Here is a 144,179-nt window from a genome sequence, read left to right on the forward strand (position 1 = left end):
TGACCTTCTAGTATACCTTACTCATAGATGGGCAGAGGCAATTGAGTCCAAGGGGGAGGCACTAGCGGTTAGTTTGGACATAGCGAAAGCCTTCGATCGGGTGTGGCACAAAGCACTGCTCTCGAAGCTTCCAGCCTACGGGCTTCCTGAGAAATTATGCGACTGGATCTCCAGCTTTCTAGCCGATCGGAGCATCAAGGTCGTCGTCGACGGAGCATGTTCCGACCTTAAACCCGTGAATGCTGGGGTCCCACAAGGCTGTGTTCTGTCCCCGACCCTGTTTCTTCTGCATATCAATGACATGTTGCAACTTAGCAACATTCATTGCTATGCGGACGACAGCACTGAGGATACTCTTTACACTGGCCGGGCAGGTATTTCTCGGGCAGTTGTCGATGAGTACCGGAACAAACTTGTGTCTGAAGTCGAAACTCTTTTACGTGGAGTCTCGGACTGGGGTAGACTAAACCTAGTCCAATTTAACCCCAAGAGGACACAAGTTTGCGCGTTTTCCGCGAAAAAAATACCCTTTGTCGCTACTCCTCTTTTCGAAAACACTCTTCTTGAAGCCACAGCCAGCATCGGAATACTTGGCGTTGACATATCGAACGACGTTCAGTTTCGCGGTCATTTGGAGGGAAAGGCTAAATTAGCCTCCAAAAAGCTTGGTGTGCTCAGCAAGGCGAGACGGTACTTCACTCCGGGCCACCGCTTGCAACTCTATAAAGCGCAAATACGGCCCCACATGGAATACTGTTCTCACCTCTGGGCGGGGGCTCCCCAGCTCCTTCCACTTGACGATCCTTTGGCGTTGCGTAGAGATGTGGGGTCACTCTGCATCTCCTACCGCATTTACCAAAAGAGCAAAGTACAAAATTCCACCCGTATCACCTCGACGTCCGACGTTCCACGACTGAGCGTTTCTCAAGGCAATTTTTGCCGCGCACCACCGCTACGTGGAACCAGCTGCCCACTGAAGTATTTCCGAACCAATTCGACTTAGGGTCCTTCAAGAAAAGAGCGTACAAATTCTTAAAAGGCCGGCAACGCACTCGCGAGCCCTCTGGCATTGAGAGTGTCCATGGGCGGCGGTATCACTTAACATCAGGTGAGCCTCCTGCCCGTTTGCCCCCTATTTTATAAAAAAAAAAAAAAAGAATTTATAATTAAGTAATTAATTCCTTTGTAATTTATATTTTATATACATTTATCAATCACATATTTTTTCAAGGAATTACCACAACAATGATTAACTTGAATACTGTTTTCAACTCTTATAATAATTAGTTTAAGGTTCATATTTAACCTGAAAATATAAGCGCAAATCTTACACATGTCCTATATTGTAATGCTTTTCCTCATTTTAATATCATTTTTTGTTTGGTTTGGTCCATAGGTCATATTGATACCAAACTAATTTATATAGAAGACTGCATTGTTACTTTACTATAATCCTTGTGGTTTAAGCTGTGTTGATATGGGTAGACAGAAATTAAATAATAGTCTACTTAGCTAGTTCAATAGCACAAGATAAACTTGTGAATTTAAATAATAATCATAGGTTAAAAATGTCACAAGCAATTAAGAATTAATTAATATATCTTAATTTAAGTTAATGTCCCAAAAAGAATTAACACATTTTAAACTTACTTAAGATCTGATTTAGAATAGAAAATATTAGATTTTGTATGAAAATGATTACTATAAAACTAATATTCCCACATAACAATTTATATTATTATATATATTATAGTTTTTTTATAATATAAAGGCAAATACAACAGTTTAAACTGTAACTAAAACCATGCAATAATTCATTCTACATTCATAGAATTTTTATCAAAGTTTAAACGTCAATTACAATATGATTTATTGCTTGATATTAATGGTTGGTTAGACTTTCATTCGATCCGTTGTGTGTAGTTGCTTGTTTTTAATCAAAATATCTATTAATTTATCATAGAACCGTTTCCATTATGAGGTAATAAAGAAATTTTGATAATAATTAATTAAATCTGACAGATTTTCTTTTCATTTAATCATAAATTATTAAGACATTATTATTTTTTATTAGTGCAGGTTGCACAGGTAGTGCTTGAAAAGCAGTAACTGAACTTGTTATTAAAACATTTGTTACAAGCATGATAACAAAAATGCTTATTAATCCATAAAAGAGTTTGTTGATAAGATTATGTTTTGTAAAATGTAATCTATTACTTATTTTATTTTTCTAATAGGAAATTTAGTCTTAAAATCCTTTTAATTGCAACAAACAAATTCCACTTACTTAAAATGATGACAGATAGTCCTAGCTAAGCCATTGCCAGACCCACACGGTAACACAGCTAATGGTACTTCAGCAAATACTTGCTGCCAGTCTAATCTCTGAAACATCCCATTTAGAACTTCGAAAAGAACCCCATCACCACCTACAGCAACTATCCCTCTCCAATTATAAACATTTCGGGTACGAACAAATTCCTTAGCATAATTGGCATATTTGGTTACATGGAGATCATATGAGACATCAGCCTCTTGCAAAATTGGAGCTACCTTGGTTTGAAATAATTCTCTTGCTTTACCTGGCCCTGACTTTGGATTTAACAGCACTAGTAATTTTTTTTCATTATTTGGAGGAATATTTGTAATTGGCTCATTCATCAACAAACATTTGATAGTATTTCTCCATTTCTGTGCTTCTTTGTTATTATCTTCGTACTTGTCGTACGACCGGAACCTCAATGTAATTGTTGTTCGTTCTCGCTTTAAGGAACGGCGACTTTGCTTTAAAACATAAGCATAAATATATAAATACGCACTTATATCATTTTCATCAAGATCGCCGCTGTTTTCATCAACAACTTTTAGTTGCTGATTACCAACAAGAGAGGTACACACACAAGAACCACCACCGATACGACGTCTTTTACTTCTCATACATTTACTACCTATTATATCGCGTAGTAAAATTGCTTGTTCCTTAGAGCTATCGTCTGTTTCTTTTATTAAAGATAAACCTTGCGACGTCAGGCGTACCCGAAACACAGATTTCTTCTTGGAGAGAATATAAAATGTTTCTTCAAGATAAACTTGCTCTTTAGGATCGGCTTTTTCATCACCCATTGCATGAAGTACGTCTAATCGCAACTCAGAATCCGCCATAACTGAAATTGCAATAATTTGTATTTACATTTTTACAAAACGAGTTCTTGAAATAAATTAATGTAAAAACTGTCAATAATGAAGTCAATACTCAGGCTCAAGCTAAAGTGTCATATTTTGTAAAATGACAACTGACTATTAGCGTAATAGATGTCGAAAACTGTATGAAAATGACAGATCGTGTCGACAATTGGTAGCCTAAGCCCAAAAGGCGTGTGACGGGATATAATAAGCGACACCATGACAGTGCTACAAAAAGACACATCAACGCTCACGCTTTTGGGTAGTCAACGGCCAATTAAAGTTTCGGCCGGGTAGAAAAAACGGCGTTTTCCCGCCATGTTTTTACGTGATCTCAAAAGATGCTGTTTGCATTAATTCAGTAAAAAAAGCATATTTTAGACGTTTTACGGAAAGTTTTTTTTAGCTACCAATATTTGTAACTTTAATTTTATCTAGCTTTTTTAAACGTTCTCGTATAATTATAATGATTCAAACAAAAAAAAACAGAAAAATATTTTAGTTTAATGGATCAATGCGAGGATAACATAATTGACGCAGATAAATATATCAAGAATGTCAGCAAATTAGTACAGGTAAATATTTCTTACTTTAAGCTTTTAAGCTAGTTTTCTGAAATTCGAACATCCTAGTTATATTGAATATATTTTATTGATATTTATATTGCATGTAAGTTAATGAAAAAAAATGATTGAAAAACTAAAACTCTTCACTTAAAAATATTAACTCTATAGTTCTTATTTTTTCACTTTTTTGTTAAAATCATTATTATTATACAAGAACGTTTAAAAAAGCTAGATAAAATGAAAATTACAAATATTTAAAACTAAAACTCTTAACTGAAAAAACATCTTTTTGTTAAAACCTCCAAAATATGCAAACAGCAGCGTTTGAGATCACACAAAAACAGGGCGGATAAACGCCGTTTTTTCTACACTGCCGAAACATTAATTGGCCGTTGGCTATCGAAAAGCGTGAGCGTTAATGTGTTTCTTTTCGTAAAACTGTCATAGCGTCGCTTATTGTATCCGGACTCACGCCTTTTGGGCTTAGGCTACCGATTGTCGGCACCAGCTGTCATTTTCATACAAATTTAGTTTTCGATTTTCTACATACACTACTGTTCAGCCATCTTGTCTAGACCCCCAGTTACGCTAAAGCGGTAGTGTATGTCGAATACTAATATGGCTAGACCCCGTCTAGCTTAGCTGAAATACTCCAAACTTACTCCATGAGATAGATAAGAAAGAAAATAGTATTACAAAATCAAAAATAGATCAAGCCCTTAATTATCTTTTATTTAATTTCAGGTATAAATTAAATGGCCACCGATGATTTTATATTCCTGTAGGCTTAGTCAAGATGCTAATAACAGCAATGTAATGAAGAAAGTCGAAAACTAAATTGGTTTCAAAATTTGTCGACATGAACTGTAATTTTCCTGTCCTCCGGCAATTTGTATTTTTCACAATGATAGTGTGCACTGTGCCCACTGCCCATAGATGATACATCCATACTAATACTTTAGTGATTTGTCTGACCAATAATTTTGATGTATTATTAAGTCAATACTACTTGCCCTTGATTACAATATAAATAACCTAACTATAAAATATAAACCAGTAAATTGCATGTAATTTTTCAGTTTACAGTATTTATGTTTATGCTACTATTATCTAAACCCTTGAGTCATTATATTGAAGCAATTTTGATTTTAGATATCTACAAAATGAAGCACAAAATATTGGAACTTTATAGTGGTATTGGAGGAATGCACTGTGCCTGGAAGGGTATAAAATGATACATTTTTAAATATGTATCTAAAGAAATCTTTAGAACCATGCTATAAAATTATTATATCTCAATTATTTATTATCTTCCTAACACTACTATAATTTCAGATTCAGGTTTAGATGGCGATATAATAGCTGCAATAGATATTAACACAGTTGCAAATGAAGTTTATCGAGAAAACTTCCCCAATACATACCAGATTACTAAAAATATTCAGTCATTAACAGTGTCAGAGATCAACAAGCTTGAAGTTGATACAATTCTGATGTCTCCACCATGTCAACCATTTACAAGAAATGGCAAATACCTTGATGATAGTGATCCAAGAACAAATTCTTTCCTTTATATAATTAACATTTTAAAAGAATTAGTAAACATTGAAAATATTTTAATGGAAAATGTTAAAGGTTTTGAATGTTCTAAAGTTAGAAATTTATTTATAGATAAATTAAAAGAATGCAACTTTGACTATCAGGAGTTCCTTTTATGTCCCAGTCAAATTGGAGTGCCAAATTCAAGACTACGATACTACTGTTTAGCAAGAAAAAAATCAACCAAGTGGCAGTACAAAAGGAAAGATGAAATTGTATGTTTCTGAAATAATTATTATTTTATAATAATTAGTTTTGTACCTTTATATAGTATTTGTTGCAGATATCTGAGCCGCCATTTGAATCTAAATCACTATTTCCTCTACGGGATATCATGGAAAAAACTGTGCCTGAGGCATATTACTTGAATGACAAAGTTTTAAAATGGGGAAAAGTTTTGGATATATGCTATAAAGATTCAAGGAGGTCTTGTTGTTTTACCAAGGCATACTCCCACTATGTGGATGGAACTGGATCGGTTTTTACTGAAAAGAGCCCAGAATTTGTTAAACAATGTTACTCTGAAGCAAATAAATTTGACATAGGAAGTGATGAATATATTGAAAAACTCAAGGAGCTAAACTTAAGATACTTCACCCCTAAAGAGGTTTTGGCAATCATGATGTTTCCTAAAGAATACATTATACCTGATGTCACTACTATGAAACAAAGTTACAGGTTAATAGGGAATAGTGTTAATGTTAAAGTAATAACTGAACTATTGAAAGTTTTATTTATGTAGCTATGTGATTACAAAGCTGATGAGTAATTCTTCATATTTGATATGTGTATCTTTTAAATCAGTTGGGACAAGTGGTGCTAAATAAGCATGGACATATTACAACAGAAATACAAAAATTGCATCGTCTAATAAATAACCACCTGTCTGAAGTGTATTTTGCCTCTCAAGCTTTACTCATACATCATTTCAAATAAATGTAATTAAATTGTTCCATTAGCAAGAACTTGTCTTGCCCGTCTCTTTGCCCTGTGGTTGAGTACACGCATTCTTAGCATCACAACCAAAGAGGACATAGATCCCAAAAAGAATGACCAGATAGTAAACTTCCAGAACTTTCTCTCTTCTAAATATGCGACACGGTCACAGCTGAAACAAAAATAATTTATTACCATTATAAATAATTAAACTGAATGGATTTTAAGTGAAAATGTGCTTTACCTTTTGGTAACTGTTTCACCATTTTCACACCTTAATATTTCTTTAAAGTTTGTGTGTATACACACTCCTATGCTCTTGCTTCGTATTTCAAAATCTGAAATTAACTTATCCTATTTACAAATTAAAAATAAATAACTAAAATCTTAAGATATTAACAATTAAAAATTACCAGAACAAGGATGACATTCACTTATTACTGTATAAGGTTGTGTTAACCAACATGTTGAATTATTTTCTGTTGGAAATGTTTTATTTCTTCGTTGACTACCAGTTAAACTGTCGGCAAGATGTGATTCTAATATAAGAACAACAATTGTTAGTCTGGAAGAAATTCATACATTACAAAGTTGATCTTATAAAATGTTATAATTGAAAATAATAAATTTAAGTTCTTACATCCCCAAAGAAACTGTGCCAAACAACATACATCTCTTGGAACATGTTTCAATCATATCTGTTATTTTGTCACAATTCTAAGTCGAAATCTGTAACTACACGGCTAAGGTGTAAAACTTCTAAGAATCTTCAGAACCAAAATTGAAAGAAAAATTCAATCAATGAACAGTCTATTTTTGTGAATTTTCTACAAATCTGCAATTTTTTTATATTATTGTTGCCAAATGCCAATAGTTTAGTATTGTCATTATCAAAAAGTATACTGTCATTAATCACAATACTTTGTGTACTTACTTATTTCACAGTATTATAGAAAAAATTAAAATCAGCTTCTCACAAGCATTTGGATGGATGGATGGATATCTCGTGCAAGCGATTTCAAACTTGATTCTGAACTTTACCAAAATGTGATTGTTAATCTGGTAAAATCCTTATTTTAATACCGTAAACTAGTATTGCTCTGGGTAATAAGTCTGTGCAGTGTACGTATTATACTATACTGTCTAGTGTCTAGTATAGTTTGTGCTTCAGTCTTCTGTTATCTATATGTCTCTATAGTTCTTTAAAAGTGTAGAAAATATTAAAAATCTTCAAAGCAAATTTGAATCGTGATCATTGATCAGAATTATTCTTAATAATTTAGTAACTGGTGTTAACATTTCTTCGTTATCAAACCTAGTTTTATACAAACTTTAGTTTATTCACGCGTAATGTGTTTTAACTAGTATTTCTCTTTTAAAAATCCTGAGATAAACAACAAAAAATGGCTTTGCCACCAGACGTGCAGCGGTCCTTTCGTCTTTTTGTTACCCATGTGGATGGAGAGGGTTTTTTTCTCAAAATAAGCGGACAACTTGACCAACAATCGTCACTGATGATTGAAAGTTTACTTAAGTTGGCTGTTGAAAACCTCGAAAGTGGAATTGGAGCGGTCCCACCGGGAACGCCGGTACCTGAGGGCGTTGTGTGTGCCGCGAAATACAAGGATGGAATATATTATAGAGCTAAAATTATAAGCATTAAAAACATTGCTAACGGTTTAGTAGGAGTGCATTTTATTGACTATGGTAATAAAGATACTATTTCGCTCAGCACCATTAGGTATCTAAATAAGTATGATCCAATGTTACTACAAATACCAGGACAAGCCTCTGATTATTATCTTTCACGCCTTATCCATGAGTCTGGACGTTGGGATGACTCTCTGTTATTAAAATTACAAAGTCTACTCTGCTATGCTGAATATCCAGCTACTATTGATGCTACTACACGAACAATTCCTGTTATATCAATTCAATTCAAAGGAAATGATTTATCAAGTCATCTTGTATCAAACAAGTTTGGTATGGCTTTACCTATAGAGAAACAAGAATTTCTGTTATTGCAGGTAGCTGAGAATCCACTTATTCCTAATTGGTCTCCGACAATAATGAATGATTCACCAGCTTATCCTGAACATGTACCATTTTTACTTAATCAGAATTTTCCCAATCCTGCAACAGCTATGCGACAAAATACTTCTGTCTCCTATTCCACAATTCCACCTCCATCTATGGTAGCTCAGAGACTCCTAGTTAACCGAGCTTCGAGGAATACTGTAAATTTAAAAGCACCCATTCGACAACCACATCAACCTTATTCTCCAGCCCCAGCAGCAGTTTCTTCTACATCTGCACCTATGTCTCTATCCAAAAGTCCGCCATCGCCAAAAAAATCAAATACATACAAGAGTAGACTTCTTGAAATTAACTCAACACATAAAGTCTTTGTATCATATGCTGAAGAAGGGCCAGAGTTATTTGCTGTGCAACTAGCAGTAGATGCTAATAAACTACAAGAAATGATGGACGACATAAACAGGAGACCACATAGCAGTCTAACAGAGCCACCTATGATTGGTACTGTTTGTCTGGGAAGAATGTCTGGAGATAGAGTAATTTGTCGAGCTATAGTTATGAACCTTTCAGGATCACAATGTAAACTATTCTTTGTGGATTTTGGTGATACAGAGATGGTATCATACTATGATATATTTGATATACCAGAAGAGTTTGTTAAACCAAATGTATTTGCTATGAGGTTTTGTTTGTCTGGTGTAAAAAAGTTGGAAAAAGGACTACACTTAAATGAGGCATTTAAACAGCTTTTAAATGGAAAGCTTATGACATTGAGAGTGGTTGCACCTGAAGGGCCACCTCTAATTCAGTATGGAGAACTGTACTTGGATAACAGGAATGTCTTAGATTTGTTGATGGCAAACATGAAAGATAAGTTACAATTTAAGTGGCTTGATGCGTTACCACAGAACAGTAAACAATCAGTATTAGTGTCTTATGTTGATAGCTGTATTAAATTTTACATTCAATTATCGGACAATATAGACACCTTAAATGCTGTAATGGAAGCAGTCAAAATTCACTGCGAAAATACATCAACACCTGGACCTTTGCCAATTGGGTCTGTTTGCTGTGCAAGATTTCCTGAGGACGCCAATTGGTACAGGGCAATGGTTAGGGATACCAAAGGAGAAAGAATAATTGTTGCATATGTTGATTACGGGAATGAACAGGAAGTGGCTGTAGCAGATATTAGGACAATTACACCAGACCTAATTCAGTTACCAGCCCAAGCCATGAAATGTGCCCTAAAAGTAAGTACTCAAACATTGTTTTTGGAACTTAAATTGTTAAACTTATATATTTATTTTTAGTCTTGATTTTTCAGAGGTGTATAAACACCTCAAGTACAATTATTTATATAAATAAATAATTGTACTTTTGACTTTTTCATCTTGTTCTATTTTGTTTTACTTCCATATTTTTAAAGGTATATGTAACACTGGAGAAAGTTAATTTTTCTCTAACTGTTCTGTATTCTAGTGAAAGTAAATCTTGTCTTGAGAAATATTAAAATTTATAGTAACAAAATGGATTGAGATTTATTGATAATTGAGATTGATCACATTTTGACACATGGATGGTCACTAAGTCTTAATTGTAATTTCACCCTTAAAATATATATTTTTATTTTATTTGAACAACATTTAAGACAATCATTTCACTGCAAAATACTAACAACAAAAAAGATATGAATTTTTGAAACCTCGCTGGCAGTAAACATTAAAAAAACACAAAAAATTGTAACACGAAAACTACAAAAATCGCGGAACATGGGGGATTTTCGTACAGCCCCAGGTGTGAAGAATCTAAAAAAATTTTATTGACGTCACTGTTGTATATTCATCCTTAATTTTTTTTAAACAGGGCTATGAAGACAAAGCTGTAGAAAGCAAGACATCAAACCAACTCGAGATGTTGGCATTAGAAAAAACATTGATGGTTCATGTGGTTGGCATGTATTCTCATGATACAATGCTAGTAACATTGGTTGATGATACAGTATCGCCACCTTTGGATATTGCCAGGCGCATGAACCAGTTATCTCAACCACGAAGCACTGGAAATGTTGAGGTAAGTCAAATATAAAAGTTATTTAATTATTCTTTTTGAATTTTTAATGTTTTGAAAATAAACAGGAATTGCTTTGGAAAATTCGATTATTTCGGCTTGGTTTTGCTTTTTTTCTTTAACCTGTCCAGTAATTCACAAATATTTCAAGATTCATTGATATTGTTACTAGCTAGGGGATCGGATAGAAAATGCCGTAGATTTATTCAAGGGTTTATTTCTTGGTAAATTAATGAGGAATTTATGAACACAAATTATTCGCAAAAATGCACTTATAACACACAAAAACAATCACTAATTACTTCACTTATGCACACTTCACACAGTACTGTATCACTTGTATTCACTTTATTAGCACTTTATCGCTTCGGTGTTTATCTCTTGATATCGCATTCGAAACTAAAGGTCGCGTTTCGGCTCGCTTATATATCCCTGGGAATAATCTTGTACAATATTCGAGAACTCTCTAGGCAGGCTTGCAACTGAGTAGCGATTGCACAATTCTAGAACGTCCGCACTCTGTCTCTTTCGCACATTGATCCGTCCTTGTCGTACGGCGTTCTAGAGTGCTCAGTCTAGCTTCGAGAAGGTTCTAAGCTTCCCTCTCTCTTTCGCCCTTGTCTCACACGTAGAAAATTCGGTCTAGAATATTCCTTCATCAAAGGGGTAAGGTAAGGCAAGGTAGACTGGACTCAATTTCCGCACTTAGACGCGTAGTCGGTCCGTTGTGCGTAGAAGCCCTGGCTAATTTAGCCAGCCCAACTCCTTCCAGAAGCACAGAAGTCTCCCGGGCACTTCACAGGCTTCGCGGAGCGACCTCACTGTTCCGAGGATTTTTGTACGTTGATTAGCCACAGCCTCGCATTCCAGGACTACGTGGGTGACTGATTCCTCTGCGCTGAAACAGCCTCTGCACAAGGGGCTGTCTGTTGCGCCTAGGACGAAAAGATGTTTGTTAAGGAGACAATGGCCCGTGATTGTCCCTATCATTGTTTTGAGATTGGTTCTGTTCAGGTTTAGAAGTCGGTTAGTAAGTTGCGGGTTCACCGAGGTTTCAGAGCCATTTTGGACGGTTTGCAATCTACACTTCGCGACCATCGTTGATTCTGGAGTACAGTGGATCTCTGGCGAATCCAGGTTCGAACTAGCGAGAAGGGCAAGGGGAGGAGCGGATGCGGGCCAGCAGGCATCATACCAGAGCCTCTTCTCGCAAGCTCGTCGGCTGCATCGTTGCCGAGAGAGCCACTGGGTCCCTTAATCCACTGTAAGGTAACTCTATTTGTTAGAGCTATTGCCTCCAGTGCTTCGTGACACTCCAGTATTAATTTGCTGTTTGTGTTTTCGTTACCGAGCGCCATCAGCACGGATGCACTGTCCGATATGAGCTTAATGTAAAAGTCATTGACTCCCATCCGCTGTACGGCTCTGGCTGCTTCGGTTAGAGCGACACATTCACATTGGAAGATTGTGTTTTGTGTGCCCAGAGGTAGGTGTACGTTGATGTTGAGATCAAAGGAGAAAGTACCAGCGCCTGAGCCACACCCTATTTTTGAACCATCAGTGTATATACGTAGCTCATTCAGGGGCGACTGATCCTGCTCTTCTTCTCTCAGTTGTATAAGATATTTCTTGTTGAATATTAATTGATTAGTGATTCTGTCACATGGCGCAGCTATAAGAGGTTGGTACTCTATTGCCCTGTTGAGAATCACTGTGTGTGAACTGTAGTGGTTTTTTCCCCATAGGTCCAATACCATAAGCCTGATGGCCGCTAGTGCTGCCTCCTGCTGTATGTGTAGGTCCAGAGGTAAGATTTGCAGGGCTATCTCCATTGCTGCGGTCGGAGTTGTTCTCATACAACCGCTAGCAGCGGACAAGGCAAGCCTTTGGAAGCGTCCCAGTTTCGTGATCGCCGTTTGAAGTTCAGATCTTGGCCACCAAACCAGGGCTCCATAGGTCAGCATTGGCCTGATTATGGTTGTGTATAGCCATAATGTTATTTTAGGCGATAAGCCCCATTTCACGCCTAGCATCTTTTTGCATTGATAGAAGGCGATCGTTGCTTTGCTCAGTTTGTGTTCTAGGTGTTTGTTCCAGAGCAGTTTACTGTCCAGAATCACACCCAAGTACTTTATTTCATTTTTGAGTTTGAGTTGTGTGTTGAAGAGTTTTGGAAGCCTGTGTGGTCCCAGAACCCTCCGGTTTGTAAAGAGTATTAAATCTGTTTTTGATGGGTTGACAGATAGCTCGTGCTTGTTGCACCATCTCTCAATTACTTTGAAAGCCCTTCCCATGAGATCGCATAGGGTACTTTCAAAGCTCCCCGATATCAAGATAGCTATGTCGTCCGCATAACCCACTGTGTAAAGGTTGCCAGCGTTGAGTTCTGTGATGAGCTCGTTAACTACGAGGTTCCACAGTAGCGGCGATAGGACACCACCTTGTGGACAGCCTCTGCTGACAATGCCCCGTGTTGTGGAATTAACAGTGAACTGTATAGCTCGTTGTTTTAGCATGTTGTTTATCCACCCTATCAGGGTTGGTGATACTCCACATGTAACGAGTGCTCTGGTTATGCTCGTGAAGTTTGTTTTGTCAAAAGCGCCTTCGATGTCAATAAATGCACCAAGGGTTGACTGTTTTAACTTCAGGGAGTCGCCAATGCGACACACAACGTTGTGGAGTGATGAATCCGTTGATTTGCCTGGGCTGTAGGCATGTTGATTTGGGTGCAGGAATTTGGATAGCGATACCTGGCTACGTATTTCCAGATCTCCAAGCCTCTACATTGTTTTTAACAGGAAAGATGTGAGGATTATGGGTCTGAAGGATTTCGCCTGGGTATAGTCCTCTCTGCCTGGTTTTGGGATGAATATTATTTTCACTTCCCTCCATTTCAAAGGTATGTAGCGGTGGGCTATACATGCTCGGAAGATTGAGACAAGATAGTCCACCAAAAGGTTTCCACTCCATCTTAGTAGGCCTGGGAAGATGCCATCCAGGCCAGCCGCTTTGAATGGTAGGAAGGAGTTGATTGCCCATGTTACTTTTTCATTTGTGATTATTTTGTGAGCTACATTCCAGTCTGAGTCGGTGGTGGCTCTTTCTGAATAGGGTTGCCATGCCTGGTCGTTGGCAATTATGCAGCCTGGAAAGTGTGTTTCCATCAGTAGTTCACATGTTTCTGCATCGGTTTTTGTAAATGATTTATCAGGTTTTTTAAGACAACCGATCGAGTGATAAGGCTCACTAGAGAGGCATGATTTCACTCTGGTTGCCTGGTTGTTGCTTTCAATGCTGGTGCAGAAGTGTCTCCAGCACTCTTGCTTCCTAGCACGTAAAAGTTTTTTGAATCTTCTTCTCGCGATTGTGTACTTGTCCCAGTCGGCAGGTAAACGAGTATTACCTGCTCTATTGAACAGCTTCCTGACCTTCTTTCGGTGTCTCTCCAGTTCGGGGCACCACCAGTTATGTCTACTCCCCCACCTAGGCATGGTAAGGGGACACGACCGTTCAAAGCTGGTCAGGAGTAGGGACGTTAGGTTATTTACATGTTTGTCTATGTCTTTTACATCAATGGTGGTTGGTATTGTTAGTTTGCTTACCTCTGAGCCGATTATACTGTAAAATTTTACTGAATCAGTTCTCCGCGGTATGCGTCGTGGTTGTGGTTTAGGTAGCTCCCCTTTGATTGCAAAGCGGATCCACCTGTGATCTGAGCATGATAGCTCTCTGGAGACATGCCAGTCCTGTATGTGATCTGACAGACCAGAGGTCACCATTGTTAGATCGATTATGGTTTGCGAGCGTGCGTTGATAAAGGTTGGTTCAGAGCCGCTGTTTGCTAAGATAAGATTATTGCTAAGAATGAAGTTAAGCATATTCTCACCTCGAGCGTTGGTATTTTTACCCCATACCGTGTGGTGCGCGTTGGAGTCTGCTGCGATTATAAGCTCCAGTTTCTCCCTCTCACAGTAGTCAGCCAGAAGGCCGAGTTCTGGAGTGGGCACGTCCTCGTCACCCGGTAAGTAGGCGGACGCCAGGACGATGTCTGGATGTGCGTCCCTAGGTAACCTAATGGTTGTAAGGTCCCTTGAACACAGTTCGTTAATTAGGTATGCTGGTACATGTTTAGGTATGATAATGCAGGTTCTTGGGTTAGTTACGGAGGTATCCAGCAAAAGTTTACCACCGGTGTTACCCAGGCCGCATATCTTGCCATTCCTGATCCACGGCTCCTGGATCGCGGCAATGGTCTTCGGGTTGGTCTCCAGCAGTCTGCGTAGTGAAGCCGACGCTGTTTGGCTGTGCTGGAGGTTGGTCTGGATAAGGTCAGTCCGGTTAGGGGGAGGAGCGCAAACAGCTGTCGCTGAATTCACTCCCCCCTGTCTCCTGAAAGAACTCGTCATCCGAGGTTAGTTGCACCGGTGAGGATGGTTGTTGAACTGTCTCCATGGGGACGTTTGCCTCGGCGACCGCGGCTACCTCCGTCGTTGACGAGGGCGGCTTTGGCCCCGAGAATCCCGTCCCCGATGTACTGGCAGTGGTTACTGTGGCGGCAGCTACCTCTGAGGGTTCATCCTTTTCCAGAATTCGGATATAGATGTTCCCCAGATCAGATAGTAGATGCGGCGTTCGTGTGCTTTGATCTTTGAGATCTCATACTCCGGAACACGAAGGAACAGAGATACGCCTGTCGGGTCCTGTGTTCTACGTTCGTGAGTCAGGGTCCAAGATCTGATGTTTTGACCACCAGTTTGGTGTCCGGTATCGGATTGTTGATGACATCGCATGCTCCGGTAAGCCATCCCAGTGTGTAGGTATCCTCGCACCAAGTTTTGAGGACACCATCTGAGAAGTGGGCTCTACTCCGGAATCTGATGTCGTTGGGTTCAGTTGCTAACCCTAGATGCTGCCGCATCCGCGTAACTGGCCGAGGTCCCTGGCTTTGTTGGGTTTAACCCTTTTACTCTCCCCAGTCGGTGTCACGGTTTCCTCCGGCCGATCGCGTTTCTGGCCCTTTGTTTGTTGTTTGGTTGATTTTGGGTTTTTGGTTTGGTAACCCCCTCTAGGTTCCTTACCGCACTTAGAGCCAATAGGCTTGAGCGCGGCAGAGGACCTAGTCGGCTTCGGTGCCCTTTTCCTGCCTCCTGCAGTTGTGGTGACCGCGGGGGCAGTTCCAGGATTCTCAGGTAGCCTCTGAGAGCCGGTAATCAGCTGTTGCTGTTCCGACGCTATTTTGGCCTTCCTGAGCCGTTGCCTTTTTGAGGAGCTTAGGACCATTCTGGGAGTCGATTCCTGAATCGCTGATTTCAGGGCCGACATGTCCATGGTCGAGGTTTGTGCACTGGACGTGCTCACCGTCGCAGCCTCGGTCTTCCGCATCGATCTTGCTTCGATGCGGACGCAGACATTGCTGTATCATCCTTCGGAGTTGCTATCTTCTGCTCGACCGACGCAGTCAGCCTGGCCGCAACAGTGGACGCATCCTTGTGCGGTGGTGTATGAGCTACCATTGGAGTGGGCACGGTTAAGGGTGCATCCCGGTTTGGCGCTTCCGCACGCCGCAAGAGAGTACGGAGCTGTTCGCATCCCGAGACGATGACGCAAACTCACCCCGAGTCCCGTGCCACGCCGACGGCCCCCCCCCCACAACCCGACTCTCGCTTGGTAGCCCTCTTACAGGATACCACAGCCGGTTGACCGTGGTCAGCTAATCCACGGCCTCCCGTGTGAGGGGAAATCCAGACCAAAGAGGTGTGTTGTGTGCAGCGCACAACTGTACCGGCGCACTACTCCACTCAACCTCCAGGACTCCTTCATCCCCCCGTACGGGTCCCCGCGCACGGCACAAACACGCGGGAGGTCATTTACTGTCCACCGTCCTTTTATTTTGGATGATGAACTCGCAAGGACATGACCTCTACATCCCTGCAAAAGTTCGCTTGGTGGTTTTAGTTACGTCTAATACATAGGGTATTAGACCAAAAACAGGGTTGGCAACCTCGGGAAGGTTAGTCCACCAAACTTGCCTTGGGGATCACAGCGACCTGCGCTACCCCCAAGACCACGCCTCCCTACCCATTAGAAGGATGTGGTAGGGTGGGTTTGCACCTATGCTACCATGCTAACGCAAGCATGTCGTGCTGGGAACCGTAGAAACATAGATCCAAACCAAACCCCATCAAAGGGGTATAACTAGGCCTGAAAACGGGTCTCCTGAAAACTGCGCCACTCGACTACACATGACTGAAACTGACTGAAAAAATGTTTCAGCGTCCTGAAAACTAGGGTAACATTTTGGAAATTAAAAATTTCTAATATGTGATTGACCCTCTCCTCTCTAAGTAGCGGAAAAATCTAGAAACATTGCAGTCGACCCGTCTTTGTAACAATATATATTATGCTACCTATATGATAAATATTAAATTAATTATAAAAGGATTGTTTCTTGAATTCATTTGAACCAAATTTTAATTTTTGTATTACTAACTAACTGGTAGAATATATGTAGACTTATTAATACAGAAGGTGTCGCCTCTGATACGCAAAGAAGCTCCAGAGTTCAGTTCGCCAGAAGGCAGCGTGCCTGATGATGGACGTAAGAAGAGTTTTCGAAGGGAAAAGAGTTTCAAGGAAGAAAGGAAACGAGATGGCGATGAAGAGTTTGGACAGCGAGGTAGCAGCTTTAGAGGGAGGTTCGTACTTATTTTATATAAAAATTAATGAAAAACATATTATATGATTATACATGATTTTGTTCGCCTTCGAGCTGTAACAGCTAAATCGATTTGAAAGGACAGACTCAACGTTTGTTTTTCTTCATTGTGCCTATTTTGGTAATACGAAATTCAGATCTTTACTCAAATAAAAATAAATAAAATACTAAGAAATGTATTTGTCCCATTAAATTTTGAAATAAAAAAGGGCAAAATAATTATTTTAGAAGAAACTAAAATGTTTATTTGAAAGTAACCAAGACAATAACGTTATAGACGATATACTGCACGATATCAGGCCGATTTGCAATTAAAAATAGCGCATAGCTAGTCATACTTTACGCGCGTAAGCGAATTCAGTTAACTTTTTCACGAACAGCAAAAAATTATTGCTTTGAGTCATGTCCATAGAGCTATTACGCCATAGAGCAGTCTTTCAGACAATTATTACGTATATTATCATTAGAAACAGTTCAAATTTATAACTATAAACTTGTTATTTTTAAAACGATATTTCCTATTAAATCCTAGAATCAACTAGGAGGAATAAATATTATTATGAAGTATTTAATACGAGGTGCCATGTTACGGTTTTAACAATACGTATTAATGAATTTAATGATATATAATTGCAATGTTTTGCGAGGTGAAAGTAGAATAGAGACTTTCTATATCAACGAGTAATAAGGGAGCGTTCAAGTATTACGTAATGAATTTTGGGAGAGGGGGTCCTTTTGTAAAGCGTTACGATGCGGGACGGGGATTGAATTACGCGTTATTGTTAATATTATTTTCCATTTCCAGTACTTTACACCACATAATGGTAAGTTTTAGGTTTAAAGAGTCACTGGAGTTGGTCAGGAAACGTTACGGCGCGTTTCATGGGGGGGGGGTCAAGAATCTTCAAAAATTGCGTGACGTAATACTTGAACGCTACCTAAGTTATTAATAATAAGGATGGTATTGCAGCAATAGGGTTTTTATAATTAAATAAATTAGTAGACCTCTGTTGGTTGATTTGTTGCTACTGTTGATATTTATGTATTCTGCGATGTTTTCAATACCAAAATGAATGTAATTCATCCCTTATACAGCCATTCTTTATTTTGTAAGTCGTAGGAAAAAAATTAGAAGTGAAACAAAACAGTTGAAAATCATACAAATTAAATAACTGTAATTTAAATTAATTAATGTACACATTGTCTGCGCGTCTTGTAGCAAATTTTGAGCCCTGCCGGTTGCTCTAATTCTTAATATCTCTACGGGTCATTGAACTGTCTTTAATTCAGTCGAATTGAGATTCGACTGAATTTAAGACGTTCGTAACATGTTTAGACGTCGTAACAGGTAATAATTATAATATAATATAATACCGTGTAAGTGAGAATTGAGTGTTAAAATTTTTTTTAGAGACCAGAAGGATGGCTTTGACAGGTACGGTTCTGGACGCTTTGGCGATAAACTTTCTAAGCCCGACAGAGGTGATAGGTAAGCAGAGATCACTATTTGATAATTGTTGTGAATTGGAAGGTCTTTATTTCTATAAGAGCAGTGTTGGTCTAGTGGCTTCGTGCGAATCTCATCCTTGAGGTCGTAAGCACGAATCCCGGCTGTGCACCAATGGACTTTCTGTCTATGTGCGCATTTAACACTGTTACGATGAAGGAAATTATTGTGAGGAAACCTTCAGAAGGCCTAGGACCAATTTGACGGCGTGTGACAGGCTCAGAAGGCTGTGTAAGCTTTTCCCTATTAGAAAAAACAAATGATCACTAAAGATTGACAAAACTGAGGCCTAGACCTAATTGTTTGGTCCTCGTTACGTATGCATAAGTTAGGTAATACACTAAAATACTTTTAAAATAACTTTGAAAGAAAATACATTTACTCTTAGAACTCATTCAAAATTATATCCTAATTTCTACAAGAATTATGTGAAGCGGCGGGAACTTCATGTGGGTCACGGATCGCTGATCTTGGTGTAATATCCATGCTTTAAAAATGTTTTAATGTACGTAATAAGTCTATCTAAATTCATTCTGTATTTATGTCAGACGCGGTGGTAGACGTGAAAACCAGTTCTCCCCGCAGCCAGCATCAACGGAAGAGAGTTGGGAAGACTCATCCACTCCGTCAGTTCAGTCGCCGCCGCTCAGACAGAACAGGGAGAACCATAGAGATAAGTACGTCATTTTTACAATATGTTGAACAAAACGCTTGCCCCGGGGAACATAGTCGTAAATCACTATTACTGACTGCTTTAATGTATTTACTGTTGCCTTCCTTGGGTGATGTACTATAATTGTACATTTTTCAGAATTTTAGGAAAAAAAATTACCATAAAAACATGACATCGTTCTCTAAAGAAATTATCGTTTACAGAATTTTAATTTTCTGAAATATATCTCAATAACCATAAATATAGTTTTCGTTTAGATTGTAATTCTACCAAATAATCGTAAAGGTTAATTTGACAGTTGAAAAACTAATAAAGAGAATATATCTCTGGTTTACCAAGGCTCTATGTCAAATCGTCAAAAAAATAAGCTTTCATTTGTTACTTTGTAGTATATGTAATTTTCCACACCAGTTCAACTAAGGTTCCTCTTGAAGAAGGTTCTTTCTTGCCAGTTCTTCTTACCCCTAAATGTAAATTTACAATTAATTTAACTTCTTTTTGACGTTCATAAGTGTACTTGTTTACCGATACGTTAAACATATTTTGAGTTTGAGTTTGAAAAAGACGTTGCCGTATCATTTAACACCAGGTGAACCTGCTGCCCGGTGCCTCGTATTACATTTAATTTTTTTTATTATTATTATCCTTATAATAAGCATAACCTTCTTTTTTTTTCTTGAGCAAAATAGATTTCGCTTTTACGACTTTGTTCTCGGGGGCAAGCGAAAAGTTCATATATATATATATATATATTCAATATATTAATGTTCAAGTATTCTATGTATAATATAATGGATGATAGCGATTTATTTATGTATACTGTATTTTTAAATATTTGCTTTACGTGCGGTATTAACAGAAGAAAAATTATATTATATATATATATATATATATATTCAATATATTAATGTTCAAGTATTCTATGTATAATATAATGGATGATAGCGATTTATTTATGTATACTGTATTTTTAAATATTTGCTTTACGTGCGGTATTAACAGAAGAAAGTCTCGGCCAGACGAGAGACAAAAAGGGCCCAAAAAGGAGTCGAGTGTCGGTCGACGGTTGCGGCAAGCGACAGAAGTGGCGCAAGCGCATAAAAATGTTCAGGACAGACTAAAACGGTACAGAAGCCTTGCAAAAGCCTTGTCCTTTTGTGTTTATCACCAAGTTTCTGTATCAACACCTATCACTTTGGAAAGGACATTGCCCTACGCTCGAAGTTGTAATGTTTTATAATATGTCTAGCATAGGGAGCGTTCGAGTATTACGTAACGAATTTGGGGGGGGGCGCTCCTCCTGTAAAACGTTACGATGCGGGGCGACGCGTTATTGTTAAAAAAATAATCCACTATCCAAGACCTTACACCACACAATGGTAAGTTTTTGGTAAAGTCACTGGGGGTGGTCACGAAACGTTTTACTATTGGATACAGAAAACGTGACGGCACGTTTCATGTCAAGAATCTCCAAAAGTTGCGTGACGTAATACTTGAACGCTCCCATACACACTAGTTGCAAATTAAGCCAAACTAAACGTTTATCAATAAGGAACCATAACAAAATGTTTTTTTATTAGTTATATACAAGTATGGGCAATCTTCTTTTATATGCTAGAAGGATCTTGTTGTCTAAAAGACCGCTTCGCTTTACTTACACGGTTCATGTTGCACTGTTAATGTTCTACCCGCATTATGATTTTTGGCTCCATAGTTTTTCTTTAACTACGAAGGTTTTATGTTTTAAAAAAAATGTATACTCCTTTGTTTCTCTACAACGTTAGTTGGACTTTTAAATTATTTTTTGTAAATAATATTATTTATAACTAAGTTAACTTTTGTTATATCGGAATAGTTTTTACATGATCGACGTTCCTGATGTTTATTTAAAGTTTTTTGGCTTCCACGTGCGACTCTCATCCCTGAGGTCGTAGGTTTGATCCCCGGCTTGTACCAATGGCCTTTCTTTCTATGTGCGCATTTAAATTTCGTTCGAACGCTGAAGAAAAACATTATAGGGAAACCGGCTTGCCTAAGACCCAAAAAGTCGACGACGTGTATCAGGCACATGAGGCTAGGCACCTACTTTCTTATTAGATTGACAATGATCGTGAAACATACAGAAATCTGAGGCTCAGTACTAAAAATGTTGTGGCCACTGTTTTATTTATTTTTATAAGTTTTTTAATCATATCAGAGCATATATTTAAACCTATAGACCAAATAGGGTTGAATATTGCGTGTACTGTTAATAGAGATATCTATAATAGAGTTTATTAATAGAAAATAAAATTTTATCACGCAATATTCCGCTTCGATCAAAACATAGAAGGATTCTTATCGGGGCACGTTTCTCCATGTTTAATGTATAATTTTTATAAGGAACCTTCAGTAGCTAATTAAGAACGATAAAAAATTCCTTTATTCTTGTTCCTATATAACCAGGATTACATTAAGTCCATGTCATTATGTTTAACGTACACGACCTCTGACGGAGTGAAGGCCTCCACCAAATCCCTCTACTTGTGTCTTATCCTCGCCACTATTTTCTCATCCTTCCCTGCTATACCCTTTATCACACCAACCCTATAACGAGTTGTTTTCATCAATCGCGTCCATTTTTCTTTAATTTAAATATACTTCAAGTAATGGTAAAAGTTATATGTTGATTAAACCCTATATTTCTATTCTATGATATTTGTGTAAAGATTTTAAAAAAATTGTCTAGTCTGTATTGTGTATAGCTAATTAGTACCAAGAGTTTGACAATATCATATGCTGATTAAAGAAAACCATACTAGACAACCTTTTCTAGGTTTTCTGTATGTTAGGTAGGCACGACGGTTTTCTCACGATTTTTTTCATTACGAGCGAGTTAAATGCGCACATATCAGGGATAAGTGTTGTCCTGTTTTTTTATTCTGCGTATAATAGATGAACGCGTAATTTCAATTACAATATCTGAGTTCGGTGAATTGGAATATGTACTTTGATAGCTAATGATGTGTGTTGTTACGCTTCAATTGAACATAATTATGAATGCAGTTTCAGAAACTTTCAGAAAATGTTCCAATTCTTTTCAAGAATTTGATGATATTCTAGGTTTAAACTGAGTCAATTTTAGAAGAACAACACAATTTTATGTAATTTTTTAAATAAATGTATTGACTAATAGTGGAACACATGTCGAAGAAAAATTATCTAATTGTAAATCCCTCTCGATACACTTGAACACCGTCGTCGTCGAACCAATTCGACTTAGGAGAAGAGCGCGTACCAATTTTTAAAAGGCCGGCAACGCACTCACGAGCCCTCTGGCGTTGAGTGTCCAGTCACACATCACACACACAATAACATCAGGTGAGACCCCTGCCCGTTTGCCTTCTGTAATATATTTAAAAAAAAACAAATAATTTCTTTAACATCAGATCACGTTTAAGAGCAGTTGTCGTATAATTACCACACGCCTTCAATATTTATATATTTAAAAATGTTAGATAGATAATGTACGCTACATTGAAAACCGGTGAATGAGTTTCCAGGAATCGGTCCAGACTTCTGTAACAGTGAGATAAACAATTTCACTTTTCTTCAGCTTTTCGTCATATCACGTTCATGTTTGGTTTTAAAATACTTAAAGTATTCATCAAATCTTGATATATATCTTGATTAAACGTTATATGTATTTGTCGATAATAAAACATATGTAAAGAATTTCTTTAACTTTTTGGCTAATCCGAATTGATTGGAATTGAATCCTTACTTAATATAATTGTAATTATCAGTATTGTAAAACGTATTGGCCGAAATCACTCGTCCCCATTTGTTTGCCGACACGCTTGGCTGACGAACATCGAACGCTACATTTTTGTATAATTATCAACGTTTCCATTTATTCCTTTAGCGAATTTCACTGCAACTTGGTTTCACTGTATGATATATGTTTCATTTGTAAAATTGTTGCTTTCAGTTTCGTCAGCATTCAATTATAATTAATTAGTTTTATTGCATCGTTTTAACTAAAGCCTGTCTTTTATCACACACGTAATGCATAAACACAATTTGATACAAAAATAGGTTTTAGTTAAAGAGTGATGAGATGATTATATCTAACATACCAGCTAACTACGAAATTTAATGACTAAATAGCAGCTGATATTAACAAAAGTAAGAAATAACTGTCTCACAGCTTTGTGGACAGTTAGTTTCTAATCAATGACTCTAAGTGTAGCTGTTGAAACATTAAAAACCAGGTAAAAAGTCGATATAATTCTCAGAACTTTCCTTAGATCCTGGCTTACCTTAATCACACTAAAGTTAACTATTTCGAGTTGCTTAATAACGACTACTTCCTAATAAAGTAATGCATTTAACTCATCCATATAATCCACAATAACCTAAATTGTAATCTTAACCCACGCTATTTGTTACTAGCTTATTGAATGTTATTTTTTGCAGTGAGAGATTCAATCAACAAGATGACGAGAATAAGCCCGAAGAACGCAATAGGTTTCAAAAGTTTGACAGAAGAGAGAACCGAGGAGACAGACGTGACAATTGGGGGGACAAGAAGGAAAATTGGCATCAAAAGAGGGAGTTTAAAGACAGAGGAGATCGGGATTTAAGGGGTGAAAGAGGGGATAGGGGCGATAGAAGTGAAAGGGGAGATAGAGGTGAAAGGGCGGATAGAGGAGATAGAGGTGAAAGGGGTGATAGAGGAGACAGAGGTGAAAGAGGGGATAGAGGGGGCAGAGGTGAAAGGGGTGATAGAGAAAATAGAGGAGATCGATACGGGGGTAGAAGTAATTTCAATCCTAGAGATAGGGCGGATCGGTCTGATAGATCTTTTGGCTTCGATGATAAGCGATTTGAAAAGAGGTCGTACAACGATGATCGCACTGGCCGCGTGCCCTCGAAGAACCGTAGTTTTACCTTCAAGGAATTGACCGACCCAGTGTCTCTAGACACGCCATTCACTGAGCCGTCCGTAGAGATCGGTTCACAACAAGAGGTCTCCGTGACGTGGATTATATCACCCGAAAACTTCTATACCCAAATCCTGTCTTTGCAAGCGAAATTCCTCAAGATGATGCACAAAATACCGCAGCTGTACAAAGGTGTGAAGTCTTACACTGGAGATGTCCCCGTTGGAGCGTCAGTTTTGGCTCGTTATCCCACCGACGGCGTCCTCTATAGAGCCACCGTGGTCGGTGTCCAGCCGTTCTCGAAATTTATCGTTCGGTACGTCGATTTCGGGAACAAGCAGCTGGTCGACGCTAAAGACATCTGGCAGCTGGACAGAGAGTTGATGGAGCTTCCGAAAATGGCCGTTCATTGTTCCTTAGTGGGCGTGGCGCCTAATGATGGCGAATGGAAGGCGAATCCAGAGATAGATCTGTGTTTCAACGCTCCGAGATACCAGTGCATCTTCCAAGAGTTCGTTGATGAGCAATACAAAGTGTCTCTGTGGAATAATGGCGTTAGTATTGCTGATTCTCTAGTGGAAAAGGGTCTCGCGACGTTATCTGAACATCAGTCGTCTGTTACATTAAAAGGTACGTTAAAGTTTCTTAATTTGTATGTATGTATGTATGTGTTTTTCTATGGTATGGTTTTTACATATTGACGTAAGTATTATACAGGGCTGAGTACCAATGTACTGTCGGTCTTGGTGTGCATTTAGCATTCGCTCGAACGGCGAAGGAAACTATCGTGAGGAAACCGGCTTGCCTTAGACACAAAAAGTTGACGTCGTGTGTCAGGCCCAGGAGACTGCTCACCTACTTGCGTATTAGATTGAAATTTGATCATGAAACAGTTACAGAAATCTGAGGCCTAGACCTAAAAAAGGTTGTAGCACCAATGAGTTTAATTTTTTTATACTGAAAGTGTCGGGGTTGCTTGGTAGTAATTGCTTAATAGCTATAAGTGTGAATAGCGAACTTTTCTTCGTCTAAATTATTTCCTTATGCTAAATAAAACAAAATCAAGTTTTTGAGTTACACAAATAAATATGCGAATCGTCCATCTTCGAGTTTTGAGCTTAACAATATATTTTGAGATTCATTTTCATTTATATATATAGACAGTAAAAAAACCTTTTATTGCTGATTCAATGGCAATTTCCTTAAATTAATTAATAAAATACCACAACTAAATTCATTTAAAATAATAATTTTCCACATATATCATATGACACGATTCACACGCGACCCTGGCCGACAAATTAATGTTAAAACGACAGCTTATTCTTAAGTCTTCATAATCTGATCCAATTATCAGCTAATCTGTTCCACTTATGTCTGAAAAATGGTTTAAAATTGATAATCTTCTACGAGTCTACGTAATTATGACTAATAAAAACGAACAAAACGAGGTATTATTATTTAATCACACACATACATACGAACACAAAAATATTATATTTATGTGTTTATATGTGTGAAAATCGCAGAGCATGCATGTACATCAACATATATGACACAACAAAATTAAAACATTGATGATTGACGACATATTGTATAAAATGAATACAAAAATCTATTCTTATTTATTTTATATTAATATAAGCGGCATATAGCAAGATGCACAGATAAAATATCAACTGTATAGACATTTGGAATGGACCACGGCGAGAAGAGAGCGGCTCAAAAAATTGCATAGAAGATAATGAATCATTACCATGAAGCGAATGGAGAAAGAAAGATGGATAGAGAAATTTGGAAAACTGGAGGAGGCCTTCCCCACTGAATGGTTTGATGGTGGTGGTGATCGATGTACTTAAAGAAGTTAGGATACTAGGATAACAAAAAAAAATCTGTAATAAACATACAACATATGTAACATTTGAAAAGACTGAAAAAACCGGGATTCATTATTATTATATTATGTTATGTTTATAATATAAACAAATACTTATTAAATTTTATCGATAGTTATTTGTGTTATCAACTGAGCCACAGTATTATATTATTTACGCCGCGGTATCTTTTCAGACGAAGCGATAGATCTCACGATAATCGTGGGTCAACAGATACTGTGTCGTGTGACTCATGTAGAGTCGTACGACAAATTTTACGTACAGCTTGATTTGGACAAGGCCGACCTAGTTGAGAGTGCCATCGCGGACTTTGATGCTAACAAGGTAAGGTACACATTACATATATCACTGGCTTCAGCTTCCGACTCTCATCCCTGAGGTCGAATGGACTCTCTATGTGCGCATTTGGCATTCGTTCGAACGGTGATGCAAGACTTCGTGAGGAAACCGACTCGCCTTTGACACAAAAAGTCGACGGCGTGCGTGGCACAGAAGGAAGATCTGCTTGCCTATTAGATTAACAAATGATTGTGAGACAGATATAGAATCAGAATACCTGAGGCCCAGATCAAAAAATGTGGCGCCACTGATTTTTTATTACTAGCTGGCCGGCGAAATACGTACCGCCTTAGTCAAGCTTGATATATTTTATTTAGTTTACACGAAATTCATTCTGAATGTCATGACATAATAGTTGCCAAATATTTGGTTGCATTCATGATGCAACCAAATATTTGGCAACTATGTCCATACTTTTTCATTTCTATATATATATTTAAAATCGACAATACGCCATTATCGTAATAGTTGTCGATTGCAAACCATTATTTAATAACCTTATTTAATTTGAGGGGAGAGATTCCGTATCGACGGAATGACATCATTCATCATCTTTGACAGTTACGAAATCCATGGACAGTATTGGAATTTTTGTCTTTTTTTTTAGTTATAAGTGTACGAACAAACCCGACTTTGTTTTAAGTGTTAAGATTTTAGATTACTCTAAACACTTAACTTTGACCACGAATTTTGTGATTCTTGTCACTTAAACCGTCTTGGATAAAAAATTCCAATAAAAATACCAGAAAATTCTATTTTCTATATAATATTGTAGAGTTTCTTTAAAGTCTGGCAGTCTCAGGTATTACCCATTATAATAGGTAATTGATATTAAATGGTTGGTTGCTATATATTTTTTCCAGCTTACACCCATTGCAGATAGAATAATGGACGGTATTCATTGTACTGTTAGACACGAGGGAAAAATATACAGGGCCATATTGGGCGATGTGTCAGATAGTACGTCTGTGGAGGCTGTGTTGCCAGATTACGGTAAAACCATTAGGACGTCAGCGGATAATGTAAGTTTTTTTTAATATATCTGAAAACGTGTGTTGGTATCAGGAAGCCGTTATTAAGAGATAAGTTTCCGGAAGCCTATTCCAGTCAGTTGCTACTCGTTTTGGAAGTTCTTTAGGGAATTCGTATTATATTGAGTGGTCCTCGGTTTTATAGAACTACCCCTCAAACGTGTGTTCTCAGTTAAAATAAAGAGCTTCTTAATTCCTAGAACAATATAGTGGATAGTAAGGATTACAAAGGTTTCAATTAGATTTTTTTTTTCATATTAAGTATCAAGTATTATCACTGTGTGGTTATAATGACGTGTCAGTTGTCAATATAAAAGGAATTAGAATTGGCATTGCGAACTCGAATCCAACTTTGAGTATCTTTCCAAAGTGCGATCTATGACTCCCGTATGTCAACATTTGACATATGACCATTTCAATTGGATTTGAAGTATTCCTATATGTCAATTGAATTAGACATATTCCCGTATTTCAGTTTTTTTTATATTGGATAATTACATCGAGTACCAACTCGATGAGGCGTGATGCCGATTTTTTTTAAAATTTTATTACATTAGTTTAGATAAATATGGCTTCCTGAACTCTTCACCTATATTGGATAATCATTTTCCACAATATTTCCAGATAATGATCCTCCCACCCGAGCTGAGTGTGTATTACTACCAGTCCCTGCAATGTTCTCTCAACAACTACACAGCGGCCTCCAAAATACTTATGTCATTAGAGGAACTCAAGGCTCGACTCGTTGGGAATACGTTCATTATTTATATCAATGATGTTGATGGAATATGGTATGATTTTTTAATGATGAATTAAAGTATTTCTGTAAAAAGACATACATATCATTTATTACTAACAAAACACACACAGAAACACATAAAATAACAATAATCAATGATAAAAAAGAAAAAAAATGAGAGATAAGAAAAACGTATTTACATTTTTTTTAAATCGGTTGTCTGTAAAGTCGACTTACTGACGGTAGTTGATCGTGACGACGTCATACAATATACTGATGGAATGGTTGCTTCTTGAAAAGAAAAAAATAATTTTATTTGTTTGATAGATATTTTGTATGGATATAGAGAAAGAGGTAAATGGAAATCACAATTGAATTGATCAAGTTACATTTATTTGTACGCATAAATACAACCGATTGTGCCTCTTTGTCGCTCGTTCCGCGCTCTCGCTTGCACTTCAAGCCTTAAATGGAACGCCTCAGAGCGAGCGCCGCATAAGTCATGTTTTTTCGTGTGTGCTCCAAATAGCTTTAATCCGGTTAAAAAATTCTTTTCTTTCAAAATGTTTTATACCAATTTATATATTTAGAACACTTTTGCAGCCTCATATCAACTCTATACGAGCCGAAGACAGGTGAGAAGGTAGAAATTTTCGAACCCGACGAAGGCGCATACGACGAAGTAGTACCTCTATGTACTCGGGCTGTGTTTAACTACAACTTTGGAATGGCCTTCGTTTCTCATTTGGAGAACCTGAACGAGTTTTACCTGCAGCGGTCGTCGGATTCCGACAAGATCGCCCAGTTGTTGGGTCAGCTTTACAAGTTCTATGAAGAAGGTATGGGCTGTGACAGTATTGAATATGTTTTGATTGAACCTATGTCTCTTCATCGCAGCATAAATACCATTTGCCAGATAGAGACAAAAGACGTGTGCAATCAGACTGATTTAGTTTTTATGAATGAAGGGATTGTTTTTATTCAGTATTTGCCAGGACAACGCACATCCGTCCAAATGGGCGTATATTACATGTACATACGTAGTATACAGAGAAATTACCCAAATTGCTAAAACCAGATATATATCTCAAATTCAATAGTAAATATATTTTAATTTATATTTATTCTTGATCAAATTTCAAGTTCCCGTCATTATTAGGCTTATTGTATAATAGATTATTTGTTTAAATTGAAAATAAACTTTACTTTACATATGGGATATCGGTAGCTAATAATTATGAATATAGTGTAATTCTGCATTTCTTTAGTTCAAAAAATCCTCTGTTTTAGGAACTCCCGAATCTCTTACAAGTTTCGAAGCCGACACTTTATGTGTGGCAAAATCTACAGACGGCAACTGGTACAGAGCGAACGTATTGAGTGCGACCGAAGCCGAGGCCAAAGTGCAGTTCACCGACTATGGCAACTCCGAAACTATTCAAAAACAGTTGATTAAGAAGCTGGATCCCGAGTTCTACGAGCCGTGTTGCCTGGCGTTGGTGGCGAGCCTGGGCCTCGTGGCTGTGCAAGACGACACTCTCGCCAAATTCCAAGAGTGGACAAACGAGAATGAAGTACAGGTCACTTTGGCTTTCGGCTCCGACGGCTGGCTCGCCAATTTGAATCTCGACGGGGTCGACTTATCCCTGAAACTCATAAATGAAAAGCTAGCGGCGCCTCAAGTGGAGACGGCCCCGGTCGAAGAAGTGCAACCCGTCCAGGAACCGGTTCAACCGGTCTCCCCCCCAGAAGGATGCACCCAAGTTTACATCAGTCATATCGACAGCCCTGGCCACTTCTGGCTTCAAATGGCAGACAAAGTCGACAAAATTGAAGAAATCCAGGCGGAACTGCAGGCCAATATCGAAAGCTACCCCGAAATCGAGAGTAGAGAAATCGGCACATTGTGCGTGGCGAAATATTCCGCTGATGACCAATGGTACCGAGCCGAAATACTCGACTCGGATTCCGACATCACCACTGTGAGGTTCGTCGACTATGGAAACACGGACGTTCTCGATAACCAACCCGGCCTCATTAAAGTTATACCGGAACAGTTGAAGGCGATCGAGCGATTCGCCATCAAATCGAGTGTCAACGCCGTCCCCACGGGAACCGGCCAATGGTCGGAGCCGTCTTCGGACCGCTTCACTCGACTCGTCGGCGATTTGTCGCTGCCGGTTGACGCGCTGATCGTTCTCAAAGACGTCACCACATACGTCGATATTTTCGTCAACGGCCAGAACATCACGGATAAACTAGTCTCCGACGGCCACGCGACGCGATCGGAGCAGACGGAGTGCGGCGATCTCCCGTCTTGCTTCGCCAGTCACGTCAACTCCCCTTCCGAGTTCTGGATCCAGTTGGAGACCGCCACCCCAGAGTTGCAAGCGATGGAAGCCGCAATGGTGGACGCGGAGAACTTCCCGCCACTCGAATCTAAAGAGGAGGGCCTCTTGTGCGCCGCTAAGTACCCGGAGGATGGAGCGTGGTACAGGGCCCAAGTCATAGTGGACGGCTCGGAAGGCACCGAAGTGCTCTTTATGGATTATGGGAATGCCTCCATGGCGAACGAGTTGCGCAGTCTTCCCGATGATCTCAAAACCAGACCGGCGCTATCGAGAAAATGCGCCTTACAGAAGCCGAGAGAAATCAAGTCCTGGTCGCGGCGATCGGAGATTAAGTTCAATGAATTGGCGGCAGAGGGCGCTACCATTTTCAACGTGCAATTCATAGCGTCGGGAGACATATCTATTATAGAATTGTTTTTGGAAGGAAAATCGGTCACCGAAGAATTGGTCGGCCTCTGTGAAGAGCAACCGGAGAGGCCGTCTCCTGTCGGACAGGACTTGCACAGTAACGGGAAGATTTGCTATGTGAATACGTTAAACGAATTCTACGTGCAGTTGGACGACTCTGGAACTAAACTGGACAAAGTGACGGAGAGCTTAGACGACGGAGCGACTTTCGAAGCCGCTCCCGAGTTAAAAGTTGGAACAGTTTGCGCCGCTTTCTGGGTGGAAGATGCGAAATGGTATCGAGCAAAAATTCTCGAGTTTTGCGACGTCGGCTACCACGTGCAGTTTATCGATTATGGAAATAAGTCTAAGTGCGACGATTTCCGGCAGCTGCCTGAAGATTTAACGACGATTGAGCCACTCGCTAAAAGCTGTCGCTTAGCCGGTCTCACCGACGAGTCGGCGACGGACGAAACCGCCAAAGCAAAACTAGAAGACTACGTCGTCGATCTAGCGACATTCCAAATCGAGTTTCTAGATAGTACTACCGAACCGTCCTTAGTGAAGTTACTACTTAATGGCGAAGATGTCGTATCTTTACTTTTTTGCGAGAACAAAATCAAATTACCCGTTACACCGGCGGCCGAAGAAACTGACGAGGCAGGTGATTCTGGGTCACCTCGAGCAGATTTAGATGAAAGTATGGATAGTGCAAAAACTGTAATTGAAAACAGTGTTGAAATTGACAAAGTAAATGAGTTTCCTGAAACGGATACTATACCGGAAACGATTTCTAACGAGGACATTGTTACCGACAAAACGAATGATATTTCCAAAGATAAAGATACAAACGGTTTAAACGTCAGCGAAACGTCAAAGGAATTTAATGAAAAAACTTTAGAGCAAGAGGCGAAGGAAGAATGCAATAAAAAGCAAGAATCTCCTGAAAAGGCACAAACTGATGGTGCTCCTGTCGAGCCTTAAATTAACATTTAGATGCGAAGCATTTGTATATAAGATTCGTTTCATACATAAGTAACTTTTAGATTTAGAGTATATAAAGAACCATTTGATATCTGACTGACTGCGTTATCTAATTGTGATATAAACTTATGGCAGTTAACTTTATTTGCGTTTATATTCTTAAATACTAAAAGTATTTAGTATGCACCGTTTGCATACTCTTTTTGTTATTTAATGCGAGGATAGAATTTTATTGTTTAAGATTAAGAACATGTTATACCCGTGACGTTTTCGTGTCAATACTCATTGTGTTATTTTTATATTCAAAATGTGTGCATATTGTTTCTGTACATTCCCAGTTTTATCTCCTCTGTGCCTCCTTAAAACCTCTTTTAAATTATTTAAAAACCAAAATTAGTCACCTTTTGACAGATGTCTGTCACAGAACAGTGCTTCAGTTTTATGAATAAGGGTAGTGTTTAAGTTACAGCAGTAACGGCTGAAGTTTGTCCTTTTGTTGCTTTATAAAAATGATTATATATTTGAGTGTTTTATTTATTCAACTCTGAAGGCCAATTAATATGCAATGTATGATAATTGCTTACTAGTACGACTATGCCTTCGGGGTTAACGTTCTTCATGTTATCAAAACCGCTTCATTTATCTGGCCGTCGTAAATGCATATAACCCAGTGATTCTAAGTTTGAACCCGGCGAAACCTAGCCGTAAATATTTATCAATGAAACGAATGCATGAATTCATCAAAAATGTGTATTAGAAAAAAAGACAATGCACTGTACGCGTATTAATTTACACGATATTATTGCCTTAACTGAAATCAACCTTACCGGAAATAAATATATCTATCTCATTCGGTAATATTCTAGTTATTAAATGAAATACAGACTTAATGGTATATTTTATTTACATACTTATTTAAGAAATTTAAATTAAAGCATTATTCTCCTAACAAAACAATGGTTTAAAACATTTTTTTAATTATTAAAGTACAATGTGTCCTGACCAAGGAGGTTTTAATTTAATTTAAAATTTAATAGACCAATAACAGGCTTTTCCGATTTTGGCGCTATTTCGTACGAATACGAATTTGAGTAATATTTTGTTGAATAAAACTTTAGTAGCAAAAATGTCAAGCAACACCGAGGCTACTGATGAAAATTTAATTCCACCTGACATTCTAGAAACAGCTACGAATAGTCTTTTGCCAGAAAAATCAAGAAAAGCGTACGACAATGTTACCAAGACTTTATGACTTGAAAAATTAACAAAAAGGCTAACTCATTTTCCGAAAACGTCTTGTTAGCCTACTTTCAAGGGTTATCGGATAAATTTAAGTGTTCGTCCTTATGTTCTAAATATTCTATGATTAAAAGTACACTGAGTAAGTATATACAACGATTATATATTTATATTACCAAATATTCAAAACGTGTATCATTTCTGAAACGTAAATCACAAGGATATAAAGGGAAGCAAGCCAAGACATTTTCAGTTAAACATTTTATATTTCACTGAATATTTTTTTAAATGAAGCGATCGATAAATTATATTTTTCAACGAAGATATGAAGTATTGATTTATTTGATGAATAAATAAAAGTTAAATAGAATATATTAGTTAGTAAACGCCATCTCACTAAGTAATGGCTTTATACATAGATATTTACTAGCTTCATATTACTTAAGAACTTATAATATTGTTACAGATTGCACTAATATTTGGAATAATGCCAAAGACAGGAATTATATAACATTAAATTTAAAGACGTCGAAGTTTTTGAATCATCAATTAGTTAATATTTGGAACACAAAAAACAAAATAGACCTATCTTTTACCATAACGGTCAAATATTACCAAATATGTAAACAATACAACAACAACTGTGACCTAATTTATGTAACAATCCTTGCTTCTTTTTGAATTACATTTCTGGGAAATGCACCTAACAAAGAGTTGGTATTAACAAATTTGGAATGTTGCACGGGATACTGCTTCTGCGACCTTACTTATCCATGCTGGCGGAGACATAACAGCACTAAAGCGTCACGGAGGGTGGAAGTCAACAACAGCTGCAGAAGGCTACATAGACGATTCTATAACTAACAAAATCTTAGTATCCAGTTCGATACTCAATTCCGTAGAAAATAATAAAAATGAAATTAATATAAACGTTCCATTGTCAACTCCGACAACGACTAGCTTGTATAACGCCACCCAGTCTGTTATTCAGTTCAGTTTCATAATTGCTATATTCAAAATCTGAATAATTATTATAATAAATTATTTGTTTTTTTATATTGCATTTTATTTAATGAATTGAATGCTACCTATAGCCATGAGTTTAAATAGTGTATGCAACTGCATATAATTAGGTATTAAAACACTTGTGTAATCTTATTTTTAAACTACACTCATGTTTTAATAGCCTCTATAATATGACAGTTGCACAAACTGTCGCGTCCTATTTTTCGCCAGAGTTCATTTTAGGTTATTTCAAAATAGTAAAATAAAACAACGATTTAAATAGAAATTATAATCTGACAAAAATTGTGTCAAACAATACACAAACATACGAAAAATATTTACAATATTTGTGAACCACTTAAAAATATGAAAAGTACTACACCTGGTACATTAAACTAAAAAAAATACAGCAATTACAAAACTTTTAATCAATAAAAACTAACTTCTGATCTAACGGCTCTAATCTAATCTCAGCTTTATACATTTTGAGAAAAAAGACGGTAACACACGGATTGTTTTAAGGACTACCCACAACACATACCATGAATTTGTTTATTATTTTTGTATAGAAAAGGATAACGTTGTATATTGTTTTAATCTTAATCTATACTAATATTAAATTCTAGTGAGTATAAGTAGTGTGTTTGTTTACGTATCGGACATACGCGTATAGCATATTCATGGTACGAGTCGATGGATTGTATGTAATTTCTTAAACGGATATACACGCAACTTTGAAAACTTAATTCGCGTTTATATCCGACAAACAATACTTTATTAAAGTGTAGTACTCGAGTAAACCAAAGACAATACCGAATAGAAAGGAAATTACCAGATTATTTCTGGATATTTAACCTGTCAACAGAAATAAAAACAGCAAAACGCTATCCTCAAATTATTTTTCCGGTATTAAGCCAAGGATGTTAAAGTCTTTGTTGTCGTCACTTTTTTCTAACACTAGTCCCTTTTCATTCGCCAAATGTAGTACTGATAATAATGCAAGCGGTACGCTGAGAGATTCGCGCATATTGTTTGATAATTTTGCGGGTAGTTTCGAATATAGGGAGAAGAAGGTAGTTTCGGAGACATCTTCCTTTTCGCCGGTCGGCGTTTGATGCGTCAGCATTTTCCACGTACAGTGTTTTAATTGTTTCATGTCGACTTTTTTCGCTCTCATTGCGTAGGGTATGAAGATTTTTGGTATCTGAAATTTAACAGAAATCACAGTTATCATAGACAGACAATTTGTGGACAAACATACAAGTTAAACTTTTATTAAAAGACGTTTTCAAGAACACTTATAATATACCTAATAATATAAGATAATATAAAACATTTATGCAATACCTTCATGGGTGGTTCGAGCATTTCCCCAAGTTCCCCATTGTCCTCGAAGGGAGCCTGCGCGTGAGGACTGCCCGCCGCTAAGCCATCTTCGTTTCCCCATTCATTGGTTTCCTGAAAATAATAATATTTTATGAACCTGAATATGCAATAACTTTTCGAACATTTAAAAATTATTTAAATACATTAGTCTTTCGTCTCTTTCTTCTTTCCATCAAATTGTGTTTCGCTATGATAAGATAAGAGACAGACAAGTAGTTTAGTTAATTATAAGGAATAAATCAGATCGATCGATGTTCTTATGAATAAAAAGTTACATGTGTAACAGTATTGTCATTTGTTAACATAGCTTTTACACATTGAAAACACTTTTTAACCGGATCGAAATATCAACTCCGGGGAAATAAATACAGATAATACAACTTTCTCTACAGCTGTGTTACTTTTTGTCTTTCCCCACCACCACCTTTACAAACTACACCTTACAAACAAATAAATACTTCTATTAAAAATATACAGCACTCCGATATTCTGTAATTTTTAATAGAAGTATTTATTTGTTTAATACTTCATTGCGTTACAAAACCAGTACAATGCTAACACGTAATTTTTTTAAGGCAACGGGTGGTCTCGTCGCTTTCAAGCGACCTCTTTCAGGCAACTCGAGTTGTAAAATTTCATTATGAAATTACATTTTACTACGCATCATACTATCACATCTTAAATTATCATACTTAATACAACTAATACGTGAAGTTATTAATTAAACAAATTAAATATATAAAAATTGTACGTAAACAGCAATTCTAATATCTTACGGGCACAGCCTGAGTGCAGTACGAGGCGTCGTTCTCGTTGTCGTAGTCATAATCGCGTTGCTCCACCGTGAGGGGCTCCTGCGCTTTGCTTTGCTCCACGTGACGCTTGTTTAACAGCATCACGTTCCTACGGAGGCACAGCTTCAGGAAGTGGGTCTCGTCGAGGCCTCTGAAATATTAATAATCTTTATATTCTGTGAAATGCATTAGGTTATTTTGATTCTGTGGACTAGAGACCACAATTTTTTATGCTTACAATCCAATCGAACAATGGGTCGCAGCCACATCCGGGCGAATGGGATGGAGCCTTACGGCGGAAAAAGCCTTTTTGTCTATTTTCATTGTATTTGTTCAGATTTTTAAATGTTTTATCCTTTAATTAATTAATTTAATTAATAAAGGGATAAAACATTTAGGTATTTATTAATTAATTTTTAACCCTTTTTTTATAATCTGTGTTCCTTTTTTGCCATATTTCTTAGTAGAAGAGATATATATATAATATATGTTAGCTATAGGAGCACAAAATATTATTTTTTGCATATTCATGTAGGAATAATTGTTAATTCTTCTTCCACTTTTTAGTGAATTTCGATATTTATGTCGTTTTCATATTTTTAAAGGTAAGAAGAAACCAACATTGGAGTTTTATTATTCATTCAGTGCCCCATACTTTTGCAAAATTGCTACTACCGTCGCCATTTTCAAATGTCAGACTGACATTGTTTATTTTCTGTAATTTCTTGGTGCAATAGATAACTATAATTATAGAATCTATTAACATATAATAAAAATTTAACTGAAATGTATTTTTTTTATTCCTTGCATTATTCATTACACTGGCAAAGTTTTAATTATCGAATCGAATCTAATTGCTTTATAGTAACAAAAGTGGTTAGAGCAATTTGTGGAGCAAACTGCATTGATAGTTGCGTACCTTTATTTAAGAAGCTCAAAATTTTATCTCTTCCCTGTATTTATATTTGAGAAATGTCTTTATTCCTACACAGAAACATACATATTTTTAAGTCAAAGTAAGAAGTAGACATGGGGAGAAATTGGCTGTGCCAAAAATCAATCTGGAACTGTTTAGGAAAAACACCTTTTGTACGGCAATTAAGATTAACAATAATTTACCAAAATAATTAAAAGATCTTCCGACTAGAGTCTAAAAATTGACTTGGTGTATTACTTTTAGAAAAAATGTATTCAATAAATGATTATTTGCGTGAGACACTGTAGCTGATATAAGTTTAATAACATTTGATATGAAAAATTGACTTCATATGAGTCATAATATAAAATGTAAAACTCCTTTAAAGACAAATTTGCGCGCCATTGCGTGTGGCAGAATATGCGAACTGACTATTGTACAACCTTTTTGTACAATATTCTTGCAATAGTATAATAATATATTTGAAAGATATCATAACTGTTGTTTCTAACTTTGTGGCAGATTTTTTGAAGACTAGAACTGTATTGTCTATCATATAGTATATACTAGTATCAAGAAAATACAGTTGCTTTGTTTTACTAAGACAATTAAATAAATTATTAAGTTAGTGTGTATGACTTCAAATTATTTTCATGATAAAAACATAGTAAAAATTTCTAGACAGAAAGGTTTCAGATTGTTTTTGACTGACATAAAAATAATATTAAAGGAATCGTTCGTTGCCTGGCAACGGCCAGTCACGGTTACACTACAAGCTGCTTTTCGGTTTAGAAATCACGCGTTTGACGAAAAAATAAGTACACGTGATGTCTTACTATAAAAATCCTCCATTTAACGCCAAATCTCTATAACACCATAAAATGACCTCTCTAATACCACCATCGTTATATAGAGTTTACACTGTAAATGCCTTATATAGACGGGGCTCAACACGCGAGATCCACTCACCGATCTACAGGAGTCTTAAAATTGGCTTCGTTCCACGTATGCCCAGTCGCTAATGTCTTCCTGCTGATGGCTATCTTCGCAGGTTGAGCCGGTTCATATTCCTCGGCCGGTTTCTCAGTGGAATCGAACGCGAGACCCGCTCCCATGAAGTCGAGCTGTCGTTTTGTCCGCGCCTTCTTGTTTTCCACCGTAACCCGAGCGGCTATTGAGTGGGTGCGGTCCGGTTTTGATGCTGTAGATTTTGATTTTAATTTTATTTATAAACATATACAAATCGTCTTCTGTAAAGGAGTTTTTTTTAAATCGTAGCTTTTTCCTCAGATATATATGTTAATTAAAGGATAAAGCGACAACGAATACACCAAACATAGCAAGGAGGTTTCCGGCCTATTTAAAATTGGTATGCTCTTTTCATGAAGTACCCCAAGTTGAAGTGACCTTTAGAGCTTCCAAATAAAAAGATAATACTTACTGACTGGACTTATAAAAGTATATATATAATAAATATAAAAATAAAATAGTTTTTTTTTTAATTAACTTGACTTAAACACCGAAGAACATTATGTACCCATACAACAAATATCTCCTGCAGAAATACACGGGTACTCATATCTCTAAAACTACTGAACTAATTTTTATGCAACTTGCGCTGTTCACTATATTAAAATATACCATATTACCATATTTTACGTCTTTTTTTGGCCAATATCACGCAATCCGATAGCCTTCTTTCTTGAAGTTGGTTAAAAACCAGTATACCTCTATTGGTCTTCAGCCTCCAATGCGATGGCCCAGCCCAGGCCGTCCGTATGGCACAGTAGGAGTACTCCAGCCTGGAGTGGTGAGGCAACGTTGGCCTCATATCCGTGAGACGCGCGACACTCGTCGGCGGAAGTCGCGCGACACACGCTGCAACAGCTACATCCGCTTCCTCTTCGCTCTCGAGGCCGCCGAGGGGCTCGTCCTCTGTTTATAACATATTTAGATAGTAACACAAATCTTTAAACATATTTTCTTAATAATTAAGAATTTATACCCTTTCACGAACTATAATTATAGTTAATTTAATTTATTATTATATTAATAAATATACTTTCAATTACATCAATAGGGTATATTATTGAAGAAAAAAAATCCTGAAAACAGGTCCCTTCCTCGAACCAACTGCGTGGACTTTACTGAAAAAGGCAATTCCTACAGTATTTTTTAAACATATATAACAAATACAAACCCCACATATTATGTAATAATATTAAATTCTCTATAATACCAGGACAAGCTAAATGAATTATTATATTTATTGCGAGTAAATATTATTTTTTAAATAAAAAAAATTGATATAGTAATATGTAATTTTTTTAATAAAACAGGGAGCAAACAGTTCACGTGATTTTGTGTGATACCGCCGACCATGAGCTCAACACTAAAATGCCAGAGGTCTCGCGAGTGCGTTGCCGGCCTATTAAAATTGGTACGCTCTTTTCTTGAAGGACCCTAGTCGTAAGGGTTCGAAAATACTTCAGCGGGCAGCTGGTTCCACATAGTAGGTGCGTGGCAAAAAATGCCTTAGAAAACGCTCAGTTGTCGAACGACGGACGAGGTGTACTGATGAAATTTCGTATTCTGCCTCGACGTCCGATAATGAAAGTCAGCTGCTAACTGCAGCTCAACAACTCCTCTGAACACTCTCCATGGTAAATGCGGTAAAAGATACAGAGAGACCCAACATCTCTACGCAACGTAGATAGGGATTTTAAGGCTCAAAAGAAATGTATTAGAGCAATTTGTGGAGCAAACTGTCTTGAGAGTTGCGTATCTTTATTTAGGAAGCCCAAAATTTCCCTGTATTTATATTTAAGAAATGTCCTTAATCGTGCACAGAAACATACTTATTTTTAAGTCGAATGTAGAATTCGAAGTAAGAAGTAGACATGGGGACAAATTGGCTGTGCCAAAAATCAATCTGGAACTGTTTAGGAAAAACACCTTTTGTACGGCAATTAAGATTTACAATAATTTACCAAAATAATTAAAAGATCTTCCGACTAGAGTCTAAAAATTGACTTGGTGTATCACTTTTAGAAAAAATGTATTCAATAAATGATTATTTGCGTGAGACACTGTAGTTGATATAAATTGAATAACGTATAATATGATATGTACGATACGTATAATATAAGAATTTACCAATTCATATGACTCATAATGTAAAACTCCTTTAAAGACAAATTTGCACGCCGTTGTATGTGGCAGAATATGCGAACTTACTATTGTACCATATTCTTGCAATAAATTATTATTATTATTATTTAAAAAAACGCCAACGTATCAAGCCGCTCGGAAAGTGACTCGTCGTTGATGATTCGACCCTCGATGGATACCTTCAAGCGGAAGGAGCTGGTACTGGGAAGCTCCTGCTCATAGGTGAGAGCAGTACTCCATGCTGGGCCGAATTTTCACTTTATAGAGTTACAAGGGGGGGCCCGGGGTGAAGAACTCGCCTTGCCGAGTACACCAAGCTTTTTGGAGGCTAATTTAGCCTTCCCTTCCAAATGACAGCGAAACTGAACGTCGTTCAATATCTTAATTTAACTAAATTCGATTGTAATTTCTGTCTACGTATTAAATACTGGAAGGAATTAGACTGAAAAAGTCACGGCGTATGTCAGACACTGATGGCTGATCACCTACTTATCTATTCGAATAAAAGAGACGACAGAAATCTGAGGCATCTTCAAAAGGTTGTTGTCAGGATTTTTTTTATTAGAGCATATGTATAGGCCACTCACCTAACAGATCGTTATTCGGTTCATCCATCGGTATGGGCTCCACCTCTGCATTAACATCAATTGCCAGCGCTTGTTGGGATAGGTTCAACCTATTGTCTTCCACCCAGTTATTAACCCGAGTTTCGCTATAATTAGAAAATTAATTTTATAATAATACTTTACAACAAAATCACTTATAAACTTGTTTTGATCAGTATATATATCGCAGTAAAGTAGTTAAATCAGAGAGTTAATTGAATCTCTAGTCAATTAATTAAAAATCGAAATAAGATTTTGTTCAAGTAACGAAATCTAAAAAAAACGAGATACCATGTATTTAGGGGTTCAGCGGAAGGAAATGGTTTTTTTTTCGACCTACTGAGGATTTCTAGTTAACTTTATCATAAAAAGAAACGTTAAACTTCATTTTGGTATTTGAATGTAATATTCCATCAATATTGGTTCAGTAGTTTGAATAAAGTAAAAACTAATATACTTTTAAATTATTTTAATTAGTATTATTCGGTTTTAGTTCCGACCAATATTTCAGAAATAGACATATAGGGGAGTAGATCCCTTCACTAGCGAAAATAACACTCACGTATCTTCGGTATCTGGATCCCAATTATTCATAGAAAATCCGGCGAACGGTTCGCAAATATGATCCTCCTTTCTCCAGGGTGGGAGTAACTTCTTGGGTATTCTATATTTCTCGTTCCAGTTCACATTACTGGGAATGTTTTCTTTATCAGATTTTAAAAATGGTAAATCCGTTCTGTAACAAAAAAATAACATTTGGATATTGATGATAAATAACTTTATATATATATATAAAGGGACTAAAGGACGAAATTTCAATACACTTTGTAATTGCTATAACGCACACAAAGCATATAAAGAAAACATAAAATATACTAAGTAACAAGTACATATATGCCACAGATAGGCGCGATATTTAATATTTATATGAAAATAAGACAAAGCCCTTAAATAAAACATACCAACCTCAACATCAACGCCAGCGTGCGATCATGAACAGGTAAAGTTGCATTGAATGCTCTATTTGAGGATGTCACATCACCACTAGTAGCCGCCAATCTTTCGAAGAATGGATCTAAATATAACATGAATAAATATAGTTTTTAATATAATTATAAGTGTATGAAATGTTTATGGATGATGATGAGACTATCTCTTGTTTCATGAAATAATTTCCTTAACTGGTGAGACTAACAAAGACTTATTTGTGAAGTATACATTTTAATTAAATTAAATTACATATTATAAAATGTTATCTAGAAATTTGTGTTCTAACATATCATGTTAGAAATGTTTTTGACAGTTTTAATACTTAGCATGAGTATACTTTGGAAAATATTTCATTGCTAATAAAAATGACATGACTTTAAATAGTAGACTGTAAGTAATGGTCTGTAAATAGATTACTTTTATTATGTACATAGAATGTATTGAATGATTGTTCAATGATTTAAGAAATTGGTGTTCTGTGACTGTTGATTGCCTATTTGTATACAGAAATGGGTAGACTTAATGATGAGGAATTTTGGCCATATTTATTTCAGTTATCATTTAGCCTCTTATTCTATTTCAACTAATTATTTAGAAGATTGAACTGTAATTAGTGTGGGGAACGGCCTCTAAATTTAATGCAACGGTTCAATCTTTTATATATAATATAATTCAGTTGCATTTATAAGTTATAATATGATATGATAATTTACACAGAGGTTTAAACTCACCAACACAATCATTTGCCTCGAAATCTCCATTTAACATTTCAGGGTTGGCCACAATAACACCTTTAGATTTTTTCTTCTTTTTCTTAGGTGCAGCTGCATTTCCATCTTCCATGCCCTCCTCTTGCGTTTCCATGTCATCTTTCTTACCTCGCTTACTCTAAAAAATAAGTATTTGGAAACTTATTATAAATTCTACTTATAACAATTACTATCTATTAATATGACATTAGTAAGGGCCCATTTTTCTGAAGTTGTTCTGTCAAAGAATATCTAAAATCATTTACTATTGATTGCAAGGGCATACATACATACATACTGTTTAAATTTTGAAGTAATAATATATCAAACTGTTAGGCATAGGGACGAGGGTAAATTACAAATTCAGTTTCCAATCAGGTAAAATATTAGAAAAGATTCAATTAATAATGGAAAAGGATAAATGAGACTATATTTTTTGTATAAATTCTCTAAAATAAATATTATTTAGATTTTTTTTATGTCAAATGTTATGATTATATCATTTAACCCCAAATTACTAAGTGAGGCTATATTAAAGGCTGATTATCTCTTTGTTCCAGAAAGTTATAATTATACCATGAACAATGTGCTTCAATCATGTTGATCATTTCAATCAAATTAAACATAAATACAGTTAAACTTGCAAACCAATTTTAATGTTCGGAGCCTACCTGTGCCGCTTTACTTAAGCCTCCAGCTACTTTCAAAGCATCATAGTGGACAGCATCCACTCTGAATGAGTAAATTCTGGAAGATGCATCAACCAATGTGGAAGCTGTTTGAAAGTTATCCATCCTTGAATCATGCCGGTGCAACATAGTTGTCATAAAATCAATCAATTGAAGATTCCATGCATTGTCTTTATTGATTTTCTGAAATTAAAACTATAAATGTAAGGAAAGAAAAGGAGTAATTTCTTGCGGCTGTGCTATGTGATCAATAAATATGCTGAATTTTATTATTAGAGATTTGAAAATACTTATTCAACACTTCATACATTCTCTGCATATAATTTGAGACAGCCTTGAAAATGTTCTTTCATAGGGGATGATGTCATAGTTTCTCTAGTCCTTCTAGGTGATCCTTGAGGAGTAGATGGTGCCACTGCTTTCTCTGAAGCCACCAAAGACGACCTTTCCGCGTCATCATCATTGCTTTCCTGAAAGGAGACTGTATAAGAACTTGCGCTTACGTATTCACGATCGTTAACGCCTAAGTTCTTTGTAAAAAACGGCTAACCTGATAACGGACATCACTAATTCTACTATGAGGATTAAGACTTCGTCGCCTAATTAAACTCCCGCCAAGGCTTTTCCTGGTGTTTAGTGGGGTCGACGTTATAATGTTTTGAAGCACCATTTTACTTCAATTTTACATTTGATATGAAAAACCGGACACACCTTAGAAACGTACTGCAATAATATTAAAATTTTAAGTAAATTTTACCGTAAAGCTTTTATATTTACAAAATTAAACTCAACGGTAATAGGCATTTCAAAAATCTACTTTGGCACAGATCACATAAACTACACACACTACTCACTTCACAGATTATAAGTACAAAACCCATATTGCGAATTTTCGTAGTTGTTTTGTCTGTATCGTTATGTATGGAGATGTTTTAAATAAAACTCTTTATTTGAAGTTGTCACTATTGTTGAACACTCCCTCGACAGGGGTGAACTTTGGCCCGTTCGGGTTGTATGCGCCGTTCGGCTGGTGTGTATGGTCGCATCCTGCTGATGCGAACATAAACCCATGCAGGGTGGTACGGAAACGGGTTTTCTATAGGCCTAAGTCAGGGCTGCAGCGCGCGAGGAGACATGGGCTCTATTCGCTGCGCGCAGCCTATTTTGGGGTCTTGCCCGGAGTCATTCCGGTGGTGGGTAGCCAAGGAGTTATCTCAACTTAGCCCTAGTGTCATAAGTCAAACTCCGCCGGGTGAGAGCCCCGGGAGGCCCAGCGAGGTGACCAGCGGTCTAAGCAGCGGTTGCTGCCCTCTTGTTGATGGCCTGGAGTACCACGGTGATATATTTTGGAGATGGGGATGTTGAGAGGCGTCCGCTTAATCGAACATTCCCTTCGCGAGCCATGCGACGAACTCGTCGATGGACTCCATATGCAGGTCTCGCGCTATGGTGGCGTTGTACGGTTTGCACTCCTTTGTAACTTTGTGGACGGAGCGAATTTACCGCACCCTTGGCTCTCCCTGCTGCTCTGGTGACGTGGTTCCGCATGGAAAGGTGCTGGTCAATGGTGACCCCTAAATAGATGAATGGCGTCTTCCACGGCACGTCGAGATCCAGGAAGCGTAGGGGTGGTGGCAGCATACCTTGGCTGAATGCGATCGCTGGTATTTTTGTCGGATTCGCGGAAAGTCTCGACTTGTGTAACCACTCTGGCAAGAGATCCAGGCTGAATGTGCACCTAAATTTGCAGAGTACTTCTACTAAGCTTACAAACAGGAACCGGCACAGATAGATATCGAGGCGGCAATGGCAACAGCAACTGCGAATAGTTCACGAGTGCCCGAGCGTACATGAGTACGAGAGACGCTCGTTTACCTCGATCCAAAGTGCTCGGCAGTCCGGATGGTAGTTCAAGTTCAAGTACAAGTTCTGCAAGATCACATTTTATTTATATCAATTGATTGTTAAAGTCGGATAACATTAAGGTCTTGTAAGACCTTGTCAAAATGAATTTGCAGCACCAGGCCCCTTTAGCAAAGGCATTGAACGTGCTAAATATTAACTCGGAAATAAACGACATTTTTATGTGTTCGCAGAGCGAAGCGAATTCGCAAAAGCGATTATGTATGAGTCAATAGTAATATTAATGTATATGCCTTTATTTATTTAAAATAAATGTATTGAATTAAAACTACCATAAGTTTTAAATAAATGAAATTAAAATTTTTATCTGTCCACACAGCTGTTTCTAAACGTCATGAACACAATCTATTGTCTTTGTTTGACGCTTGTTGCCAACTTCCCGTCAGTCATTTTGTGATCATTTTCTTTGGTGGCTGTTGGGTTTACGGTCGACGAAATCGATAAAAATCTTAATCATCCAGAGTCTTTTTAAAAAGTGTCACTATGAGTTCGGGAATGCCTGAATTAGGCTCCAAGATAAGCCTAATATCTAAAGCCGATATCCGCTATGAAGGTCGACTGTTCACCGTTGATCCTCAAGAATGCACCATTGCTTTGGCTAGCGGTAAGTTGACAAATGGATGCTAAAACTTTGTTTTATTCTGTTTTCTGTCAATGTATACGGTAATTAATACGGTGTTTAAACTTATATTTTGTATTAACGTGATCTAACTGGCCTAAACATAATCTTTTCAGAACAGTTCTGTCCTTTTCTTTTTATTTCTTGTTCGTAAAGTTGTTATGTACTTAAAATCACAATAAACTAACAGATTTCTTTGTACTTATATAAGAATGGATGTTGTTCCATTAAGTTTTGCCCGATAACCACGTTGTTTTTCTACTACCTTCCTGACAAACTTTTGTTTGTATAGTCGTTGTAAGCGTATTGCATTTTGATGACGTTGATAACGATGAATAGCTATAAACAAGTCTCCTCTTGTGAAATACTCTAAAGCGGTACGAGATATCACAACATTATATACGTCAATAATTATTTATATCTTGTGATAGGCGAAAGTCCTGTATTTAATTTGCTTTATTTAGTATGAACCGAAGTGTAAACTTTCTATTTGTTGTAAAATTAATAGTCGTAATTTTTTTCGTATTGAATAAAAGGTATCAAGTAAAACACGCAAAATAAGATTCAGCAAAAGTTCATTGACCTGTCTACCTTCTTTTGAATAATTCCCAGTTCATTGAATAAACTGTCACAAAATATCTAGTTTAAATACCTTTGTAAAATACTTTATTTTTCTCTAAAGGATAACTATTATTATATATGACAAAAATAATAATTACTTTCCATTGTTATGATAATATCTAAATATTAATTTTTTACTTTTTCAGTGCGATCATTTGGTACTGAGGATAGGGAGACTCAATTTCCGGTAGCTCCTCAAAGCCAAGTCTATGACTACATCTTATTCAGAGGTTCTGACATCAAGGATATTCGTGTTCTAAACAATGTGTCCTCCTTGCCAAACGACCCTGCCATTGTGCAGATGTCTGTACCACCATCCATCGGGAGTGGCAACCAAGCACAGTTTGTGGGACAATACAGTCATCCAGTCGTGGGTCAGGGCCAGTACCCACAATATCATCCTATGGGAGGTTTTCCGGGCAGTATGCACACACAACTCAACAAGACGAGTGAGTTGTCCCCTCAGACTTCAGTGGAATTAGCCCCCCAGCAGCCTGTTAAAGCTCCAATAGGATCTGGAGTTGTCCAGCACCAAGTGAAAGACCAAGGTTTTTAAATCATAAGTAGGACTGCTTTCTCATGTGCTATCTTGCGATTTTTCTTATTGGCAAGTGTTTTGTACAATGAAGAAATTAGTATTTTATGTATATAATGAACAATATTATTTTTTGTATTTTAGACAATGGTATGTGTCATGCATTTTTGGTAAATTTTGTAATAAAATGCCTGCCAGTAACTTATTTACTAAACATTTTTATCATATACCATAAATATATTCTATTATGTTAGTAACTATGTATATATTGCTTTTGCTATGTAGTATGTAGTACCAAAAGCTTAGCTTTTAATGTATTTTGATCTTCATTTTCTGAACCCATAACCCAAAAACCTTACCAGAGTCTTAAACATTCCTTATTATTATTTGTATTTCCAACATATAACATAAGCCTTTTTAATTCTTTACTACCAAAGCATGTAACAACCCTTTGTAATTGGCTGAAAATAGTTATTGAATGCTTATATTTACTAACCCAAAAAATCGCAATATACTGAACATTCCTTGGTCTACTGCTTGAGGCACATTTTTATATTAGCTCTTGTATTTTTGTACTTGAGTCTATCATTATATTGTTCCATGCTTTTATTCATTAAATATGGCTTCATTTTTAACTCAGTCTTAGTCTCTTTTGTATTATTAATCTACATGTACCTTTCCTGCTATTTTGTAGTTGTATTCAAAACAAGTAAACTTTATTTGGAGTGGTCAAACTTGTAACAGTAAATATTTCGGCAAGCTTTAAAGATGTATAAATATATTAGTATCAAGTAAATTTAATAATTTTTAACTCTTGGTAAATATAAATAATTTTATTTTAATCTTGTTTAGGTTCCATGCTAGATTTGATTGGTGGAGGTTCCCAACAAAGTGCTTCACGTTCCGGAACACCTGCAGCTGTCGGTCACAGGAAGAGCCCAACTGCAGATCAGGGTACACAGGTAAAGTAGAAAACAGTTTCGTAACTAATCTTATTAATATCTTACGAATTTTGATCACGATTTTAGGCAATGAATTTTATTTGTATTTGGAAAAGCTTTTCATATCGATAATGTCATGCTTAGAAACTAAACCAGATGATAATCAGCAGGCTGGAGCGAGTGGGTCCGGGCAGCGTGATTCTCGTCGTGGCGCTAACGCATCAAAACCGGTGCGTCGTCAGAGCTCCCGCAGTCGCCAGCGACAATCGAGCGGGTCCCAGTCGCAGCCGCCGTCCCAGCAGCAGATGCAGAATCAACCACAATCTCAGCCGCACCATAATCACCACCAACCTGGTGAGCTTGTTGAAAGTAAGGCACATACATTTGATTGAGGGACTTGATGATTTGAGCTTAAATATTATCGCTTATTGTCACTAAACTATTGTCAACTAAAAGGTAATTATTAATTGCATTAAAAATATGTATGTGCTTCAAATGAGAGAAAATATTTAGATATTAATGTATCTAATAAATCAAGCTTAGAACTAACTTACTCCTATACAAAGTACTTTTAATTTTCTATAGAAAGGAGCTGGTAATGAATAACATTAAATAATTTAGTTGTTTTAAATAACTTTATTAATAATAACATTATTTTAGAGAAATTCTATTTTCTTTTAAACATAGAAGCTAAGTTTTAAACTATTTTTTTAATACTTGTAAATGACTAATATATATGAATTCCCGCTAAAAGTATAATTTCTTCACTTTTCATTTTCTAATTGTGAGGTGCTAAATAACAGTAATCGATCCAGGTATGAACTACAACAGAGGTGGTTGGAGAGGCAGATCCCGCGGTCGCGGTCGTGGTGGATTCGTGCCTCGCAACAAGAACACTCTGAAGTTCGACAACGACTATGACTTTGAGCAGGCCAACACAGAGTTTGAGGAACTAAGGACCCAACTGGCCAAGGTCAAGATTGCCGATGGAGAAACTAAAGTGGAGGTAAATATTATTCAGTAGCTTCACTATGTTCAGTATTGTTGCATATTTAGACTTCATACTTCTTTAATAAAAACTTTATTACTTAAGGCTCTATCTCAAGACTCCAAAGTTTGAATTGCCACCCTATAAATTTATTTTTTTATTTACGTAAAGACTGACAGAAATACAGCTCAATTTAAATATAACAAAAAGAGACAATTCAGTAGTCAGTGGTTTAGTTATTTTACTTAAATGGAATTTTATAATTTTTGTTTGGATAACTAATTAACGATCTATTGGAAGCCTGATGTTGAACAGGGTGAGCCAGACAAGAAGGATGACTCGGGCAACGAGACAGGAGCTGGAGAGCCAGATGTCGAGGATGACTTCACCGGCTACGACAAGAAGAAAAGCTTCTTTGATAACATCTCTTGTGAGGCCGTCGAGAGGTCAGTGTTTGTCTTGTTCTTGCAATTACTGCATTTTAACTAAGCTAAATTCTTAATAATTAGATATGCTTTGCACGAAATAGCCTGTTTGATAGTAGATTTATATATCATAATATATATAAATATATCATATTTTAGTTTTTAAAACATTGAGATGATGAGATTTGATTTGCATTATTTGTTTCTTTCTGATTTCTTTTGAAGTGATATCTTTACAAACCCTGTGCAGGCAAAAGGGCCGCAGCCAGCGAACAGACTGGCGGACGGAGCGTAAGCTGAACTCGGAGACGTTCGGCGTAGCGTCCGCTCGTCGCGGGGCTTGGCGCGGTCGACCTGCCTGGAGGCACAACCCCCACAACCCACACAACCCTCACAACATGCACAATATGCACAACCAGCATCCGTGAGTCTTGAATCTCTAATCATAATAATTGTTTCCATCGAAAAATAGTAAATACCTTATCCTATATATTTTATTTTTAACTCATATTTATTGTTCATGTTTCTTTCATCATTAATTACACAAAAAGTATGTGTTATTTTAAGATAAGCGATGTCTGCACTGTCAATGTCGGAAAATTAATAATGAATGCTACAAATCGTATTTTGTCATATATTCATTGTCGTGTGTTATTCCAGGATGTACTTCCCGAGCTGGCGGCCGATGCGTGGCGGTCGCGGCCGACCGAACAACATGCACCCCCACAACAATCACAACAACCACAACGCTCACAACAATCACAACAACCGCCAACAACGCCCGAACAACACGCCTGCGCCATCCGCCCCGCAACCCGCTGCTACCGGTAACACTCACAATAGTATAGTACCTATTTATGAAACGACACACGGGAGACTTCGAATTCCAAAGCACAAAAATATTGATACCGAAGTGAGCTTTCTTTTCTTGAGAAAATTTATTTCACTATATTCTCGAAAGATGGACCAAATGGTCTCACAATTCAAGAAATACCTATAAGTTGTCATATCATATGTTAAATATACCGGTTTCAATCAATTACTCTAAAAATAAAAAATATCTTTACAAATTTAACCAACAATTTCATATAAACAAATGCGATTTTTTTAATATTTAATAATGTATTTTCATTTGTTTCAGCCAAGTAGGAGAGGCGGAAGTGTCACCGGAACCCGAATCTTAATTTATTATCGCGAGGACTTATAACTAGTGGAAAAGTGTATTATGTTTATAGAAATATGTCTAAATGGACTCACTCACGGGAATGTATTGGTTCGATTAGAGATTTGTGGCGGACATTGCTTTGGAGTGACAGTGTTGTATCCTATATTTGGAAGGTGTTACGAGACTCCCGCGAACGAAATTAATTCGTCCAAGATACGCGCGTTCGGGCCCACGGCCCGCGCCGAGATGCCGCTGGCAAGAAAACTTGATCAAACGAGACGAGCACTCAACGTATTAAGTCGGTTTTCGAGAGACTGGAGGGAATCGTTTCATCAGATCGCTCAATGTCTCGAACGGTGCCCGGTAATCTTCTCGACTCGACGGACGGAAATGACTATAGACTGACTCGGCGATTAGATTGTTAATATTTTGAGTGCGGTCTCAAATGCTTGTGATATTTTCCAAGATTTCTTGTTGTAGGCCTTAAATGTCACTATAGGCTTAAAATGTATAAATGTGATCATTGAGGCTGACAAATCACTCATAGATTATAGTTTATTTATGTAGCCGTTTCACAAATGCGCGTGAGTGGGCGAGCGCAGTCGATGGGTTGTCGGATATTTTTTAGGGGGGATTCCTTTAATTTCCGTTAGAGTAGATAGATATGTTTTGGAATTGAGAATTTGTGATTGGAAATACGGATCCGAATTCTATATTAGTAATTCATGCGCCTTTGTGGAATAGTGAGCCCAATCGAATCATATATTTTCATAGCTTGTCAGATAAAATTGTGCCTATTAATAGATATTTTTCTGTTGTCGCACATTTTCCTTTTCGAAGGCAGTCGCAGCCCCGACTCTGCTGGACAGATTTGGATAATTTTTGACAGTGAAAAAACGGTGGGCTGCGCCCTGTGACCAAACACTGGAATTCTCTTTAAGTATTTGTTAATGTTGTAGTTGAGTCACAGGAGTCGGAGCTTTTATCCAGTGTATCGCAGTATGTTTCTTAAAGGACTGCTTCCTCATTTCTTTTTTTTTTCATTTGTTATGAGGGACTTGTTAACCTTTTTTAAAAATTAAAAGCTGGTGTACCTGGATTGTATTAAAAAATATACATTTCTAAATCTTAACTGGTTATTTTTATTAAAACATCTTCGTATTTAAACAATTCTTTTATTGCAAACCAAAACTTAAAGCTTTCGCTATCAGCAAACACGACATTTCCTAAATACAGCTGTTATTTTAATTAACCATAGTGTAGAGTTCACGTTTATTTAACCAGATAGGGGTTCAATTCTCAAAAATTATGTTTTGTGTACTCTTTCCTTTGGAAAGTGTATTCCTATGGAATGCATTAAACAAAACATTTGTCTCATGCACTAAGATCTTCCTAATAAATTGATTTCAAGATGTTTTTGTTAAAATGCTACATGTATATTATAGATGCTTGATTTTGCCGATAGTATATTGGTGTACATATGTTTAATAAATACAAAATAGTTTTTATATAATACTAATAATTTATCCCCAAAAACCGCAGCCAAAATTGAGATGATCAATATTGTTGACAATCAATCTCAACATGTTGGTCTGTTACTATTACCCAAACCATCATTGCTGAACTTTGGTACAATATTTTAGAGATCTTAATCATTTTAAAACGCATTAGCAACAATACAAAACAATTTAAAGCTAATAATACTTAATAATTAAGCTGTTTATACCTAATTAAAAATATATACTAATCGGAAACAAAATGTTTACACAACCATGTAACCATACTTGAGAAAATGTAGAAGCGTACTTATACTTTGAGCCTTACCAATGATTGAAACTAAAAAAAAAAGCTAATTTGTCAAGAACTTTTGTAAATTAGAGATTTTATGAGAAGAAAGTTTTATGGATGCATGTTTAAGAACCTAATATAAGTTTTGTTAATGGTAATTTAGCGACAAATATACGGATGATTCACAAAAATATTCTCTTGAACTACATAAAAACTTAGTCCAAAATTATTTATCTAAGGACGTTCAGTAAATATTCATAAACGTATCAAAAGTGTATAAGACAAGAAGTAGAAAAGAGTTTAAGCACGCCACTCGCGCACCGGCTGACCGTTCTCCACAACCCATACTGATCCACTTTGAGCTTTCAAAAGGATTTCAATCAAAGATCTTGCGACGTGTTCAGAGCTGAAATAAATAATACAGGTAATAAATAATAATACACGGTAAAGCCCAAAGCCAGCACAGGCTTTGGGACCTCTTGGCTCGTCAGAAGTTGTGCACAAATAGACTTTATCTCTATATACGGTGAAAAAAAAACATCGTGACGAATTGCTAACGCTGCTAATTGAAAACGAAAACATTGGCAGATGAATGTTATCTTATACAAACAGATTATGGTTTATTTTTTACAATATATTTTTTTTAAACATAATTAAATCAAAAGGAGTGCAACTGGCAGCCTTATCGCTTTCGAGCGATCTCTTCCAGACAACCACAGGTATATTATATAAATAATTGTAAAATTAGCTATTTGCGTAAAATATATATATGTGTAATTAGCTAATTTTTGCACATTAAATTATTTGCAATTCTGTCTCACCTCTGAGTTTTTGAGTTAGCATTATCTCTCTGCCACGCAGCCTCATATTCAGAAGACATCAACTGCTTACGGATGTCCTTAATTAGTCCTGTGTCCGTTAATCCCGGACACAACACTATACTCCTAACTCCTGTAAGGTTGACGTGGTATTGATCCTGAAGTGAAGAGACAAAACTATTACTAACGTGAAAATAACCTGTCATTTCAGTAGTCAATAAAATGAATGCGGTTAGATTCAAATAATCAAACCCAGGCATACAAACAAATCGGAATATATATTTTATTTTGCAGGTTTAACACAAATTCTACTTAACATAAAAACGTATAAGATAAATGAAAAATAGCGGCGTCCATGCGTCGGGTTGTTCCTCTCCCTAAATAAGGCGAGGGGGCCGATAGCTGGCCATGCGTCATACTTGTGAACGGCTGCTACTTGTGGTGGTGTGGTCGGACTTGCATTCGTGTATGCGATGATGTTAGTTATTTCGACTATGTATTTGCGTGTTCTTCCCACGCGAATATAAGTGAGTGCTTCTATTTCATCATGCCTACTGCTGATAGAGAACAAATCTTTGTTTTTTATTATTGTTAATTACTTAAAGAAGTCATGTGGAACATGGTGTAATACAAACATATTGTAAAACATAGTTGGCTATTAAAAAAAGCAGCGGAGAGTTTATTGCCAGTTCTTCTCTTCCGTTATACGCCCTAGATTTGACAACTGGCAGTAAATGTAACATTAGAAACATTTAATATGAATTTCTTTATTGATGTTCATAAGTGTACTGTGTGTATTTTGGTTTTTTTTTCTGGAAATAGTTTTAACTTTATACCAGTTTTAAGTAAAGATTTTGAATTTTAACATGCCATAACTTGTACGACTACACTTGCGCGTTTTCCCACTGTTTCTTAATCAACAGTTTTTATTTAAAATATTTGAAGCAGATATGAATCTGCATTTAATACATACCCCATAGGCCCTAGTCAGCCCGACAACTGCGTAATTCGTAGCCGTATAGATGGGGGTAGACACTTGTGGTTTGGCAAAGGCAGTGGAGGCTGTATTCACTATGGTTCCACCCTGCCCGCCACGGTCTTTGCCCATATAACGGTATGCTAGCAGCGTACCTCGGATAACGCCGTTCTGAAAAGTGTTTGATTAAAACCATTGATACGATTATATATGCTTCCCGCTTAAGACGTGATTTATCGCAGTCCCTATAGAAATGTATAAGTATTTATGTATAAGCATGAGCTTTTACCTCGTACTATAAGAATTTATATATAAAACGTATTGATTGGTTTTAATGCAAAAAATTTCAAAGACAAGTTAATATCAATTTAGTCACGTATATAATATGCTATGTGGTTCTTTAATCTCACTTAATGCCTTTTGAAATAATGGCGTAAAGTATACTTTACCCTTAAGGTTCTAACCTAACCTAACTTATGAATGGGTGTTATATGATATATTTAAGTCGTATTTATTTATAGAACAGGGCGCAAAATGCAAGGGCAAGAGGCCCACCGGATGTTAAAGGATACCGCCGCCTATAGATACTCAAAGCCAAAGGATACTTGCAATACGCTTGCAGAGTCAAACGATCTTTCAATTCTTAGTTTTGTCCTTTGTAATTAAGCAATTACGAATAACTTTGTATTATTGTGTACCTGTTCTATTATTACATACCAGGTTGACATCAACTTCCAGCTCCCAAAATCTATCGTTCATCACCCCAGCATTATTTATTACTATATCCAATCGATTGAATACTTTTATTGTCATCTCGAAGGCTTCTATTAAAACAGAAAATGTCTGGTTAAACTATACACTGTAATCAAAACTTCATGCAACTAAAAGCAATTATTTTAGTCAAACTCGAACCTCGTGGGCTTAGAATAAACCACAAAGGTCGTGAAAACTTAATTTAAATTGTCATTGTTTTTATTTACAATAAATTGTGAAAATCAAAAGTTGGGCGGAAAACGGTTGACTCATTCCATGTATTTGATATCCCTAACATTACCTTCATATTGTGGATAATCAGTAACATCACATTGGCAAAATAATACGTTTTTTCGTCCATATTTTACACCCAGCTCATCAGCAATTTGCTCCCCGATTTCAGAATCAATATCGCACAGGGAAACCTGTAATGTGTCGATGACCAGATTTATATATATTTGTGTCAATCTGGTACCAAAGGTTGTCGCACCACCGCGTGAAATGTTTTCATGTTGAATTCGAATCTCTCATTAATAGCTCAATGGGTGATGTTTTTAAATTTATTTATAATATTCCGTATTATAAATAACTACAAACAAATTGGTTTTGTACATATGGAAATGCTTTAACAAACAATCATAATCTTTCTCGTTATTGATTGTCTCATTAAGATTTGATCAAATTAGGTTATTTTTTATAGTAAGTCCTTATTATATGTTCGGACGGTCTAGTTATAAAATATTTAAATTTTCTGTTAAAACGTATGTATATAATACAATCAGCTTGGATGAGGATTGGACAAATCTTTGTTTCATCTCGGCGACGTTTAAGGATGAAACTTTGTCAGATTTATCGAATTTAATGCGATTTTGGGCTGCCTTCAATAAAAGCAGATTCTACGTATAATAAAGTTTATATAAATTTATATATAGTAAATATTATAAGCGAATCCTTCTTAAGGAAAATTCTGCCCTAAGCGGACAAATCAATAACAATTTTAGGTGCCGCCGTAAAACGCTTTACTTATATTCAAATTTTACACGAGGTTAAATATATTTGTGATTTCCAAAAATTAACAATTAACAAACCTTAAACAGTAACATTTCAAACGTTAAATTTTGGCAATTAAATTAAAGTTCACTGACCTTAGCACCATTCTTAAGGAGTTCTTCCGAATAGGAGAGACCAATACCGGCGGCTGCACCGGTGATTAAAGCTACTTGTCCTTTTAACTCCATTATAATGAAATGACTGCGCCCAAATGCGACGGCCACTAGAACCGTTGTGTTTCGATCGCGCCGCGTGAAAAGGGGCTCGGGTTGAGAGGGGGCGGTTCCCCTCTTCTCCTGTATTTCCCTTGTAGTAAATATACGCACGAACGCTACTCTACGTACGCCGATTCAGTGTTTCAGTCGTATCACTTATAGTATACTTCAAGGTTATGTAAATCAAAGACAAGTTCCGTTGATTTTGCTTTATTTGTCAATTTCTCTATTTCGATTACAATAAATTTTTGGTCACGTAAATTTTTCGCTTTTTTCGACTCCTCTCATCTGGCTGGATATGTTACGAGCAATAATAATGTCTTAATTCTCGAAAAAATGTTCTCACCGTCGATAAAAACATATCAATGTAAAGAAAAACTTAATAATTTCAAAATTGTCATAAAATACATCTAAAATATTTTGATTTAGTATTGTACAAAAACGCATATACAAAGCGATATAATTTCAAATAAATGTATATGTTTCGCATGATTTCAGTTATAAAAAACTCTTACAAATTCAAAATATCACAGACGAGTTGATAATATTCAAAACAATTTTATATACAACTACATTTTTAAAATCTAAGTACAGCAGTTAAAAAATCAATTAGGGAAAACATACTTTACCAACTCATGGGTTGATTATAGTAATTTCGATTTGTATAAAAGGTATGGTATAAACATCACTCAATTTTATGATTCTTCGAAATCGATCCAGAACAATGACAGGAGATTTTAATGATTTAAGCCCAAAGTTAGGAATGGTGCGCTTGGTCAGCTCCCGCAGCTGGAACAGCTTTCGCGAGGTATGAGAAAGACCTAGCATTGGGCAATCCAGCCAAGACACAAGCACTGAGGGCTGATCTAGTTAGATTCATTGGTGCCGCGTCATACCACTCCATTGTATCCGCGTCATAGCACTCCACGTGCGGAATTGTGGTGGAGCCTTGGAGAAACAAAGACTTTTGACAACCCTGCATCGATACCCTGCAACTCTCAATAGCGATTGCCTTTTTTTTATAAAACAGGCATTTCCGGCATTTTAAGAATTGGTACGCTCGTTTCTTGAAATACCTACTACATCGTATTGGTTCGGAAATACTTCAGTGGGCAGCTGGTTCCACATAGTAGTCGTGCGTGACAAAATCTGCCTTAAAAAACGCTTAGTTAAAAACGACGAAGGTCAAGGTAATACGACTGAAATTTCGTATTCTGCCTGGTGATGCCGGATGCCGATAATGAAACTCAGCTGCAGGTATTTCCGAACAACAAGCGATTTCACCTTGTATATTGAGTTCCCCACGAACCCAAACTTACGACATCAATGCATGTTGAGAGAACTACATCGAAATTATATAAAAACGCGTCGTGATCGGTATCGCTTGGAAGTTACAGAGTACGAGCACTGGCGTGATACAAAGTCAAGAGGAAAATAAAAATAGTAAATAATAATAATGACTTTATCACACCATCTTAGTAAACTTATTAGTTTAAGAGGTACACAGAGTTAATTAAGAATCAATTTACTTAAGCCATTTAATAAAAATTCCAATGAGTACAAAAAAGCTTCACTATGCATCAGTGGGAAAATTATTTATTATATGGACGACTCTGGAATGTGAGATTAATGCGATGAGAAGACTATAATGAACATATTAAAAATAAATAAATCATGCAAAAATTAAACACAGATTAATTTACTTTATTTATATGCCTAACAGTTTTATATAAATTACAAAACCAAATATTTGCTTGTGTGTGCACGTGTTTGAGTGTTGATAGAATATGTTACTATTGACTTAATATATTGTGTTACAGACCTTTGTTTACTAAAAAAATTTAAATCAAAACTCTTAAATATTGGTGTGTCTGTGTTTGTGTGAGTGGACATGAATGTGAGAGTATGTTATGTAATATATTATTTTATAGGAGTTTCGTTTTCTTAAAATTGTTAAAAATAGAGTTGTGATTGAGTAATGATTTGCCTTTGGGATATATGGTTTAATTAGTAATCATACCATTAAATCCTCCAATAACAAATATCATGTCATCGAGCAGAACTGTCGCAAAATTGCTTCTGGCACTGAACATTTCCGTTACCTCCTGCCATTCACCACCACGTTGGGGGCAAAACCTTTCACCTGATAAATATTAATATTTGATGAAGTGAATTGGACGACACAATACAATGTTTCAAAGCACTATTAGCCTAGTAATGCTAATGATTCTTAACACAGATTGTGTTTTCGAGCCCGGGCTGCAAATCGACGTTTCGACAGACGATTCCGAACAGAAATCCTAGGCTAAAACTAAGGATTTTTTAGCCTTAAGTGATTTTAAAGATCAATTAAGTCATCGATTTTCAGATACTCCACATGTAAAGTTTTTTGTTCTATCTAATTAAATATAATACAAGGACATTTTAAGACGTTTTTGAAAATAATACAAAATATAATAAAATATATTAGTATTCTTGTTCAAAAAAATGCCACGAAAATTTTCAGAGCACTTAGGAACAAACGTTACAATTAGCGTCTGAAAGCACTTGATCTTACTGATTTGGGAAGTAAACGAAAATCTTATTGATTTCATAAATTCTTACTGGCCACTATAATGTTCTAGAAATTGAGAAGAGAATTTTAATTCAGAACACACATTTGAAGGAAAGTTCTTTAAAACCGGCCTCTCATTACATTGAGGGTTAGACTAGTCTTCCGGAAGGTGTTATTACTGCCTCTCTGAACTCTTAAAAATAGGTTCGATAATTTCTCCAAAACACGCGCACATCAGCTTATTAATCTGCTAGTATGTTCATCTAAATAATAACAATTATATTTTCCTATTTATGAAAGCCAGTGTCGTAGACTATCCGTCCGGTCCGTTCAAACTTCTACTTTGAGAGCTATAAATATTGAGATTTTTTTGACGTTTCTTTAATGATAAGTATTTGATTAATCAGGCTTACCAGTATTCAGCCGGCTGTATCCATTAAACCCACCAAGAGCATACAACGAGTCCCTATACGCAATAAGGCTGACACCTGATCGAGGACTTTGCATCGATCGGATAAAACTCCATTGTTTCGTTTCGGGATCGAAGACTTCCGCAGAACTCAGCACTTCTTGTCCGTTGAAACCCCCAACAATATAAATCTTTAAAAAAATATTTAAAAAGTTAATCTTCCTTCAATAACCGGCCAGCCTTCAAAAAGGGGGGGTCTTTGTATCTGAAGGGCATTTTTATTTAGGATTATATGACAGGCAGCAAACGGGCAGGAGGCTCACCTGATGATAAGTGGTTCCGCCACCCATGGACATTCAAATTGCCAGAAGACTTGCAAGTGCATTGCCGGCCTTTAAATGACGAATAGTAAATATTGTACTTTTTGTAAAAACGTGCCCTGTTGTTTTCTCAAAATCGCTGGTAATACCTAAGTGATTATAAAAATTAATAATTTGTAACAAACATGTGTTTTTTTAGTTTAATTATTGTATTAGTAATTAGTTTGTATTTATTTCCTATAAAAAAATTATGAAATTTTTAGACAGTTCATAATATAAATTATTGTCAAGCTGCTTTAGCTATAATTCGTTAGTTTCATTAAAATATCTACTTTCGTAAAACAAATACAAGCTCTATTAATGTAAAAAGTATTAGATTCAAAGTTATTCTTATTCTATTACATAAGAAAAAAAGGAACAATATATAACGATTAGGAACAATATATTATAGATAACGATGCTTTTATTGCACTCCCTCTACCAAAATCCTGCCTAATACTTGCAGGCGTAATCGGAACGTTCTTCTATTTCCCGTATCATAGATGGCAAGCTGTTGTAAAGACTCGATCCAAAATAGGTTATAATTGTGCGACCATATCCGGTTCTGATTTTAGTTATGAAGTATTTCCGAACCAATTCGACTTAGGGTCCTTCAAGAAAAGAGCGTACCAATTCTTGAAAGGCCGGCAACGCACTTGCAAGCCTTCTGGAAATGTGAGCGTCCATGGGCGGCTGTATCGCTTAACATCAGGTGAGCCTCTTGCCTGTTGGCCTGCTATTACATAAAAAAATGTATGGGATATTATGCCGTCCACGTGTGAGATTGGAGTTAAATTCAATTCTTGCATGTAAATGGTTATATAATTTTAACTAAAATGCATGTTTTGTTTGTAATTGTGTGTTAATGTTAATTTATTTTAGAATAATTTAAAGTTGAGAGTAACAGTAGAACCTGAATTTAAATAAATTTTAATAGCGTGATTATTATTAATTTTAATTATGCCTGAGAAAGAAGACCAACATGTTGTATGTTTTAACCATACCCTTATAATTAAGTAAATTTAACGTCGAGTAACTAGAGAAAAAATATAAAACCTCCTTAAAAATCTCACCCGCCGTGTTTTGACAGGTTAAACGATATTACTCTGTGGTCGTAGTTCGCTAGACTATTACTGTATGGTTTCGTGTAAATAAGTACCTTTCCGCCAAGGGATGCAGCGCTAGCATCCGACCGCTGTTTATTCATAGACGTGGTCATTTCCCATTGATTTTTATCGGGATAATAACGCTCTACCGACGACATCCGCGTCCTTCCATTATAGCCCCCTAGAGCGTAGATAAGAGCATCTAGAAAGGTAAAATGATAACCTATAACAGTAAGACACGGTTTTGCGAAGGTTATACGTGTGTTATGTGCCTAAGCGACTATGCTCAACAAAGTTTCCTATAAAATATTAAAATGATCCTAATCCTTAGGATTGATTTGCTCCAATTCAAATGTTTATGGCTGCTCTTCCTTACAAATAATTTGTATGACTCAAAACTAGGCGATTAAAAAGAGTGGCGGAGAATTCCTTGCCGATTCCTCTTGCCCGCTCTGCGCCCTTGACTTGCGAACGGAGAGTAAATGTAAATTTAGACTCAATTTAACATCCATTCTGTTGACGTTCATAAGTGTACTTGGTTACCAATATGATAGTTATTTTGAGTTTGAGTTTACTTACTACACTATTGACAAAAAATGCTATTAAACACTGCGAACAAAAGTGTTAAACGGGTGCTTTATAACAATAGTGCCGGATACACTGGAATTTCGCTAACTTATTATGTAATAAATATGTGTTTATTTTTGTTAAAGAAGTTTTATTTAAATGTGTAGTACTTGCGTGTTAAGTGTTAGGTTATAAGGTAATGATTTTAAGCTGCTGAGTTGACTATAAATTAAGAAATTACCTTAAAATATTAAGTATATTAAAGTAGAACTAAGTTCTAATATAGTTGATTGATATTTTAAATTATTATATAAATTAAATAATAATAGAGAAATAATTATTTCATATTTGTGTCTTAAATTCCAGTAAAGTTGCCAGATGTAAAATTTAAAGCTTACCGTGAACAACAACGCTGACGTAACATCTCGCTTGGTACATGCAGGCCCGTTCGTGCCAAGTATTGGTTACTGGATCATAACAACGCACAGTATTGAAATGGTCACTGCCATCGAATCCACCAATCATGTATATTAAATTGTTAAGGGCACATAGACCGTGATAGGCGCGAGGTGACAAATCCATGTGTATCGAAAGGAACCATCTGTCGGCCCTGTGAAGAGTAAAATATCTTTAGGAGTTGTGCAACCGAATTATGTTTAAAACGAAAATGATTATTGTTTTGCCTTAAACATCCATTCATAACTCTACAGTTCTCCTTACTTCTTGTATTAAGTATGATAAAAATTTTCGCGTGAACCGCACTTGATAAATCTTCATAAGACATAGAACATACGTATATATATATCTATACGTATGTTCTATGTCTTATGTTATATATATATTCTAATTCTACCGCGAAAGTTGATTACGGCTTAAGTTTATATTTATATTGCTGCAATAAAATGACCTTGTATCATAAGTTTCTACAAAACTGGTGGGACTTCCAGCGCTCCAACCTCCAACGGCAAAAAGTATTTCGTATGGTATACGCGGCCTTGCCAGAGGATCATTAAGATCAGCTTCCGTTTCAGGCCTCGAATCTAACACTGTTAGAAATACAACTGCTGGATATAACGCTTCTTGACATTTCTGAAGATATAATGAAATAATTGAATATGTAACCTCTAAGCCTCTAGCAGACATTAGAAACAATACACATACCTCATCATCCACGACTGGTTGCCACTGTAAAATTTTCGTTTTAAAATATTTGTAACTGATATGTCCATATCGCACACACGTTAACAATGAAGGCAAATACTTTCTTCTATTATCTAAATCGTGTTCAACCCATGTTTTGATTGCTTGAAATACAACTTCCTCGTTTCGAACGTTTAGTTCATCATCACGTAAAACATCTTCCAATTCTTCGTATGATAATGATTTAAATTCACTACATTCTTTCAAAACTTTAGAAAATTGCTGTCTTATGTAAAGCTTTCCCTTTTTTTCTAAATCATTACAAAAATAACATCTAGCAAACTTAAATATTCCGAGGCAGTTGTGAGGCTGTAACTCTTTTAAAAGGTATTGACAGCACAACTGTACAATACCGACAACATCAAATTGATCGGCATATGGTAAAAGGTATTGGACGTTATCACCCGACACTGTACATGTACCCGTATATGCGTAATCTAATATTAGACTCATATAGTAACTCGGTACATCTACAAATATTTCCTTTTCTTCTGGTTCTCCCTTCTTCAGAGAATTTATAAAGAGGACTTTAAAATAAGGACTCACGGCAGAAAGAATAGCTCGATGTACTCGAATTGATTTCATATCTCGACACACTATTGTGCCATCGCAAAGTTGGCCGTTCAACCTTAGCTCGTTCCAAATTGAAGGAAACTCTACAACTGAATAATTTTCTGGCAGACATACACATTTTCGTTTACGGATAACTGTTCGTTTTTTTGTTAGTCTGGGCTTAGTAGATAAAGTACGAACGAAATTTTTATTTTTTGATAATTTTCGATGTTTCGAATTGAATTCCATCCCTTTCGAAAAAACGGCGGTCGAAACTGTTTATTTGTCGCGATGACAAATTAGCGACATGTTCAATTCTTTTGTTTTTAATTTAAATAAAAGTTATTCCAATTTGAATAAAATGCCAGTTATTTTACTTCTATAGTCATTGGGTATAGGGCAAAATGGCAACATCAGTATTTGAATGTAAATTAAACGCCAACTGTCATAACATCGACTGACAGAGGTCAAAGTTTGTTATTATCTATAGTCCCTCTTTTCTTTCCGGTTGTCAACATGGTGGGTTTCGTCTGACGAAAAATATTTTTATCAATAAAAATCCCAGTAATTCTTTAATGAAGTGAATTGTTTAAGTGATATTATGGTTAGAGAGTGATATAAAGATGTGTTATCTTATATATTTCAGGGTGTCGACATCAACCATAAACACGACAGGAAAGTACGGCGCACGGAAGTTAAATCTAAGGATGTATACCTTAGATTGCTTGTTAAGGTAAGAGTTAAACACGAATATCCAAATTTTCTTTGACTTATTGTTTCGTAATTATTAATATACATATATGTATATGGTAAACACATTCTTAACCTATACATTGTTTTCAGCTGTACAGATACTTAGCAAGACGTACTGATGCTAAGTTCAACCAAATTATATTGCGGCGGTTATTTATGAGCCGTATTAACCGTGCTCCTATCTCTTTGTCACGTCTTACTCGCCACATGAAGAAGCCTACACGCGAAGGTCTGATCGCTGTGGTTGTTGGAACTGTTACCAACGATGTTAGGCTTTACACTGTTCCCAAACTGACTGTTGCTGCCCTTCATGTAACAGAGAAGGCCCGTGCCCGTATTTTGGCCGCTGGAGGTATGTACTTTTATTTTTAGAAGTTAAGTACTTACTAAATACTCTATATGATTACTTCAATATTAATATTAAATTTTGGTTATTTATATGTATAATGCTCATTTGCAAGAAGTTGTTTGACAATCCTTATTTAACACCTATACTTCAAATTTCATTTTACTATTTAGGTAGTTTATTTATGTTATTTTGTCAATTTGAAGACAACCTGGTTAGTCCTAGACAACAAAATTTATGATGAACAAAACTTATGATCAATTATATTATTCAGAACTATGAATTGCAAAAATGTTTTTGCAAATGTATCATTATATGTTCTATTCTATTAGATCTCTATTTAAAAAGTAAAATGAAAGTATTTGCCATAATCACCATAGGCTACTGTTATGCCATTGGATCATGCAAATTTTATAATAAAATTAATCTTTCAGGAGAAATTCTAACTTTCGACCAACTAGCACTCCGTGCACCCACTGGCCGCAAGACCGTACTAGTCCAAGGCCGCAGGAATGCTCGTGAAGCTGTTCGTCACTTTGGCCCAGCACCTGGTGCTCCACGCTCACACACCAAGCCCTATGTTCGTTCAAAGGGTCTTGAACGCGCTAGACCTCATCGTCGTTCTAACAAGTAATCTTAATATAAGGACTACTATCTATATCTTGGTTTTATTTTATTCACCTTTATTTACTTTTTGATGATATAATTGAAAATTTGTATTTAGGTTTTGGGGCTAACATCCTCTTTATTCCGACTATCATTAATAAAAGATACCTAGTTCAATATTGCTTATACATTTATAATATCACAAGTTTAGTTTGTCTATTCACAAAATGCTACCATCCAATAGTTAACTAAGATTTCATCATGTTGAGATACCCCTAATATCTTCTTTAAATTTTTAACAGCATCTGCTTTCTGTCCTGATGCTAGAATTGATGATTTTATAGTTTGTGCAATCCTGAAACAAATCTTGGTAGTAAAAACAAAAAAATATCCTGTAATGAATAAAAGCATTGCTTAGATTTTTTAAATTCAATTAAAAATGATAATTTACCCTAGCCATTCCAGTTGTAATGATTTTAAATGCTGGGCTAAAACAGCATCATGGAATTTATCATTATTCATAGCATTCAATATTTTGTTCATGAGTGTTGGATCTGCAAATAAATAACCCTTAAACATTTTGCTAAAACAAATTTATAGGTACTGGAAGCATTTAAGTTGTGGGGACATAATTTGTACTTACTTTTAAAAGGAAGGTTATTCCATTTGCAATGAATGATCTTTTGATATTCTTCTATAACACACACATTTGATTGACTGTTGCTTTCACTTATTTCAATAGGTATGTTCCCTTTTGGGAGTAAAGATAATAAAGCTTCTAATATAACTTTAGAATTCTTTTGGTCTAGAGTGATTACAATCTGTAAGGAGATTAAAAAATTGGACTATTCAATCAGTGTCCAGATTTATTTTACAAGGTAGTCTAGAGTACTCAATAATTTTTTTAATGAAACCTAGAATTTCAAATTGGAGCCCGAGATGGGCAAGTAATCAAGCCTGTCAAAATTATTATAAAAAATTAATCTACTCACTTTTATGCCAGTTAATAAACAATATAAGACTTTTATAAACACATCTTTGGCCAATACATTTGCTAGTTTTCTTATAGAAATTTTCTCATCGATATCTACAAGGCATGTATCTTCAAAAATACTTCTCTTTGTTGTTTCTGGTTGTAGTTTATTTAGTAATTCCCGACTTGTGTAAAGAGTCTCTGAATAAATTAACGCTCCAGTTTTCAACATCCATGTAAAATGTGTATGGAGCCTTTTAAATATGTCATTCTCATCTGAAAGCATTGACCATACAACACCGTGATTACATTACTAAAAGTTTTATAGTTAATCATTAATTTTAGTAAAACAAAATATATACATAGTTAAAATTAATCTTCTGTATTTATATAAGCAATCATATAGGAATGGAAATTTTGAATTTATGTCATTAGGTATAGAACAATATTCTTATTAACTTGTTAAAGTGGAATGTTCCTAAGTAACTTAGGTCTTCAGTTGATTTTTTTATAGTGTATATTTAAGTAATACCCACTCACTAGTCAATTGCATTAAAGGTCGAGACTGCCCAAATTCATGTCTTCCAGTTTTTAATCTCAAGGCTCTTTGTGAACATATGCTTTGCTCATTATCATAAACAGTTTCAGCTAGCTTTTGTAATTCATTTGATATTTTCTAGAAGGAGATAAAAATAACACTTATGCTTTCATAATACATTTAGAAAACAAATATTGTGTATTTTAAAATAAACATATGAAACATATTCATATATAGAAGATTTCATGTATTCACTTAAGGAGAAAATCTAAAAAAAATTAAAATGTGCATTCTGAGTTTTAAATTTTAGACTAATTTAATTGATTTTATTCTTTCTCTTAAGCTGTCATTTTAACTTAATACTTCTATGCCAATTAAAGACTTAGAGATTAAATAAAAATTTACCTTCATGTTCTCTGATAAGACTGGTGTTAAATTCAGTAAAAACATTTTATCTTTCATAAGGACAACTATTGAAAATAACCTTTTCAAACCTCTCGCCCGAGTGTCTTTCAGGTGAAACATGTGGCTCAACACATGTCCTTGGGTTTCACTAAAATATACAATTCCACTGTATTTATCCCAGCTTACCTAAAAATAATTTTAAAAGATGAAGATATGCCTAAATTTGATAAATCTGGTTGATGTCAAAAAGAACTTAATGTTTACCTAGGAGACAATTATTCATAACAAAAATTTATAAAAACTGTAAAATGTATATTATACATAATATTGATATTTCCTTACTTCACAAGTGATACTTCTCAAAGCCGCTTGGCGAAGAAACGCAGTAACATCATTATTTGGCACTGATTCCCTACTGCAGTACATAATGCCATTATCATCTTTAGTAAGTAATACTGTTTCGGGACCCAGAGAAGTACAACCACTGCATTCTACTGGACCTTTGGATGATTCTATGGTGTGTTGTTCTTCATCAGTTGTAAAAGTACAAAATAGTGGCCTGGGTCCATGGGCTTCACAGAAGTGACACAAACCAATAATAGCGTTCATTATCTTTTAATGAAAGTTATTGATAGTGTGCATAAAACTAAGACTTAAAAACCATGTCAACGACCCAATATTTATAAATATTGACTTAATTCAGGTCAAAGTAGATGTTTTGTTATATTTTTTTAATACAGTGCACTGTGTAGTAACTGCTGACATTGACATATGTCATTATTATTCATAAAATGAACCCACAGACATTTAATATATGTATAACGAACAATGCTATGTGATGATACGCTGATATGTGATTAGGTACTTCGAAAAACAATAAAAGTATTGGCAACTTTCTACATTAAGCCGTTTTTAAATTTCCAAACATTTTCAGTGTTACCTAGGTATAAGGATACATATCGATGTCACAATTTAAAATACCATCGGTATGTTATATTCATTTACAATGACGGAAACCGGAGTGTTATCTCGTAATAATGTATAGTCGGTAGCTAGTTGTTTCACAGTTTCAAAAGTCCTGGGACCAGCTCAGGGGGGGATGTCATGACCCCCATGACTCTCCCCTGGATCCGGCGATAAGCTTAAATCAGTTTTGTTTACTTTTCACAATACCATATAACTTATTTGAAAGGCTTTCGGCAATGATACCTTCGAGTCGTCTTATCGTTTACAGATGCACTCAACATAATCTAAATTTTATAACGAACATTATGAACTTTAACGCGTTTAAAATAAACGTCTACTCGTTTACTATGGAATTTTATTTTTTTATTAATACAATACAACATTAAGTAGGTGGTGATCATCAGTCCTATGTGCATATGAACCTCCTACCACACGTAATTATACATGAGTTACGAGATAGGGGATCGGATAGAAGACGCCGCAAATCTCATTAAGGGTTTATTTTTAAATAAATCAACGAGGAATTAGTTTATACTAAAAAGCCCAAAAGTTATGCGCAGAAATGCACTACAAATTACATACAAAATACGGTCACTCGTTACTTCAATTACACGCATTCCACACAGTACTTTATTACTTGTCCTCACTATTCCCACATCAAAATGAATTGATTGGTCACGTTTCAGTTCGCTTATCTGGGAATAATCTTGAACGATATTCGGGAAGTTTCTAGGCAGGAGTGGTACGGAGTAGCTGGTGTATCCTTATTGACAATTCCATTTCTAGAACGTACATATTCTTTCACACATCGCTCCTTCGTTATCGTGCGGCGTTCTAGAATGTTCTCTTTGACTTCGAGAAGGCTGATCTTTACTCTTTCGCGTATCATTCCGTCCTTATCTCACACCTAGAAAGTGCACTCTAAGATTTTCCTTTATCAGGGGTATAACCAGTCCCAAAAACTGTACCACTCGACTACACTTTTTCTTAAACTGCCTGAAATGATGTTTCAGCCTACTGAAAACGAGGGTATCATGATGCAAATTATTTTCTCATAAATAATGAATTCTCATCAGATTACAGCAAGTGAACTAAAAAATATATAGTTTTGGGGGATTACACAACTCCTTCACTATATCTAGGTAGAATGTTATCAAAATATACACATATATATAATATTGTAAGCAAAACTACAAATTTTCAATAACTCATTTATTGACTGTACACTGATTTACAGCTGATACTGGAATATCACTTAGCACAGTTACAATACCACTACAATATTATGCCTGTGCTTCATTCAACAATAAATTAAATATCACGCACCAACAGTTCGGTAACCAAAGAAATAAACGCCAGATTATAAAATAAATTATTTAATAATATAAACATAATGTAACGGTACTATTGAAAAAAATTGTCTAAAAGGATAGATACATAAAGCACTACATTTTATTTCTTAGATACTGGTTTATAGGCTAGTTTGCGTGACTTGAGTACGGACCACTTGTGTCTCTTGTAGTAGTAGACTACAGCTGTGAGCATGGAGAACATGCCGATGGCCTTGATTGTCATCAGGCGACGGTCATCTAACTCTGGCTCGGCACACCACCTAAGGAAGGTGGAAATGTCCTTGGCCAGCTGGGAGGCAGTGGCTGGGGTTCCATCTGTGTATTCCGCGGCCTAACAACAAATTATACTATTAACTATTGAGAATTATAGTATAATTACATTAAATTAAAAATTATTTATAACTACAAATATAAACAAAATTTATTCACTTTAGAGTATTTTAATTAAGTTTACAATACTCAAGTGATATAATTTTTAAGTAAAATTAATTCTTAAAATGATAATGAGATACAGTTTTGTTAACACATTTTATTTTTCACAAATTCGTTAATGTTTCGTGCAATATACACAACTGTCTCCAGGTTATGTATGATTAATTTTCTCATTTTAAACTTTAGACATTATTAAAAATACTTAGAATTTACAGGTTAATTTTAATATATTTTTAAAATTTAATTTAACATACCTCATCAAACAAAACTTGGGCCATAGAAATAGCTCCACCTGGGAAGTAGGGGTTGTAGTTCTGACCCTCTCGGAGGGGAATTCCAGCCGGTGGGTCCATGTAACCAGTTAGTAAAGCGAATATGTAGTCCTCACCACCATGCCGGGCTGACGCTATCAATGATAGGTCCGGTGGGTAAGCACCTGGAAATTTAAAAGATAATTAACACTTTTTATCATCTGATTTCACACAAATTAATTTTGATCTCATTCTCCCTTATATAAAAACACGGTTGTGATGCTTAGACAAGATGTAACATGAGGTAGTTATAAACTAAATATAATAAATTACACAGGCAGTTATCACTTAAGTGTCCATCTTATTTGAGAATTAAAACGCCTTAAATAAATGCAATACATATATACATTTAAACAATTGTCACTGCAATGATGGTTATTTAACACCTCAGTCAAACAGTGACAACAACAACAACCAAGTAAAACATCTGATCATTAAGTAAGACAGATTCAATGGATTGTATGAAAACAGAACCTATAATTTATTTATCAGAATCATTATTATTATCACTAGAATTAGTATGGTAACATATTTACTAAACCCGTAAATAAGGAAAATGCCAACGATAAATTACAATTATATGAATCCAGTCAAAATCTGTTATAACAACATCAAAGGGACCTCTCATATGTGGTAGTAAAACACGATGACGTTGTTATTAAGCACCTAATACTTTGATTGTGGTCGCCCCGCCCACCTTTGATTGTGGTCAATATAACCGGTAAGTTGTTCTCAACAATGTCGTCATAAACAGTTTGACTGTATTTTTTTTTATCAGTAAGTGATCCTGTGTGTTTTTCATAGAAACTATTAAATGTTTTCCATACTTAAGTAAAGCATGCTTATCATTTCTGTTGATACTAATTACAACATTTGAAAAAGTTTAAAAAAAAATTTCTTCATCATAAATCGCTTATAATTCTGTCTGGGTATGAAAGAGAGTTTGGTAAATTGATCTAGTAGATAAAAATGAAACAATTACCGTTGTTGGCAGCCCGAGCGGCGTTTTCATTGGGATATGGCGATGGGAAATAGTCAGATAGTTTGCCCGGCCTCTCAAAGTAGTTTCCTTCATCATCCGGTCCGTCCTTAATCATTACCTGCAATTTTATTTTTATATGCTAAACATATACTTTTTTAATTCAATGACCATTCTGTCACTTATAATATTCTATGTAAGTAGTTATGTCTGTACCAAATTATATTTTTTACGCAAAATTAAAGCAAGGATATCCATATTTCCATAATTTCTCAGTCATAGTTGGCATTATTGTAGTTTTATTAAACAACACCTCCTTCAGGATATTTAAAGGTCTGTTAAAAAATATGTAGGAGTAAATACAAAAGTTAGTCCTAGTAAGTACATAATTTAATACACTTGCACAACGTACCTCAGCGGCCTCTGCTTTTGCCTCTGCTTCTGTGTGGGTCACATTGACCAAATTACGGTATGAAATGTACTGTAGGGAGTGGCATGCTTTGCACACCTGCTTGTACACTTCATATCCTCGGCGTACACTGTGAAAGTAATAATCCAATAGTAACTTTACATAGTCTGGTTACAGAAGTCATTGATATATTTTATCTTAAGGATAAGTTGTTACCGATAAATTATATCCTAGTTATTTATTTAAAAAATTCTTTATTATTATGGAAAATATATGTAATTACAATCAAGTCAAATATATGGAAGTACAAGAGTGTAACAGCCCATCAGTAATTTAGTCTTAATAATAGGGAGCAGGTCCTCCTTATCTACCATACTGTAAAACCAAACACAATATTCATACCTGGCATGGTCAAGAGACTTAAACCATCCATCATGGGCCCATGGCTGGTGGTAAGGGTGAGCCTCAGAACCTGACGCCTGAACAGATTGCTCTAGAGCAAAAAGTAATGCTCCTACGCCTCCACCAACTACACCTAATGTGGATAACCACTGTAATAAAAATATAACAAGTTGAATTGGTTTATTAACTTTATTATCTAAAATATTGATCCTGTCACGTATGTTACACTAAAACAAAAGTTAAGAATGTTAAACCTAGTATCTGCTACTAAATGTAGATTATAGATGTATGTAGATTATTCATTTCCACTTAATAGAGACGTACACCCTAAATACCAAAATATTTATTTTTTGATAAAATAAAAAATCAAAACATTTGTTTATAATATTATATGCCTTTTTGTAATAAGAATGAGTAAAATGGGTATCTTAGGGACAATAATTTCCCAATACTTGATATTTACTTTTTCACTTATGAAAGAGAAAATCCAATAAGGCTTATGTAGGAGAAGAAAAAGTATTTACGTACCAATTTTCTACTTTTAGTCCATCCTTGAGTACTAGTGGACAGCTGATACACCTGAAAGGGATGATGTCCATTAGTTTTGAAAAATTGTTACATAATGTTATGAAGGTTACCTCTGTTCCATTTATTAAAAGGGCATTTTGAAACGATTTTCAGAAAACGATAAGTGCGATAACCATATACCCAGAGATACGGCAGTGAAGCGTAATCCCCGAAAAAAAATTAAATACACGGGCACCCAAGATCGTTCTGCATAATTTTTGGTTTCACTTTTGACACACCCGGATCCCATAAAACGGTATTACTCGCAATTTTAACACCAAACAGAACAACTACAGCTATTATTTAAGTACCTGGGGTGTAACTATGCCATAATTTTTCAAAAGTCGTGCCCCACAAATCCTGCCTACGGCGGCCGCCATGATAGTAAAACGTCGTGATGAAAGACGATTGAACTGACAACTATTACCGCATTGACGATTTTTTTGACAATTACATATCATAGACTCAATTCAATTCTATTGTTGGAAAGAACCTAAAGAGGATACTTAAAGAATGTTTCCGTTGTAAAATGGTAGATATTATCCTACACTATCAAAATTCGATAGTAATCAGTTTATTTAATTAAATGCGATTATATCGCGAGATATAATCTTTTGATACATTATTGATAGAATAGTAAATTCATATTTAAGTATATATGATAAAAACCTCCCAGTTTGTAATAAACTGCTTGTAACATAATATTTAAAATTCTCTGTCATCAGTTGGAAAGATCAGTTATGAATGCATAAACAAAAAAATATGTTGTATGGCTTTATTTTTTAAGGACTCACTTTTCTTTCCAAGTTACTTGCACTCTAACCTACGCTAGTCACTATGCCAGAAAATAAAAAAAGTCATAATCTATGCTTTTAAGTCCATTCTGAGTTTGAGTTGATATTGACATTTACTCTAGATTTGACTGATGCCTAACCAAAACATGTATAATGTATGTTTAATGGTCAAATGAACAATTTTTGTTGGGCATTTGGGTTTTGGTTACCCTATTGCATTTTTTAATCTATTTGTAATCATTATAATAACTTGTTGTATAAACAGACACGATGTATTTATTCTAGTAGATGCAAACAGTTAATTGTAAAAAACTTTGTAGTTTAGTAGTTTTATCCTTCTTTAAAAGGTAAGACCGGCGTTTTTGTAGAATTCAATTAAATAGTAAAAAATCATAATAAATTTCGCAATAAATTAGTTTATACAAATTTTCCCCTAGGTTTCACAGATTTGAAAGCATCAAAATGCAAGTGTTTACTCAGAAGCGCAATCCCCTCACTGGTGGTACAGAATGGGATGTTCAACACGATGATTATGATTATCACCAAGAAATAGCGAGGTCGGCTTTTGCAGATATGCTTCACGACACTGAAAGAAATAAAAAGTATTATAGAGCATTACAACTCGCTATAGAGAAGATGCACAATGATGGAAAAAAAGCGAATGTGTTAGATATAGGTTAATTTGTATAATTTATTCTATGTAGGTAGTCTGTTTCATCCTCAACTAAACTCAACTGTATAATAAGAAAATAATCTCAATTACAGGAACTGGTACTGGGCTCCTCTCTATAATGGCAGCAAAATGTGGTGCAGATACTATCACAGCCTGTGAAGCATTTAAACCAATGGCAGAGTGTTGCCTTAAGATATTAGAAAGGAATGGAGTTTCACATAAAATTAAAATAATCCCTAAAAGATCTACTGAGCTAACAGTAGGTGAAGACGGCGATATGAATCAAAAGGCAAATATATTGGTCACAGAAGTTTTTGATACTGAATTAATTGGTGAAGGTATGTATTTCTTTCTGATGTATCTCGAGCATAAAAAATCAGCAAAAAGATTCTCAAGACAGACATTTGCTAATGGTGATTATTTTATCTAAATATAAAATTATATCTATAATATATAGTATATAATTCGTCGGCGTCGGGACGTGACGATCCCATCGCCCACCGGTGAAATAACCTGTGACAGTGGTTATTTCACCGGCGCAATCAGTAAATCCCTTCCTAGTGGGAGTGCCATGCTGTTGCCTCCTAGCTTCAGACAAACGGGCAGGCATGTCCGGGGCTGTACCACTGTCTTTCAGAAAACCGGCGTGAAGTGATACAAAAGGTTCGCCTTCTTGTACTCGCGTTTCGTGCAAGAAACAAGAACTATGTACGTACAAGAAATATGAAGGTGCAGAAGAAACAGAATCTACCCCAGGGGGGTGCCACACGCGCTTGCGGTGGACCACTCAGCACCCGGTGGTGGACGCACAGGCTGCCCTTCGTATTGTGGGGGCAATTCTGCGCTCTTTACAAATAACTATCGGTCTCGGGGCAAATGGAGCAATCCAACAAAGGCACCCCCGTCCATAGTCGCTGTGGACTTCACAAATATTAGGGGGCTCAACTCCAACATGCACGCTGTCCACTATCATTTAGAGACTGTGAAGCCGGCCTTGCTCTTTCTTACCGAGACTCAGATTTCCTCCCCGGCTCATGATTTCTACCTACACTACCCGGGGTACAAATTGGAACATTCATTTGTGCCGCGGGCTGGAGTTTGCGTGTACGTCATAGAGGATATCTGTTCTCCTCGCCTCGGAACGCTTGAAGGAAGGGACCTTTCTAACCTCTGGCTGCGCGTAGACTGCGATGACCATCCGACGCATGCCTGTATAGGTCCCATAGCGGAAATACCGAAACTGACCGACTCATTAAGCACATCCAAATGGCTACAATTTCCCTGCTCGAAAGGTTTCCTACCGCTGAAATCGTGATACTTGGCGATTTTAAGCCGATTGGCTCGGCTCTGAAACTACCGATCACGCTTGAAGATCCTTTCACGACTTTGCTTAAGCCTACGACTTGACGCAAATGGTCCCTGCGAATACAAGATGTGGATGGTCATAAACCTTTGTTGGACCTTCTGCTGACTTCACATCCGGAGAAGTACGAAGTCTCTGTTGGGTTAATCAGATCATTGTGTGGTACGGAGCATTGTGCCGCTCACGCGCCCTTTACGGCCTAGCTTCGCGGGCTGTCGCCGTGTGTGGTACTATAAGTCAGCAGATTGGAATGGGATGCGGTCTTTTTTTGCGTCCTACGCTTGGGGGCCCATTTGCTTTTCGTTGAGTACTCCGGATGTCGTCGCTGACTCTATCGTCGATGTGGTCCTGCAGGGCATGGAACTTTTTATTCCATTCCAACATTTATTCTGCGGTGCCGGAATTCCCAGCCTTGGTTTAGGCGTTCGTGCAGAGGCTTTGCACCTTAAGCGTGAATGCTTTAAAGCCTGGGCAGAAGTGGCGATATCCTGTGATGCTGCTATCGGCGAACGTAAAAAAGCATATAATTCAGCCTCTAGGTCCTTCAAACAGAAAATTCCTACGGCAAAGTCAGAGCATATTGCCAGGTTTGGTGAGAAATTAGCCCACCATCCTTCGGGAACTCGAGCCTTCTGTTCTCTTGCCAAGGCTGTCCAAGGGAATTTCTGTCAGCCCTCTATTCCACCACTGCATAGGGAGGATGACTCACTGGCCCATACTGCAAAAGAGAAGGCCGATCTTCTAGGCTGTCTCTTTGCGTCGAACTCAACTTTGGTACTCCCTCAACACTGTTCCGAAGTGCTGGAAGACCGCTTTGATACATCCGATCCCTAAAAAAGGCGATCGCTCTGATCCGTCTAACTATCGCCCAATCGCAATAACCTCCTTGTTCTCCAAAATAATGGAAACCATTATTAACGGCCAGCTCTTGAGGTATCTAGAGGGCAACCAGCTGATTAGCGATTTTCAGTACGGCTTTCGTCGTGGTCGCTCAGCTGGTGACCTCCTTGTATATCTTACACATAGGTGGGCAGAGGCAATTGAGTCCAGAGTCCAAGGGGGAGGCGCTGGCGGTAAGTTTGGACATAGCGAAAGCCTTCGATCGGGTGTGGCACAGAGCACTGCTCTCGAAGCTTCCAGCCTATGGGCTCCTCGAGAAATTAAGCAACTGGATTTCCTGCTTTCTCGCTGATCGAAGCATTAAGGTCGTCATCGACGGAGCATGCTCCGACCTTAAACCCGCCAATGCTGGTGTCACACAAGGCTGTGTCTTATCCCCGACCCTGTTTATTCTGCATATCAATGATATGTTGCAACTTAGCAACATTCATTGCTATACGGACGACAGCACTGGGGATACTTTTTACACGGACCGGGCAGGTATTTCTCGGGCTGTTATCGATGAGTGCTGGAACAAACTTGTGTCTGAAGTCGAAACTCTTTTACGTGGAGTCTCGGACCGGGATAGATTAAATCTTGTCCAATTTAGCCCCAAGAAGACACAAGTCTGCGCGTTTCCGCTAAAAAAACTCCCTTTGTCGCTACTCTCCTCTTTGAAGGCACTCTCTTTAAAGCCTCAGCTACCATCGGAATATTGGGCGTTGACATATCGAATGACGTTCAGTTTCGCGCTCATTTGGAAGGGAAGGCTAAATAGCCTCCAAAAAGCTTGGTGTGCTCAGCAAGGCGAGACGGTACTTCACTTCTACTTTCTCTCTATAAAGCGTAAATTCGGCCCCACATGGAATACTGTTCTCACCTCTGGGCGGGAGCTCCCTAGTACCAGCTCCTTCCACTTGACCGTATTCAACGAAGAGCGATTCAAATCGTCGACGACCAATCACTTTCCGTGCGGCTTGATCCCTTAGCGTTGCGTAGAGATGTTGGGTCTCTCTGCATCTTCTACCGCATTTACCATGGGGAGTGTTCAGAAGAGTTGTTCGGTCTAATACACGCAGCTGAGTTTCATTATTGGACGCCAAGGCAAAATACAAAATACCATCCGTATCACCTCGACGTCCGTCGTTCCACAACTGAGCGTTTTCTAAGGCAGTTTTTGCCGCGCACCACCACTATGTGGAACCAGCTGCCCACTGAAGTATTTCCAAACCAATTCGACTTAGGGTCCTTCAAGAAAAGAGAGTACTAATTCTTGAAAGGCCGACAACGCACTTACGAGCCTTCTGGCAATGTGAGTGTCCATGGGCGGCGGTATTGCTTAACATCAGATGAGCCTCTTGCCCGTTTGCCTGCTATTACATAAAAAAATATATATTTACGCTTTTTATTAGACATGCTGAGTTTTTGTTAACTCAGTCTTACATAAGCTTAATAAGGGATTATCAGTACAGATTTTGAAAAAAATTATGTGGAGAGGTGTTTAACATCTAGATAGTAGGTTCAAATAAAAAAGAGAAAATAGCAACAGTGAATATGGTGTGAATATAGGTGATATTATTAATATGTGTTATGAACAAATATTTTTAGATTACTATTGCAGATTAATTTAAATTTTACATTTTACAGGAGCTCTATCTACATTTGATCATGCACTTAAAAATCTATTGGAGGAGGATTGTATTGTGGTACCTGACTCTGCTGTGATTTATGCTCAAGTGGTTGAGTGCCCAACACTTCAGAAGTGGAATAAACTGAATGATTTGGCAGATGATGATTTAGAGATTATGCTGAGAGCTCCAAGTAAGGTAAGCTTCCGTTCTAGCTATTAAAGTTAACTTTTTGACTGATAATATATAGTTATGTTATAAAGAGAGCCTTCTTTAATTTCCAACGTTCATATGTTTTTTTAATGTGGAATAGATATTAGGTCCTTACATATGAAATTGGCGTCTTGTATGGGAGGAACAAAAAGTCGAATATTTTTAAATATAATATATTTAATTAATCAAAGTATGAACCATTGTTTTCTATGCACTTTTGCCATCTCATAGGTAGTTCATTGATCCCTTTACTAAAAAAAACAGTCAGACGGGAATCAATAAAATCTATGAAGGCAATTTGGACTGCCCTATCAGAGTTAATTTTTTTCCCCTGTAAGAAGTTGTCCAAATTTCGAAAAAAATGGTAATCTGTTGGAGCAAGGTCTGGGGAGTACGGAGGATGTCTTAGACATTCCAATTGAAGCTCTTCTAATTTGGTAGCCGTCTGTTGTGCAGTGTGTGGTCTAGCGTTGTCGTGAAGTAGCAGTGGCGTGGAGCGATTGACCAGCCTAGGTTGTTTAGCCGCTAGCTTTTCCATCATGGTTTGCAATTGCTGACAATAGACATCAGCCATATAGTGCCAATAGTCTGGCCAAATTTGAGAAAACTGCAATGAACAATACCGGCACTAGTCCACCAAACGCTTACAAGTAACTTTTTTGGGGTTAATTTTCGCTTGTGGCAGGATTTGGCTGGCTGGCCAGGATCCAATCATTGCGCTGATCGCTTCCGATTATAGTAAAGAATCCATTTTTCATCACAGGTAATGATTCGGTTTAAAATACCTTCATTATTGTGCCGGTTCAGTAATGTAACGCAGCAGTCGACGCGCGTTTACCGGTTTGCCTCAGTCAATTCGTGAGGTACCCACCTTTCAAGCTTTTTAATCTTCTCAATTTGCTTCAAGTGAATTAAAACAGTTTTATCACTAACACCGCAGCCTGCAGCTAACTCGGACGTGGTTTGCGATGGATCCGCTTCCACAATAGCCTTCAATACTTCATTATCAACTTGGGTCTCAGGCCGACCACGGGGCTTGTTCTGCAGGTCGAAATTTCCAGAACGAAAACGTTGGAACCAAAAACGAACTGTGTTTTCTTTTGCAACATGACCGCCATACACATCATTCACGATTCGAGTCGTTTCCGCAGCTCGTAAATACTGCGATACTTTAAGTTTTCCATTTTGTAAAATGAGTGACGCAAACAGAAAAAAAACAAACGAATGACGGTCATCGGAGCACAAATACATGAGTAAATTGCTGTGCAAATTTGAATTTGAAATTCCTAACCAAAGAGGAGGTATTTGAGGTCAAAGTGGCCAGTACGACAAAACGCCAATTTCATATGTAAGGACCTAATATTTTATATATTTTGGCTACTATTGTGTTCACTGTAATTGATCCACATTTGCTATTTAATTTGTATGTATGTGATACGGTTTAATAGATAGCCTTTAATACATATATTATCATAACTTCTTTCTACTTAAAAAAATGGTTTACAAGAACCAATTTACAAGAAGTCAATCACATTGCACACAACACCATCACATAGAGTGAGTGTTGGAATAACAACAAACAAGATGTGATAGAGATAAAATTAGTAACACCTGCAAAAAATCTCCAAGTTATGATTTAATAACAGGATGTGTCTTAAAGTATTTGCCTAGAAACGGAATTGTAAAATTAACAAATATTATTAAATATTTGTTCAGGTTAAGATATGTTCCAGGATTATGGAAAATAGCAGTAGTCATCATAACTTCTAAACCAAGGAAACCTTCACAAGTTCATAATATAGACCTATCTTCTTATAATGTCCATGTTATTGGAAACATTATTATTAAAAATAAAATAAGTCAATAGATGATCAATCCTTATAGGCAACCATCAATTTGGAGTTAGAGAACTTGTCTATTGATCAAGTTCATGGAATTACTTGATAGCAACACATTACATCATAGAGCTGGCTATGTTGTAAATTTTATATAGTTTTTCACTTCAAGTAAGTGAAAGCCTATATTTCTACATGTCGCACAAGCTTTTGAAAAAGTCTGTCACATTTCACGAAAGCTTGATTTATAAGTTGAATAAGGTTGAATGTTACATTGAACTACTAGTATATTTAAGGGAGTACCACAAGGAAGTGTATTAGGGCCACTCCTGTATCTCATAGCCACATTTGTTGGCATGATACTGCAAAGAACCTGAATTTACGCAAAATATCATTAATTGTATTACATTGGACATTGAAGTGGCAAATAAAGCTGAACCATTCTAAATCTGTTAATGTTGATTTTCCTAATCAAGCCATACAGTACAGACCATTATTTATTATCGGAACAAAAATTTCATGCTAATAGAGATAAATACTTGGACATGACCCTAGATACAAGTTGCATTATAAAGAACACGTGAAAAAGAAAAGCAAGAATTATATGTAAGATACATATAAATGTACTGGCTAATAAGAAGGCAATCGCCCCTTTCAAAACATAACAAATTGCTGCTTTATAGAAAAGTACTAATACCTGTGTGGACAACTATCCAGCTTTGGGTCTGTACAGGACAGAACAATTGAGAAATAATATAAGGGTTCCAGAACAAAGTACTTCAGGCACCTTGGTGTATTAAAAATGAAAGTATACAAGGAACTATACATTTTGAGTAACTAAAACTAGTGTAGTGCAAGTGTGGTAATACACACGAACATAGTGTCAAAACATTATAGAACACTAAGATTGTTAATGAACATTACCATAGGTTAAGCTATCCACTAGTATTGTACAAAATTAAGTCAACGTATATTACTTATTATCCATAATCATTGTAGAGGCTAGATTGTAATTTAAGTAAAGTCGCACTCTCTTTTGAGCGAACTGTAAGAAAAGAAAAAAAATACTGAAATTTACGAACAGTTACATTTTGTAAATGTTTAAAAAAAAGGATGGGAAAACCCTTTACTACATTGAATTCTTAATTTTGAATTGCAGATGAAAGAATGTGGCGGTTCAGCAGCTGTTCATGATATTCAGCTATCGCAGCTTCCCCGTCAGGCTTTCAAGGAGATATCGGATCAGATTCCAGTATTTTATTATGATTGGTCTGGTCGGTCATCAATTGATAAGAAGCGAACTGTGAAACAAGAGTTCAATTCAATGATAACTGGGAATGCTCAAATGGTGTTTATGTGGTGGGAACTTAATATGGACACGGAGGGTAATTTTTTTATTTTTTATTAGTAGTATCACACAAATAACCACAATATAACACAAAAAAGTGTGTAGACATCATTTAATAGCAAAATAAAAAACAAACAAATATTTTTGTTAATAAAAAAAATATAGTTTTTATGATGATTTTTTTTCCTTTCTTGGTTTTTTTTTGGAAAATGGCTTAATGTGCTGTCCAATATTTTTATTACTTTTTGAAGTAATCTCCGTTCCTCTCTACACATCGTCGCATTCGATGGAACCACTCAGAATTGCAGTGGGCCCATTCTTCCTTAGGGGTCTCTTCTATGGTATTTTCCTACGCTTTCTCCGCATCTTCAGGGCTCGTAAAGCGAATACCTCGAATTTTGTCTTTAGTTCTTGGGAATAAATGAAAGTCGCAGGGCGCCAGGTCAGGTGTTTCTGGTCGTCGGTTAAAATATGGGTAATCCATCTGGTACAAAACTTCCTGACGCCTAAATGTTCGTGTAGTACTTTTTGAACTTGACTCATAATAATGCCTAGGCTTGCCCGTATCTGTTGATAGGTCACTCTCTTATCTTCCTCTATCATGCGTCGCACAGCACTGATAACCTTAGTAACCTTCAGTAGTCGCTGTTAAAGGACGTCCCTCACGCGGATCATCATTGAGATTGCTACGTCCACGCTTAAACTCGTAAAACCAATTGAAAATAGTGGCACGAGATGGTGCTTCATTGAGAAATGCTAAGTATGTCTTTCGTTGTTGTAGCTATAAATCATTGACCCAAAATTTTCTCTCGTTAGGTTCATTTTCACGTGTAACAAGAGTTTTAGATTTGCCACCAGCTCACAAAAACAAATGACAAATTAATGTAATATACTACATTAGGTTACCAAAGAGTTCTAGAATTGAAATAATTGTTTTTTTTTCATTAGCAATGTCTCTAAGTGGCCAGTCCTAAACATTTTCTGTGTCATCTCATTTTCTTCTAAAAGATTGTGTCTTAAAGGATTCCAGAATGCAAACTATTTATTTATTATCCTACTAGCTGCCCCCTTGAACTTCGTTTCTCCTTAATGTGGTTTTAGTTAGCCTTAATAGACTGACACGAAAGAATAATTTCACTGTATTATCATCACTATAATTTGAATTTGATTTACACTTCGGTCTAATTAACACGTGGTTGGCTATGCTAACACCAAAAATTAAAAAAAGTAGAAATAATTGAATTTTACGGTATTTCGTTTACTACAAAATAAATTTAATTTATACTTTAGCCTCACACGTGGTAATCATGATATTGAATTGTAGCTTATATGACACGTTTGTCGGTTTACCATAGCAGTGCCATCTATTGATTACTTACTTAATCCAGTCGAATAGTATCGACATCTGTTAGAATCTTTTGGAGTTAACAGATAATTGTGACTGTCAATTAATTATAGACAAATCATTTGCAATAAAATAAAATTGCGACTATAATTAAAGATGGTATCCTATCTCTTAAGTTGGACTAGACTGCTCACGGTGTGCCAATTTAATTTAAAATCGGTTAAGTAGTTTAGGAGTCCATCGCGGACAAACATCGTGACAGGAGGTTTATATATATTAAGATTGTACAATTAAACAATATTTACAATTTTCTTAACCTAAAAAGTAATACTTAAAATTTTAAAAAGTTTTGCAACTGTGGCAATGTAACTTTACCGCTGGTAGCATTACCTCACTGTATCAATACTTATTCGTTGAGCTAGGAAAGCACCGGCTCTGGGGTTACCCCACGGCCCAAGAGTCTACTCCAAAGGGAACAAAATCGAATTGATTAAGTGATTTAGACATAACATTTATGTATATACCCCATAGTGTTATTAAGTATTTACTTTTAATTTCAGGCAAAATAGTTCTTAGTTGTGCACCTTGGTGGGGTCACCCAGATGCAGACCTATCGTCAGAGAGGCCCCAGGACTCCATACCCTGGAGAGACCACTGGATGCAAGCGGTGTACTATCTTCCACAAACCATGGCAGTTACAAAAGATCAAGTAGTCACCCTGGTCTCATGTCAGGATGAGTACTCACTGTGGTTTTATTTACGTATGTCTATTTTATTGTAGAATTATCTATTTTTTTAATATTTTATACCCACTCCTAAACTGAAAGGTTTCGACATTCGACATATAAAAAGTATCAATAAATTTAAATCCATAAAAGTTATCAATATTTATCAATGAGGCAACCAAAACATAATTATAACAGAAAATATATTATTGTTATTATATATAAAACAAACTCGGATTTGCTTGAACACTTAGTACTCGAGAAAGGCTGGACCGATTTTCATTTGTCTTCTTCTGGAGTAGCATTCAAAAACTAGCGTATAAAATAATTATACAAACATTAGAATATTGACGAAAATAAAATCCGATACAAAATGTTCGTCAAACTGTCAAATATATTTTATGTTATTAAATTAAATAACGTTTTTAAGTATTAGTTTGGACTCTACAAGATATCCAAAATTTTGATTTTAAAAAGGTAAAATTAATATCAGTTATGAAAATGGATTTTTGGTCCTTAAGTATGAAAAGTAATTATTGTTTTGGGTTTGAAACTTTATAAGGAAAATAAATTTAATTTATTTTATTGATAAATAATTATTAATAAAATGTTAAGCACTTTTACGCATTTTTAATGAAGTAGTTTAAAAATAGGAAAACATTTTACCCGTCGCGATATTTTTATATTGATGTAATATTGAAACAACATTTTTCACAGAAAACAATCAAACCCAACCAAAAAACTATAAAAGGCCAATATGTGAATGTGGTGTGCATTTGGCTCTATCGAGAACACACGTTTCATACATAAATGATGGAAGACGAAGTAAAAAACTTCTTGGACAGATTAAAAAGGAACTGTCAAAAGATTCCATAGTATTAGACCTTAATGGTAGTAGCCTCCTCGGTGTTGCCGCTGCGAAAATTTCAAAATTCGTCTACATTTTGGAACCTATGCAACTACATATTGGTATACTAAATAATTACATACAAGAGAACGCCATAGACAACGTGAGAATAATACCAGAGATTACAAAGGATGTTGTCAGTGAAGTGACAAATGTTATCTGTGACCCGAATTTCAGTTCGGCGATATTGCCGTGGGAAAATTTAAAAGTTGCATATTTATTGCATAAATATAAGTTGGAGTCTGTGTGTTTGCCTGACGGTTGTGAATTTTGGGCGATGCCGGTGGAATTTAATGATTTACATAAAATTAGGGTTCCGTTAAACGTGTGCGAGGGCATTGACATGACCATATTTGACGCACTTGTTGAGGTAAGTTTTTAATATACATCATTTATATACAATAAAAAAGTATATTCCGTAATCGCAGCATTTCTTAAGGTAATTTTTGCCACGAAATATTTCTGAACCAATTCGACTTACGTCCTTCAAGAAGAGCGTACCAATTCTGACAGGCCGGCAACGTACTTCTGCCAATGTGAGCAGAGTGTGTGCTTGGGCGGCGGTATCACTTAACATCAGGTGAGCCTCCTGCCCGTGATGATGATGTTTATGGTGATGATGATGATTCCGGAAATAGATAGATCATTCCAATGAAGCTAGATTTCATTTGTAAGGCTTTGATAATCCATGTTCCTTATGGTAAAAATGGCATGAGAATAAACTCTTTCATTCACTCCTGATAATCAATTACTTCTTCTAACAATAGCGATTCAATCTCAAATTAACTCATTTAATAGCCGTGGATGTGACGTGGTACAGCTTGGTATAAAAACTCAACTTTAAAAACTCATAAGAGTTACAAAGTATCCAAGCAGATCTTTGGCGATGCCGGTTAATAGAGATTAAGCTTCTAGGCTGTCTCTTTGCGTCGAACTCAACTTTGGATGATAAGGGGAAGGAACCACCGACATTATTGCGGTGTGATACTACAATGCCTGAAGTTACATTCCGGCAACGTGCTATCCGTAAACATTTATTTTCCCTGGACATCCATAAGTCGAGCGGGCCTGATGGCATCCCCCCAATTGTGCTGCGTACTTGTGCTCCTGAGTTGGCTCCGGTCCTAACGCGCCTTTTCCGGTACCTGTACTCCCTCAACACTGTTCCGAAGTGCTGGAAGACAGCTTTGATACACCCGATCCCTAAAAAAGGCGATCGCTCTGATCCGTCCAACTATCGCCCAATCGCAATAACCTCCTTGTTCTCCAAAATAATGGAAACCATTATTAACGGCCAGCTCTTGAGGTATCTAGAGGGCAGCCAGCTGATTAGCGATTCTCAGTACGGCTTTCGTCGTGGTCGCTCAGCTGGTGACCTCCTTGTATATCTTACACATAGATGGGCAGAGGGGGAGGCGCTGGCGGTAAGTTTGGACATCGCGAAAGCCTTCGATCGGGTGTGGCACACAGCACTGCTCTCGAAGCTTCCAGCCTATGGGCTCCCCGAGAAATTATGCAACTGGATTTCCAGCTTTCTCGCTGATCGGAGCATTAAGGTCGTCATCGACGGAGCATGCTCCGACCTTAAACCCGTCAATGCTGGTGTCCCACAAGGCTGTGTCCTATCCCCGACCCTGTTTATTCTGCATATTAATGATATGTTGCAACTTAGCAACCTTCATTGCTATGCGGACGACAGCACTGGGGATACTTTTTACACGGGCCGGGCAGGTATTTCTCGGGCTGGTGTTGATGAGTGCCGGAACAAACTTGTGTCTGAAGTCGAAACTCTTTTACGTGGAGTCTCGGACTGGGGTAGACTAAATCTAGTCCAATTTAACCCCAAGAAGACACAAGTCTGCGCGTTTTCCGCTAAAAAAACTCCCTTTGTCGCTACTCAACTCTTTGAAGGCACTCTCCTTAAAGCCTCAGCTAACATCGGAATATTGGGCGTTGACATATCGAATAACGTCCAGTTTCGCGGTCATTTGGAAGGGAAGGCTAAATTAGCCTCCAAAAAGCTTGGTGTGCCCAACAAGGCGAGACGGTACTTCACTCCGGGCCACCGCTTGCAACTCTATAAAGCGCAAATTCGGCCCCACATGGAATACTGTTCTCACCTCTGGGAGCTCCCCAGTACCAGCTCCTTCCACTTGACCGTATTCAACGAAAAGCGGTTCGAATCGTCGACGACCAATCACTTTCCGTGCGACTTGATCCCTTGGCGTTGCGTAGAGATGTTGGGTCCATCTGCATCTTCTACCGCATTTACCATGGGGAGTGTTCAGAAGAGTTGTTCGGTCTAATACCCGTAGCTGAGTTTCATTATCGGACGTCAAGGCAAAATACAAAATACCATCCGTATCACCTCGACGTCCGTCGTTCCACAACTGAGCGTTTTCTAAGGCAGTTTTTGCCGCGCACCACCACTATGTGGAACCAGCTGCCCACTGAAGTATTTCCGAACCAATTCGACTTAGGGTCCTTCAAGAAAAGAGCGTTCCAATTCTTGAAAGGCCGGCAACGCACTTGTGAGCCTTCTGGCAATGTGAGTGTCCATGGCCGGCGGTATCGCTTAAAAAAGCTATCTTAACATTTAATTTAATTTTAAACGATAGTATATGTTCGAGTTTGAATATATAAATAATGGCAGGCAACACTTCTCACATTATGTATGTATGTTAAGACAGCTAAATACATCGGCTGACATTTTCCTTATATCAAGAAATTATTCAGAAATGTTTTTTTAGAATTCTCGATTAATAAGCGATGCCGAGATCGAAGAACAACCACTGTGGGAGTACCCTTGCAAGTGCCGAGGGAGTCCACGGAAGCTGGCAGAGATCAACTTCAAAGACCTCAAGCCTACGATGGCTGGAGATGGCGTCTTTGATATTGTGTAAGTGAAAAAATATATAATAATATTTTTTTGTGTTTACACGCAGAAGTAAATGGATGTTTAAGAATTTTACAGTAGCTAAATAAATTTATAAAAACAATTTATAATATATAAATCACTTAAACAGATTGAGAAGCTTTTTATTTCATAAGTTTGTAAGTGTGTGTATGTTACACACTTATGACACACACATTTCTTGGAATTATGGAAAATGGTCCTGTTCCATATGAAAATAGCGGTATGTTCCAACATAGAGAGCGGAGAGAGTTCCAAGAGCAGTGTTGGCCTAGTGGCTTCAGCGTGCGACTCTCATGCCTGAGATCGTAGTTTCGAACCCCGGCTGTACACCAATGGATTTTCTTTCTACGTACGCATTTAATATAAACTCGAACGGTGAAGGAGAACATCTTGAGGAAACCGACTCGCCTTAGACCCAAAAAGTCGACGTCGTGCGTCAGGCACAGAAGCCTGATCACCTACATGCCTATTCAATTTACAAATTTTCATGAAACAGATACAGAAATCTGAGGCCCAGACCTAAAAAGATTGTAGCGCCATTGATTTATTTATTTTATGTTACAACATACAGTGTTGGCCTGGTAGCCACCAACGGTCGACTCTCATCCCTGAGGTCGTAGGTTCGATTCCGGCTGTGGACTTTCTTTTCATGTGCACATTTAACATTCGCTCGAACGGTGAAGGAAAACATCGTGAGGTAACCGGCTTGCCTTAGATCCAAAAAGACAACGCCGTGTGTCAGGCACAGGAGGCTGATCATGTATCTTCCTATTAGACTGACAAATAATCAACAGATACAGATATCTGAGGCCCTGTTCTAAAAAAGCCGTAGCGCCACTGATTACTTAGATAACAGTTCAAAATTCATCAAAATTTTGTAGTTTCCGAGATATTTGGGGGATTTCTATAATTTACATTTTTCAAGTCGCTTAAATATTTCTAAAGGACTTATCACACTTATTGCATTATTTAAAAAAATATAGATTGTCACAATATTGTACTCTTATTATAATTAAATAATTAACACAAATATTTATAGAGATGCATCTGATGGAAGCCATAATATAAACGGTTTTGCGATTTGGGCTCTGTGGATAGTTGGTGGTAAACAAATGAGCGCTGGCCCAACTGATTTGCCAGTGCTGGGCCAGCTCGTGGAATGGGATATGCATACGAGGCAGGCGGTTAAGATATTGGTAGGTATTTTTTTATATTTTTTCAAGCTTCTAACAAGAAAGTGTGCTTAATACCTTTTTAATATTTGATACTAAAGTATTGAACACATATAATGAATTATTTTTAATACTTTCAATGTAATGTTACATTTTTTTTAAATAGTTGAATTAGTCTCAAATACTTTTATAAAATAAATATCTTACGTTTATATAATAAAAAAATACTTTAAAAGTATTGGGTTTTTTACAGTTAGAGGTTGGTAATTTCCCATTTATACCCCATAAATCTAGCTCGATAAACAAATTTTATGCAATGTCTGTGTTATTGTTCTCGCAAACAATAAGTAAAATTCTGACAGTAAATGTAAAATTAGAAGCATTTAATGTACATAAGTGTACATTGTGTTACCTATATGTATAAATGATTTTTGAAATGACTTTGTATCGAAACTAACTTTATAACTTACATTATTAATCCTTGTCCTGATGAAACGCATATATTGATAAAGTATTTATCCATAAATGGTTCATTGGAGACTTTCATTGACTTTTTTAATACGATAGGGGGCAAAGGAGCCTGCGGGACGCCCAAAAAGGCATAGACGTCCATTTTTAGTTGGTGTGTTGCCAGCCTTTGAGGAAGAAGTACAATCAAATTTTAAATTTTTGAATTTTTCAGAAACACTCACAAGTACTGAACAGTACGGACAAGTGGAGTTACCAAGTTGTCTGCGATTTGGATAAGGGACAGTTTAACCTGTCAATAGATCTTGTTAATAAAAATTAATTAACAAATTCCCGATTTATGATTGTTATAAAAATGATTACATCAATTTTCGTTGCATATATAATCTGTGGATGTACTGGTTTAGTAAAGTTTTGCTATCTTACATTCAATAGAAACTCTTTACTGTCAAAAAAATGTCTAGGAGAATCTAGAAAAAAAATTACAAAGATTTTAATTATCTTTACTTTAATGGCAATGACATGAATAAATATTGTTATTATTGTTTATTTTTTGTTTTATTTTTCTCGTATTATGAAAGTATATGCTCCGTGTAGATTACATATTTGTATATTTCATACAAAACCGTCAAATCGATTTACAACTGTATAACAATATAGCTCTTTTAAGGTAGGAACAGAAGTGTGGTCACCAACATACCTGATGAATTGGCCAATGAAGCGGCAATGGAACTGCGTAACGACATTTCAAGCAAACGATAATTAGAATTTTCTGGAAATGGTTTTCGAGAAATTCAAATAAATTACTTTTATTTCTATACCAAAGCGCTATTTCAAACATTAACTTCAGACATCGTTAAAATTTAAAATGTTTAAATGTGTTGCTGGAAGTCAAAGTTCTGTCGGTATTATTTCAGCAACTATATATTTTCTGTACTGAGTAACGTAATTGCAACATGAACCTTATACAAATCAAGCATCTTAACAGAGCAAAAAGCAGAGCTCGTGTAAAAGCACTTTGCTAAATGTTGTTTTGTTTCCTTTTGTCGCCCCTTTTCGAGTTTTACCTAACAGTAGTTATACTTTTTATAAGACAGGAAACGGAGCGGACTGCGACAAAGGGTCTAGATTTTCATACATGGCAATTACAAACAAGCCGGCCTATTATTAAGGTTCTACTCATGTATTTGTCCGTACAAGTACAATTTTATTATTAAATTAGAATAGAGATATAATTTCTCTAGAAGTCTAGACGATCCGTAGAAAAAATCATATCGTGTCGGTAGTAGTGAATTTTTTAATTAAGGTTTTGTAGGTCGTACAAAATTCATTCTGTTTTCTTATGACATTTTAATAAGACACACCATATGAACATTTAATAGAAAGCAGTCACGTAACCAAATAAATCTTCTCCGAATAGAATCCAGAACCTGTACGCTAAATACCAATACACTTTATGTAATAAAACTATCTAGCACGCAACGATTCCAGAAAGCGCCGCATAGGGGCAACAACAAAAACTTACCCCAAAAATGGCAACACTATCCACAAAAGCGTAAAGAAAACCGTTAGTTTTGCTACTAACTTGGCAAAAAGTGCGGATGTTGAAGTATGGTAACTAGAATCGCATACCTACCGCACGGTTAAAAAAAAGTAGACTGGATTCAGCTCTCGTAGCAAGCTTTTTGTTCGCACGCCGCCCTCATTATACGGCCCACAGTCACACGATTAATTAATTATTTATAGTTTATTAGAAAATCAGTGGATACTGTGTATTCTTTGGGTGTGGACACACGATACTTTAGTGGTGCGCTACTTGGTTTTATTATGTAAACAAAATTAAGTTGTACTTCGTTATTTGCTTTATACAACCTGTCGAATGACAATGTTTCTTGTAATTACCTTTTTGTAATATCTGTTTTTAGACAAGCGTCGTTTAAACAAATGTCAACTTTAACAACAACATATTTCTTGAAAATCAAGTTTCAATCGCGATCTTATTTACTAAATACATATTATGTAAAAACGCAACAAATATTTCAATTATATATGAAGTTGGATTTACCAATAAATCTGCTCCAGTAGAGGCTTCATGTACGGCAATGTCGTACGCACCAGGGTTGATAGTTTTGAGTTATGACTTAGAGTTGACCCTCGTCCTCTTGGAGGGGTAGTGGAAAAGTCAGCTTTACTCGTCTAGGCAATAGAATATGTAGTAGTCAGTAGTTCCTGTCAGATATCTTTTTAAAATTATTGTGTGTTCGGTGATTCTAACGTGTTTTCGGTGACGTTTATACTATACTAAAACTCAATTTAACGCCTATTCGTTGTAGATTCATTATTCATGAGTTGAAGGAAAAATTACAAATATGTCAACATTTATGACGATCCATAAAATAACCCATATTTACTTTAGTATACGAGAGATAACAAAAAATATAAACAGTTAATGGCTGTTACTGTTTCATATTTTCTCTACTTCGTGCACTCTTTTAAGAGTGGTGGTCGGTTTCTACTCCCCATTGCTTGCCCGGAACCGCTGCTCACAACACAATAGATCTCCACTTTCGTCTACCTTCCGCATCTCCACAGCACTCTTTCATTTGAATCCAGCACTAATTGCGGTCCAACATATCGGAGATCGGCCACGTGGGCCCAGAAGTTTTTTTAATAGAACAGGGTTCAAACGGGAATAAGGCTCACCCGATGATAAGTAATACACCCGCCCAATAGACATTCTCAATGCCATTGGACTAGGGAGTGCGTTGCCGACCTCTTAAGAATTATTACGCTATTTTATTGACGGATCCTATGTCGAAATGGCTCGGAAGTAGATTAGTGAGCAGATAGTGGTGGTGCGCGGCAAATCGCTCAGTTATGGAACGACGGACGGCGAGGTGATATGGATGGTATTTTGTATTCTGACTTGACGTCCGCTGATGAAACACAGCTGCAGGTATTCATCGGAAAAACTCCTTGGACACTCCCTAAAGAATTTTCATTCCTTCAAAACTTAAGCCCAACGCAATGAACTTAAATATCCGTATATGTATAAGCGACGAAAATCTTTTCTGATCAACCTTCCTTGCAAATTTTAGCGACCGCGTTTTCGCACTATATAGAAATATAGACTACATACTGAACAAATATCAATCAAATTCCACTGTTATTTAAAGTACTCTTTCGTCTCTTTTTGTTCAATAGTATTAACGCTGTGATGAAAAGAGACTTCAGTTAAATTGGAATGAGTTTTTAAATAAGGGTTATTAATTTAAAGTAGCAATACGAGCCTATGAACGTTGTTAATTATATTAATAAAATAGTCAATAACTAATTGGTAGATATCTAATTGAAAATTAAATAATGCCTTATAAAAATAACTTCCAAAATTATAAAAAAATTCTAAGGCGTTTTAAAATGGCAACTATGATTTATGAAGTCTTCATTACAGTAAATTAATGCCTATTAAAGCATTTTTGACGGCATTCCATATCTCGAAACCTGTATTATCACGATATATATGGGACCGATGCAATAATAGTAAAAAATGTGAGATACCTACATAAATATATTGAGGCATTGAAAGTGAGCAATAAATCAAAAGAAACTTGATTAAAACAAGTCGTAATTCATACTTATGACAGGCAATAAAATTGTGTGGTAATTGTAATATTATTTTATAATATCAGTTTTTATTGACGAAGGTTAATGAAATCAAAATCGATTTGCTTGTCAACAGAGATAAATTTATGGTTAGCGGAATTAAAAATATCATTAAGTCGATAATTATTTTAATTGTTTTGTAATGTAAAATCAAGCTAGTATAAACTGCTTTGCCGACGTTTTATGGGACATTTTGGTTTTAGTAACAATGTACACGTTAAATTATTGATAGGTTTGTTTGTCGGTTATTTATTATGTTGAGGATTGTTAATATTAGATCCGGACGGGCTGTGATTGCCGTGTATGAGTTCTAGGTTATTATTGTTTTGTTATGTTAAGTCACAAAAACATAATCTAAAATCTAGTGGTTTTCATAGATTTTTTTGTTTTGTTTTGGATATATTTTTGGAAAGGCCCTTAAATAATATGTAATAACATATAAATGGTACACCATATAAATATAAATGGAACAAATAAAATACATTTATTTTGTGAAACTTATAGATGCCCACCTTTTTTATTAAAAGTTAATGCAAAGATTAGTTCTTTTTCATTTATTCATTATCCAAAAGGTTTAATCATAAAAGACCCATAACAAAATGATTGTCAATGTATCATATGTTAGATATACATTAATAATTAAATACTGAAAAGATCTGGCCGCGGCAATGTTAGAATGAACGCGATAAACTTTAAAATATGTGTTGGTTTTAGGTGAAGATTTTAGAAGGATAGCAATGAAGGCTGATCACCTACTTCGCTTAAGAAAACAGACACTACCGTCTGAACCATTCACCTATGTAAATATTTGCCAATAGTAAATACTTGTGTGGCAAAGCGCGTAACACAAAGCAACGGAAACAAGCGATTTCTCAAGTTATTTTAAGTGAATCTTAGATGAATACATAAATCTTAAATTGATGTTATGTGCAGTTATTCTAACTGCGCAGCCATTTACTTACATTTCAACTAAAGTGAGTAGGAATCCGAAAATGTCGTAATGCAACGTTCTGCAAAGGGTTTTAAATGCAAGGATAATCACCTAATGCCCGCTATCCTGTTTTCTTGAGAATTATTCGAATGTCTAGTCAGATATTTATAGTACATGTTTTTAAGTTCTTAGTAAGACATTTTTTATCTATAATTAGAAGTTGTGTTCTGTTGAAAAATGTATGTAACTTACTTAATTTTATACATTTTATAAGTATGTATGTACATTATATCAAGCTAAATCAATTTTAATTATGATATGTGGTATGTTCTTCATTTAACAATTCGTTATTGAAAAACTTGTTACCTTATAAAGTTGTATTTCGCAATTTGTATTGGAATGCTTGTTAACAACAAATAAATACCCTACAATCTATGATACCTAAAATATACATAATTACACTATTCCACAAAGACTATCTTTCTCTCTCAAAAGGACATTTGTCCATAATTATTTTATCTCCAGTTTTATATCAATTTCATTAATTTTCACAAGAGAACATTACGTTACGAGCGTTAAATTTCTTCTTCTATTGATCTCACCATTAAAAATGACCATTTACATTTTGAATAAAAATTCCAACAAGGAATCATCACGTTCGACACGAAACAATCTACTCAAAATGGTGTTATAACGCAAACTATAACGGCTTAATTGACAGTTTTTAAAGTACACCTGCCAATTATTTTTATATATTTACGTACATATATTTAATTAACTTATAAAAATAATATTGTTGTGAATAGGCAAGGAATTATTGGCCAAGATACTTATGTAAATATTCTTACACTACAGATTCGCAAGACATTTATTTTTAATATTTTAGAAGTAACTTCCCGAAATTCAGGAATAGCAGTTAATTAAATTCATTTTTTGTTGTTTTTAATTTTCAATTTAGCCAAGTGACGTTTTCTATGATTGATGAGTATGACATAGAAAAGATGTGTATCTATTACAGATTAACCTTTACAATTGCCCGGGGTCCCACGAGATTGTAAATTGAAAATCGTGGCCTGAGGACGTTTTTACGTGGAGTTCATTTCACATCGGTTTGTTTACACTGTATCTGACCTCCTTGAATTACCAAAGTAGTAATTTTTTTTCTATGAATCAATATCACTTTGGCCTGGAAATGATTATTCTTGGAAACTAAGATCTTTCAGTGATGCCAATTCCTACAGAACTTAAAATATCACTAAATATCGATTAAAACCCCTAAAGTTTTAGTTTCAGAGGTAATTTCAAACTACATTCAAATAGTATACAATTTTGGTTTGTCAGTTATAGCCACGATTGGAGTTTGTTGGTTGGGTTCTAGGCTTACTATAAATTATAAATCCTGCGTTTAAAAAAAATCTTGAAACGTCCCCCAAAATGTACCTTCGTAAAAACCCCCCAGGACATCTTGACTCGCCCTAAATTTGGGGGGAAATCTACAAGTTGGCATCAGTACAATCTTTTCAGGCATTTAAAAATGTTTATAGGTTTATGTTTACAGGTTGTTAGTAAGTGCAATTTTTCTAAATAACTTTTTATGTTCACGAACTGAATACATGCTTAATATATAACATGACCTGGCAAATAGCTTAAAAATATCTAACAAACACGTCAAATGTATTGTGTTTTGTCATTTATAAGTGATTTAATGGTACGATTGAATATTTAAAAGGTCATACAATAATAAAAATTTAATATTAATCAAGATAAATGAAAATATCAATGCATTAGCGTAGGTCCAAAGCTTAAAGTACTCGTTTTCACATTTAATCCTTATTTGCCAATTGCCGTTTGCCAGTTTCCCTGGACCGTAGTATATTCTAACAAATCTGTGGTTTATTGAAAAGTACACTGAGTATGTTATCTGTATCTTTACGCTTTTTGATTGTATCTGATATGAAGTGACTTCCTGGGCCAATGGTATACTTTAATTAATCGTGGTTTTTGTTTTTACTATATTTTAACCACTCGCGTACTACAATAGAATATAAGCGAAGTACATTACGTTAATTGCTATGAAATTAATGAACGCAAGGTAACAGTTGTGAGTTGAAGAGAGTGTCTACGTCTGGCTATACTCTTGGTGCGTAACTCCAATGATTCAAGAAATTGCCACACTTATAAAACTAAGAAAGCCTGAGTGAGCAAAATGTACAGCCTTGGCTCGTACAGCAACAATTACGAACGATCACGACATATTGTCTTCGGTTTTCGTTACACTTTTAAATAAAACATGACACAATATGTAACAAGGTAGATTATTATATATATAGGCTGAGGAAAGAGATCGCGCGTGGCAGGCTCGACGGTATAATTCTTATTTGCGTCAAATTTTCATAAAAAGAATACTTTTAATTATTTCATATTAAGCATCAATATGGATATTGTCGAATTAGTTTGGAGTTGCTATAACTTCAAATACACGACTGTTCCAATTAGCACAGACTACCTAAACTTCCGCAGCAAAGGCGTTATGGCAACATTTCAATTAGACTCTAATCATAATATCTAGTTCTCTGTAAAATTGATGTGCCAGTCTATAATACAATACCAGATACAGAAATAATTCAAACTGAATTATGCAAGACAATGGTTGTCTGAATACTAGTATGGCAGTCTATTACTTGATTCATAATCTGTTAAAATCGATGTATAACAAAACAAAGAAAGAAGCTCGATTGTTTTAGATCATGTTAAAAACATTTATTAGTAGCAACCTGTTAAGGTAGTTAAACTATAATCAATTCAATAAAACTACTGGCTTTGTGAGCATATAAATAAATGTTCGTAACAGTTATAAAAATAATATTATCATTTCCATAAAGGTATTAAAAATTAATTAAACACGATGTTTAGGCCGAAGTTTTGATATAATCTTAATTAAATCTAAGGATTTAAATAATGCGACGTGTAATTAACGTATACAGGTTTTTAATTAATATATTGGGATAGGTAATAGAAGGAAACATAATTTTTTATACATACTGTTTGGATATAATGGGAAATGTATGGACGTTGCCAAGATCAGAGTGGAATTAATATACATTTTGATTACATTGAACAATACATTATATTGTGTTCCAGCTTTTGGTATTGTAACCTAAATTCAGTTAAAAGATATAGAAACATAACAGACATTTTTTAGACAATTATTAATTAATGTTATTTTGAAAGATTATATTGTATATTGTATTCTATATGTTTTGAAGTGTTTTTCATTGCTTCAAAAATATTTTAATAGATAGTATCCATGTTATATTTATTAACAAACCCAGTCTGAAATTTTTTGCATATTTCTAAGAATTACGGCAGTTTTTTGTCTGTAGAATCGTTGACAGCAATTCTTTTGTACCACTCAATAATGCTAGATTAGTGGTACCGAAGTTGTAAATTGTCTATGGTGGTATATAACGGCAGTAGCATTTCTTTCTATTAATGCAATAATACGGTAAAGGATATCATTGCATTATATCATTGCATAGTTGTTATAATCTTGAATCATTTATCTTCATATACAGATATTATAATAATATACTTATTACAGAAGATAACGTATTTAAATATATAAAAAAGGTATTTTAAATGTGATTAAAAAGTTTCATTTTGAAAGTTTTAGTGCGAGTATCTGTTTTACAGCCTCTGTGATGTCGTGTTAAAGGTTATATAGATTTGGTTTTGAAGGTTATATCGATACTGCCGTCGTGATTCAATTATTGATATTAACTAATGACATTATTTAAGTTTTTAATCTCTTATTATTTCAGGAACTAAGATATTGCGTGCAAAAAATATATTTTATACAAATAAATTATATATATATATATAATAATAGTGTTATTTGAAGGATATCTAATTTATTTATGTCGAACGGTCAAACCAAATGAATCAGTAACGACCCCAGAGATTGACTCTCTCTGATAATGAAACTATGAAACTTTGAATAATGTATAATGGGTTTTATCAAACTTATTAATAGATTAATTTCAAGTTATTTTGGTTCTAAAAATAAACACTGAATCTTGCATACTGTATACTATAATTTGAATTCAAGTTTTAAGGTCGTCAACGCGACTCTTCAAAGATAAAGTTCACATTTGTGACTGCAAGAATTTGGGTTAGTTTGGGGATTCTCGAGATAAGTCAACGAAAAATAAATTCATTTTTCAAAAACCCATAAGAACGACACACAAGATTGGTTTTCACCGGTGCGACCAAACATATTGTAAAAATCATCCACTTCTTTCTTGAGCTACGCACTTAACGTCGACTAACTCGAACTTTGCACGGACCACCCAATGGCTCGTGCTTCGGCCACAAGGATTGGGCTTAAGGAGGTCGATAGTACCTACCAACGCTTCAATAAATAAATTAAAAACGAGTTGCGTCAATCGATTTATCGAATCTTACTTTTAAGAGTAAGTTAGAGAAGTTGTATTTGTCAGAGACATGTCAATATGAATAATAATGGTTGAAAATTTAATACCTAATATAAATCATTAAAAATATAACTTAGGATCGAGTATATGAACGACGTCGTAAATGTATAATCTGTAATACCCATAAACCATTTACATTTATACAAATTAATGTTACCAAAATCAGATCAGTGTCCTGGTATATTTGAATCTATTTATACAGTTGCGTAATAAAATATTAATATTAGACAGTTTTCATTTAAATGAACGAAGAATCCGGTTGGTTAACGAGATTGAATTTAAATGTAAATTATGTTTGTGATTATTTCTAATTGGTTTCAAAGGCTGATACTTATCATGTAGTACAGTTACATTCTAATATTATAAATGCGAATGTCAATTGTCACCTTATTTGAGTGTTACTTTTTTCTTTTCGGCCTGAACACGAGGTCTTTCGACCATTCTACAAATGTTATGGGATACCAAATAACTTGAAACTATATTTGTAACTAACCAATCTGTCCCGCCCAAATCTCAAATTGTCTTTATGGCTGCCACAATTATTACGTTCGTTATAATTTACACACCCTCTAAATGAAGTAAATTTGTTCGTTGTTTTCAAAGTCGTAATGGCATGCATATGAAGTCGCGATTATATTTATAACCCACAATCTCTACAACTAATGCCCAGGTGATTGTATTTTAACAGGCAATTTGAGTTAATATTACTTGTGGCAACCCGACGCATTTGTACCCGTACGGTATTGCCAGCTGGCAATATTTCACAGTTATGGATGAGTTTTGCCTTCCGGTCAATAAAATTACATTCTGCCTACATATTTTTAATATTTATTTTCCTGTTATAAATAAGATAAAAATAAAGCGTGGAGTTAGCCACTTCAACGAAATATTATCGGTCTGTTTTAATAGAACCTTTTTTAAAGTAATAAAAGTAACAACATTGAAACTTAACCGTCATGTATGTAAAAAACATATTTTAGCTAATATTTATATTTTTAAACATATACTTACATTTCGAAATTTAGTCCCTCATATTTGTCCGTCTGCATGCCTTCCTAAAACGGAATGTAATAGTTCTCACCATATAGTCTTATTGCTGTGGAAGGTTTGGGTGTATATTCATTATGGTTTAATGTAAATTAAATTGTAATGTTATGAATTAAAATATACTAAATTAAAATGTCTAACAAAAATAATATTTTTTATATAAAACATTAATTTTCTATTTCATAATATTAATGAGTAGTGTTGGCTTCAGCGTGCGAGTCTCATCCCTGAGGTCGAAGGATTGATCCCCGGATCCCAATGGACTCTCTTTCTATGTGCGCATTTAAGACTCGAACGGTGAAAAGTCGACGGCCTGTGTCAGGCACAGAAGGCTGATCACCTGATGCCTATTAGACAAATAATTATTAAACAGATACAGAAATCTGACGCCCAGACTTAAAAAGGTTGTGGCGCCACTAGTTCAAAAAAAATTATATTATTGGGCAATTTTGTTTATTATTATGTGAGAAAGCCTCTTATAATTAAATTAATTAATATGTAAATAACCTACTAATCGAAAACAGTTTTATTGCGGAGACTAGTAGCCGTGCGTGGGTGTTTTTTTTCATTCAGTGTAGGAGGAACGTTCAAAAATATGTCGTAATTGTCATTGTCGTAACCCACAAAGATTCACTATGGGTAAGACGTGCATACTCATAAAAATATAAGTTAAAAGAACATGCATGGGAGTTATATTCCCTTGAGATCTGGGTTAAGTTATAACTTAGACTTTAAACACGAAGAGTCAAGCTTACAATCTTTCGGTACAACATAAATACAGTGTTGCTGTGTGTGGAAATGTGGACAGTTACAAAAAGCCTCACAGCCACTCTAGGTCTTTACGAATCGCTGCCTATGTCAAATCCTTCGAATATTCTAGCCCGTGAGAATCTATAACCATGAGCTATGGGAATTATGCAATCATGTGCCAATTGACAGGTCTATACACCGAAAGAGGAAATGGTCAATACGCCCCGGAGGGATCCAAGCCACATTGCCAAGCAAGCCCTCGACTGGAATCCTGAAGGCATAATGAAACATGGCCGTTCAAAACAGGCTTCGGAACGAATCATCGCAGAGGCAAAGGAATCGCGTAGAGTGAAGTTAAGAGATCCGCCTGGGACCAATTTGGTTTTCTACGCTGGATTTCCACTTCGGGGACATAGGACTTTAATTCAAGTCATAACTAAGTGTATGTGATCCCAATGACGCGTTACCTAGATTTTGCCACAACCCTTTGAATACACGACCCCAGAGTTGAGAATCGTTTAACTAATAGGTTACTCCGATAGGTAATCTATCTGACATTATGAAGTTGCCAATTCATGTAACTGAGTCGGGCGTGTAGTTTACAGATCACGCCATGTTCTTAGAATTCTAGGGATAATAAATTCATTATAACATAAAAGGTTCGTTCTATGAATTGTACACGTAACAATAGTGTCTTTTCACTGTTTATTGTTGTTTTAACAGTTTAAAAGGGTAGAACAACATTCCCAAACTGTTCCAAAGGGTACAGTTTCTTTATGATAATTTTCTGTAATCATATTTTTATATTACTATCGTAAATTTCATCAGAGCAACATGACCCAGTTAAGATATTTCGTAACAATGCATCATGTACCCGTTAAGAGAGACGTGTAGGCGGCATGAGAATACACGATTTCACCCATCACTTGAATATTGTATATTTATTTCTAAAGTAATATTACCTAACAAACTTGGTATGTTTTGAACGAATAAACTCAAATGAAACTTCAGAAATTGTTTCACCGTTGCATTGTTACGCTATACCTGAGTACTCTGCGATGTATTTATTTCCAATATACAAAAAAAGATCCAAACATGCAAAGGCAACATAGGTCATTAATTGTAATATATACAGTATTTGTAGAGCTTTTAATATTGCAAAAAATCACTAGAATCCCTAGTTATATAGCTATTGTTAATTTGCGTTTATATCCGTTCAAAAAGTGTTGTTTAATGTGAAAATGAAATTAATAAATCTAGGATAGTTATAAATATTCCTAAAAGTATGATTTTGGTCTAAGGGGCGGAACGGACATCATATTCTATTGACTATATGTTTCATTATCTGGTAGAGAAAGAAAAATTATTAAGAACACACTATACAAAGTCATGTAACAAATTATAATTGTGTTCAATCAGGGATCAATTATCAAAAAATACATTATTAGAATTCTGATTATAGGTTTACTATGCTATAACAGTTTTAATATATAAATGTTTATCTTCTGTTTAGCCTAAATCGATAGAGGAAGTGTACACGCTCCTTGAACACACTTCTATGGAAATTAGAACAAACGGTATTCGAGTGAGGTCTTAAACTATCACGATTTAGATTATCAAGTCAGTAGCGTATCGATAAGAGATACGAAAATAAGGATTTACTTCGCTCGGTAATGTTTAAGATATCTTCCATATATTGTCTTACTTTATTGCGTAATCATGCGCTAAAATAATACTTAAATTATCTTCTTGTCGGCCGAGAAGTTTGAGTTGGATGGACAGAACCCTTTGTATACAAAGTTTTGGTTAGGTTAGGTTACATAATATTAAAATTACTAAGTGAAGTTAAATCATTTATTTCAATTAGATCTTAATAAGGCACTTTTGGCACACACACTAAAAAAAGGTAGTTTCATATGGTGAAGAATGGGCAAGAAACATACATATATATAGACAAAGACATAACATTTATTACTAACAAAACACACACACACACACACGAGAAAAAAAAAAATGAGGGATAACAATTTTTTTAAGGATAAAGTTATAATTGTGTAATGCGTGTCTGCTGTGCTTGTACTTGGCCCTGGCTCAGCATAATACTGAGGAGCAAAGTTGTTCCACAGCGCTGGTCATTCTGCCAGAGACCACAACAGCTAGTTTGCGCCTCAGTCGCAGAAAAGAATAAGAATCTAATAATACTAATACTCAGTAGAAACAAATAATAATAATAATCGTAGTAAAAGTAAGCAGTGTAAGTAATGAAGAAAAAATACAATAAAAATAAATTTAAAAAATAATAATAATTGTTAAGAGATAAATAAATATTTTTGGGCTTATTAAAACCTATATTTCGTGAGATTATTGTTGACTAAGTAGATGTTTTTTATAACTGCGACGAAAATTTGATTTTAGTTTATATTGATTTGGCAATTATATGTGACGACCATTTACCGAGAATAAAAATACTAAAATAAAATAGGCGCATGGCGTTATAAAAATAATGTAGCAGATAATTAAGAATATTATATATACTGTATATTTGTGTGTTGGGAATAAATTATTTATATTTAGAACATATGTTTGTACCGCATACCGTATAGCATTTACATTTTTTTGAAGGATCTAGTGTTGGGAGTGAGATACGCCATCGTTGATGGTAAGTGCTAGTTTTAGTCTTATCAATTATTGGATTCCTGTTTTTATTATACTGACACGCGACAGCCGAACCAGCGCATATTATTTCACCGAGGGAAGGGAGCATCCTGGATATAGCTTCCGGATACCCAGGCCTACACATAGACTATATATATATCATTATATCCGAACTGCTTTGAACACCTTCAATAAATGTTTATATTTACTGATGTGGATTTCTATATCAAGTGTGTTAGCACTCCTACAAAAGTCGACTCCCTACAAACAATACAGCCTCTCAATACTGTAAATTGTTTTTGAATTTGATGTACCCTATTAAATACTAAAAAAGCATTGAAGAAATAGAAAAATCTTAATACAACTCACGGGTAGGCCGAAAACATTTTTAATGGTTTGATAACATAATTAACGATGTGTAAACATAAAATTCATCTACCTCGCATTAAGTTTATTTATTTTATGTTAATTTACATTAGTGAAAGTTATATCTTAAGCGTTGTAGTCAGTTTTATGGCTATGTTACTCGTATTTTACTAGCGGAATACATTAATATATACATATAATAAGGAACGTGAGGATTATGCATTTAAAATATATCACTAGAGTTACTACAACTAGTATTTTAATGGTTGAAAATTTTTTATATTAGCTAAAAAATATTTGAACGCGTAACTATATATATTTGTCCCTGAATCCAAGACTCGGGAGCTTGCGCACCTCCGGTTTCATTATAAAACATGGATATACGGCTTTTGTAAACATGACTTTCAGTAGAAATGCCGTCGAGAATTGAGTCTGGTTGATGAAAATTAGCTGCGAATGATCAAAAAGCTGTAGCCACATGGTGAGGTGGATTTGGAAAGCTGTCCTAGGATATAGAGTCTAAGGATAGTCCTAGGATATAAAGTTTAACATATTATCTAATAAAACAGATAAATGCTAATAAAAACACATATAAGCCGACCAAACGATGTAGGATTTACTCGTGTTAGTGTTTAGTTTAACAGTTATAAGTTTTATCTATTTGGAGGCTACAGTCAAATGTTACTCTACAAATGGTATCACAAATTTTCTGACCGCTATAATCAAATCAAGGTCTATAAAAAAAACAATAATTTTTTCAACTCAATTTAAATAAACATATATGTTTGTTGTGATCTAAATTAAGAATATTCCACTCGGAGCTTCTGTTGAGAATTAAGGCGATTACAATTGATTTATTGTTATGTCTCTTAGTCTGTCAAGATCTTACACTTAACTGTCCCATTAATAGAAAGTAGGTAAAGTCAATTAAGATATGGCTTATTGCAGGCTTTATAGTGGACATATTTTATCACGAAAAACGTCCATGGTAAATCCATGTAATTAATGGATATTCTACGCAATATTTAAACGCTTACTAATTTCAGCAGTGTTGGCCTAATGGCTTGAGCATGCACCATTTAGTCCTGAGGTCTTGCGTTCAAGCCTCGGCTATGTACCAATAATTCATTCTTTCGCGCATTTAAAACAGTGCTTGTAAGGAGATGCTTGACAGCGTGAGTTGCGTTAGATAAATCGACGGCGAGTGTCAGACACAGAAAGCTGATCATACTTGTCTATTATGTAAAATAAATGATCAAGAATCAGATACAGTAATCTTGGTCAGAAAGGATGTAACGTTACTGGTTTTTTAGCGATTTCAGCATCGCGGTCAAAGAATTTAACTATAACGAAGGGAAAATATAGAAATAATTGGTGTACATTAGTTTTCTTTCATATTGTTAGCATACGTTACAGTATGTATAATAATGATTAGCATACATTTATCCACATCCTCATGACGTAAATTATACATTTCTCTGTATTTTGTGGCGTCGTCATCCATTTCATTCCAGCTAACCAGTCATTCTTATCGGTCCAACGCTCTGTTGATTCTTCTTAATTTTGGACCAGTCAATATGGTTACCGTCTTTGTCCATATGTCATATTTATATAATTTTAAATAATTTAATATTGCTTTACATAAAATATAACTGAGAAGTGACAAAACAGTTCCTGCCACTCGTTGCCCTCCTCATTATTTAAGTGGTTTAATGTGGTGGTGGTAATGGTGGTTAAATAAATAACTATATAATACGTTTTGATGTTTATCGACATTAAATCTAATCTTATAATATACATGTTAGGAAAATATATGTTGAATGACAGCGATTAAGTCGACAGAGATAAAACATAACTAATACTTAGATTAGCATTAATCGTGATGTCCTAACTTCCTGTGCATAGATGTATATAGCTTTAACTATCTTTAATTTTCCAATAATATTTTACAAGACGTGTATAATTTATTATAAAATTAATTTAAGTTTAAATTGCAAATACAGAACTTTGTTTTTCGAGTTCTTTATTAGTTTCCTTGTAGATTCCAAGTCATATATATCATCCTTTTTTCATCCTATTAAACATTTTTTACAAACAAATCATGGCCTCTTAAATGCAGTGGCCTGACCACTTGCGACTAGAGAAGAGTTACTGTATCTGGCACAGGACAATACACACTTTACTAGACTGACGGCCAACCTCCGGGGAGGCACCAAAAGTGTGATCATAAATTCCAAAAACCAAGATATGTTCTTGGTTTCTGGAACGAGTCTTAGTATTTTCGTACGTCTAAAAATAAGATATTTACGGGAATCTTGGTTCAGTGTTAAATGTTATACATTCGTTTTTAGAAATATAATAATACACTAGAGTCTATTCATGATATGAATCGAATTTTTATATGATAGGGAAGCAAACGAGAATTTTACGGAAGCGCCATAAAAGATAGCTACTAATGTTAGGGACATTGATGTCCATGGACTTCTTGGAGAATGATTTACTGGTCTTCCCTGGTAGAAACTCCATTGAAAACCGATTCCACAACTTGCTAGATCTCAAAAGGAAATTCCAAGAAAAGCAGACTGTGGAACACATTCTGCTTTACTAGAAGTGGTGCGGATATGATCTGTAATTGTTACTGTTCGTGTGGTAATTTTAATGAAAGACTATAATTTGTCTAAAATTATCTGCTTTGATTTAATGTAAAAATAGAGAAAAATTATAATTATTACTTTAATTCCTCGTTAATTCGCGACAATCAGTAAGTAAATTATATGGATTACAACCAAGTATACAGTATTTACAACTATTTGAATTTGTTTTGATTTTCTAAATTTATAATTCAATGTGAATTGATTTGAAAATCGTCAGAATATCGTGTTCTAAGTAAAATCTAACTGCAATAAAGATATGCCGTGTCGAAGATGTCACAATAAAGATGTCGTTTTAAACAATCGAAAACGTATTTTATTCGCGTGAAATATCTTTACTCCAGATAACTTTGATCTACAGTAAACCAATTAGCTATTTTATAGACACGAAAGGCTACAAGCCTATGGTAATGTTTGACTGCTTGGCTTGACTTGTATTTGTAAGTATGAGATAATATTTGAGGATGGTAATCTATTTAGACTTCCTAGCAAGTCTTTTGAGTTAACCTTATTTGCTTAATGTTGTAGTGGTGTTAATAAAAGGTGATGATAGAAGCAGAGGGCAAGTTTGTTGAATTATCAATAGGAAATACCTACACAATGAGCGTGTAAACAAATTTGAAGGCTTCGAACCAGGCTCACCCAATAGTCTTTCTTTGAAAACTCGGCAAGGATAAAAGCATGTCCTAGGCTATGATTCTAAGCCGACACTTAGTGCTAAGTATGATTCCCGTGAGCTCCCGTATGTCAAGTTTTTGTCAAAAGGTAGTGGTACTTAACTCTGAATCTTATCTTTAAGGACAAAATAGCACCTCCCAACTCTCACTAAGAAAGCATGGTAGATATTGGGATTATTATAAAAAAATACATGAAAGTAAAGGCCATGGCGACCAGTCTACTCGTAATCATTTTCCCGTTACAGTTTCTATAGATACCGGCAAATATCTTGAACAAATCCTGTCTGCGCAAAAGCGATTTTTAGGTATCGCTGGGAGGGGTGGAGGGGGTGTATAGAGTGACGTGTCGATCGCGTGATAGGTAAATCAGTTGACGTTAGGGTCCCGCGCTGTGTACGTTGCGCAGACTTTCCCCCACTCCCTTGTTTAATGCTCAAGAAGTTTGTCGGTATCTGTACCCTATAGTCATTTGATTTTTATAGGCACAGTGCCTCTACGAAGTTATAGGTTTATATTAACATACTTGTTTATTAAATAATTAACTATATTGTGACATTTTGCATGCTACTTTGGCATTTGTTGTGTGTATCCGAGATCCCATGACTTACGAATTTATTTAAAACCTTTTACGTACAATCCTATCAGTACTCATATATATGAATTTAGGAAACTCGATTTCTTGAAAAACTAATGACATTATTATCGCGATCATGTCAAGTTTCCCGCGTTAATAAGTGTCAGGAATGTCATGTTTTTCAGTCGGAAATTCTGAGAATTCCATACATCTAATTACTTCCTTCGACATAATTAGTTTGGTTTACTTTGCAATATATTGCCACTTGAGGTAATAATCAAAATACTGTGAATCAGACATTTTCCACGCGTCTTTTAGTTACACGTAGACCAGCGGAATTCGCTATCAGCTCTCTCTCAGCTAGAAATAATAACAATTTGAAACTGACATGGTTTTGTTAAATATGAAGACATTATATATTAATAGATATTGTAAAATATCTTTAAAGATTTTCCTCTATTACTTGAAAAGTGCTAATAACACGTTCGTTTCATTTCAGATTAGATTGAAATAAAAATATTTCTCAGCCTTAAGGTTGGTATAAGAACAATATATATGGACTTAGCATACTTTCTTATAGTCCAAAATTTTAATTCCTATTCGTAAAACTTTTTGTAAAAAATGTATGCGTATAGGATAGCGAAGGATAGATCAACGTGAGACATTTGGAGGAGACCTTGTCGAGAGCTGATTAGTGTTAATAATCATAATTTAGTTTCGAGAATATTGTGCAAAAATGTTATGGTGGTACGATCTTAACTTCGCATATTCTGCCACATATACAGATGTTTCTGAGACCTAATACGTAGATCCACATTTCATTCATCACTCACTCATTCGCTCATTCACTCACTCGCTTGCATTCACATAGTCACTCATGCACTCACGCGTGTTGAAAAGCGGTAAAAAGATAAATAAAATAAAAGATGTGATTAAATTATATATTTTAAGAAATTTATAATTAAGTTTGTCGCGTAAGAGCTGGGAATCCCTACATAGGTATCCTTTTGCTTAAAAGGCTTCCCACATCTTAAACATTGTAATGCATATGTACTTATAATGAATAAACAAGTTTAAAAAAAAATATTATTATAGTAAATTCTTATATTATTTTATTATTACATTATCGAACTAATATTAATTGTACTGTTTACTCAAATAAACATTCATATAATTTTATTTTTCAAAACTAGTAAATTAAGTCGAGTTAAAAAAAATTAAAAGATTTGATGTTTTTGGTAGAATTTTATAAACCTAGAAGACAAAAGATGTCTTTCCGATACAATTCCAGATTAATTTTTGAATAATCAGTTTCTCCCCATGTCTACTTTGGCACTTTTCCATTCCCATTGACTTAAAAATATTTATGTTTTTGTAAACGTAATAATAATAAATCATGGAAAGTATTAGACTAGGTACAACAATACAGTCTTATTTAATTGATTGTTTAAGTAACACGCTTCCACCATATGAACTCGTACATAAAGGCATCGTTCTAAATTGCATTGTAATTTTCCTTAGCAACGAATCGTTTCAAAACATTTTCAACTAGTTGGTAATTTGAGGTAGTCGCAAATAATGTTTACCGTTATGTCTTAAATTGGCCATATTTCTTAGTGTCTTCTGACAGCTCGTTATGTTATAATATGCGCGCACGCAGCCTAGAATTGTAGACATTGTGACTGGTGTAAAAAAATGATTTATGCACACGGTGAGTGTTGGACATACTTTTTTACAGTGAATAAACTACATTTTTTCTTGGAGTAAAATTGTTACTTTCGCAAACGCAAACGATATGTATAACGTATACTTCGTACTAAAAATACAAAAAAATGTGCTTCAAAATTTTATGTGAATTAAGTTTTTGCCACAAATAGAGCAGTGATGAACTAGTGGCTTCAGCATGCGACTCTCATCCCTGAGGTTGTAGGTTCTATCCCCGGCTATTCAACAATGGACTTTCCATATATAAGTTTCGTTCGAACGATGAAGGAAAACATTGTGAGGAAACCGGCTTGCCTAAGACCCTAAAAATTTATGTCAGTCACAGGCAGATCATCTACTTGGCTGTTATGTTGACAATGGTCATAAAGCAGATACATAAATTTGAGGCCCAGACCTAAAAAATGTAGCGCCACTAACTTTTTTTATTCCAGATCTGAATATTAACAATCGCTTAAGTCTTTAATTTGTATTGATTACATAAAGTTTGTTTACGTTTAAGCGTATTGACATATCAAATAGAAAGTTTGAGAAGAGAAAGTATATAAAATGAACGCTTGAAGATTTTAATTAAAACTTTTTGCTATACAAAAAATCTGCTGAAGATAGTTCTACAACTGAGCGTTTTTTTTCTTTCCCTCTATATGGAACCAGCTGCCCACTGAAGTATTTCGCGAATCAATTTGACTCCGGGTACTTTAAGAAAAGAGCGAACCAATTGTTAAAAGGCCGGCAACGCACTCGCGAGCAATCTGGCATTGAGAGTGTCCATGGGCGGTATCACTAAACATCAGGTGAGCCTCTTGCCTTTTTGCCTCCTGTTACAAAAAGACTCGAAATATCGAGATATCGGTTTTAGCTTCTCAAGATGGGCATGAACTTCAGTAGTAAAGACTATTTAGAAGGAAAAAATAATACTATGTCTTTGATCTCTTGGAGGGTGGGACGGGTTTTGGTATGTTATGCTACTTGTGTGAACACGTTAGTCCCGTCTTACTTCCCTCGGACGAGCACAAAAGCTGGTGCGGCCGGCAGTCGGAATATAATAAATGGCTCAAATATAAGTCTTTCCTCGAACTTTGATTTTGTTCCCATTGGAGTAGACTCTTGGGTCGTGGGGTTCAATGCACATGTTAATTAAAGATTTAAGTAGGCGCCTGGTAGTATAGGTGACCCCAGAGCTGGTGCTTTCCTCGCTGAATGAATACATATCGCAACACAGCGGAGAAATACTGCCAGCGTTAAAGGTGCCAAATGGACCAAACTTTTAATTTTTTTTAATTTTAATTTATTATTACTATGTAGGTTTAGAATATTGTAAATACCGTATATTAAACACACAAATAAATATTAACATTCCAATAAATACAATATTTTATTGAATTTAAAGCATCCGAAAGGACGAGTTAGGTAATTAATCTACAGTTTTTCAGAGTTTTAATCAACTTTCCAAAGAAGCTTGGGAAGAAGAAAACTCGCTCCTGTTCCTAAAACAACAAAAAAAACTACCGTTATAGTAACGATACGTTTTTGTGTGGAAAAGACTTGCACTTTGCGCTAAAACACTAAAATAGTGCTATACGAATAAGCGAAGCCTCCAGTTCTATAAAAAATGACGTAATGAGTTTATTTCCCTGTTGAGCAATTTGCAAGCCTTTCACGTGTCAGCCCTTTGTTTTAAACAATGATAGAGTCTAGTTCATAAATAGGCATTACATTAAAGGCAGTAGTGGTTTATTATGATTAGATATAGAATTACGGAGGCATGACAAACTAAGATAGTATTTCCGAACACCTTGGGCCTTGAGGAACTTAAGCGTTAGTGATGTGACGTCTGTCGATATTTCCAAGATTATCGGATATAAGTATTGATATTTACATGATATCTAAAGTCGTTAGTCGAATAAATTATGAATTGTATGTTTGTTTGTTATTCAAGTCTTAGTGTCTTGATCTGTGTTCTTTTTTGTTTCAAAACACATCTGCAATCAGCCTCTCGGCTTTTATCATTTATGATATGTTTTTGAAGTGATTAAAGTGAAAAAATTTTTTATCTCGTAACTCACAAACTATCAAACTGTGGCCGTCTCGCTCTTTTCAGCCGAAACAGGCAGTCCGCCATTTCCAAGAGACTAATGGGGTGTTGCTTGAGTTTCCTCTTTATTTGTATAAAACATTAGTTAATCATTATTAAGTAGTGTTTGTTATTATAAAAACATACATACTGTACACAATTATTATTATGATTGTTTGATTGAAGCTTTATTATTGAATCCATACAACAATTGATCAGTTTACATATCTAAATATGAGTATTAGTTATAGTATAAGTTCTAAAAAAATTAGTTAGAGTATATTCTTTTTTAGTATGTGTATGGCCCCCTTTAGGATTAAAGTATCCTCCATCTTTTTCTATTTCTTCTTCTTTTTCCCCATTAGGTCAGTAACGTCACCCGTCTTTTCTTTTGTCGTCCTATACATCTCTTTCCAGTAACGGCAATTCCATTTTTTTATTACAAGTGTCTATCTTTTATCACCTGTTGTTACCTTGTAAAATCCTATGCCCCCAAAGTGGGGCAGGGATAACGAAGAGTAGATAACTTCTGATCTAACTCTATTCTCCATAGTTTCTGCAGCGTACGCGATGTAAACATTTTTATTGGTATATTTTTCACACGCTTACATTGTTAAAGATTCCAAACATAGCCTTAACTTTTTTGATAATATTCTATAATTACCAGGGATAATGTAGGATTCTTATGGTAGAAGTTTTTTTTATTATGTCCAGTAGTTTTGGAGCCTATTCAAACAAACAAATCTTTCCTTTAGAATATTAGTATAGGTGGAATTGAATACTAATCTCGTAATTAATAATAAATGAATCAGTGGAACCTTTTTAGATCTGGGCCTCAGATTTCTGCATCTGTTTCCTGATCATTTCTCAATTTAATGGGTAAGTAGGATCGACGACTTTTTGGGTCTACGGCAAGCCAGTTTCCTCACTTATTTATATTTATAAACGATAATTCGATACACAACACTATATAATGAACAAGCATTGTTGCAAAAGGTTGCAATGCTTGTCTGTCTGTATCAAATCTGACACGAAATTAAATTGAACTTTGATCGCTTTCGGTAATTGTGTGGGTGTTAAAGGTGAATTGATTGTTTGACATTGGACATTTAATAGAATCTCCCGCTAAAAAGTATGATAGCTGTCAGCTGTCAAACCAAATTATAGATAAAATTAACGCCACGGGCATTATACTTGAGATGCGTTTGATTAATCACCTAGTTCTTTAACATACGATGTTTTTTTATTAGTAACCTTCATTATTATACTTATTTATCAGTCTTATATTTCTACATCTTTTTAATTAATAATCTCTATTTATAGGTGATCAGAAGTTACGAGACTACGTAACATCGACTATAGAATATTTTCTAAAAAGTTAGATGTCTGTGTGAAAACTTCGTTAATGTAACGCGCATTCCTTGGACCCAAACTGACTACTCACCCCTACTTGCCGTTAAAAAAATATCATGAAACAGATACAGAAATGTAAGGTTGTAGCGCCTTTTTTTTAAGATTCTTAATGTAGCTTTTATTCGTTTTGTGTTCTAACTGTCTAATTGTTTTCTTTCTTAACTTCATAGCTCTGTTGTTCTTACCTCTTTTGATAGGATTGCCTGCAAGAGCTCGCTTATAAACGATACTGCCGTTCGGGATAATTTCGTAAGAATTAGTTAAGATTGTTAGCGCGTAGCACGTTCTCGAATTCGAATGATTCCTGTTGCGCAGGGTAGCGATTTTCTAGTAAAGAAAATCGATCAATTATACGTTTTTTTTATCATAGTTACGTTGCGTATATTATAATATTTGGGCTTGCAAATGAAACTTGACGAATTTCTATCTAAAACAACTATTTTCACCAGAATTTTAACTCATAGAAAAGGTGTGTGATATATCACCAGCTCCACTTGACGACTTTAATTTTGTTCTTTAAAGGTAAATTAAATATATTGAAATTTCCGATTAAACACCTGATATTTGTAATAGTTAATACTTTTCGTAAAATAAACATGATAAGTGGGCAAATTATTTTATCTCTACCTGTAATGGCATCAATAAATTTTACATAATCAAAAGGTTGTCTTTTTAACAGCGTTCGTATCGTAACTCGTTTTTTTATTATAGCGTTTTATAACAAAACGAACGCATTATGCGAACGAACTTAGAAAATGTATTTGCAATTACTAAACGCTCGAAAAGCAATCCAAAATAATTAATATAGATCTCCATTTGTATGTGTGTGGACTCATTTTCCGCATTTAGACGGTCAGTTGGTCCGTTGTGCTTATTGTCTTTGTTAATTAAGCCTAACTCCTTCCAAAAGCTCAGAAGTTTTCTGTTTTCTTCACGGAGTGACCTCACTGCATCAATTTCTGTTCGTTGCAAAGCTACAGCCACGCATTCCAGAACTACGTGGTTTACTGATTCGTCTGCACATTTTATTTGTATAATCAGGACCCTGAATTTGACACTTCCTGTTTCAACCTGTTTAGGTCTGGGCCTCAGATTTCTATATCTGTTTCATGATCATTTGTAAATTGAATAGGTGATCAGCCTTCTGTGCCTGACGCATTTGGGTCTAAGGTAAGTCGGTTTCCTCACGGTGTTTTCCTTCACCGTTCGATTTTTGTTGTTACGGAGTAAGGGCTCAGTTTGTGCCTGAATGGTCTGCGTGATTCATGGCAAATGGGCATGGATCTTTTGACAGTCGACTTAGAATAGTTATATATTATTTTAAAACGCGCAATCATTTTCCAGAGCTGTGTTGGTCTAGTGGCTTCAGCTTGCGACTCCTCGTCGCAGGTTCGATTTCTGGCTGTGCACCAATGATCTTTCTATATACGCATTTCACATTCGCTAGAACGGTGAAGGAAATCATTGTGAGGAAAGCGGCTCGCCTTAGAATCAGGAGGCTGATTACTTGCCTATTTTATTGACATATGATCATGGAACAGATACAGAAATCTGAGGTCCGGACCTAAAAAGGTTTTAACGCCAATGATTTATTTATTTTTAATTTTCTTCCAGCACTAATTAGAACCACCATTAGAACAAAACCTAAATGTCTAAGAAAAGGTACCGGTAATCTTAATGTGTCATTCGACATATAAAACCAATCCTTATAATAATAATATAAAATTAATCCTCTTAATGTCTGTATAATCTAATTTTATTTTAACGAATAATATCTCCGCCAAAGAAGGTATTTTAGGAAATAATTATTTGGTTGATCAATATTATTGAGAATGTGTGGATTTCAAGGGCAACTTAGTTTATGACAAATAAAAATGGACAATGAAAGATACATGTAAAGTTGTCGACCTTTTGAAAGTTGGATACAATCTTTTTTTTAACGAATTTCATTTGTTTTGTTACAAAAAGCCACCGCAGCTGGTAAATTCACTTTTAATAACATAATGAAAAGAATGATCAAAAATTAAGTGAACTTTCTCGAAATTACATAAATAAAATGTTCAATTTTATTGAAATTATTTGCTTCAAGCACGCAACTTGTATTGTTCAATGTAAAAAGGTTTAGAAGCAATAAGTGGTACGAAATACGATAAAAATATCGTTAAATATTCACCACTTTCCATTCATTACATTTTGTTTTTTTATACGCTTATAAAAACTTGTTTAATCATAATGCGTAGATCGCATTAACATTTAACCTTATCTGTGGGCAAAAACTGCGCACGAGCCCTTTACAAACTATTTACATATAATAAAATAACTGTATAGGACTTGTTTGTTAAAATATGAGTTGCATATCCTTTTCATAGTAGTTTTAAAAGTCTTTTTTTATATACACACCATGGGTGGATTTCTAATATAATCACTTTTTGCTTTGTTGTAAATTGTATAAATAATTACTAACTCATAGCCTGTATTATTAAATATATGTAAACTCTACGAATCGTTAGAAGTGAAAAGTGTTTATATGTTGGGTCACAAATAACGATTCTATTTCCACATTTTTTATATTTTAGTAATTCGTACATTCGTATGTAATCGGATTTGGCTATATTACTTTAAAATAAACACTTACAACTACCTTCAAGATAAGAGCGTACCAATTCTTAAGAGGCCGACAACGGACTTGCGAGCTTTCTGGCAATGTGAGTGTCTTTGGACAGCTATTACATAAAAATAACCTACAAAGTTATGCATTTAATAAAACAGTATAGACCTGGGTCGATACACTGGATCATAACTTTTTGTATGTATACAACTGATTAATGCACAGACTTTGCCCAATAAAAGCGTACGAGCCTTCAAAATTGGCAAAGAATGCGGAAATTTCAACTAAAACTTATCAACCGTTGTACAAAACTTTTACAATAGAAATAGGGGACGTGAAAATATTCGCGATGAGTGATAAGTTGGTCATTACTGTGCGACTTACTTTGAAATGTGGCCACGAATGCTCACTTTTTGTGAGCGCATTAAAATTGAACGCGCAATTTTATTACGTCGCTAATATATGGGTCTTTGTTTGTTAAAGGGTATCAGTTTCTTATTTATCGTTATAAGTCATACACTAGCCAATGACTTCGTTTGTGTTCCATATTTGTTCTATATATACATATACCTGTGTGAGCCACTGCAAACCAGTGCCAGTCTGGGTGTCGTGCGAACCCCGGATGAATGTAAGAAGGCGATATCCTTAGCTAAATTATGGATGACTGCAAAGAAAAAACAATGAAATAAATGCAGACATATCATACATTTCGTTTATACAAAACATCTGAATACCTTCAAAGGTTGCATGTCAATCGCGCTTTAGGTTTTTTGCGATAACTTAATAATGATAGCCTTTTATTTCAGATACTTTTACACTTAAATGCATTTATATCTCCCTTTTTTTGGCAATGGATTCCAAATCTCGTTATTCCTGTCTGCACTGTACCACTCATTACCATGCCTGCGATAACTTATAGGTAATTTACGAAATGCTTTAACACTTAATTTGATAAATATCTATATCTACGAAATAAGTAAAATGACGAACAAACCCAGAGATTAAGATGGGCGGGCGATCGCCAGAGACCAGGGCCCCAAAACCATGACCCAGTGGATGCCACAGCCGAAAAGAACAGGAGGCCCATGAAGAGATGGATTGCCTGATTGAAAAAGGAAGGACCATGGGAAAATTTACTAGATCATCGCCAAAGGTCGCGCAGGAATATTGTAGATTAGGCCTGAAAGGGTTGTAATACCACAACCGCTTTTTCGACTTCACATTAATTAATCAAACTTTAGCAATACAAGTTATTTATTTACACACCTCATACAAAAATATACATGTAAAACAGGTTACATGAGTTGTGGTGCAGGCAACGGGTGGGCTTAACGCTAACAAGCAATTTCTTCCAGGCATCCCTAGTATGGAACAATAAATAAGAAACACCTACAGAGGGTAAAGTACAAGTAGCGCATAAATAATTAATAAAAAATAACATGTAACACTAACTATAACTAAAATAAAGTAAAATCTTATGATTAAAATAATAATATGTATTAACAAAAATGTAAAAGAAAATCCAATGGTTATTGAGTCACAATTAATATATATAAGTACTAAAATTACGCAGAAGATGAATTATTAAAAAGAATTTGTTTTAATAAATTTAAAGACTGAGCTAGTCTGATATCAAAAGGTAAGGAGTTCCACAGCAGCGAGTTATTGAATATATCGCTTATTTCCTAGCCCATTAGGACATTGCACAGACCGTACGTGCATCATCTACTGGTCGCTATCAGATCTTGGTGAGACAATGGTGCGGTACTGCGCAACTAACGTATTATAGTTAATTATGGGAAATAGCCTTAAGTATAGGTACTAAGACCTAATGAATTGTGGCTACATGTTTATAACCGAGATAATGGTACATTCATTAAAGGTACAAATTACATCGGCGACCACGGTACCGTTCGTGTTCCTTGGAGGTTGCGAGAAATTTGTATGCGACTTAATAGGGAATATAGATTCAGAGTAAAGTTGTTGAACCATTTTCAAGAGAAGTAATTAATTCCGAAATTGTTAAACAAAAATTGAACGCCTGTATTTGTACCTCAAAGTTCTTCAAAACACTCTTGGATCAAAGAGTTAGGAAAAACGAGGAGATCGAGGACCTGACCAACATAATTGCGAGCTACTCGATTATGAAGAAGTTCCATGGATCTGGTTAGCGTCTTTGAAAGTTTTCATGTCAATTTCACATGTATATCCCCTTAACATATTTTCATAAGTATGTTTTTGTCCTTATTTGTGATGTTTGAGAGCAATAATAAAATAAATATAGTGAAACTCCACGGGTCATCTTGAGAGAATGCGATGGGCGTGTTACAAAAGCGTATCTCAGTGTACCGACCGGCCGCCGTCCTGACAGACCCAGATATCGCTGGAAAGAGACCGAGTAGTACCAACTTGAGCTCCAAGGGCAAAGTTGGGGTTCTATACTTCTTTAGGCTATGGCTCAGCTTAGGTCGCTGTGCCTGACTAAGTATGTATGTGTACACCGGCAGAAAGTTGTATGTCATTTTGAATTGTATAATATTTGAGTATCTTAAAATATATACCGTACGTAGGCTTCCAAGCACATATGTTGTAAGTGTATGTACGTATTTGTCGAGATGATTCTTCCTAGTTAAAACAAGTTTATTCTAAATGGAGGGTCGTATAAACAATGTTTATATATCTAATTTAAATATCGGTAGTCAGTTTAATTTTTGTAAATATATTTTTCTTACATTTTCAACAGAAACAAACAACACTTTTTTATCGTGTAAAATTTGCACTTTCTTAGTAATAATAAATTATTGGCGTATCTATTGAAATTGAATGAAGCAATGAGAATTATATTAAGATTCAATGTAATAAACTCAACTTCAACGCATGACTTCATCATTCACCTACGCAAGTAAAAAAGCAATTTTCCATATAATAACTTTGATAAATAACAGTGATAGACGAGCAACGTATCTGATTGAAAAATTAATAGTACGAGGTTCTTATGTCGGGTTTATTATTACGAGTCACGTGACTTCCGGTCCGGAAGTCGTCCACTGCTTCTTGAATTAAAATTGACATATAAAGCGAGGCTTGGTTGTGCTTGATTTAATGCTGAAAGTTGTGATACGACATACAAAATTACTTTGATAAGAAAGACCCTTATTATAGTGGGATATTTATTTGCGGGGAAAAAACAATTCTAAGCGTACAATAACGTTGTGTAATTCAGTTTTACGTTCGTGTTTAAATATGGCGGTAAAGTTCATCTTGTATAGACAGATAATAAATAGCAGATTTGCAATATTTAGAGATTATTATACAAATGCATTGATTGCAAGTATTCGTGAGCTATGATAAATTGTATATTATTTATCATATCATTATTTGATACCAGGGCTACTTCTTTAAAAACAATAATATATTAAGAAAAAATATGTGGAAAGATAATAGAGATTCATTATTTCGACGGTTAGGAATTAAAACTCATGGTTAAGGAAATGTAATTGATGAAAAATCCAGAAGAAATGTTAGTAAAAACATTCGCTTTAATTCAATATATCTCAATATTTCGGTTTACATTTTTTTTTAAATTCTTAGATACATATCTTTATTTGTAAAAAATAAACAGAATTTACAATAATCTCAAGAAAATTAAACAAATTTAAAAAGTTTGATCGCTGTGGCATTTCCTCGCTGTATTACGATACTTATTTTTTATACTATTGTTTTTATTTCTTGCTATAATCTACTAATTAAGAGGAAAGATTTACATTACTTTATGTATGTAAAAAATATCAAAATTTAAAAAAATAAAATTTAATAGGATTAAATTTAAAGGCTACTTTATCTGAGTAACATATATATATTCTAACAAGCAACAGTTAGAATAATTCTAATTCTACAGGTGTTGGACAGAAAAATTATAAAGTTCTAAACATCTTGCATTAGACAACCCTACATTCGAGTATACCTCATTATGACCTTTTGAGTGTTAGCGATTATAATTAATATTATAAGAACTTATTTCAATTACATTACATTACACAAAATATATTATCGCAAAGGGGTTTAATTAGTGTTGAATTAAGATGTTAAAAGACATTTATTAATCATGAATTTTTATATACTAGTGTCGTCGGTTTTTTTTAATGTAACGGGACAAACGGCTTGAGGGCTCACCTCATGTTATGTGACACACACATTGCCAGAGGCCTCACGAGTGCTTGATGTAAATTTAACGAATTAACGGTTTTAGACTTATTAACCCATTTTTAACGATTCAAGCTGGGTTAAACACCACGAAATGGCGGCATGTTTTTGTTATACGGTATTTTTTCTTAATTTTAAATAGAAAACTTAACTTTTTTATTTTGACCTATTTGGACGTCCTAAGTACGTAATGGCATGAACTTAATGTAATCCTGATTATGTAGTTCTCGAATAAAGACTTTTTAAATATTTTATTTGTTATTAAGTTCTCATAAACTATTTATTAAAAGGCCGGCAACTCACTCGCGAGTCCTGTGGCGTTGAGAGTGGCCATGGGCGATCGCTTAACATTAGATGAGCTTCCCGTATACACTCTATAATAAAAAGAACGTATTGAAACAATAAGATAGTTTTTTATCCGTACTAAAGAACAAAATCTTCTACATTAACATGATATCACTCTATACTCTATGGAAATTACATTATGGTCCCTACGTCTATATTAATTCCGCCCGTTTATATTCTTTGCGCATACAGAAGCTAGCGGTTATATTGTAGTGTATAGCAATATTGTATTTCAAATGATTAAAATACTCGAAAAAGGCCAGTATTTTAAGGTACTAAAGTATAATTTTCTATATATTGATGAGTGCAGTGCGTGAATGCACCTGCTTGAATAGCTGTTTCATATGTGCTTCTTCGGTTGTCGTAGGGTTGTCTATAAAGTGTTTTAAAGTAGATTACCATTATAGTTAGACCTAATTTGCAGACGTGGGATTGATAAATTTATTTTCCGTAATTTACAAAAGTGATTTCTGTTATTTTTAGTAGATATAGGTGGATTGAATTAAAATAGATTTAGACATTAATTTTTAGGTTGATTACACAAACCTTTTTTCTTCTTTGTTCCGCAATTATTTTTACTTAGAAATACTTATCATTAGCATAACTGACAACAGGGAAATTGTTTTCTCCGAATATATATTTTTATTCAGCAATTTCATGAAAATATTGTGAGAGAATACTTAGAAAAGCCTTGTACAAAAAATCCTAGAAGACCACTATGTTAGGATTAATTTTTTTTTTCATTTTCTCTGCACAAAGAGATAATTCAACATTACGATCTTGCCTAACTTGAGACTAATAAGTAATTTAAAATTAACCTAATATACTAATAAGGATATTTAACATCAGAAAATGATCTTGTAGCCTCTATTAAAGGAAAGACATGCTGTTCTTGTATTCTATTTTTGCACTCACCACTGTTTAGGACTTCAGACTAACATGCACTCACACTAATTCACTAAGCCGAATGGTTTTGTCCTATTCAACGTTCTCACTAGGCCCGAGTTGTCAAGACATTCACGATTTTCGGTCATATATTAATAAAATTTTAAAAGTGGCAACCCTGTAGTGGGTGTGACGAAATATGACTGTTTATTGACTAATGTGTTCCAACGGGTGTGATACAAATGGGAAAACAAAAGTACCGAAGACAAGGTATTAGCAAATGTATGGGAAGTTATTAAAAATATTAATGGACGGAGATTAAGGGAGATTAAAAGTTATTACGATGGGAGATAACACGATTATTGAAATGTTTCATGTTTTATTACAGCTTTGGCTTTTTATTTTAAATATTCATTGTAATTAATTAATAACGTTTAAGTTGTTTTTAAAATTGGATTTAAGAAGCTATATTTATCTAATTATTTTTTGTCTTCATGATAGTAATCATTTTAAGGCAAGAATTTGGTACAAAAATGTTATGGTGGTACAATCTAAACTTTGTTTATAATGGTAAATTATGAGTCATATCATTATATTCAATTGTTATATTGTTTTAGCACTACATCACAATATTAAAGTATATTATTACGTTATCAAATAAATATTAATTATAATGTTTCATGCAAATAATCATTCATAGAATAAGTAACAATTAAGTCGATTTAAAAAAAAAACTTATCATAATTAACATTTACGTGTTGGGATCGTTATACTACTGTATATTTGTCTCTTTCTGTCAAATCGTGTTAACGCTTTGATAAAACGAGGCAGATTATTTAAACTTCGGTACGATTCAAATAAAAACAAGTAATATAAATGATAAGGGTTGTATCGGCCTTATTGATAACAAGCGATCTCTTCCAAGTAAGGAAAATAACTAAAAAATAAATACTAACAAAATTACAAGTAACACTGACTGATTATACAATTACCAAACTTGATCTAAAATAAAATATCGACTAAAAACTAAAAGCTAACCTTATGGTTCATGAATAACATTATAACGGTGCAATAAGGCTGATTTAATATTGATGAAGTTTAGTTGTAACTGTCCATAGTTTGATAATATAATTCTGTATCATACTGTGTGTTTAATTAGCTGACAAATTCTTATAAATACTGTAATGTTTTTATATAAAAATAATATATCCGTCTCACCAGGTGCAAGAGTCTCTTTGTTCGCATTTTCCTAACACCTGAATATCTTGGAGCGACTCGCATCGTGACGTGCTCATTGCCCCGGGTGAAATGTAAAAAAGTTGGAATATTTAAATTTAAAAGCGGGGTAAGGATGAGTTTTCTCCATTATAACAGGTATTAAGTATTTGCGATGTATACTTATATACCAGCTAGTACTTGTAATGATTTAATGGCGTTTGTATGAGGAGTAATATTCTTTAAATAAGTTTCCGCTTTTACTTCAATCATAGGCTTTATGTGCCTTAGATTATTAAGTATGCATGACTACAGCTATGCTGTTAATGAAAAGCGCTTAAGCGTCTAACAACTTTGTAGAAAGCACTGTACCATACTATACTTCATTTTTCGAAGTTTTGTATCTACAAAACTATATTTATTTTATTATTTATTATATTTATTATAGTAGTTTCCGAATTGTCTGTCTATCTAGACAGACAATTCGGAAACTACTATTTTATATAATATTAAACCGTTAATTTATCATGTAAAGTATAGAAGCAGAGCATTGTTGGCATACTGGCGTCAGGCTGTGACTCTCATTCCTGACCGATCCGCGACTGTGTACCAATTGACTTTCTTTCTATGTGCACACTCTTTCATTCGCTCAATTGGTGAAGGAAAACATCGTGAGGAAATATATATATTTATTCTGTTACTCACTATATTCATAATTTATTCTAGATCATACTAGAGAGATCTAGAATACATATTTTTGTTATTCCTTCAGCAATACGACCCCAAACACTCTTGGAACCTTTGGGCTGTCCACATAGGGCTTCCACTTGCCCTATCATTCTATAGATATATTTAGATCTGCCAACTTTTTCTAGGTCTACTTGCTTCTAATATGTCCACTTACTACTGTAGTATTTTACTAGTACTGATTATTATACGAGTATTGTTATATATCTGGTATACAATCTATAACAGGTATATTTGTACGTTTCGCATCCCTAAAATCGAATGTTTCTTTGATACTTATCATATGACGGTTTTTAAAATTCTTAATTCTGAAACGCGTTTTTACTTAACTTTTGTTACTTTTAGGCGTGTAATAATAGTAGAAATTCTTGAAATTATAATTCGAATTATTTTGTTTACATTTTAAATAGGCGTTTTACAGCTCTAGAGATAAGATCGAGAGACGAGACGCTAGAAGTCATAGTTAAGTTTCAGAAACAATATTAGAATGTTTTTGACATACGTTTGTCACAATTAGCGCAACATCTCGTCTTTGGAGGGTAAGCTTTCACGACTTTGAAATTCACCATAAGGTTTTTTTTAAAGTAAAATATGGTCCTATTTTTGTTACAATATTTGGTATTTATCTCGGACCTATATTCTTCTCTTTGTTATACAATTGGAAGAAGAAATGTACATCACACTTGCCACTGACATAAAGTTTAATAAACCAAATAAATCAGTGGATACAAGATTTTTGGCCGGTCTCAGAGTTCTGTATCTATCAATTTAATAGATAGGGGATCGGCCTCCTGTGCCTGACACACGCCGTCGACTTTTTGGATCTCAGGTAAGCCGGTTTCCTCACGATGTTTTCTTTCACCGTTTGAGCGAATGTTAAATACGCACATAGAAAGAAAACTCCGTCTGCACAGCCGGTGTTCAAACCCGTCGTGGGTTCGAACACCGGCTAAGGAATGAGAGTCACTGCTTATAAATAATAATCATCATCATTCGATTCGCATCGTCGACGACCAATCACTTTCCGTGCGGCTTGATCCCTTGGCTTTGCGTAGAGATGTTGGGTCTCTCTGCATCTTCTACAGCATTTAGCAGAGTGTTCAGAAGAGTTGTTCGGTCTAGTATACCTGCAGCTGAGTTTCACTATCGGACGTCGAGGAAAAATACAAAATACCATCCATATCACCTCGACGTCCGTCGTTCCACAACTGAGCGTTTTCTAAGGCAGTTTTTGCCGCACACAATCACTATGTGGAACCAGCTGCCTACTGAAGTATTTCCGAAATAATTCGACCTTCAAGAAAAGAGCGTACCAATTCTTGAAAGGCCGGCAACGCGAGCCTTCTGGGAATGTGAGTGTCCATGGGCGGCGGTATCACTTAACATCAGATGAGCCTCCTGCCTGTTTGCCTCCTATTACATTTAAAAAAATCACCCGATCGGTAATCGAACCTAAAACCTCAGACATGAGAGTCGCACGCTGAGGCAACTAGGCCAACACTGACAGAATTAACCAAAAATTAACCTACCTCTAAGTAGTTACAGCTAAATAAAGGACGAATTACGTAGCATTATAGTATACATAAGGTATGCCATGACGTTAGTGCAAAGGCTATCGGAATTTAAAACCCAAAACCAAATTACCAAAGGTATGAACCATTAATCAATAAGTGTATAATCTAAACAGGAACTATAACGAGCTGATAGGATCCACTCACTTGTAACTTATATGGTGTGAAATGAGCACAATTTGGCTCGAGAGATTTATGTATACCGATAATGATGGCCGAAGGAAGCCTCTGCTAAATTATTTTAACTTATTTGCATATAAATATAGAAGCTCCTGTTAAGCCCAAGTCCCGTTTGGGTAATCAAATTAACCTTAAACTGCCTTTGATCTATTGCCCATACCACACTGTTTGCTTATCGTGTATAAATATTTATAACACTACGTCTACAAATTGTAAGAAAATTTGTTTATTAGCTATCGCGGAATATGCTTATTATGAACAGTCGACATACACACCCTCACTTTAAAATCACACGGCACAGCCGAATTAGGTATTACGTACCATTTTTATAGATTTTTTTCTCTCGTAAATTTTTGAATCCTTTTTGCATATATAAATACGAAATTAATAAACTACTATAATTGCTTTGAGCTACAATGCACAAATATATGAATTTATTTTGCTTATGTGATCAGAGATAAAAATATGACTATAATAATTGCGTGACAGAAAAAAGTATAATGAAAAGTCCTTGATAAAAACTAATATTAAAAATATATTATTCAATTAATTATTAATTAGAAACGAAATAATATTTTCTTTTGAAAAATTCTACCTTTTACGACAAATTTTCACGCCATTATATGTGGCTGAATATGCGAACTTTAGATTGTACCATATTCGTAATTATTTCTTGGAAATAAATAATTATTAACACTATTTGGAGATTAGAAACGAATAAAAGGCTGTGGAGAAGTTCATTGTTTCTCCTCGATGTTGGTTAAAAAGCTTAGTCTATTTGTAACGAGAATTACGAGTTTAAAACGCCCAGGTGCAAATCATTTATGCAATTAGTGTAATTATAGGCACGCACACTTTAATATGATAGTTCCTCGGCCATGCCCGAGGTATAATCATCACTAAACATCGGAGTCGACTTTTCAAACAAAAATATGAAACTTCTTTTGACAGATCTGTATTATTTCTTACACCTAGTGTTTTATCAATTACACCAACAGATGTTTACTTTAATGTGTAAAAATATTATAAAATTATAGGTTTTCAAGAGAAATACTTCTTTCAAAAAAAAATATACTTTAATTAAGCACCGAAATGAAAGCTAAAAAACAACGTTAACTACATCGCCATACTAGTGAAAATGTTGTTATTGTCTTATCAGATAAAACGACATTTAATTATAAAATTATTAAATATATTAATCTTTTTGAGCAGTGTTGGCCTAGGGGCTTCGGCGTGCGACTCACATCCCTGAGGTCGTAGGTTCGATCGCTGGCTGTGCACCAATGGACTTTCTTTCTATGTGCGCATTTAACATTCGCTCGAACGGTGAAGGAAAACATCGTGAGTAAACCGGCTTGCCTTAGACACAAAAAATCGTCGGCGTGCGTCAGGCACAGAAGTCTTGCCTATTAGATTAACAAATGATCATGAAACAGCTAAAGAAATCTGAGGCTCAGACCTAAAAAGGTTGTAGCGCCATTGATTTTTTTTATTATATTAATCTTAGAACAATAGTGTAACTAACAAAACACCCATAAGGGAATTATGATTGTTTGATTAGTTAATTTAATTAGAAATGTATTATTATTACTTCTTCTCTCTCACGTTCGTGTCGGTAACATAACTGAGTATCGTGGCCAGCTGTAGAGTAGGACTTTGCGCAAGTGGTTTTCTTTCACCAACTTCGGTCCCGCGCTTCCGCTATAACGGTGTATAATTTTGAGGACGACGAGTCTGACTTGATCGGTCCCTTGCATCGGCGAAAACTTCTTTTGCGATCTTTTGCCTACGTCGAGTAATTGCCTAATTATGAGATTCTTTTGCGTCAACGCAACGAATTGTGTGACCGAATTACGAAATGATGATAACAAAAGGAAAGGAAACCAATCCGGTAGTGCGTTCCGTTAGGACGACGACCGCCGTTACTATATGTAACCTCAGAGAAAACTAACCTGTCGAAAGAAACACATCACACAATGTATGGAATTAATGAACTGCATTGATTAACAGTTTTAATTGTGTTTTGTAAATATTTTAATCTATTACTGATATTATTTAGTTTTTTCTGTCCATGTGTTGTTTTGTATATGATAATGATAGTTTATTTTGTTAAAATAAAATAAAATTTCACCACTCATATTTGACATTAACAAGTACAAAACTTATCTCATTTATCTTTCACGATTATTAACTTAATATTATGATAACGTTGTAAGTCTGACTTTATTTAAGTATTCGTTGAGGATTTCGATAACAAAATTATCGTGGAAATGCAAGATGACATGTTAAGCCTTCCGCATATGATTTTAGATTACAGTAATTCGTTTTAAGAGCTTCAGGATGGCAAAATTTTACAATTAACTGCGATAATATTTTATTATTTTTATACGGTAATTGATAATATTTTAAAACTGCAAAAGGATATTTTATAAAGAACTAGCTGCACTGGTAATTTGTTTGTATGTTTTTACTTAGCTTACCTTTTTAGTTGCTACATAAGGAAAATTTTGTTATGCTAGGTAAAACTCATTATTTATAATTTTACAAATTTCTTTCCTTAACCTTCCTCAAGAATAAATAAACTCAAATTAGTCCAGCTGTCTTCGAGTTTAGCGCTTAGCATATTTCGCGATTCATTTTTAGTAACAAAGGTAGTGGTTTGGTAGTAGAACCGCCTAGGTGCTGCTGTGTTGACAGAGTGAAGGTGGTCCTGCTGCCAGCAGCACAACCTGCAATTGGCGGCATACGACAGGAATCTGGAATATTTTCATTTCGGAGGCCAAGACACTTTTTGTGTCAGTGCCAGCGGAATGAGGGTGTGAGATAATTGTTTAATGTAAATTTAATAATAATAATTATCGACTGCCAGAATAATAATACAATATAAATTATTTTGTACACACCTATTAAACGGTCTAATATATTATTTTTTTATGATCTATTTTACATTCGAGGTCGGACGTGGCTGTCATCATTAGATTGATGTAGCCAGTGATTGCACGATACGTTATAAATTGTGACAATTTTTTATTCGCCTGTCTAAGTGATATCTTAAGTTATTTTTTGTAATAGGCTACCTATTTAGTACCTGTCAATGTATCGATTGATGTACTTCACTTTAATCAGGGTACTTAGATAAAAGAAACGGACTCTAGGTTTTATTGATTGGTAAAGTTTTAAAAGTTTTATGAGACCGATTTCTAGTACTAGATCTGAAATTAACCTCATTTGATACAAAAATCTCTTGATTAGTCATATCTATTCACCTGGAACGATTTAACCTATGGTATAAACAAAACGACAATGACAATCTTCATAAACTCATTAAAAATTATTAATCATGCGTATTGCCACAAATAAATTATTTTAATTAGATATACATTGTTTTAAGGAAACGCTGTACTTCGAGAGTACGGCATTGGCACTTGGTACGGGCGTCAAAAATTTTTTGGAGAGTTGAACAGCATACCTTTGGTTTCCTGATTTTAAAGACAAGTAAGACATAAGACTAAATAAACCATGTGTTCGTAACACGGCTTTGTGTGAACGCACACATCGTCACGAAAGTGGCACTAATTCAACCTAACATTCGACCATCAGCTAGTATTAAAAAAAACTGCCAGAGGACGTATCCTAGTATCCATAAAGAATTGGAGTTCCATTATTATTATATAAGGCCTATAGTAAGTACAAAAACAGCACAACACTTAATAATCCGTTACCAGCCTAAAGCAATATACACCGTACCTGTTAAACTAAAATTGCACTTCAGAAAATCATACTTTTTGTAATAGTAAATTCTAGTGATTTTCATACACTGAGACTTTCTCACCTAATCTTTAAATCTGCAATTTAAGTTAATCATAGTGTGCCATCGTAAAGGTTAAGATAAAAGTCTTCAATAACCTCTGGCTTTCACGCCGTGTACAAGAGACATTGACCAACAGGTCAACTGTACCTGTATATTGAGATTTATCTAGCAAAAGGAATTTTGGTTTCTTCGGCAAGTGGATACATCGAAATTCGAGCCGTTAAAGTGTTAGCTTGAACATATTGTTGGGTATTATGGGATTTTTTAAATACCTTAGATATCTATCTTAGATAAGAACAAAGTAAACTTAATATATATTTTTAAGAAAACAAATTACACAATTTTTCCCCCATTTTTATATCTATTTCCTAATTATTTTGCAAGAACACTTCCGCAGGTGAACGCCTCCTCCAAGGATCTCCAGGTATCTCGGTTATGGATTAGTTGCATCCAGCTCGAGCCAGCTGTTTTAGTAATGTTGTCCAACCATCTCGTGAGTCTTCCTCTGTTTCGTTTCCCAATAGGGCCTTCCCTTATAGTTCATCGATCGTCAGATAAATAATTGAAGATTTCAGTTGGATCTTGGAAGACAGTACAGATGACCCCAGAACAGGTGCTTCCCATAGGTACACTGTTGGGACCAAACTTTTTGAAATCATACTAGTTTTTAATTATTATTATTTTTAAAATTCTAACCCTACGAACTGCAATTGCACTAGACATGACTCGGCTTGGTAAAAGCCGGCAAAAACGCGGCATCCACAATTAAACTAACCTGATGATCTCCAACCTTCGAAAGGAGACACTATGAGACAGAAAGAACATAACTCACATCGTTCTCAGTTTTCTTTATTAGTTGTAGGTAATAAGTGATAACAATCATTTATTAATAGATATACTTCAGTCTTTATAGTCTCTGGCCGCAACGGGAAATCTCTTTTACTAGAATTATGTACGATTTACGTAGAAATAGTGAAAAATTGCGTGCGCAGAGATTTTTATACTTTGATCGCGATTGACGAAGTTCGTGAATCGATGACGTTACATTATTCTTTTACCTTCTGCCCCCTACTCCAAACTGTCAATAAATCTTTAGACCGCTAGTTAAACGGCAATGTAAGTAAAGAGGCTCGGCTGATGATTAAACGGCTAATTAAGCTAGTTGGCGGCGACATTTACACCGATGATGTCCACTTTGGAATATGCTAGACACCACTGGATGAGGCAATTGAATGTTTATTGTGTAAGCGATATTCTTAGTACAACCTGTTTATGTAAATGCACCATCTGTTTCATGATAGGAGTCACACCTTGGTGGTTTAAGTTTAATTAAGCAATAAAGCTCGTAACATCTTTAAGCTTGCAAATGGCGAGTCATAAACTGCAAATAGAGTTCGACGATTAATCTGTTAGTTAAATAAGTTCTTGCTTTGTTACAAATATTTTTGACTTCTAGTTAATGTTTCTAGTTTTGATTCCGAACCGAGTAAAAATTTAAAATTTCTTATTCTTATTGATTTTATTGTCGAGATTGTCAAACGTATTAAAAGTTTATTTATTACGTTTTGTATATACGGGCTAAGAAGTTCACCTGAGGCTATTTTTTGGAGGTTATATGGATGTGTGATGATTAGCCCTAAATGACTTTCGTGTGTTCCAGCACACTTAGTTATGTAATACATTATTTTATCAGCGACTTCCTTTAAGTATCTAATAAAATCATCACACCTGTAGCTTATATACAAAAGAAAGTCATGTTATTCTTGGTTGTTAGACACTTGTGGAAGGACGTCTGCCCCACAGCATAAAGCTGGGCCAGGAACAGTTCCAACCACAACACACACACATTACACACTTAAAGTGTACCTAATTCCTTTTTTTATCTATCCATATTTTTTTGTTATTTTACTTTTTTGATTATTATTATTTTGTATGTTTCTGTGTGTTTGTTTCGTTAGTAATAAATGTTATGTTTTTGTCCAAGTATGGTGCTGCTCTTCCTTCGACCTAAAGGGAGGATCTTCGACCAGTTTAACCACTGACTGCTTGAAGACTTCAACGGCTAAGGTCCAGAAGTTGTATATAGATTCAGGGTATCGTCACAGTACGCCATCGCAGTGATAACAAATGATGATTTATTTGACTTCCTAGAAACCTCAGATGGGCCAGAGGGCGTCCACAGTGAGTCTCCAAGTCTATCCGGCTCTCTTTGGCTCATCTGCAGCTGTGCGAAGCCAGGTTTGCTTGGGACGGCGCGCTTCCGCTTTATGTTAATGGGATATATTTTCAAGTGTCGTTAGATGTATCGCAAAAAGAAATCTCATCAAAAATATAAATAATAGATCGTGTAAAAGTTGAGAAACCTTGAGGTCCCGCCAAATTAGCCGGCCTATTCCCATATTTCCAATTCACTGGTTTATGGAATATTTTTTTTAAATAAATATTTTTTTTAGGTTATAGGAGGCAAATCGGCAGGAGGCTGACCTGATGTTAAGTTATACCACCGCCCATGGATACTAATATTTTCAGAAGGCTTGCAAGTGTGTTGCGTTCTTATTGACAACGTATTTCAGAGTAAGTCTTTATACGGGAGTACCAGCAGCAGACCTTTTCCAAATACGCCAGCGAAGGTTGTAGGTTAGGGCTTCGGCATATATATAAGTTAGTGATTGTGTGATACGAGCCATCTGTGCTTGACCCACCGACCGAGTTTCCTCACTATGTTTTCCTTCACCGTACGAGTGAGTCTTAAGTAGTAGTTAGTTAGTGAGTAGTTCGAACCTACGACCTCAGGGATTAGAGTTACTCGCTGAAGCTACCAAGACAATACTCCTAACTAAACTGAAGCCGACTAAAAAATTATAAATAAAATTTCACCAAAATCGCAAAGTCGTACGATAAGTATCAGAATAAGACTGCGTATTACCGTTGTAAATACCTCATTACATACATGCAATGGAAGAAATCATTTCTAAGCGTGAATTGGATTGAAATTATCGGTTAGTACCCGGTTTCCTACTATTTGCCGCTACTTCTTGTTCCAACCATTATTTTCCATTCGATCCAACACGATTCTCAATTATTGTTGATACAGGCTCTGTCATATTGTGTCTTGTTTTATTATAACTTCAATGATGTCTCCGTAGTATTAACTCCGGAAGCCATGAGTTCAGTCGTAGAGTTGTTATGCGAATGTAATTCTTATTTAATTTATTTACAAAAGTTATATGTCTTTGTTTGTCAAGATTACTCTCGAACTATGATGACGGAATAGTGTTGTCGATATAACAGGAATTACCATTCACGCGATTTCAAATCCCAAAACGATTCTCTTTCTGTATAGACTAGCAAATTATTGTTTAATAATAAAATAATTGTTTCGAGTTTGTTTAAAGATTTGCTCGCCTCAATAAATATTTCCATTTTTTTATGTATACCTATCAACCCAATAAATGATGTAGTAAGTTTCAAAAGGCCCAGGCATAAATTACATTAGCCATTGTAGATTTAAGATATTTATTTTAAAAGTAACACCTGAATAAAATATGTATACCAATGGCGCTCATGTTTCTGTATCTCTTCCGTGAATATTTTGAATAGGCATCTAGTTGATTGACCTTCTGTGCCTTACACACACCGTCGAGTTTTGGGGTCTAAGGTTTTCGTTATGCGACAGAATTGCCATCTAATCAATCACTCTCTCGCTTTTCTTCGACAAAAACGCTGCACATCTTCGTGACGTTTCTTAGGCATGCAGGTTTCTTCACGATGAGAGTCCCATGTTGAAGCCACTAGATCAACACTGACACCGGAATAATAATAATCAAAAATGTAAAAAAAACAAAGAAAAGTACTAAAGTAATATATACTATAGTTTATAAGGTATACTTTACGATTGAAACAATTAAAATGAATTCATTACAAAAGTAAAAAAGTATGGATTCAAAAAAAAGTGCGTGCGTACAAAGTACAGAGAAGTGAAACTTCTTTCTAAATTAATTATTACTAAGGTAAAAGCCCTAATAGATCATGTACCAGTATATCATCACTCTATGTATTTGTATATCTATATTCACGCTGTGTACACACTCTATACGTGCTAATGATAATATAAACTGCACGTTATGCGATAGAATTGCCATCTAAAGTTCTAATATGTAACTACTAAACGAATACATCAACCACTAGCATGTATTTTTTCTTTCTCACTCTCTCTCTCAATTGGTCTCAGTCACTCTCTCGCTTTTCTTGGACAAAAACGCTGCACATCTTCGTGACGTTTCTTCCGAAAAAAATTACACTCGAAAAAAATATCGACTATAGAAGTTTTACTTCAAAAATACATGTTACAATAAAATAAACTATAAAACTGTAAAGAAACAACCACATAATACTAAATTTAACGATTTCCTTATATTTCTATCTCCATTGTAATTATCAAAATTCTTGGTAGACACAAAGGCATCAGTTAAACTATCAATAATTAACACGTAACTTGAAGATAACAATGGCGTATTGATCAATGTGTTAATTATATACTAATTATAAACCGTCAAGCAAGGTCTCAAACGAATGTCGGCTTACAAAGCATTGGTGGAAATATGGAATTGGTTTGACGTGCACTTGACGATGTATTAATGTTTAGTTTATGTTACAATATCCAGTATCGCTTTATTAGCCTGTTGATGTAAACTTGTAAAGAAATATAATATTTATTTCGAACACACATAAACAGTATTTACAATATTCTTAACCTACATACAGTTATAATAAAAAAATGTTTTTAAAAAACAAATTTAAAAAGTTTGGTCCCTGTGGAGACTCTTGGGCCGTGGGGTGCTAGTGCATAGCAAGTACTAATTAAAGATTTAAGTAGGGGCCTGGTGATAGTTCCGGTGAACCCAGAGCCGGCAGCATTTCCTCGCTGTATTGCGATACTTGATTAAGGGAGAACTATCTAGCAGGCCCCAACGTAAATCTGTAATTAGTACCTGTGCACATGAAACCTAACTGTGCACATGGTCCAAGAGTCCCTCCAAAGGGAATAAAATCAAAGTTGGAGGAAAGACTCTTGTATTTGAGCAGTTTATTCTTCTTCTTCTTATCCGGTACACTCTTGACAGAGCGGTCGAGATCGCTATGTAGTAGTGGTATTAAAAGGGGCAGATGTGATGCGCTTCACGACGCCATCGTTTCGCCATCGTTGCCTATTAGAGGTCATCCTGCTACACCCATTGAGTGAACCTCCTACGGCAGACTTGATCTGGTCAGTCCAACGCGTAGATGACCTGCCGCGCGGTCTAGTGCATTCCACTTTCCCCTGGACGACAAGGCGTTCTATGGACTGAACATCACGCCGAGATATGTGTCCGAAGAATGTAAGGATGCGAGATTGTAACAGACGCTGCTCAATACCGAGTTCTTGAAGTATTGAGACATTTGTACGAAACTTTAACGGAGCCGTTTATTGCTTTACTTTAAATTGTAAATATGTTATACATATTTTGTTATTCTGTCTCGCGGTGTCGGAAAATATCGATTGGATTTCTCAATGAATAACTCAAAGTCATGTATCGAGATTAAAATGAAAGAAAAAGCAGCTGGTACCTGCCAGAGAGTGGCACAGTGCAGAGAGGAATGGTAGGAGTTGGAGGAGGCCTTGCCAAAAACGGGCCGATACCTAAAAGAAGATTGAAATAGAAACGTGTTTATATGTAAATGTATTTGAATTAAAAGGCTATTAATGATACTTCTTTCGGCGCGTTAGGGAAAAATGATGAGAGTAAATTTTTACGACGCGAACGCACACCGTCACTGAAAACCAACACCCGCACAACGTAACAAAACCCGACCCATTGTCAACATTTTAAAATAAAAAAGTCTATTTCTTCAGTTATGTAGATTTTTTTTGTGATATTTAGATAAACTTTATTTAACTACATAATATTATATAATTAAACTTTCAATGTATTAAATACCTTTTTTCAATTGGCAATGTCGTTTTTTCTACAAACGTAATAAATAAAAAAAATCAATGGTGCTACAACGTTTTTAGGTCTGGGCCTCAGATTTCTGTATCAGTTTTTAATCAAATAGGTAAGTAGGTGAACAGCCTTCTGTGCCTGACGCACGCCGTCAACTTTTTGGGTCTAAGGCAAGCCGGTTTCGTTTCGAGCTATGGTTAAATGCGCACATAGAATGAAAATCCATTGCGCAGCCGGGGCTCGAACCTACGACCTCAAGGATGAGAGTCGCACGCTGAAGCCACTAGGCCAACACTGCTCTATTAACGTAGAATAAGGCGAAAGATTAATATTATTATTATAACTTTACGTTAGTAAGGTATGTAGTCTCTCGCTAGTATAACGATGAACGCAGTAATTGGTTTAACATTTCAAATCATATGGCTTACCGAAACCATCGCCTCAGGCTGATCATTTACTACATCTATTAGTGTACATAAAATATAATACAATTTCAATCGTGATCAAAGCAAACCATTTGTTCACTATTAATTTAAGTGTCGTGTCATATAAATATCAATAATACAGAGTTTCATAGACAATTACAGTACAGATAACGGTATGAAAATATCAGTAGGTTTTAAGTTATAAATCCCATGCTATCTTTAAAATGAAAAGCAAAGATATCATAGAGAAGAATGATTGACGCGAACGGCAAATGGAAGGGGAGAAAATACGACGGAAGCTTGATGATCAGCTTTGCTGGTCCCACAATAGCTGGTCTTAAGTAGTCTTGCCGGTGGCAAGGTTATTGTTTACAAAAAATAATTAGAAATAAAATCATGTAATCTAATGCAGTAACTGCTCAGCTATCAATAAAACTATGTATTTATTTCATTATACCAATATACAGTATTATAAACAGATAACTAGAAAATAGAAAGAAATTGTATATTAAAAGATTGTTCTCTGTGTGTTATATTCTGGCAACATTTCCTCACTGTATCGCGATACGTATTCGTAAAGTTATTTGCATGTTTTATCTACTGTAATGTTACTTTGTGCCGGCACAGGCCTAAAAGACAGCTGAACGTTTTAGCGTTTATTAGCGACATCTCTGGGTTTATTGCACAACTGATATAGCCGATCGTGGGACTTCGCAATAGTAATAAAATCTTTAGTGAATCCAAATCAGTTTTAACTTTTCTCCTGTCCCATAAAAATAGTTTCCGGATTATATAAATAGTTTGTGGTTTTGTGATGGATAATTCAACCTAATTTTTAAATTTATAGAATTCAGTGGGATTGTAGTGCGATCACACCAATAGTTTTCCAGCAACAGTTTGAAAACCAAAATTTCTTCAACAATAACATTCTAGCTATAGATTAACGGAAAAAAATTGCTAATTCAATAAAAAAAAAATTTGTCTTTTTGGTCGGAAATAAACGAACGAGAAACCCGTGTTTTTTAATATTGGTTCTGGTGTTAAAAATCGCAGTACGCATAAATAAGGCATAAGAATGTGTCTTTTTACGGTTATTTAGTTTTTCGATAGGTCAATAATCGTAATACTGAAACGAATATGGTAGACAATAAATAAGCGAAATTTTATGCATAACAGTAAAGTTTTATATGCGATATGTTAGGTTTAAATTATATCGATAAAGAGTCCGCGCATTGTATTTGCATTTATGTTTTTAATCGTATCAAAATAAATATATATTTTAATATAATATTTGCATAATCCGACATGTAACGTATTAGACGTTTAATTTACGATCTAAAAATGTACACTTCCTTTCTAAAATACTGTATTTTATAGAAAAGGGGACAAACAGGCAGGAGGCTCACCTGAACTTAATACTCTGAATGCCAAAGGGTCCGCGAGTGTGTTGCCAGGCTTTTACCAATTGATACGCTCTATTCTTGAAGAAACTCAAGTCGAATTGGTTCGGAAATACTTCAGTTCCACACAGTGGTGGTGCGGGGCAAAAACTTCCTTGAAAAACACTAAGATGTGGAACGAAGTATATTATGCCTCGACGTTTGATGATGAAACTCAGCTGCGGTTGTTCATCCGAGCAACTCCTCTGAACACTCTCCATGGTAAATGCGGTAGAAGATGCAGATGTATGGCGGACGTTGAATATATAAATTGATTTTAGGGTTACAGCTGGAATTCTTTAGCCGTTAAATTTTCTATGTACGTTTAACACAAAATAATTTACATACAGTGTTTAATACTTTACAAACTCATGTTAGATGAGAGGCGTTAACACCTGTTGACTTACCTTATAAAGTTGTGTTTACACGAATAATTATCGTTTTATATACAAATATTTCGCTACTTATTCGATATTACCTTGCCCTTGTTCGTTCACAACAACATACATATTTTTAAGTCAACGGGAATGAATAACTATCGAAGTAGATATGGGGATAAATTGGTTAAGCCTGGAATTGTATTGGACAAGCGCCGTTTGTACAGAAATCAAGGAGATCTTCATAGTAATTTTTAAAAATCGATTTAATTTAGTACTTTTGATTAATATTGTACTATAGATTATTATTTTCGTGAAACACAATAATTAATATAAATATGAAACGGAATAATATTTTAAAAATGTGAAGAAATATAATAATTGGCTATAATGTAATTTCTATGTAAAATTCTACCTTTAAATACATATTTGCACTCCATTATGTGTGGCAGAATATGTGAACTTTAGTTTGTACCGTCATAACATTTCTTCTTCTTTCATGCAAATAAATTATTATAGCCCATAGTTAGTATTGGGTTCAGGTCATTGACATCATAAATTCAAGGATTATCCGTGTTATGTAAAATCGAAAACAACTTGTTGAATCATACACTCGGTAAACAATGCGTCAGTATTGTTTAATAACGAATACTGAATCATTTGGACGCGTGCCAAGCGACAGTTCCCATTTATGAAGACATTGATGTTATGCGTCATCCAAACGGCTTGTTTGTATTAACACCTTTTTATTTAAACCAATTAAATTAATCCATATTTATTTGTTTAAAATATTTGACCATCCTTCAACTGTATGGCAATCATGCTTTATAATTATTTATCAAAAACATTAAAAGAACTTCCTACTAGTTTTTTTTTCTTCGGCGTCGGAACGTGACGACCCCATCGCCCACTGATGAAATAACCTGTGACAGAGGTTATTTCACCAGTGCAGTCAGTCAACCCTCTTCCTAGTGGGAGTGCCATGCTGTTGCTTTCGGGATTCAGCCAATCGGGCAGGCACGACCGGGGCAGTACCACTGTCTCACAGAAAACCGGCGTGAAGTGATGCAATAGGTTCATCTTATTGTACTCGCGTTTCGTGCGGTGAGTGAGACTCCCGGAGGCCATCAATTCCCCCCGCCAGAATATGAAGATGCAGTTTAAACACAGATTACCCCAGGGGGGTACCACTCGTTTCCGCTGTGGAGAATCCCCCTCTGAGCGTCCATCATCGGAACAATCAGTATTCGGTGGTGAATGCACAGGCTGCCCTTCGTATTCTGGGGTGGGCGAAAACTGCGCAAAAAACTATAGGTTTCGATCTCGGGGCAAACGGAAGAATGTACCGAAGGCATCCCCTTCCACGCTCTCAGTGGACTTTACCAATGTTAGGGGGCTCAATTCTAATCTTAACACGGTTCACTTTCACCTCGAAACTGCGAAGCCGGCCTTATTCTTCCTTACTGAGACTCAGATATCCTCCTCGGCTGATACTTCCTACCTCTCCTACCCGGGGTACAAATTGGAACATTCATTTGTGCCGCGGGCGGGAGTTTGCGTGTACGTCAGAGAGGATATCTGTTCTCGTCGCCTCGGGTCGCTTGAAGGAAGGGACCTATCTAGCCTCTGGCTGCGCGTAGACTACGATGACCATCCGCGATTCTACGCATGCCTGTATAGGTCCCATAGCGGAAATACCGAAACTGAGCGACTCATTGAGCACATCCAAATGGCTACGGAATCCCTGCTCGAAGGGGTTCCTACCGCTGAAATCGTGATACTTGGCGATTTTAACGCTCACCATGCCGATTGGCTCGGTTCGGAAACCACCGATCACGCTTGAAGATCCTTTCACGACTTTGCTTTACCTTACGACCTGTCACAAATGGTCCCTGCGATTACGCGAATACCAGATGTGGATGGTCATAAACCCTCTTTGTTGGACCTTCTGCTGACCTCACATCCGGAGACCTATCAAGTCTCTGCTGACCCGCCATTGGGTTCATCGGATCATTGTGTGGTCCGGAGTACTGTGCCTACTACGCGCCCTCCTCGTCCCCGTTTTTCGGGTTGTCGTCGTATTTGGCACTATCGGTCAGCAGATTGGGATGGGATGCGGTCTTTCTTTGCGTCCTACCCTTGGGGGCCTATGTGCTTTTCGTCGGAAGCTCCAGATTCCGTCGCTGCCTCTGTCGCCGAAGTGGTTCTACAGGGCATGGAACTTTTTATTCTATTCTCTGCGGTGCCGATCGGTGGCAAGTCACAGCCCTGGTTTAAGCGTTCTTGCAAGGCGGCATCGCGTCGAAAGCGAGAATGCTTTAATGCATGGGCGGAAGCGGCGATATCTCGTGATGCCAATACCAGCGAACATAAAAAAGCATATAACACAGCCTCCAGGTCCTTCAAACGGGAAATCGCTAAGGCAATGTCGGAGCACATCGCCAGATTTGGCGAGAGATTGGCCCAACTCCCTTCGGGGACCCGAGCCTTCTGGTCTCTCGCCAAAGCTGTACAAGGGAATTTTTGTCAGCCATCGATACCACCGCTGCACAGAGAGGATGACTCGCTCGCCCACACTGCGAAGGAGAAGGCCGACCTCTTGGGCTGTCTCTTCGCGTCCAACACGACTTTGGATGACCGGGGGAGATCACCACCGGCGATTTCGCGGTGTGATAACTCAATGCCGGAAATCACATTCCGGCAACGTGCTGTTCGCAGAGCACTATCTTCCTTAGACATTCATTAGTCGAGCGGGCCAGATGGTATCCCTCCAATTGTGCTGCGTACTTGTGCTCCTGAGTTGGCTCCGGTCCTGACGTGCCTTTGCCGGTACCTGTACTCGCTCGGCACTGTCCCGAAGTGCTGGAAGACCGCTTCGATACATCCGATCCCTAAAAAAGGCGATCGCTCTGATCCGTCCAACTATCGCCCAATAGCTGTAACCTCCTTGTTCTCCAAAATAATGGAATCCATTATTAATGGCCAGCTCTTGAGGTATCTAGAGGGCCACCAGCTGATTAGCGATTATCAGTACGGCTTTCGTCGTGGTCGTTCGGCTGGTGACCTTCTAGTATACCTTACTCATAGATGGGCAGAGGCAATTGAGTCCAAGGGGGAGGCACTAGCGGTTAGTTTGGACATAGCAAAAGCCTTCGATCGGGTGTGGCACAAAGCACTGCTCTCGAAGCTTCCAGCCTACGGGCTTCCTGAGAAATTATGCGACTGGATCTCCAGCTTTCTGGCCGATCGGAGCATCAAGGTCGTCGTCGACGGAGCATGTTCCGACCTTAAACCCGTGAATGCTGGGGTCCCACAAGGCTGTGTTCTGTCCCCGACCCTGTTTCTTCTGCATATCAATGACATGCAACTTAGCAACATTCATTGCTATGCGGACGACAGCACTGGGGATACTCTTTACACTGGCCGGGCAGGTATTTCTCGGGCAGTTGTCGATGAGTACCGGAACAAACTTGTGTCTGAAGTCGAAACTCTACTACGTGGAGTCTCGGACTGGGGTAGACTAAACCTAGTCCAATTTAACCCCAAGAAGACACAAGTTTGCGCGTTTTCCGCGAAAAAAATACCCTTTGTCGCTACTCCTCTTTTCGAAAACACTCTTCTTGAAGCCACAGCCAGCATCGGAATACTTGGCGTTGACATATCGAACGACGTTCAGTTTCGCGGTCATTTGGAGGGAAAGGCTAAATTAGCCTCCAAAAAGCTTGGTGTGCTCAGCCAGGCGAGACGGTACTTCACTCCGGGCCACCGCTTGCAACTCTATAAAGCGCAAATGCGGCCCCACATGGAATTCTGTTCTCACCTCTGGGCGGGGGCTCCCCAGTACCAGCTCCTTCCACCTGACCGTATCCAACGAAGAGCGGTTCGAATCATCGATGACCAATCCGTCTCCGAGCGGCTCGATCCTTTGGCGTTGCGTAGAGATGTGGGGTTACTCTGCATCTTCTACCGCATTTACCATGGAGAGTGTTCAGAGGAGTTGTTCGGATTAATACCTGCAGCTGAGTTTCAGCATCGGACGAGGCATCGAGGATCGAGGCAAAATACAAAATTGCACCCGTATCACCTCGACGTCCGACGTTCCACGACTGAGCGTTTTTCAAGGCAATTTTTGCCGCGCACCACCGCTATGTGGAACCAGCTGCCCACTGAAGTATTTCCGAACCAATTCGACTTAGGGTCCTTCAAGAAAAGAGCGTACAAATTCTTAAAAGGCCGGCAACGCACTCGCGAGCCCTCTGGCATTGAGAGTGTCCAGGGGCGGCGTCATCACTTAACATCAGGTGAGCCTCCTGCCCGTTTTTATTTGATAAGGTCATAATATATTTATACTAGCTGACCCGTCAAACGTAGTATTTCCAGGAAACATTTTTTTTAGTACAATAAAAATAACCTATCTACTATAATAAAATAGGGGTTGATCGTAGAGGGGAGACAATTAAGGGTTGGATGTATTTTTGAATGCTGTATCATAAAAAAATTTCAATAAATACAAAAAGAAGTTTGGGGGGGGGGTTTTGGGGAAGACACCCCTGATCTCTTAGGGGTTTGAAATATAGATAGTAGCCGATTCTCAGACTTACTGAATATGCATAAAAAATACATAAGCATCGGTCGAGCCGTTTCCGAGGAGTGTGGGAAATTCTATTATCACAAACATTGTGATACGAGAATTTTATATATATATAGATAATGTAAAAAAATATATAACAATGTACTATATGACTCATAATGTTACTTACATTATGAGTCATATAGTATACATATACTTCGATGTAAAATTCCTTTTTAAACAAATTTACACGCTAATATATGTGGCAGAATATGCGAACTGTACATACCAATATAACATTTTTTACCAGATTCTTGAAAATAAATTATTATTATTAATCTGTATCCGTTAAAGATAGGTTCTAAAATCTAATTCGACTATCACATCGGATGAAATAATATAATGCTTATTAATAAGGCTAGACTAGCCGCTATTAGAAAAAATATTTACTTTTATATTTATTTATTCACGCTACGTCACATATAGTTGATATGGAAATTACATTTTGATTTTAAACATGCTAGAAGACAGCCACAGCGAGCATCGAACTACTTGGCATTGACAAATTGCATTTAACTTAAAGGTAAAAGGTAATATAGATAAAAAATTAAAGCAATAAGATGTTAAACTTCTCTTCTCCACTTTTTTAATCACATACGAGACTTTTTTTGAAGAAGGTAGATTTTAAAGCGCACCACCGCTATTTAAAACCAGCTGCCCAACGAAGATTTTTACTATAACCCACCAAACCAATTCGATTTCCGGGGCAAGAAAAGAGCGTGCCAATCCTTAAAAGGCCGGCAATGGATTTACGAGCCCTCTGGCGTTGGCGGTATCAGTTTTGCCTCCTGTTACAAAAAAAAAGAAACAATATACACAAATTGGAATAATTATTGTTTCCTGTTGAGAATTAATATATAATATTGTATATAAGTAAACATTTAACAAGTAAAAATTATATCAGTCCAGTTCAAACCGGTATTTAATTAAAGTCCTCATATATCCCTTTTTATCTCATCGTAAAAATAATTTGACAGAAAGAGACGAAACACAGTAACATAGTCCATAGATATCTCACAACGGCTTATATTAATTACTTAGCCTGTACAAATACGTTTAATAAGCCAAGTTAAACAGAGGTGAGGCGCTCACCTCATAATACTGGTTAAACAACTATCATATCTTTCATCGATTTAAGACTATCTAGCTGCCATAAAGTCTGCAATATCTAGAATCTAAACACAGATCGACGTGTGTTTCCTCAGTTCTTAGTAATTTCTAGAAATCTGAATATTTCAATTTACTTTGAAATTGATCTTTATCTGGTTTGTTCTCGACGTGGAATACTGATGTGTTAATAATAGTTAGGATTTAGTTGATTATAATAAAATCGATAAACAAAATAAGTGATTTCTAATGGTTTTCGTTTTCTAAGACGTTATAAATTAACAAATTGTTAAATATTGGGACTGGATTTGAGTTTGATTAACGTGTTGCTTAATGCTTAATAATGAGATCATCAATTGACTTTTAAGTCTGGTTCGACTGCTGATCATGGGGTTTGAAGCGGGAGATGAAGAATAAAATAAATGGTAGCCCTTTGTGTATGAACACTCCTATGTTAGATCTAATCCACGACAGCACCCAAATTCACCCTATTTGGCTTTGAGAGTTATGATATTGGAGTGCAAGTGTCATTAGCGCTTTCTGTTTACTATTCAGAGATGACACGTACGCGAACTAGGAATTCAGTAACCCGTAGCATGTCTTAATATAGATTAAAACACTGAAGGAGAAAGACATCATACGTTTTAATGTCATTAAAGCCAACTGGATTCGCTAACAAAGAAATGTCTTTGAATTCATAGAGGATGGGACTGAGTTTGGTATGGGATGCTACCTGTATGGCCCAACCGCACCTCACCTCGTAAAATCACAAAAGTTAAAAAAAATATAAGTCCTTCAACTTTGATATTGATTAGACGTTTAACGAAAAGGATTTCTCGAGAAAAGGAATCGGTTTTCATACTGAAACGAAACCTATATTACGATACGTTTAGTTAGTTAGTAAGAGTGACAAGTTTTGGCAATTCTTCTTGTCCGTCCTACACCCTTGATTTGAGATTAATTAAAAAATATATGCCGTTGTTTTTAACTATTAATTTCAACCTCGTTATAACAGTCAGTTATTATCAACCTATAAATTTGTCCAAATAACTGTCTAACTGTGTTCTTTGAAGTGCTACTATGTATTTCGTAACACGAATAATGTAACACTTTTCAGTCAAGTTACCTCACTTTGATCTTCTATTTATATAGTGTACCACAACTTTGTATAAGCTTACAACTTTGTTTAACAATAAAATGTTTTTATTGAATTCAAAATTATTACTTAAAGATTATCCATTTTTGATCTCTCGAAACAAAAGAGGAAACGATATCGCTGTTGGCGTTGATTGGTTTAAAGATGCTGTTGTCAGAAACATTATTATAAGATTTATACGCACACTCACACACTTACAAATTCAAACACATTTATTATTATTATTATATTTATTAAAGCCCATTTATTTCCAACAACCTTAGATAACATTATTTATCCTATAACTATTCATCTAAAACTATGTTATTGGAATCCCATGTAGGGTAAAGGCCTTCTCTAGTAGAACTTCTGTTTCTTATTATTTTGGGTTCGTTTGTTAGATTAAATTCCACCTCATTCTTTGTTTTTCCATCCGGTGATAGCCAGGTCCATTTACGGTTTTTTTTCAAGTTTGTAAAGTTTCTTTTATGTTTTTTATTTATGAGGTAGCCTCGTACAAGCCAGGCTTTTCTCCTTTTTAACAAAGGATAGAATTATCATGTTCTTCAATATTGCATTACCACACATACCTCAACCAATTAATAATAAGTAAATTGTCTTGATTAGTACATAAATTAAATAATTATTTTTCGTATATATCATCCATTTTGGTTGACAAATATCCAAATATTATCAAATACTATCTAAAACAAAACTGTGGATTGTCAATAAACTGTTAAACAAAAAAAAACATCCTGTCATCTTCGCTTTAACAAAGGATGGGTGCCAACAAGCGAAATGTCTATTAATTATTCACAATGGAAGCAATTGCCTCGGCGTAAAGAAGTAGTTCACCCTTTGTATCATTTAAAATACAAAACAGAAGGCTATTTGATAGCCATAAAGACTCATTAATAAAATATGCATTGCGCTGACAGAATAGTCAACTATTCGTGATTGAAATACATTGTTTATAAAATATATTCTGAATGTTATATCAGTATTTTATTAACGTTTGCATTGTAGGTACGTGGATTGGCCTTTAAATAAACAGCTAAGCTATGTACAATCAATGACCTGCGACCGTCTGAAACTCTTAATTGCGATTATGAAACAAATAATACATATTTGTCGGAATTCAATACTTTGAATGTAATTTGGACAACGTCAAGTGACCTAATGCCAGCGCAATTTGCAAAAGATTTTCATAAATTATAACGTCTTAAATAATGAACGTTTCTGCTTCTATGTTCTAAGTCTTATATTTCGTTTAATTACTTATTGTATTTATTGAAAGACCAGATCAAGTCTGCCGTAGGAGGTTTACTCAATGGGTGTAGCAGGATGACCTCTAATAGGCAACGATGGCGAAACGTCGTGAAGCGCATCACATCTATCCCTTTCACTACTACATAGCGATCACGACCGCTCCAAAAGTGTACCAGATAAGAAGAAGAAGATTTGTTAAAACATAAAATTGTTATCACTTAAAAATATCGCTGTTGAGTGTTACAGAGTGTTACAGCACAGGACTCGTGATGTCTCGTCACCATAAGCTTTATCGAATTAAAATAATAATCTAAAAATATTATGATCATAACTACCTGCTGGCCACATCCTACCCTGGGTAGAGTGTCAACGAAGGTTGTTGCGCCCACCAAGCCTGCCATGTGAGATACGCAAACATTGTCGTGTTTGGTTTCGAGATGGCATGCTTCAAGATAGAACCAACATATGAAACTGCGCATTACAAATGTGATATTAAGCAATAAATATCCCATCAAATATGGGATGTTTTAAATAAATTTCTGACTTTTTATATCAGCTTTATCTACAAGGAAAATGGTTTAAAGTTCGAGGAAAGGATGGATGCCGTTTTTTTCCTCGGCGCGACGCGACATTACACCGATTGGTATGTTAATGAAATCATTTGCATTGAATAAAAAAAATCTAAGGTCTCAGATTTCTGTATCGGTGTCATAATCACTTTTCAATCCATTAGGTAAGTAGGTGATAAGCATCCTGTGCCTGACTTCTGTGTCAACTTTTTGAGGTAAGGTAGTATAAGTACAAGTCGTTTTCCTCAAGATTTCTTCCTTCATCGTTCGAATGTTAAATGCGCACATAGAGAGAAAGTCCATTGGTGC

General features: G+C 35.8%; 11 protein-coding genes across 23 annotated transcripts; 5 read left to right on the plus strand and 6 right to left on the minus strand.

The window, feature by feature from the left end:
• Positions 1–1,881: 1,881 nt before the first annotated feature.
• On the plus strand, positions 1,882–6,131 carry LOC123714893 (tRNA (cytosine(38)-C(5))-methyltransferase). 5 transcript variants are annotated; one of them, XM_045669543.1, is made up of 5 exons: positions 1,882–1,981; positions 4,494–4,816; positions 4,902–4,973; positions 5,085–5,563; positions 5,620–6,131. In XM_045669543.1, the coding sequence occupies exons 3-5, from the start codon at positions 4,913–4,915 to the stop codon at positions 6,088–6,090; spliced, it is 1,011 nt and encodes a 336-aa protein (XP_045525499.1). In that variant the 5' UTR covers positions 1,882–1,981; positions 4,494–4,816; positions 4,902–4,912; the 3' UTR covers positions 6,091–6,131. The 5 variants fall into 5 exon arrangements, with proteins under 5 accessions (XP_045525499.1, XP_045525498.1, XP_045525500.1 ...); XM_045669542.1 differs by having other exon boundaries at positions 4,494–4,615; XM_045669544.1 differs by lacking the exon at positions 4,494–4,816.
• LOC123714895 (protein JTB) lies at positions 6,063–7,140 on the minus strand. The gene is made up of 4 exons (XM_045669546.1): positions 6,925–7,140; positions 6,698–6,849; positions 6,529–6,622; positions 6,063–6,456 (listed from the first exon to the last, which is right to left on the minus strand). Exons 1-4 carry the CDS (start codon positions 6,978–6,980, stop codon positions 6,291–6,293), a joined length of 468 nt encoding a protein of 155 aa, XP_045525502.1. The 5' UTR covers positions 6,981–7,140; the 3' UTR covers positions 6,063–6,290.
• A 226-nt stretch (positions 7,141–7,366) lies between these two features.
• Positions 7,367–32,460, plus strand: LOC123714891 (maternal protein tudor-like). 4 transcript variants are annotated; one of them, XM_045669537.1, is made up of 12 exons: positions 7,367–9,574; positions 10,188–10,394; positions 16,920–17,089; positions 18,521–18,544; positions 19,165–19,293; positions 20,292–20,414; positions 23,748–24,844; positions 26,285–26,433; positions 27,312–27,470; positions 28,104–28,270; positions 28,822–29,057; positions 29,509–32,460. In XM_045669537.1, the coding sequence occupies exons 1-12, from the start codon at positions 7,688–7,690 to the stop codon at positions 31,938–31,940; spliced, it is 6,780 nt and encodes a 2,259-aa protein (XP_045525493.1). In that variant the 5' UTR covers positions 7,367–7,687; the 3' UTR covers positions 31,941–32,460. The 4 variants fall into 4 exon arrangements, with proteins under 4 accessions (XP_045525493.1, XP_045525492.1, XP_045525491.1 ...); XM_045669536.1 differs by having other exon boundaries at positions 16,923–17,089; positions 18,521–18,598; XM_045669535.1 differs by having other exon boundaries at positions 7,368–9,574; positions 18,521–18,598.
• A 2,098-nt stretch (positions 32,461–34,558) lies between these two features.
• LOC123715641 (condensin complex subunit 2) lies at positions 34,559–44,296 on the minus strand. Its single transcript, XM_045670839.1, has 12 exons — positions 44,035–44,296; positions 43,793–43,954; positions 43,467–43,667; positions 42,778–42,934; positions 42,023–42,131; positions 41,619–41,792; positions 41,039–41,163; positions 39,009–39,215; positions 38,250–38,481; positions 36,347–36,515; positions 35,532–35,642; positions 34,559–35,388 (listed from the first exon to the last, which is right to left on the minus strand). The coding sequence occupies exons 1-12, from the start codon at positions 44,152–44,154 to the stop codon at positions 35,080–35,082; spliced, it is 2,076 nt and encodes a 691-aa protein (XP_045526795.1). The 5' UTR covers positions 44,155–44,296; the 3' UTR covers positions 34,559–35,079.
• A 1,477-nt stretch (positions 44,297–45,773) lies between these two features.
• On the plus strand, positions 45,774–51,800 carry LOC123714791 (protein LSM14 homolog B). 6 transcript variants are annotated; one of them, XM_045669266.1, is made up of 9 exons: positions 45,774–46,011; positions 46,794–47,195; positions 48,035–48,144; positions 48,291–48,492; positions 48,939–49,129; positions 49,427–49,557; positions 49,787–49,960; positions 50,197–50,363; positions 50,678–51,800. In XM_045669266.1, the coding sequence occupies exons 1-9, from the start codon at positions 45,891–45,893 to the stop codon at positions 50,683–50,685; spliced, it is 1,506 nt and encodes a 501-aa protein (XP_045525222.1). In that variant the 5' UTR covers positions 45,774–45,890; the 3' UTR covers positions 50,686–51,800. The 6 variants fall into 6 exon arrangements, with proteins under 6 accessions (XP_045525222.1, XP_045525219.1, XP_045525221.1 ...); XM_045669263.1 differs by having other exon boundaries at positions 45,775–46,011; positions 49,412–49,557; positions 50,678–51,799; XM_045669265.1 differs by having other exon boundaries at positions 45,775–46,011; positions 48,291–48,477; positions 49,412–49,557; positions 50,678–51,799.
• Positions 51,801–51,866: 66 nt separating this feature from the next.
• Positions 51,867–56,312, minus strand: LOC123714792 (15-hydroxyprostaglandin dehydrogenase [NAD(+)]-like). Its single transcript, XM_045669269.1, has 6 exons — positions 56,182–56,312; positions 55,338–55,461; positions 55,001–55,107; positions 54,281–54,454; positions 53,311–53,465; positions 51,867–52,895 (listed from the first exon to the last, which is right to left on the minus strand). The coding sequence occupies exons 1-6, from the start codon at positions 56,272–56,274 to the stop codon at positions 52,790–52,792; spliced, it is 759 nt and encodes a 252-aa protein (XP_045525225.1). The 5' UTR covers positions 56,275–56,312; the 3' UTR covers positions 51,867–52,789.
• Positions 56,313–56,495: 183 nt separating this feature from the next.
• LOC123714790 (kelch-like protein 10) lies at positions 56,496–63,331 on the minus strand. Its single transcript, XM_045669261.1, has 7 exons — positions 62,458–63,331; positions 62,204–62,385; positions 61,695–61,906; positions 60,783–60,931; positions 59,269–59,455; positions 58,322–58,444; positions 56,496–57,249 (listed from the first exon to the last, which is right to left on the minus strand). Exons 1-7 carry the CDS (start codon positions 63,295–63,297, stop codon positions 57,059–57,061), a joined length of 1,884 nt encoding a protein of 627 aa, XP_045525217.1. The 5' UTR covers positions 63,298–63,331; the 3' UTR covers positions 56,496–57,058.
• A 133-nt stretch (positions 63,332–63,464) lies between these two features.
• Positions 63,465–64,805, plus strand: LOC123714793 (60S ribosomal protein L18). Its single transcript, XM_045669270.1, has 4 exons — positions 63,465–63,567; positions 63,695–63,781; positions 63,892–64,153; positions 64,582–64,805. The coding sequence occupies exons 1-4, from the start codon at positions 63,565–63,567 to the stop codon at positions 64,779–64,781; spliced, it is 552 nt and encodes a 183-aa protein (XP_045525226.1). The 5' UTR covers positions 63,465–63,564; the 3' UTR covers positions 64,782–64,805.
• Positions 64,806–64,925: 120 nt separating this feature from the next.
• LOC123715150 (folliculin) lies at positions 64,926–67,418 on the minus strand. Its single transcript, XM_045670014.1, has 7 exons — positions 67,012–67,418; positions 66,670–66,855; positions 66,267–66,402; positions 65,746–66,002; positions 65,397–65,574; positions 65,205–65,307; positions 64,926–65,108 (listed from the first exon to the last, which is right to left on the minus strand). The coding sequence occupies exons 1-7, from the start codon at positions 67,276–67,278 to the stop codon at positions 64,970–64,972; spliced, it is 1,266 nt and encodes a 421-aa protein (XP_045525970.1). The 5' UTR covers positions 67,279–67,418; the 3' UTR covers positions 64,926–64,969.
• Positions 67,419–68,832: 1,414 nt separating this feature from the next.
• On the minus strand, positions 68,833–72,519 carry LOC123715132 (cytochrome c1-2, heme protein, mitochondrial). Its single transcript, XM_045669983.1, has 7 exons — positions 72,399–72,519; positions 72,049–72,099; positions 71,521–71,669; positions 71,122–71,248; positions 70,713–70,830; positions 69,674–69,855; positions 68,833–69,318 (listed from the first exon to the last, which is right to left on the minus strand). Exons 1-7 carry the CDS (start codon positions 72,465–72,467, stop codon positions 69,088–69,090), a joined length of 927 nt encoding a protein of 308 aa, XP_045525939.1. The 5' UTR covers positions 72,468–72,519; the 3' UTR covers positions 68,833–69,087.
• A 496-nt stretch (positions 72,520–73,015) lies between these two features.
• On the plus strand, positions 73,016–88,901 carry LOC123715131 (protein arginine N-methyltransferase 7). The gene is made up of 10 exons (XM_045669982.1): positions 73,016–73,228; positions 73,319–73,557; positions 73,647–73,892; positions 77,444–77,622; positions 80,632–80,857; positions 82,726–82,926; positions 83,608–84,167; positions 86,548–86,696; positions 87,754–87,910; positions 88,569–88,901. Exons 1-10 carry the CDS (start codon positions 73,170–73,172, stop codon positions 88,674–88,676), a joined length of 2,124 nt encoding a protein of 707 aa, XP_045525938.1. The 5' UTR covers positions 73,016–73,169; the 3' UTR covers positions 88,677–88,901.
• Positions 88,902–144,179: the final 55,278 nt, after the last annotated feature.

Source organism: Pieris brassicae, chromosome 10 (assembly GCF_905147105.1).
Source record: "Pieris brassicae chromosome 10, ilPieBrab1.1, whole genome shotgun sequence".
Taxonomy (NCBI): Eukaryota; Metazoa; Arthropoda; class Insecta; order Lepidoptera; family Pieridae; genus Pieris; species Pieris brassicae.

Coding starts and splice junctions, on each gene's coding strand:
- LOC123714793 (XM_045669270.1), top strand. Junction 63,782..63,891: donor ACCTTAGATTGCTTGTTAAG/GTAAGAGTTAAA, acceptor CATTGTTTTCAG/CTGTACAGATACTTAGCAAG. Junction 64,154..64,581: donor CCGTATTTTGGCCGCTGGAG/GTATGTACTTTT, acceptor TTAATCTTTCAG/GAGAAATTCTAACTTTCGAC.
- LOC123714891 (XM_045669535.1), top strand. CDS start 7,688: ATGGCTTTGCCACCAGACGTGCAGCGGTCCTTTCGTCTTTTTGTTACC. Junction 19,294..20,291: donor AGGGAGAACCATAGAGATAA/GTACGTCATTTT, acceptor CGGTATTAACAG/AAGAAAGTCTCGGCCAGACG. Junction 24,845..26,284: donor GTCGTCTGTTACATTAAAAG/GTACGTTAAAGT, acceptor GTATCTTTTCAG/ACGAAGCGATAGATCTCACG.
- LOC123714893 (XM_045669539.1), top strand. CDS start 4,841: ATGTTTATGCTACTATTATCTAAACCCTTGAGTCATTATATTGAAGCA. Junction 4,974..5,084: donor AATGCACTGTGCCTGGAAGG/GTATAAAATGAT, acceptor CTATAATTTCAG/ATTCAGGTTTAGATGGCGAT. Junction 5,564..5,619: donor ACAAAAGGAAAGATGAAATT/GTATGTTTCTGA, acceptor ACCTTTATATAG/TATTTGTTGCAGATATCTGA.
- LOC123714895 (XM_045669546.1), bottom strand. CDS start 6,980: ATGATTGAAACATGTTCCAAGAGATGTATGTTGTTTGGCACAGTTTCT. Junction 6,623..6,697: donor TGAATGTCATCCTTGTTCTG/GTAATTTTTAAT, acceptor AGTTAATTTCAG/ATTTTGAAATACGAAGCAAG. Junction 6,457..6,528: donor GGTGAAACAGTTACCAAAAG/GTAAAGCACATT, acceptor TTTTTGTTTCAG/CTGTGACCGTGTCGCATATT.
- LOC123715641 (XM_045670839.1), bottom strand. CDS start 44,154: ATGGTGCTTCAAAACATTATAACGTCGACCCCACTAAACACCAGGAAA. Junction 41,164..41,618: donor GATCCAGATACCGAAGATAC/GTGAGTGTTATT, acceptor TTCTAATTATAG/CGAAACTCGGGTTAATAACT. Junction 39,216..41,038: donor ACCGAATAACGATCTGTTAG/GTGAGTGGCCTA, acceptor TGTTATAAACAG/AGGACGAGCCCCTCGGCGGC.
- LOC123715132 (XM_045669983.1), bottom strand. CDS start 72,467: ATGGCGGCCGCCGTAGGCAGGATTTGTGGGGCACGACTTTTGAAAAAT. Junction 71,249..71,520: donor AAGTCTCTTGACCATGCCAG/GTATGAATATTG, acceptor TTACTTTCACAG/TGTACGCCGAGGATATGAAG. Junction 69,856..70,712: donor CGCTCGGGCTGCCAACAACG/GTAATTGTTTCA, acceptor TTAAATTTCCAG/GTGCTTACCCACCGGACCTA.
- LOC123714791 (XM_045669263.1), top strand. CDS start 45,891: ATGAGTTCGGGAATGCCTGAATTAGGCTCCAAGATAAGCCTAATATCT. Junction 47,196..48,034: donor GCACCAAGTGAAAGACCAAG/GTTTTTAAATCA, acceptor AATCTTGTTTAG/GTTCCATGCTAGATTTGATT. Junction 49,558..49,786: donor TCTTGTGAGGCCGTCGAGAG/GTCAGTGTTTGT, acceptor AACCCTGTGCAG/GCAAAAGGGCCGCAGCCAGC.
- LOC123714792 (XM_045669269.1), bottom strand. CDS start 56,274: ATGGAGTTAAAAGGACAAGTAGCTTTAATCACCGGTGCAGCCGCCGGT. Junction 55,108..55,337: donor TGATTATCCACAATATGAAG/GTAATGTTAGGG, acceptor CTGTTTTAATAG/AAGCCTTCGAGATGACAATA. Junction 53,466..54,280: donor GGCTGACTAGGGCCTATGGG/GTATGTATTAAA, acceptor TCTTCACTTCAG/GATCAATACCACGTCAACCT.
- LOC123715131 (XM_045669982.1), top strand. CDS start 73,170: ATGCAAACAGTTAATTGTAAAAAACTTTGTAGTTTAGTAGTTTTATCC. Junction 73,558..73,646: donor AGCGAATGTGTTAGATATAG/GTTAATTTGTAT, acceptor TCTCAATTACAG/GAACTGGTACTGGGCTCCTC. Junction 84,168..86,547: donor TATTTGACGCACTTGTTGAG/GTAAGTTTTTAA, acceptor ATGTTTTTTTAG/AATTCTCGATTAATAAGCGA.
- LOC123714790 (XM_045669261.1), bottom strand. CDS start 63,297: ATGGAATTCAATTCGAAACATCGAAAATTATCAAAAAATAAAAATTTC. Junction 59,456..60,782: donor CTGCATCCCTTGGCGGAAAG/GTACTTATTTAC, acceptor ATTTTTTTAAAG/ATTTATATTGTTGGGGGTTT. Junction 58,445..59,268: donor ATACAGCCGGCTGAATACTG/GTAAGCCTGATT, acceptor AATATTTATCAG/GTGAAAGGTTTTGCCCCCAA.
- LOC123715150 (XM_045670014.1), bottom strand. CDS start 67,278: ATGAACGCTATTATTGGTTTGTGTCACTTCTGTGAAGCCCATGGACCC. Junction 65,575..65,745: donor GTTTATTAACTGGCATAAAA/GTGAGTAGATTA, acceptor ATCTCCTTACAG/ATTGTAATCACTCTAGACCA. Junction 65,308..65,396: donor GAATAACCTTCCTTTTAAAA/GTAAGTACAAAT, acceptor ATTTATTTGCAG/ATCCAACACTCATGAACAAA.